This window comes from Geotrypetes seraphini, chromosome 2 (assembly GCF_902459505.1).
Source record: "Geotrypetes seraphini chromosome 2, aGeoSer1.1, whole genome shotgun sequence".
Lineage (NCBI taxonomy): Eukaryota > Metazoa > Chordata > Amphibia > Gymnophiona > Dermophiidae > Geotrypetes > Geotrypetes seraphini.
This window is the reverse complement of record NC_047085.1, coordinates 82,057,623-82,201,801: the sequence shown is the minus strand read 5'-3', so window position 1 is coordinate 82,201,801 and position 144,179 is coordinate 82,057,623. Positions and strand designations below refer to the sequence as shown.

General features: G+C 42.1%; 1 protein-coding gene across 2 annotated transcripts; it reads left to right on the top strand.

Annotated features, from left to right (window-relative positions):
* The first annotated feature begins 76,302 nt into the window (after positions 1–76,302).
* Positions 76,303–143,758, top strand: RIPK2 (receptor interacting serine/threonine kinase 2). Of its 2 annotated transcripts, none has more exons than XM_033934543.1 (11): positions 76,303–76,875; positions 88,378–88,531; positions 93,436–93,591; positions 105,701–105,858; positions 114,099–114,148; positions 116,930–117,091; positions 119,092–119,177; positions 122,431–122,526; positions 127,804–127,888; positions 137,711–137,857; positions 143,136–143,758. In XM_033934543.1, exons 1-11 carry the CDS (start codon positions 76,583–76,585, stop codon positions 143,486–143,488), a joined length of 1,740 nt encoding a protein of 579 aa, XP_033790434.1. In that variant the 5' UTR covers positions 76,303–76,582; the 3' UTR covers positions 143,489–143,758. The 2 variants fall into 2 exon arrangements, with proteins under 2 accessions (XP_033790434.1, XP_033790435.1); XM_033934544.1 differs by having other exon boundaries at positions 76,312–76,470.
* Positions 143,759–144,179: the final 421 nt, after the last annotated feature.

Below are 144,179 nucleotides of genomic sequence, written 5' to 3'. Positions count from 1 at the left end.
TGGCCTAACATAGAAACTATCCAAAGATGGGAACTAAAAACCTTGTGTGTAATAACCTTGGGTAATAATTTTTGATAGTCTAATAAAAATGTTTATTATGCAGCAGGGTATGTATTGGATCCTTCCTGAAGTCTTGGAGCATCTTCCGGATTGGTTGATCTTAGAAAGACAACTGATGTCCCCATTACAGTTGATAGTATATTTGTGGCGCCTCTTAATTAAATCCATTGCCAATGAAATGAAATCTATATAAGCAAGGCAAACTGTACACTTTAAACACACAATATCTATCAATATTTTAAAAAAAAATTTTGTTTTTATAAGTCTTCAGTATTTGCCTACCACCAGCCTAACAGTTTATAGCTGAGGTATTTGTTGGCAAGTTAATCCTCACCAAACTTATTTTTCTTTCTTTATTTTGACGTTTGTTTAAAAAAAATTGATTTCATTTCATTCCAATTTAGTAAAGTGCTATTACAGTGCAAAAACTTTTTCAAAAATAGTACTTAGCTTTTGGAGCTTTTGTAACGTTATATGATAAACGTTACATGTTTCGCCAATAGGCTTTATCAAGAAGAGGTCCCCTAAAAAAGTAAAAATAGAGAATGAAAGCCATTAGTTGGTTACTCTTTTACTTGTTAAATCATCTAACTTCTTTCATTATAATAATAATAATAACTTTATTCTTCTATACCGCCATAGTCGAAAGACTTCTAGGCATTCACATTCGAAGAAGGCTGGACAATCAGCGAGATACAGGATGTAAGAAGAGAGGGTTACATAAGAATTAGGTAAAGAAACAGTAATAATAAAACAGCGAAATTACATCGAGGTAGAGAGGGGGGAAGTGATGGATTCTGTAACCGGTGTTGTTTTTGACAGACACCGGTTACAGAATCCAGCTTTTAGGCGAAGGACTGGCTCCTCCTTCGCCTAAAAGCTCTTGTTTTGGACGTTTGGGGCTTAGGCTTTTTTTAGGTTGATTATATGGTGTAAGTTTAGACATAGTGGTGGTCTGGGCGTTTAAACAGCTGAACGTAGAGGCAGGCCATTATATTTTTTAAAAAAACCCTCCTTTTGGATGTTTTTTTTGATAATGGACATTTTCCCTGCTTCTACTTTCAACATTTAGGCCAAAAGGGGAATTAGACTTTTTTTTTTATGCCTCTCTCTGCATTCATTTTTTCATATTTATATGTGGTACAAACATTTGTCCACCAAAACGTGTAATTTAGTCTGTCATATCTCTTCCAATTATGTGTAATCAATTGGATAGCTATTCCCGTCATTATCATAAAAAGTTGACTTTTATATTTATCCAAAGAAGGCTTGACATGTAAAAGCGTATCATCAAGAATAAGATTAATTTGTCTCCAAATTGATTTCCAGAAATTAAGTATCAAAGGACAATAATATAACAGATGATCCAAAGTCCCTATATCATTATGACAATGCCAACATCTATTAGACCTGGAATTATCTAACTTTTGTAAACGAACTGGGGTCCAAAAAATCCTATGCAATAAAAATAACCAAGTTTTTCTCATAGATGCTGACCTTGTACACTTCAACCTCCAAGACCAAATTCGTGGCCAACGAGATACAGAAATGTGGAGAGGCATAATCGAAAGGGACGTCTAAGTCCGTTTACGCCAATCTCGCAAGTCGTCCAAAGTTAAAAAGAGCCTAAAACACATTTTCGAAAGAGACGTCCAACTTTTTTTTACTTTCAAAAATAGTCTAATTATACGTCCTGCTGATCTGATCATCCAAGCTGCTAAATCGTCCATCTTTATACCACATTTCCATCCAACTTTCCATCCAAGTCCAAAACGCCTAGGACAAGCCCTGTTGAACATGGGAGGGGTCTGCAAAGTGATGGATTGAACACCCAGACATGCCTCTAAATAGTGGGGTACCTTACAGGGCACTGCTGTGAACTTCACAAAAAGGGTGCCATGGCTTCTCCTCCCTCCTCCTCCCCCCAACCACCTCCAGAATCCCCTAGACCCACTTATCTACCACCCCAATAGCCCTTATGGCTTCAGGAGCCACTTATATGCCAGTAAAAAAGGGTTTTCTGAGTATATAGGGGAGTGCACATGTTTAAGTATCAATGCAGTGATTACAGGGGCTTATGGGCATGAGTCCTCTTCTCTATGGGTCCCTAACCCACCCCCAAGTTGACTTAAGCTGCCTCTGTGCTGGACGACTAGGCTTTCCTATGCCAGGTGGCCAGATGATGATGGTCTGGAGGCTGAAATTTAAAGTTGTGAATAAAATTTTTATGGGGGTGGGTGGGTTGGTGATCACTGGGTAGTGTGTGGGGGTCTGTGTTATATGTTTGAAGTGCTTATCTGGTGAGTTTAGGTATTTTTTGTGACTTAGACCATGTTTTACATGGTCTAAGTCACAACGTCCAAGTTCCGTCTAGGCTCTGTTGTAAAACTTTCGGTTTTACATGCTATACGACCAAGTCTAAGCCGGCCCACATCCTACCCAACTCCCGCCTTCGACACGCCTCCCGAAACACCCCTTTTAGCTTTGGATGTTGAGCCGCACTATGAAGGCCTAGGTCGTTTTAAAATACGTCCAAAACCCGGTTTTATTATCGGCGCTTGAACGTATTTGAGAAATGTTTGTCCAAGTGCCGACTTAGGCCAGTTTTTGGACGTTTTTCTCTTTCGATTATGAGCCCCATACTGTTTTATCTCGATGCTCCAAATGTCTCTAAGACTATTTTTTGGCTTTTTATCCAAAAATTTAGAAATTAATTTATACCACTGGGCAGCCTGATGTCCTACTAAATCTGTCTGGTAGCAAAGGATCTGCAAGCTGTAATAATTTTTTTTAAATTTCCATTCAGGGAACCCACTCCGAATGGCCTGCTTCAACTGCAACCACCTATATTGTTGAGACCTCAGAATGCCAAATGATTGTTGTAGTTGTATAAAATCAAGTAGTTTTCCATTAGAAATAACATCATCCAATGTTCGAATACATGCCTGCATCCAATTCTTCCAGGAGATCCCAGCACCGACCACTTGTATCTTGAAGTTTAACCATAAGGACTGAAAAGTAGATTTAATTATAGGAATATCTATTAATTTATCAATAAATTTAATTGTTTTCCAAGTGTCCAATATTATTATGTTGTCTTTAGCATATCTAGGTATATTGATACTGAGATAATTTCATGGGAGACATAATTTTCCATTCTAGATATAGCCAATCTGGATGATGTTCCATGAGCTCGGGGAGGATCCAATACATTCCCTGGCGCATTATATAGGCCTGATGATACCTATAAAAGTTAGGAAAATTTACCCCACCCTCCACAATTGGTTTTTGCAAAGATACTAAAGTAATTCTTGCATTTTTCCCCAGCCAAATAAATTTTGTAAGAATACTATTTAGTTTCTTATAAAAGGACCCCTGAAAACAAACTGGTATCATACCCATTTGATAGCAAACCACAGGCAAAATCATCATTTTTACTGTTTGAACTCTCCCCCACCAAGACAAATGTAATGGGTTCCTTTGCTCGCACATTTCAGTGACCTCCAGCAATAAGGATTTTTCATTTACTTTTATAGTTTCTTCCAACGTTTTCTAAATCCAAATACCTAAATATTTTATGCCCTCTTCCTTCCATAGGAAAGGGAATTTATCAAATAATCCTTTGGAACAATAAACGTTTAAAGGAAGAACCACTGATTTACTCCAGTTTATCTTATATCCTGAAAATTTCCCAAATCTATCAATCATATTAAGTAAATGTGGAATGGTTGTTTCAGGATTCCTCAAATGAAGCAAAATATCATCTGCATAAGCAGAGACTTTGTATTCCTGACCTGCATAAGGAATACCCTGAATCTCCTCTGCCTGTTGAATAGCCAATAACAAGGGTTCCAAAACAATGTCAAACAGCAGAGGAGATAATGGACATCCCTATCTAACTCCCCTCTCCAGACGAAAGCATTCTGAAAAAGTATTATTAATATATAATCTGGCAAAGGGGGAGCTATACAAGGTTTGAATCATTTGTATAAATCTAGAACCGATACCAAACCAATCCATAGCTTGATACATAAAGGTCCATTTCACACGATCAAAGGCCTTCTCTGCATCCAAAGAAACAGAGAAAGCCGGATCATCCATGGCTTTTGTTAAATTTAACATATGAAAAGCCAATCTAGTGTTATTAGAAGAATGCCTTTGAGCAACAAACCCCGTTTGATGCATACCAATGATGTAAGGGAGAGCCTTAGCTAAGTGTAAAGCCAATAACTTAGCCAAAAGTTTTCCATCCACATTTATCAAAGAAATAGACCTGTAATTTGAAACCAACATGGGATCTTTATTTGGCTTTGGTAAAACAATAGTTAACGATTCTGCCATAGTACCTGATATACAACCTTTAGTTAGTTGACCCTGATACAAATTTAAAAGATGAGATAATAGGGTAATTTGGAATGACTTGTAAAACTCTGCAGTGAAACTATCACCACCTGGAGCAGATCCAACTCTAAGGGACTTCAACGCTGTTTGTAATTCTTTCATTAATACAGGTGCCTCAAGACTTTCTCTTATATGATCAGGAATTTTTGGTCCCTTAATTAAATTCAAAAATTCTAAACCTTCATTTTCATTATTTGAATAAGACTCAGAAGAATACAAAGCTTTATAAAACTCTAAAAACTGTTTTAAAATACTTGCAATTTGAGGGTGAGTCTCACCTTTTTCATCTTTAATCGCAACAATTTTTACTTTTCTTTTTTTAGCTTTGAGATAATTACCTAAAATTCTTCCCGCCTTATTCGAGTTTCCATAATATAAAGCTTGCTGAGAAAACAATTCTTTTCTAACCAATTGAAAGGAAATCTTATTGTATTTATATTTAGCTTTTAAAAGAGCCTGTAAAATTGATTGTTCCCATTTTAAAGCCAATTGTGATTCTAATTCTTTAATGTTTTGTTCAAGATCAGAAAAATCCTTTATAAGTTGTTTCCTAATATGAAAAAAGCACAGTGAAGCTTGTCCTCCACTCCATTTTGTTTTGCAAAATGCTTTGCCCTACTCTGGGGTTTAATGTATTTGACACCCCCACCCCCACTCCTTTTACAAAACTGCGCAAGAGGTTTTTAGTGCCAGCCAGCATGCTGAATGCTCTGTGCTGTTCCAACAATCATAGAGCTCCAATGAGCGTTGGAGCAGTGCAGATCATTCAGGGTGCCGGCCGACGCTAAAAACCTCTTGTGCGGTTTTATAAATAGGGGGTAGGTAAATTATCTAAACAAACAAGCTCTTATATTCACAGACACAAAAACAAAAAAAAAATAAAAATAAAAATGGGGAGGTGCTCAAAGCTTCTTCTTTCTTTATCTTGGGATTTCTCCCCTCCTTGTCTCTCTTATAGAGTCTGTATACTCCTCTGTCAAGAAAACCTTCTCTTCTTCACCCCACTCTCCTGGTCAGGAATTCCTCATCTGACCTATAAGACATTTCCCATGACAATAGATGTCATTCCTCCTAGCCTTGCAAGAAGAAAACGCATTTTACATCCTCTTCTTCAGTAGATTCCAACTACCACTGGCCATAGGACTCCAGCAACCCCATCTATTTTTTTTTTTAATCCCTCAACATTTTCTTTGTCTAAGAATTGGGCCAGTACCCAAGACCATTCCTAACAACCTTGGGCTCTCTCTGTACAGCTTAGCAGAAAGGAGGCAAATATATGTCTCACGTTACAAACTCCTCTGTCACTAATCCAAGTGAGGAGAATTAACCAGAAAACCACTGCCTCATTAATACATTAATTTAATGTAATTATTATCTACATAAACACAGTTTCAAGGAGCATTACAAATCAATTGACATGAACAGATACCATAATTTATTCAATTTAATGATAGCAATTTACAACACTTTCTAACATAATTCCACAATACCAAAATGGAGTTAATCATCAATACATATGTGTATATATATATATATATATATATATAGTAAAATAATACATGTGAAGTGGCATTTTAGAAAGGATGTCTAACCTAGAATATTGAAGTGCAAATCAGAACATCATGAATGGATGCTCATTTCACAAGTATTTTAGAAACGGATACAGCCTGTTCTAAAATACACGCGAGATGGACATCCATGTGCTGGAAATTTCCAGCATGAACATTCTTTTTACAAACGGAAATATCCAAAATTATGAACAGGGGAAAGCAAGAGGCATGGACATCTACGTAGCAACATAGGAACATCCATCTTTTGAAACGACCACACAGATGTCTATTTCTATGACAAATGGTTAGCACAGTAAGTTGAGAATGAGGAGACCCAGGTTCAAATTTCACTTCAGTTGCTTATAACTTTTTTATTTTTAATTGTGAATCCTCCAGGAACAGAAAAATACCTACTTTACCTGAATGAACATCACCTCAATAGCCTTCAGGCTTGTAGTTGTATTAAATATTCAGGTACAGCAGGTATCTATTAGTCAGTGGAGGTCTCACAGTGATTAAAAAAAAAAAAAAGAAATGAAATAGAGTTTAAAACTGGATCACTTGAGGGCAAATTTTATAAGAAGCGCCCAAAAGTTAGGCACCGATATAGTCCAGCTCTAGGCACAACTACAACGGGAGCTCATGGCAGCCATTTCCTATGAGTGATCTGCACGGGGCAGGAGCTTAGGAAGATCGCTCCTGCCCCAAAAGCCCGCTAGACCACCAGGTACGGTTCTGGGGAGTCTCAGAGGGCTTAAGGTAAGGTCCGGGATTCCGGGAGAAGACGGGGGGGTGGGTCAGAACTGGCCCGAATATTATTCGCGGTTTTTTTAATTTTCATGGGCCAGCTCTGCCCCTAACCCCCGCGAATATTGAGGGAGAAGTGTAGGTTTTTTCGGAGAGAAAGGCATGTTTTATGCGCGATTGAAAAAGTCAACGTTGCTTCCCCCCCTCCTCTCCCTTCTATTCGTCCAATAGTGCAGCAGGAGAGTGTGTTTTCTGGTTTTGGTTTTTTAAGGAAATCTTTGCTACTGTCCGTCGATCTTATTTGCATGCACAATTTTTTAAGAATGTCTCGGGGGTTTAGATTCAGTATCAAAACAGTTGCTGTAGCAGACTTGCTTTTTAACACAGGTTTTTGAAAATCCTGGCCTCAGTCCTGGTGTTAAGTATGAGCCCCTCATGCTTTGCATTGTCCCAAGATGGTGTTGCACAATCTTTGGGCCTCTTCTATCAAACTGCGCTAGCAATTTGTTGTGCGGTGAGCCGCGATGAATGGCCCTTGCTGCTCCCGACGCTCATAGAGTTCCTATGAGCATCGAGAGCAGCGCTGACTATTCAGCGCAGCTCTCTGCGCTAAAAACTGCCAGCACAGTTTGATAGAAGAGGCCCTGTGTGTTTTTATACAATCTGTAAAATATCTGCCAACTTCCCTACTGCACCTCAGCTCCAGCTCATTTCACTTCAAGCAGCAATAATCACTCTGAAGTCTCATTTGAAATCCTGTTTTCTCCTACTTAATGACGATTTGGTAAGTACTCTGGGGTTGCACAAATCGACTTGTTTTTGTTTGTTCTAATTATTTAATTAAATTACTTTTTCCTTGACTAGCTTTTTCTCCATTTAAGTAGCTTTCTCCCAGATAGATTTAATTTAACCCACGTGATTGCTGGTATTTGTCTATTACCACTTCAAACATTTCTCCTCCTGGCCTGCACGGTTTTTTTCTATAAAAACTTTTCTTACTGTATTTTCTCCAGTACTTGCTAAATTTCAATTTCCTTTCTCTTTAAAGGTGCACATCTTAATCCGTTTTTCTCACTGTTAGAAATTATAGAGGGGAATTCATCAACAAGCGCTAAGTGATTTAGCATGCTAAGCACATTAGTGAGCACTAAAGATTAGTGTGCCCTAAACACTACAATGTCTTTGCATTTAGCGCATGCAAAAATGGTTAAGAAATGCATAAGTGAATGCAGCTGATATTCAATTAATAAGGGACAATTCTATAAGGAGAAAGTACACATACTCTCCCTTGTAAAATTGCCGCAACCTATAGCAAAACCATGAATCATATTTCTGTCTATCTCACAGCAGGCGTAGATGTATGCATGCATGGCTGCCAGTTGTACATTCATACGGCAGCATTTTATAATCATGCAAAACTGAAACTCCACCCCAAGAATAACCATTTTAAATGCAAATAAAACTATGATAAGGAATGCTTTCCCAGTCAGAAACACAAACAGAGCAAACCAAATTAATACAGAAATACACAGACATACAAACATTTACAAAAATATGCATAGAAACACATTTGTACACACACATGCACAAACTCGAGGGGTAGGGGATTATTCTAGAAGACATTCTTTGCATGCTTTCCCGACCAGGACTATCCCCTTGCCCTCTGCTGCCACAATCTTATCACTGTGGGCAAGACCTTACTGAGGTATAGTTGCAATTTTTGCCTACTTTGCCATAGATAATGAGAAAAGATGGTGGACTGGGGGCAATCTTTTTGCCCCTCCAAATTTGCACCCTCTTTTTGATATGGGTAGCTCTTACTTAGTGAGTCTACTTTTAGTGATTCTGATGTAATGTTTCATTTTCATACAAGTTGTAAATTCTAGTGTGAAACCTAGAGACTAACCTACCCACCCACACATATACACAGGCACTTACCTGCACAGAAACACACAGACGCATATATACACACACTCGGAGGCAGTACAAATTAGTCTATCAGACATGGTCCACATGGCATGGCTCTTAGTGAATCAATGAGATGGGCCTAGAGCATCTTTACTCAGGTCTTTCCCATGTACTAAACCCATTTTTAGGGCTCCTTTTACAAAGGTGCATTAGGGCCTTAACGTGCGGAATAGCACACGCTAAAATTTCCTCTTGAGCAGGCGGTAGTTTTTCGGGTAGCACGCGCTAAAAACACTAGCACACCTTTGTTAAAGGAGCCCTTAGTGTGTCAGTCAAAAAAGGGCTTTTTTTTGTCTCTTTGATGAATACATGGTGGTGCGCTAATGTTAGCATTAGCATGCAAAAATATTATCAAGTAAAGTCACATTAATAGAAACAATTTTTTGGTAGGACTTCAGGAGTAACACTTATTGGACCAAAGGTAGCTGAAATGCTGTTCCACAGTCCTGATTTTTTTGAAAATTTTAAAGTGCAGAAACGTGCTGTTTGAGCTTTTAACACAGTAGAAAGGAAAAAGGGGGGGGGAGTTTGCCTTGAGACAGCCCTAGTGGCTAAACATGGTCAGGTCAGCTTTTTTATTCCCTCCCCAATGCGATTACAAAGCTAAGGTCTAGTGGTTGTAGCGCGCAGTACATTGCCACACGCGCTACACGCTAATGCCTCATAGAGCTTGCGTTAGTATTTTCCATGTAATGCGGGGTTAGCGCAAGCAGCATTGTAGCACGCGCTAAAAACGCTAGCGCACCTTAGTAAAAGGAGCCCTAAGTTTTTTGCTTACTAATTTATATTATTAAGAAATGCTATTTATTTGAATAATTTGAATACTATGAAGACAATTGAATATTCTGAAGATTACTTTGAATTTTGAGCACATTTCTGCACTTTAAAATTTTCAAAAAAATCAGGACTGTGGAATTAAGTGTTACTCCTGAAGTCCTACAAAAAAATTGTTTCTATTAATATGACTTTACTTGATAATATTTTTACATGAGCAATGTTTATCTAAATCTAATATTTTGTGCTTATTTAGAATTTTTTTAAAAATTACATCTAGTGCCTTTAGCGCTATATAGCATTAGCATGTAACCACTGGGGAAAAAAATTACTATGGGAGCACATATTACCTCCTATTTAGGAGGTGCTAAGTGCTCCCACATTATGGATGCACTAACCAGTTAGTGAGGCAGTGATGTCAGCATGTTAGCTGATTAGCACATTCATGCCCAGTTTCCAGCCCTGACACACCCCTTCCAAAATAAATAAATACCACACACATAGCACATGCAAATGACAAAACTAACACAGAATCCTTTAGCGCATTGGTTCCCAACCCTGTCCTGGAGGACCACCAGGCCAATCGGGTTTTCAGGCTAGCCCTAATGAATAAGCATGGAGCAGATTTGCATGACTGTCACGTCCATTATATGCAAATCTCTCTCATACATATTCATTAGGGCTAGCCTGAAAACCCGATTGGCCTGGTGGTCCTCCAGGACAGGGTTGGGAACCACTGCTTTAGCACATCTATGTTAGGCCATTTTTGCTGTGTTAGGCCCACCTACACATGAGAGGGGGTAACTAGGTAGGGGGGGCACTGATGCAAGCAAAGAGAGGGGTTGGGAAGAGCATTGTTCGGGGGAAAGGAGGGCGGGGAATTGTTTAAAAAGGCAAAATACTTATGCAGGCCAGGCTGGAATAAGTTCTGGGCAGCCTGGTCACCTGGAATTATATTCCAGTATTCAATGACAGTGCCCAGATGTGGTCTAGCACTGAATATCGGGGCATGATTTAGTTGGCAGCAATCAGTGCTTAAAAAAATGCTGACCACCACCAGCTGAATTTCAGGGGGGCTAATGTTTAGAAATATTATTACATTCAGTTTCATTACATTATTCTTTCCAAATGGGACAGAATGTTGGGTAATCACTTCATACAAAGTGCTGGGTTTTGAAAAGCCGACCAGACACTCAGACATGTCCTCAAAAGGAGGACATATCCGGGGAAATCTGGAGATCTGGTAACTCTATGCACATGTGCAGAGGAGCTGGAAACTACCGGTATTCCATTAGACATGCTCTTCATGCTGTCCCTATTCTCGTTGGATTGGCTCTTCGGTCCTTTTTTACTAAGTCATGGTAGAGGTTTCTATTGAGGCTCGGGACACTAAACGCTCTGCCGCTGCTCTGATGTTCATAGGAATTCTATGAGCATTGGAGCAGTGGCAGACCAAACACTCAAGTTGGTATGAGTGGGAGTTGTCCTCCTTGGCAGTAGTGTGCTGAGGAGAATTGGGGTTCTATGAAAGAGGAGAAACGTGGGGTCTGCGTGAACGGGATATCTCTTGTCTGAGGATGGCATTACTCCTTCGTCAATACGATTGATTCGCTGTATAGTTCACTGTGTTGTTTATTGCTGTTTGCCTATTTGACACCTTCTGCGAAAGGGCTTCTTGTGGATTTCTGTTCCTGTTCTCTGTTGACTCCTTAATAAAGATTATTCCTCCCCCCTCAAAAAAAAAAATCAAACAATCTTTTTTGTGGCTTAGTAAAAGAGGGGGGTTACTGATTCAGATATATAGTATACTAGTCTTTAAGCCCGTTACATTAACGGATTCTAGAATATGTCTGTCTGTCTTTCTTTCTTTCTGTCTCTCTCCATCCCACTGTCTATCTTTCTATCTGTGTCTCTTTCTGCCCCCTATGCAGCAGCATTTCTATCCCCCCCCCCCCCACTTCCCTGTGCAGTAGCCAAGCAAAATTTGATAGAATATGGTTGCCAGTTATGATCCGGCCTGGTCAGTCTGGTCACTCCGGTCCACTGTCGCCCATTATCCCTCTTCCCGTTCATGGGTCCTGTATTTATCTAGCCCCTTCCCTTCAGGCCCGTTATCCTCCTTCCAAATGGCAAATTCTCCCTTCCCTTCCGTAGCTGCTGTATCACCTCTCTAGCCCCTCCCCCACGGGCCCGTTATCTCGCCAGTTTCCTCTTCCCTCCCACTCCCACATCGCTTACATTGTGTCTGTCCACCCGTGCCGGGTGCGAGTCAGTGGCGCCCAGCCCACTGGAAATAGGAAGTTGCGAAGGCGGACCCTGACGGGACTGAAGGAAGACCAGAGGTGTTCATCGTTGCAGCTCCCACGGCAAGTCTGGAGGGCGGGAAAGAGTCAGAGCTGTGGCGGCACCGAGCGCACGTGCGAGAGTGGAACGGGGGAGGGGGTTGGGGTTGCGGCGCGTGATCTTCTTAGCAGCTCTGACGAACGGACGGACCCTCGCTTTCTCGTACTTCGCTCGTGGAGATGATCGGCAGCTGGCTGCGGTCCTGGCTGGAGTCCTGGTGACATAGTAAGCGCGCATGCGCACTCTTGCCAGCACAGCGCGACAGATCAGGGATCAGGGAAGCAAAGGATAAGAGTGCGCATGCGCGCTTAGCGTTTTATTATATTAGATTTCATTTTCTTTGACCTATGTTCTACAGTGACAACTAGTAACAACTATATAGTTCGCTACTGGTTGCTATATGTGACCTTCAAATTCATATAACTATGGAGAAGGTGTTCAGCTACCAGCAAATGAGCATTTTTTTAGCCATCAATGGCATTGGTCCTGGATATTCAATGCTGGTCCATGTTCAGGCACCAACATTGAATATCCAGGGTTATGTGACCAGTTCTTATGCGATTAAATGCAATATTCAGCATAAATAATACTACATAAAGATAGGCTTGACTCTTATGTGGTCTGATTTGGCAGCTAAACTTAAGGGCCCCTTTTACAAAGCCACGGAAGCGATTGTCCCGTGGCAAATGCACCAAAGCCCATTCAATTCCAATGAGCTTCGGTGCATTTGGCTCTGTAAAAGGGGCCTTTAGGCATTTAAGTGCTGAATATTGGAATCACTACCGTGGCTCTGTAAAAGGGGCCTTTAGGCACTTAAGTGCTGAATATTGGTAATCAACCACTGTCACAAACACTCCTCAGAGCGGAGCTCAACTGTTACAAAACTTATGCTCTGGCGTGTCCCCTATGACCAGGGGTATCTTCATGACTTTTGGTTGGCCCTAGGCAACTGCCTAGGCCTGGGAGAACACAAGGTAAATACTGGCTTCAAGTTACCACATCTCAGACAGAGTTCTTCAAGAAAGAATAATGGATTTTATTCTGACCTTGGTAGTCCAAAAAGGTGTAACACACAGGCAAATATCTGCAGCATTTCACAAATTCAGCTTCAAAACAAAACAAAATAAAGGTTCTAAAGAAAACCAAATACAGTCTGTCTTGCTTGAGTTCTTGCACTCTGGTTCAGCAATGAATTTATACTGATATTCAAAAACAAAAAACAAACTTCCTCTCAGCAGTATTTGTCTCTGAGGTATGAAAGATAGCTTTCCAGCAAACATATAAAGTCCAGATAATTTTTATAGCAGCAAAAGTTATATACTTAGTTATACAGCAAGCCACAGCACAGCTTTGATCAGAGATTACTTTCACTACAGCTACCTTTTGGAAGGCAGCACAGCTGTGAGAAATCAGGTGATTACACTACCAGGAAAACGGTAGCCACAGTAAAGTTTCAAAACAAAAACCCATTCATTCAGTTTCCAAGTTCTTTAGCTCCAAACTTTGCTTTAGGAAAGACAGTTATCAGCATTCAGGTAAGTATACTTTTCACACCACAAATAATGATTAGCTCAAAGTTAGGCAGTAAATTCCTAAGGCATTTCTAGCTCAGAAAGAAAACAAGAAAAAAAAAAAAACACCAGCTGCTTCTCAGCTACTCACTGTCTTTCAGTTAGTGTCCATGAGTTCTATCTGGCTCCCTAGCATAGGGCCAGCATCTTGCACTTCCATACCTTCCACACATTCAGGGATCTGGAAGTCTGAGGTAAGGAGGCTTTCTTCCACCTCCTGCATTGGCCAATCTGGAACCTCTGTCCTTCCTTCCTGGCTCCAAAGCTCTTGCGCTGCTTTGGGCTGCTGGAGTGACTCACTTTCATCACTCTCTCCTCCCCATGCTGTTTGCTTCAGCCTGCTTTTAATCAGCCCATAGCCAAACCCATTCAGCCTGTAGAGGGGGATGGGCTTTGGTGCTACTGCAGGCTTTTCTTGTTAGTACTGCCTGGGTTTCCTAGGCTCACCTAGTTTAACTTTAGCTGCCCTAGCTGACTTATGAACAGCCTATTGCTGCCAATCTGCCAGTCGTATGGGCAAGGGAGGTCAGACTCAAGTTGGACACCAGAATTAACTTGGTCAGCTCTTCTGCACCAGATCCTATTAGGGGCAAAACTAGTGCTGGTGCTAGGTTTGTCACACCACATAAATGCCAATTCCGCCCCAGACCACCTACAAATAGTTGGCTTTGAATTCAGTGGCTAGTGGTGATATCCAGTGGCATTAACTGGTTAAATGTCAATGTATAGCCTCACACAAACAATTTATCTGGCCATGATCCATTTCTGGCTGATTAAATAGCTTTGAATATTAACCCCTAAATAAGGTCTCCTTTTACAAAGCCCTGGTAGAGGTTTCTACCACTGGCCGGTAAGGTAAATGCTCTGACGTTCATAGGAATTCTATAATTGTTGGAGCATTTACCTCACTGGCTCACAGTAGAAACCTCTACCGTAGATTTGTAAAAGTCAGCATAAATAAATAAATGAAATGGACTATCTGTAATGGTACCTACACTTGTGTACCCAAATATAAGAAAGCTATTTTCACCATATCAAATATCTCCCAAGTATTACCTAGTCAGCAAAGAAAACCTGTAAAACTGGAGATATGTTCACTCTGATGCTCAGAACTACAGGGAGTAAATCAAGCTCCAAGAAACTGCATAGTGTGAAATTAAAAAGGAGAGTAAAGTGTAATGAAAAAAAAAAATATATATATATATATATATACATGGTAAGTATAGAACAGTTCTGGCAATGAGATTTACAATCAAAGTCTTTCCTCAGGCCTAGATTGTATACACTGATTCTCTTTTGCATGCACTTGAAATTTTTTACTCTTCAAGTCCTTACCTGTTCTTTAAGAGTAAAAAATTTCAAGTGCATGCAAAAGAGAATGGCTCAGAATTGTTGAAAGAGATCCAGTCCTTTGTTGTGCCAAATTTTTTAAAAATAGCCTGAAACCCAGATTTCACGCCCCACCCCCTTTTTTTTTTTTTTTTTTTTTTACAAAGCTGTGTTAAGCTTTTTTTTTTTATCACAAAACCAGAGCGTTGGACAATTCCACTCTGGTTTTGTGCTTTTGATTTTGTGGTTTTGTTTCCCCTGTTTCATTTTGAGGCTTTTTTTTAATCGCCAGTCGCAGCGGTATTAGCTCCAATGCTCATAGGAATTCTATGAGCATCAGAGTTAATACTGCCATGACTGGTGATAAAAAAAAAGCCTAACGCGGTTTCTTGAAAGGGGGGAGGGGGGTTATTTCTATACCGAATCAAATCGTGCTAATATGGTATGCAGCTAAAATATTGCTTTGTCTAGGGATTTAGCTCTTAAACTGAGCTGCAGCAATTAAAAAAATAATTAAAACCATGCCATGAACTATTCCTTGAACCACACTTGTCCTCTATTGATATTAACGCTCTACTACAACATTATTTTTCCTTTGTATAGATTATATTTCCCCTATGCATATTAAGCTGCAACAACAAGTTGAAAAGCAGTCTAGAAATATAGCTTTGCAGCTCCAAATATGCCCGATCTTGTGTTTCCTCTCATCTTTTATATCCCAGTAAAACATCTGTCCTCTTAAATTATTTCTACACTTGGCATCATTTGCACATGAATATTTACCCCCCAACCAGCTGTTGATATGTATTAATAATTATATTCTTATATGGCACAAAAAGTGTCTTTATAAGTTTGCTCCAACCTTTTTATTCTCTTTGAAAAGTATTAGCAAAATTTGAATCTTTCTTAGTATCAGAATTGTATTAAGAAATTTTAACACTGGTATATCATACCTCCTTTTAATGTTCTTAAACTCTGTCTACTCAGTTTGTAGATCCTACATTACCCCCCTTTTTATGAAGCCACATTAGCGTTTTTTTTAACACCGGTTGTGGTGGTAAAAGTTCTGACACTCATAGGAATTCTATGAGCATTGGAACTTTTATCGCTATGGCCAGCGATAAAAAAACGCTAACATGCCTTCATAAAAGGGAGGTGGGGGTGGGGGATGTTAGGGCTTTCCATATCCACATCTATCTTAGTTTTCAGGATGTCCAAGATAAACAAAAAGGCAAAATAGCATTCGGGATGCCTGAAAATCCAATTGGCAGGGAGGAAAAGCACCACTAGGCCAAGTTTGGAAAGGTCTGTCCTAGTCTACCCTAAAGACTCTGCTGAAGATGATCAAATAGTTAAACCTCTTAGTGCTTCAGATGTCTGTTTCATTTTCTGAAACTCATTCACAAATGTTAAATTTGAGGCATCATGAGAGTATTATTTATTAAGATTTTCATTCATTGTTCATTAATATTTTCTAGATTGCAGTTTAGAAAGCTAAAATACAAATAAAGTAAAAACAATAAAAGGAACACCATAAAATGATAAGATAGACCTATATATACATACAAATATACTCCACCCCCCCCACCCCCACCTATATTACATATAACATAGTAACATGTCACATAGTAGATGACGGCAGATAAAGACCCGAATGGTCCAACAAGTCTGCCCAACCTGATTCAATTGAAATTTATTTTTTTTTCTTCACTCTTAACTATTTCTGGGCAAGAATTCAAAGCTCTGCCAGTACTGTGCTTAGGTTCCAACTACTGAAGTGTCTGTCAAAGCTCACTCCAGCCCATCTACACCATCCCAGCCATTGAAGCCCTCCCCAGCCCATCCTCCACCAAACGACCATATACAGACACAGACCGTGCAAGTCTGCCCAGTACTGGCCTTAGTTCTTCAATATTTACTATTCTTTTCTGATTCTAGATCCTCTGTATTCATCCCACACTTTTTTGAACTCTGTCACCATTTTCATCTCCACCATCTGTCTCGGGAGCACATTCCAGGCATCCCCCACCCTCTCCGTAAAAAAGAATTTCCTTACATTGCTCTTGAGTCTTCCACCCTTACTCTCAAATTATGCCCTCATGTATATAGATTTATATACATGTATTTATCTAATAATTCAAGTTAATATACAAACATTGTAACTACCTCTCATCAATCCTCTCCCCCCAAAAAAAAAAACAACAACTCAACAATCCAATCTGGCACCCAACCGCCATGACAAAAAAAAAATTTTCAGACGCTTTTTTTAAAATTAGGCAATGATTAAGGCAAGAATAGCCTTACTGGGTCAAACCAACAGTCCATCACGTCCAGCAGCCCGTTCTCACAGTGGCCAGACCAGGTCACTAGTGCCTGGCAAAAACCCAAAGAGTTGCAACATTTCATGCTACAATGCTACCAATCCAAGGCAAGCAATGGCTTGCCCCATGTCTTTCTCAGTAACAGACTATGGACTTTTCCTCCAGGAAATTGTCCAAACCCTTCTTAAAACCAGCTACGCTAGCCACTCTTACAATAACCTCTGGCAATGCATTCCAGAGTTTCTATTCTAGAAACATCGAAACATGATGGCAGATAAAGGCCAAATAGCCCATCTAATCTGGAATCGAGGGTGAAATACTCACATGGATTAAAAACTAGCTGGCGGATAGGAAACAGAGAGTGTGGGTAAATGGACAATACTCGGATTGGAAAAGTGTCACATGTGGAATGCTACATGGTTCGGTTCTTGGACTCATGCTCTTCAACATATTTATAAATGACCTGGATATTGGTACGATAAGTGAGGTGATTAAATTTGCAGACGATACAAAGTTATTCAGAGTAGTGAAGATGCAGGAGGATTGCGAAGACCTGAAATGTGACATAAACACGCTCGAGAAATGGGCCGTGACATGGCAAATGAGGTTTAACGTGGATAAGTATAAGGTGATGCGTGTCGGTAACAAAAATCTTATACACGAATACAGGATGTCCAGTGCAGTACTTCGATAGACCCCCCCAGGAAAGAGTCTTGGGAGTACTGGTCAACAAGTCAATGAAGCCGTCCGCGCAATGCACGGCGGCAGCGAAAATGGCGAACAGAATGCTAGGAATGATTAAGAAGGGGATCACAAACAGATCAGAGAAGGTTATCATGCCGCTGTACTGGGCCATGATACGCTCTCATCTGGAATACTGCGTCCAGCACTGGTCGCCGTACATGAAGAAGGACACAGTACTACTCGAAAGGGTCCAGAGAAGAGCGATTAAAATGGTTAAGGGGCTGGAGGAGTTGCTGTACAGTGAGAGATTAGAGAAACTGGGCCTCTTTTCCCTTGAAAAGAGGAGACTGAGAGAGGACTTGATCGAAACATTCAAGATAAAGAAGGGAATACACTTAGTAGATAAAGACAGGTTGTTCACCTTCTCCAAGGCAGAGAGAATGAGAGGACACTCTCTAAAGTTAAGAGGATAGATTCCGTACAAACGTAAGGAAGTTCTTCTTCACCCAGAGAGTGGTGGAAAACTGGAACGCTCTTATGGAGGCTGTTATAGGGGAAAACACCCTCCAGGGATTCAAAAAAAGTTAGACAAGTTCCTGCTGAACCAGAATGTAATGTAAGGCTAGTCTCAGTTAGGGCACTGGTCTTTGATCTAAGGGTTGCCACGTCAGTGGACTGCTGGGCACGACCCAGCAGCGGCAATTCTTATGTTCTTATGTTCTTCTTCTCTCTAACAGATCATACGTGCCTATCTAAGATGGCCTCAGGACTCAAGGATCTCCCATATGAAGAACGTCTAAGCAGGCTGCAGTTATATTCTCTCAAAGAACGCAGAGAGAGGGGAGACAAGATAGAGACATTCAAATATCTTACAGGCTGTACCGAGGTGGAGGAAGATATCCTTTTTCTTACGGGTCCCAAGGCAACAAGAGGGCATCCGCTCAAACTCAAGGGTGGGAGATTTCATGGTGACATCAGGAAATACTTCTTCACCAAAAGGGTGGTTCATCGTTGGAATGGCCTTCCACATCAGGTAGTTGAAGCCAGCAATGTGCTCGACTTCAAGAAACAATGGGATAAACATGTGGGTTCACTTCGGGGAATTGATTAGGGGGAGTGTTCTTTTAAGGGGAGGGTTCTTTTGAATTGGCAGATGTGTTAGGCCGACGGCCCTTTTCTGCCTTCATACTCTATGTTTCTATCCCACACATTCTTGAATTCAGACACAGTCTCAGTCTCCACCACTTCCATTGGGAAACTGTTCCAAACATCTACCACCTTTTCTATAAAAAAAAGTATTTCCTTAGATTACTCCTGAGCCTATCATCTCAACGTCATCCTATGCCCTCTCATTCCAGAGCTTCCTTTCAAATGAAAGAGACTCAACTCGTGCACATTTACATCACATAGATATTTAAACGTCTCTCATGAACACTATCGTAGTGACAATTAAAGCCATAAAATTCAAACAATGTCACTCACCAGCAGTGGGCTACCACTCTAAGATCTAACATTACGATCTAAATCAGGTGGAGAAAACGCCTCAAAAACTTATATCACACAGCAATCTTTGATGATTTTCAGCTGGCGTTCTTATTGTCATTGGCAAAAAACTCACACCCGTAAAACAATGTTAAGAGATCTAAAGAAGAAAAAACCCACTACTGTGCATAGTAATAATTTTTAAATTTTAAATCATTTTTATAAATTGTTTATAAGTTATAAAGCTTCAAACTTCAAAAAAGCTGAAAAAAGCAAAAGCAAAAAGCTCTGACGCCAGAGAACGCTACTGGGAGAAAACTGCCGGTCTTGAATAAATTTCTTCTTCTTTTCAACGGCATTCCTCAGCCTCACACACTAAGCTCACGAAATCAGCAGCAGAGCTAAAGAACTGACCTGAGAATCCCTGAATAAACCAAATGAATGTTGCTGAAATGAGTGCTTGTTGGAGTTCTTTAGCTCTGCTGCTGATTTCGTGAGCTTACTGTGTGAGGCTGAGGAACACCGTTGAAAAGAAGAAATTTATTCAAGACCGGCGGTTTTCTCCCAGTAGCGTTCTCTGGCGCCAGAGCTACATGTTTTTTGCTTCAGCGTTTTTCAGCTTTTTTGTAGTTTGAAGCTTTATAACTTATAAACTATTTATAAAAACAATTTAAAAGTATAAAAATTATTTAAAATTTAAAAATTATTACTGTGCACAATAGTGGGTTTTTCCCTCTTTAGATCTCTTAACATTGTTTTACGGTTGTGAGTTTTTTGCCAATGACAATAAGAACGCCAGCTGAAAATCATCAAAGATTGCTGTGTGATATAAGTTTTTGAGAACGGTTTAAATTGTATGATAAGGATATTCTAGAACTACGGAAAATCACCACTGATAATAAATCACAGATAGAAAATCAACAACAGAATATTAATTCCCATAAAGTAATACAGGAGGCTTTAATTAAAGATAATACAAACTTAAGAAGAAAACTGGAATCACTTGAAAATTCTTCAAGAAGTAATAATCTTAGATTAATTAATTTTCCTAAGATTACAACAGTAACTCCTAGAGAAATGATTACTCGTTATTTAACGGAAATATTGGGAATTTCTGAACCTTCTATACCACCTCTCACTCAGGTTTATTACCTTTCTGCTAAAGATATTAAAGATCAAATGAACTTACAAGAAGTAAATCAAGAGCCTTTGGATGTTACAGCTTTATTAGAATCCTCAGATAGGGAAGTAGCCATACCGGCAACTTTGCTTCTTTCAGTAGCTCTTATAATGGATAAAATATGGCTATTGAAATTATATTTTAAAAATAAACATAAAGAATTTTTGGGACTGAGAGTTCAAATGTTTCCTGATCTAGCCAGAGACACACAGAAGTGGAGAAAATAATTTCTTTTAATGAGACCAGCAGTTATAGCCCTGGATGCTACTTTTTTCCTTCGGTATCCTTGTAAATGCATAGTCCATTATAAGTTGCATAAATTTGTTTTCTTTGAACCTTCTCAACTGACAACATTCCTAACACTGTCAAGACTGGAGAAAGCTCAAGATGGACAGAGATAGACGACTGTCAGCAGTTTTACCTAAAACTGGTTTTTTTTTTCTTCTTTAATTGATTACTTAAATTCTGTTTATTTTAATCTTGGATCCTATATAAGAGGACTTGAGTAAGATTTAAGATACAATTTATTTCCTTTTTTATTATTATGTTTGAAATTTTTATTTCTTGAATTTTGCTTTTCTGTACAAGTTTATACTTGATTGTTATATTGAAAACTTATAAATAAATAATAATTTTTTTAAAAAAAGTTTTTGAGGCTTTTTCTCCATCTGCTTTAGATCTTAATGTTAGATCTTAGAGTGGTAGCCCACTGCTGGTGAGTAACATTGTTTGAATTTTTTGGATTTAAACGTCTCTATCATATCTCCCCTCTCCCGCCTTTCCTCCAAAGTATACAGATTGAGATCTTTAAGTCTGTCCTCATACGCCTTATGATGAAGTCCATGCACTATTAGTAGCCTTCCTCTGGACTGGCTCCATCCTTTTTATATCTTTTTGAAGATGTGGCCTCCAGAATTCTAAATGAGGTCTCACCAAAGTCTTATACAGAGTTACAATACCTCTTTTTTCCTACTGGCCAAACCTCTCCCTATGCACCCTAGCATCCTTCTAGATTTCGCCGTCACCTTTTCAACCTGTTTGGCCACCTTTAGATCATCACATACAATCACACCCAAGTCCCGCTCTTCTGTCATGCACTTAAGTTCTTCACCCCATAAACTGTACCGTTTCCTCGGGTTTTTGCTGTCCACATGCATGACTGAATTTCTTAACATTAAATTTTAACATTAAATTTTAGCTGCCAAATTTCAGACCATTCTTCAAGTTTCACCAGGTCTTTCTTCATGTTATTCACACCATCTTGGGTGTCTACTCTATTGAAGACTTTGGTATCATCCACAAAGAGGCAAATCTTGCCCAACAGCTCTGCAGCAATATTGTTTATAAAAATGTTAAAAAGAATAGGCCCAAGAACAGAATCTTGAGACACACCATTGGTAGCATCCCTTTCCTCAGAACGATCTCCATTGATCACTACCCTCTTGTTGCCTTCCACTCAACCAGTTCTTGACCCAGCCCATCACTTTGAGGCCCATCCAGAGGGCACTCAATTTATTTATTTGACATCTGTGTTGAACAGTCAAAGGCTTTGCTAAAATCTAAATACACCACATCTAGTGTACTCCCTCTATCCAATTCTCTGGTCACCCAGTCAAAGAAATTGATCAGATTAGTCTAACAAGACCTACCTCTTGTGAATTCATGTTGCCTCGAGTCCTGTAATCCACAGGATTCCAGAAACTTCACCATTCTCTGTTTTAAAAGTGTTTCCATTAATTTGCTTACCAGAGAAGTCAGACTTACCAGCCTGTAATTCCCTACTTCTTCCTTACTTCCACTTTTGTGGAAATGGACCACATCCACCCTTCTCCAGTCCTCCGGTACCACTCCTGACTCTAGAGACTCATTGAAGAGATCAGTTAGTGGAGCTACCAGAACTTCCCTAAGTTCCTTCATCACCCTCGGATGTATACAATTTGGCCCCAGTACTTTGTCCACTTTTATTTGGGCTAGCTCCTCACGAACACAACCCTCTGAAAATCGATCAGGGTCTACCACTCCTCCATCCCTATTCATGTTTGTCTTCTGTGGTCCCGCTCCTGGTGCTTCAGCATTGAACACAGAACAGAAATATTTGTTAAGCAATTCAGCCTTTTCTTTATCAGCTTCTACATATTTCTCCCCTTCACCTTTGAGTCTCACAATACCACTTTTGCACTTTTTCCTATCACTAATATATCTAAAAAAATGTTTTGTCTCCCCATTTTACCAAGTCAGCTATTTTTTCTTCCATTTGCATCTTTGCTTCCCTGACTACATGACCAGCCTCTCTTAACTTTTCCAGATATTTTTGCCTGTCTTTCTCTTTTTGTGATCTTTTGTAGTTTATTAAAGCTAACCTCTTATTCCTTACCTTCTCAGCTATACTTTTGAGAACCAAAGTGGCCTTCTTTTCCTCTTTTACTTACTATTTTCCTCCTATTGGTTTTAAAAGTATTTCCCTGTAACTTCATTGAGTGTCCCATAGTCTTTGTAATTTTTGACAGAGCAAAAAATCGATCCATTTGTACCCGTTCTACTCCACTCAGGATTTTGTAGACTTCAATCATATGTCTCTTCAGTCGTCTCTTTTCCAAGCTGCAGAGCCCTAACCTTTTTAGTCTTTTCTCATACGGGAGGAGTTCCATCCCCTTTATCATCTTGATTACTCTTCTTTGAACCTTTTCTAGTGCCGCTTTATCTTTCTTGAGATAAGGAGACCAGACTTGAATGCAGTACTCCAGGTGATGTCACACTATGTCGCGCAGAATGGCCCGCGCTGCTCCCAACACTCATAGAGTTCTTATAAGTGTCGGGAGCAGCGTGGCTCCCGACGCTAAAACCGCTTGTGTGGTTTAGTAGAAGAGGCCCTTAGTTTTATTAACTGTCCCTTTTTTAATAATTCCTAGGATTGTGTTTGCTTTCTTGGCCGCTGGGGCACATTAGGCAGAAGGTTTCATCGTATTGTTTACAATGACATCCAGATCCTTTTCTTGGGAGCTAACCCCCAAGGTGGACCCTAGCACCCAGTAATTTGGGTTATTCTTCCCAATAATAATAATAATAATAATAACTTTATTTTTCTATACCATCAACACCCAAAAAGCTCTAGGCAGTTCACAGAATAAATTTGTGCATTACTTTTTGCATTTGTCCACATTAAATTTCATCTGCCACTTGGACGCCCAGTCTTCCAATTTCCTATGGTCTGCCTGCAATTTTTCACAATCTGCATGCATGTTAACAACTTTAGTTTAGTGTCATCTGCAAATTTAATTACCTCACTCATTGTTCCAATTTCCAGATCATTTATAAATAAGTTAAATAGCACTGGTCCCAGTACAGATCCCTGTGGCACTCCACTGTTACTCTCCTCCATTGAGAAAAATGACCATTTTTTATTTAATTTTGTATACCATTCTCTCAAGGGAGCTTAGAACGGTTTACATTAATTTATTCAGGTACTCAAGCATTTTTCCCTATCTGTCCAAGCAGGCTCACGATCTACCTGGGGCAATGGGGGAGATTAAGTGACTTGCCCAGGGTCACACAACCTCAGGGTGCTGAGGCTATAGCTTTAACCACTGCACCACACACTCCCCTACCCTCTGTTTTCTATCCGATAACCAATTCCTAATCCACAACTGACCTTTGCCACCTAGTCTATGACTCTTTAATTTTTTCAGGAGCCTCTCATGAGGAACTTTGTCAAAAGCTTTCTGAAAATCTAGATACACTATATCAACCGGCTCACCTTTATCCACATGTTTATTCTCACCTTTAGATCACTAGGAAGGCTGTTTTTCAAGTTGTTCATAAATGCTTTCTTCTGTAAAAGGTTTTATCAGTTTTATTTTCAGATGCACTTTTATCAGCCGAAGGAGGTCCTACTCCAGGATTTTCTTTGTTAAACAGCTCTGCTTTTTCCTCATCTATGCCCATATCATAGTTTATAGTTTCTTTCAGTCTCATAATTCCATTTCTAGCTTTTTTTCCTTTCATTAATACAGTATACCTGAAAAGTCTTGTCACCCTATTTTATGTGTTTAGCCATTTATTCTTCTGCCAGAGACTTTGCCAGCCGTATTTCTCTCTACATATCTTTCAGTTTTAACCTTTAATCTCTTCTGTATTACTTATCTTGTATTTTGTTTGGGTTTTTTTTTTAATTTCATGAACACCACTTCTTTTGCCTTCATTTTGTCAGCAACTTGTTTGGTGAACCATATTGGTTTCCTTTTTTTCTTATTCTTGTTTTCCTTCCTTATATAAAGGTCTGTTGCTGATTTTATCACTCCTTTCAGTTTGAACCACAGATCCTTCACTGTTCCTATGTCCTTCCAACCCCATCAGCTCTTTCTTTAAGTGCTCCCTCATTTTAACAAAACGATCATGCTTAAAATACAGGATTTTGAGTTTTATGCAGCCACATTCCACTTTAGCCCTTATCTCAAACCATACAATATAATGATCACTGTTGGCAAGGTGGGCCCCTACCTTGATCTTGAACATTGTTCTTATTTGTGAGCACAAAAACTAGTATTGTCCCTCCCCTGTTGGGTTCCATTACCATTTGTCTCGGCAATGCAATTTGAATGGCATCTCTAATCTTTTGGCTTCTTCCAAGCTTGAAATCCTCTAGCAACAGCACCGCCTCCTTTAATCCCAACATTTGGATGTCTACTGTATGGTCAAATCTTTGTACCACTTCTGTATTGTGTTGGAGGTCTGTAGACAACACCCATATGGATGGAAGTTTCATCTTCTCTAAGACAATCTCTATCACTTCTTCCTCTCCCCAGGACCTCTACATCTCAGCTGCTTTAATATTGTTTTTCACATATAAAGCTATCCCTCCACCTTTCCAACCATCTCTATTTTTCTTAAATAGAGTAACCATATGTTTGTGACCAAAACAATATTCAAGTCTGCCAATAACAGGGCTTGCAAATCATGAACTTTGTTGCATAAACAGTGAGCATTTGTGCACATACTTTTCCAGTTACTTCTTGTCTCTCTCATCCTCTGTTTATCCTTCTGACTCATTTTCCCATCTACCTTCTTGCTGATAGGCAAGTTGCTAGAATGGTTTGTTTTCATTTTTTCTCCACTGCTGTCATTCTCATGCTGTTGGTTTTGGTGGGGGTGACTTCTGGAGTTCATCTATGTGGGAGACTAGCCTGACGTACTAGGAGTAATCAGGTCACAAACACCTTTCATAGACAGAAAAACCACTTTGCTTTATTGTTTGCCTCACACCAAATAGAATGAATTTGGTTTTCCTCAGCCAGCTACTACAGGCATCATGTTTTGCCAAGGCCTGCCTCTGCCTATCTCTAGGGAAAATTTGAGAGTTCCTCTTTTTCCCTTGGGGGCCTCTCTAAAATAAACCCAACCAAGCTAGAAATACCTCTCTCCTGTGAGTCCTGCCCCTGTGACTCAACACTGAGCTTCATAGCCCAGTGCATGCTGGGACCTGTAGTTCCATATTTGATTAGCACCTCCTGCTGCCCAGGAGTATAATATTTGTATGGGGGAGGGAAAAACCCTTAATCTGTTATATACCCTTCCCTTCAGCTCATCTTTAATAGGGTGAGCCACTGCTTTTACCAGGGACCCCTATCCCAAGGGTGTAGGGCAAAACATTCCCAGGGTATTTAGAACCTTATCCACTATTCTGAATCACCAAGACCTCCCATGGCCACAACCCTGACTGTTACTCTCCATGCCTCATGCATACATAAGGGAACAGGACACCGGAAGCAGTACCATCATGACTATGACTAAGTCCATCTCTTCTTCTTCTTCTTCTTGTAATCCATAATAGTCATGGGCTACTTGCTGTCAGTCTCTGGATTTCCTCCCCTGTTGGAAAGTCATGGATCAATGCACTCTTTGGCTTTTGACATACTTGACCTTTTTGACACTTTGGTTCTTGGATCTGAAGACTTGAGTTTTGGTTTAAGAGTATGGTTGCCCCTTGTAACCAAATCAGAGTCCATTCCTCCCATTACCAGAGCTTGGACTCCAATTACCTTCACCAAAATCTCATTGTTCAGGCAGGAGTTCTGAATCTGGTTGTCATCTCTCCCCTGCATATTTTCTTGGGGTTCCAAACCCCTCCTTGGAAGGTTTACTCCTTTTCTCACAGGAATTCCTTCTTTTAAGTTACAGTGGCAAAACAACGCTCAGAATTTAGGAAGTTGGTTGGTTGGGCTGAGAACTTTTCAGCACCCCCTCGTAATGCAGGCTAGAATATACAGGAGGGGGTATCACAACTTTGGGTGGTAGGAGGGGTTCAGTGACCACTGGGGAAGTAAAGGGGAGGTCTTGCTTTAATCTCTCTAGTGGTCATCTAGTCAGTTTGAGTACTTCTTTGACCCTTATTTGTTTTTAAAACAGATCTAATTCCAGACATCTAAAAAAAAAAAAAAAAAAAAGCCCTGGATGTTTTGTTAAAGGTTTGACTATCTCTGCAGAGCATCCAAGTCCTAAGCCTGCCCTAAGCCCACCCAAAACACACTTGTAATATGCCCCCTTAAGATTTAGACATACTGGAGACAAAACAACCAGAGAGATGTCTGGAAAGTCAGTTATGAGAATACCCACTTGGATGTTTTGACAAGTAAGACGTCCAAGTGCTGGTTTATGCCGTCTTTCTTTCTTGATCCTCATTGTCCTTTGTGCAGTCTGGGAATCACTGAGCAGGTATCCTCCAACCGTATAACTACCAGTAGAAGATGAGGCTTCAATACTGTGTTTTCAGTCACTAGGGACAGGTAGCTTTCCTGGCGTTTGATAGAGCTTGCCTGTCCCTCCCAACTGAAAATGAGATAGTTAAACAGCACCCACCAATGGCAGGACTGAAGGTGGAGGACTCCCCCCTCAGTTTGGAGGGCACAGTGCTAGGAATTTCTTATTCTGGATACCCAAATCAGTCACATGTCCTCAATCAAGTCTTCCTGGATATGCATACTTTCTGGACCTCTCAAACAACACCTAGAAAACACCACTGTCAATACTGTGGATGCTGGGGATCCACACATTTAAAAGCGACACCTTTTCTAAAATCACTGTTTACATATATAAGATATTTACACATGCAAATGCTGCTAGTGACACAATCAAGCAGAATGCAAACTTTCTAAAATGACCTTGTCTTTGATCATACTTCAGTGCTTCAAATCTTATCCTCATACCTTTGGGGAAAAAAAAGCAGAGAGATGACTCAGCAATGCATTAAACCTTTTGAAAGAATAAATTCCACAAGTGAAAGGTTTTCCTTTTTTAACTAATTATAGCAGTCTGAAATCCGTTTAGTTTTCAGTATTTTAACTGTAAGCTACAGACAGGAAGAATGCATCCAAACAACTGGTGACACCATTATGATATGCAATGTGTGATAACACCTACTAGCACACTTTATTCTGATGTTTGTTGCCAGAAGTTGTGTCAGGCCTTTCCTCTATCAGAGAAAGCAAGCGTTTGCCTTGGGATATATTCCAGTTTCCGCTTTCTTCATCCAAAATATACAGTGTGCCTGAAAATAGCTCTTTGAAAATGAAACAAACATATATCGAGCTCAGCACAATCCTTTTCATATTAATTCAGTGAAGTTTAGATGATAAAGACATCTGTTTGGAAGCAGACAGTCCTGATAGCAGTTTCTAAGTTGACAAGCTCTCATTTTACTTTTACATGTAGATGCCAATACTGCCATCTATTGGCTTAAAAAATTATTACTATTATCCCCAGGAGCAGAAGAGAGATAGCAATTGAGAGATTACAAGAGATTATACAATGAGCACAAAGAACAAACAGGTATTTATTTATTTTGGTTTTTATCCCACTGTCCCCCAAAGAGCTCAGAACGGGTTACAGGTTAAACATACATAATTTCAGTACAAATTTATGATACAAGTTTTTATCCTAACTTGAAAATTACTAGGGGTCTAATATTAATATACAATATATACAGTTTACCAGTTACAAAGCGAGTTTCCATTATTTCCTATGGGGAAACTCACTTTGATAAACGAGCATTTTGGATTACGAGCATGCTCCTGGAACGGATTATGCTCGTAATCCAAGGTACCACTGTATTAAATATACCCGTTTTAAAAACTGCAAAATGACTATCTTGTTTATTTGTTTTTTGTTTTTTTTAATAATCTTTATTGATTTTCAAACTTTGACAGTGCCATACAATTAATTTAGATGTAAACGTTACAAAAAAGGCACTTTAACTATACAATCAATACAGAAAACAATAATTTCCCCCCTCTTCCCCATAACTTGTTATATTAATTAATCTTTATTCATTTTTAAAACTCCCAATAAATGTAACATAATACAATCATTTATAATTAAATCACACTACTTAATATAACATCAAATTCTAAACTATATCGAATAATCCCTCTCCCTTGTATCCTATATTTATTCATAAATTTAAAAAAATCATAAAAATAATCCCATTCCCCTACCCTACCCTGGACGTACATGAACCAAAGGAAAAATTTAATGTTAATTCTATACAATACTTTCAATCTTTGCAATATTTTGTTAATGGCTCCCAAATAACCTGAAATTTTTTAAAATTTCCCTGCTCTATAGCAATTATCCTTTCCATTCTGAATATGTGGCATAATGAGTTCCACCAAAAGCTGTAATTCAGCCTCTTCCAATTTTTCCAGTTATTTGTGATCTGTTGTATGGCAACTCCTGTCATAATTATTATTAGAGGATATTTGACTTTTAGCCCTCATTGACCTGCCAAACAATATAGTGTTATAGGATAATGCTACTGGATTTTCTAACAAATTATTAATTTGACCCCCATATTGATTTCCAAAAAGCAAGAATGAATGGACAATAAAATAACAAATGATCTAATATTCCAGCTTCAAGATGACAGTGCCAGCATCTATTAGATTTAGAGCTATCTAACTTCTGTAAATGAACCAGGGTCCAAAAAGCTCTATGTAACAGAAAAAAACATGTTTGTCTCATAGATGCAGACACTGTACATCTCATCCCCCAAGACCAAATTTGTGGCCATTGAGACGCAGTAATTTGATGCTTAATCTCAATGCTCCAAATGTCCTGAAGACCAGTCCTTGTTTTTTTATTTATAAATCCAGATATCAGTTTGTACCACTGAGCGTCCTGGTGTCCCGGAAAGTCTACCTGAAAACATAAGAAAGGCAAACTATACTTATCACTAAGATTTTTCCATTCAGGGAACCCTACCTGAATGGCCTGCTTCAATTGCAACCATTTATAACTTTGTGATTTATTAAGATCATATTTGTGTTGCAATTGTGAAAAGTCAAGCAGCTTACCATTAGAAATAACATCATCTAAAGTACGTATACCTGCCTTCATCCAAAATTTCCAGATGACCTTAAATCCGCCAATTTGAATCTTGGAGTTTAGCCATAGAGTCTGATATATTGATTTAAGTATTGAAATAGGTGTTAAGTTATTAACATATCATAATGTTTTCCATGTATCTACTAATATTCTATTTTCTTTATATAACCTAGGCATTTTGATGCTGAGAGCATGCCTTAATCTCAGAGGAAATAGGCTATAACGTGAGTCCTGCACTACATCCAAAAATTGAAATGGAAGGTTATTAGGATCTCAAGTACTCACAGTTATGTGCCAACTGCCCAAGTCTAGGCAGATAACTAAACTTGTGAGCTATCATCAGTCCTTTAACTACTTGTGTCATTTTATTTAAATTACTTTGATCTTATTGTGCAATTTGTTATATTTAACTACTATTATATTTATAGTTATTCAAATACTTAGCTCGGGTGTAGATTCTTAACCCGGCCAACTGAAGACCAAACAGAACGACGGAAGATCTCCGTTTTGCTCTCAATAATCATGGAAGAGCTTCATCAGGAACAGTGCAGAGTAACAGCACTGTGAATGAAAAAATAACAAATGACACACAATTATGTAATAATTCCTGATGAAGCTCTTCCATGATTATTGAGAGCGAAATGGAGATCTTCCGTCGTTCTGTTTGGTCTTCAGTTGACCAGGTTAAGAATCTATACCCGAGCTAAGTATTTGAATAACTATAAATATAATAGTAGTTAAATATAACAAATTGCACAATAAGATCAAAGTAATTAAAATAAAATAACACAACAAGGAGTTAAAGGACCGATGATAGCTCACAATTTTAGTTATTTGCCTAGATTTGGTCAGTTGGCACATAACTGTGAGCACTTGAGATCCTAATAACCTTCCATTTCAATTTTTGGATGTTGTGCAGGACTCACGTTATAGCCTATTTTTTCTGAGGATTTTAGGGTGGTTCACAAGTTTTTGTAGTGATTTTGAGTATTAATCTCAGAGGAAACATGAGTTGCCATTCCAACATCAACCAACCTGGGAATTTTTCCATGAGCTCTGGGAGGATCCATTACATACCTTGACGCATAATATAGGCTTGATGGTACCTATAAAAGTTGGGAAAATTTTCCCCACCCTCTGCAATTGGTTTTTGTAAAGATACCATGGCAATTCTTGCTGCTTTCCCCAGCCAAATAAATCTTATCAAAATACTATTTAATTTCTTGTAAAAAGACCCCTGGAAAAACACTGGCAACATACCCATTTGGTAAAAGACTACAGGCAGAATCATAATCTTAACTGTTTGGACTCTCCCCCACCAAGACAGATGTAATGGATTCCAATGCTCACCCATTTCTGTAACCTTCAGCAATAAAGATTTTTCATTGATTTTCATAGTTTCTTCCAGTGTACTTTTTATCCAAATACCTAAATATTTTATACCTTCTTCCTTCCAGAAAAAAGGGACTATATCAAATAATCCTTTTGTATAATATACATTTAGTGGAAGAACCTCTGATTTGCTCCAGTTTATTTTATAACCAGAGAATTTTCCAAATCTATCAATCAGATCCATTAAATGTGGAATGGTGATTTCAGGATTCCTCAAATGAAGCAATATGTCATCCGCATAAGCAGAGACCTTATATTCCCGACCTGTATAAGGAATACCCTGAATCTTCTTTGCTTGCTGAATAGCCAATAACAAGGGTTCCAATACAAGTCAAAAAGCAAAGGAGATAATGGGCACCCTTGTCTAACTCCCCTTTTAAGACAAAAACGTTCAGAGAACTTATTATTAATGTATAATCTTGCATAAGGGAAACTATACAAGGTTTGAATCATTTGAATAAATCCAGAACCAGTACCATACCAGTCCATTGCCTGATACATGAAGGTCCATTCCACACGATCAAACGCCTTCTCTGTATCTAAGGATACGGAGAAGGCCGGATCTTTCATAGTTTTTATTAGATTTAACATGTGAAAGGCCAGTCTGGTGTTATTTGATGAATGTCTCTGAGCAACGAAACCTGTTTGGTGCATACCAATAATATAAGGGAGAGCCTTGGCCAAGCGCAAAGCCAATAACTTAGCCAAAAGTTTTCCATCTACATTAATCAAAGAAATAGGCCTGTAATTTAAAACCAACATAGGATCTTTATTTGTTTCCAGGATTTAAGGGCAAGTTGGATGCATATCTTCTTGAAAAACACATTGAGTAACTAAGGTATGTGCGCCGGACTCGATGGACCCGTTGTTAAAACAAGTCTAGTCCCAAATGTCCAAACTGTGCCCTGGGCATATTCTTAAATGTTCAATTATGGCAGAAAAACATTCAGTATTCTTTATTAAATCACAGCTCTTTTTTAAGCTATCAAGCTTACACATTAAAAGCAAACGCTTATCATTCACAGCAATATAATGATTCAGTTTCCAATAACGCTGAAACAATTCGTGTGATTAGATGATAAAACACATTATCTTCTTCAAGTTCCAGCCATCTACGACAAAAATGGCGGAACAAATGTAAAAGTCAATAGCAGCGTTAATGGATTGTGCAACTAGTGCAAATAGTGCAAAAAATTGTATAATGTGCTGGAGGGCTATTAAAGTGCTGTTTAAAGTGCCATGTGCTTTTTACTTCAATGCCTGGCCCTCTGACCCAGGTTTCGTGTTCTTCGTCAGGAGGGGTCTAGGTTAAAGCAAACTAACATTAAAAACATTTCAAAGATAAAACAAATACATGCCCAATCTTACAACTGAATCTCACCAATCTTGTATCAAATGTCAAACTTCTCTTCTATCAATATAAAGTTGATAAACATACCTTCTCAGGCAAGCTAAATCGGGGAACGACACCGGAAGAGGAACTGGCTGACGGTACCTAAGCTCCCGGATTTAAATGCATACGCACTAACTAACACACCCGTCTGGCCAAAATTCTGCAATTAGAGCAGCGGAAATGACGTTATACCCGAGGACACCACACATATACCTATACATTTAACCACTCGATTTCTGAATTTAAACCGTTAGGGGATAATGTATTCCAATTATAGATGAATCGTTGTTCTTTCTGCAATAAAAGTTTACAGATATCTCCTTCGTATTGATTAATATGTATAAGCACTGTGTATCTGAGATCTTGCAACGAGTGATCCTCCCTCAACCAGTGATCCACCAGGGGGGCAGATTCTCTGCCCCTGCGGATATTGCTGAGATGTTCAACAATACGTGTTTTAATTTTTCTACTGGTTTGGCCAATGTACAACAAACCGCAGGGGCAGATCACGCAGTACACAACTCCCTGGGAATCACAGTTGGTGCCCGTAGTGAGATCAAATCTCTTCCCCTGTAAATTTGGAATGGATATGAAGGGTTGACACCATACATAACTGCATGTGCTGCAATGACCGCAAGGTTTGTGAGCAAATAATCTCTGTCTGCAATAAGCTCCCCTCCTGTATCTAAGCTTTTCACCCAAGTTACGAGCCCTAGTAAAGGCAAATTTAGGTTTATCCCTAAGTGAAGAATGGTATTGAACTATAGGCCAATATTTTAAAATTATTTTCTTAATAGCATTACTGTTAGTGGTAAAAGGTAATACACACACCATATGAGGATCATTATCCTTCTCTGTTGGTCACATAAGCCAAGAACGATGACAATTCTTGGCTCGCTTCCAAGCTCTTTTGATAATTTTTTTAGGATATCCGCGTTCAACAAATTTGTAATACATATCCGTAGCAGAATCATATCACAGAATTCTAGTGATTTTCTCCCTACTAGTAAATCCATAGAAAAACATTCAGGTCATAAGCCCAACCTTAAGATTTAGATGAACAGCATAGAAATCCGTCTAGAAAATAGGTTTCAAAAATAGCGAATTGGAAAGATTTGTGAGAAAAACATCCCTCTGCCCCTTATGACACTTTTTGGACATCTTTCTTTTTTCAAAATGAGTCCCATAGTAGATGGTAAATAAGGACCAATTGGTTCACCAGTCTTGCTACCTTGTCACATGCAGAATGTCTCTATCAAAGTCAATTGGGTCCTTGTCTTCCCACATGATTAAAGCACTTAGCCCCCCCCTCCCTACCCCCATGTCTTTTATGCAGCCTTAACGCATTTCTGATGACTGCTATCTAATTAATTTTATTGACTGGGTGATCTGGCATTTGGAGTCATAGGAGCCAACTTTTGAAAATGATTGGGGTTGCTCAACATTTAACTTGCAACAAATTTTCCCTCATCTAACAAAGAAAAAAAAGGAAAACCAAATACTTCTGGTAGTGAATGACCAGCCTGTATCTAAATGTCAAGAGCAGGGCAGGTAATGTGGACATATCAAAAGTAAGGATCCTACCACTCTCTTCCCCCTCGCAGCTTGTCAGCATCTTGCTTTCTCTCTCTTTCCATTCTTTCTCTCTTTCCATTCAAGCCATTCATAGAACTTTCTCCAATCTGTCTCTTCCCTCAGCCCACTCTATTCTTTCTTCTTTTTTTCTTCATTTCCCCTGATTTTTTCTTCCTCTTTCCTACTCCTCCTGCATAGATATAATATAGCGTTTTATATTTGGGGGCAGAGAATTCATAGGAGTCGGAACTGGGTGGCCACAGGGACCATGGCCTCCCCCCAAATTGGCAATGGCTCTGCTCCCTGCCCTGCCATACCTCCTCTGACAATTCCTGGTGGTCCAGAGGTGCAGTGTGCAGGAGCGAGCTTTCCGCTGCTGACCCAGTTGGTGGTGGCTTGGATTGGGTTTCTTCTGCCGTGAGAGCATCGAGCATGAGCACCAAAGTGCGCTCCTGCTCATTGTAACTCACCACCGACCGAGTTAGCAGCAAGGCAGGAGTGCAGAAAGATCGCTCCTGCCCGCTACACCTCTGGATAACCAGGGATTGTCAGAGGAGATAAGAGGACAGGGCAGGGAGGGGGACAGGGTGCAGAGCCTGGGAGGGGTTGGGAGGGAAGGGGGCTGGGTGCAGACCCTGACAGGGAGGGAGGAAAGAGGGCTGGGTGCAGTGCCTGACAGGGGGAGGGAAGGGGACTGGGTGCAGAGCTTGATAGGAGGAGAGGGAAGGGGACTGGGTGCAGAGCCTGATGGGGGAGGGAAGAGGGCTGAGTGCAGTGCCTGACAGGGGGAGAGAAGGGGACTGGGTGCAGAGCTTAACAGGAGGGGAGAGAAGGGGGCTGGGTACAGTGTCTGACAGGGAAGGGGGCTGGGTGTAGAGCCTGACGAGGGGGGTGGGAAAGGGGCTAGGTGCAGAGCCTGGCAGGGAGGACATGTCTGGGGAAATCCAGACATCTGGTAACCCTACCCACATTGAGCTGAGAAGGTATTATTCAGGCTATAAGAACTAAATCGTATTACATTGGAGCTCACTCTGAGGAAAGTGTGCCGCAATAATAGGTTCTTGGTTTGGTTTTATTTTTCTAACATTTTTGTAAGTAATGTTGCAGAAGAACTGTCTGGTAAGGTTTGCCTCTTTACATATGTTACCAAGATATGCAATAAGATAGATACCACTAATAGTGAAGATAATATGAGGAGGAATCTAGTGAAGCTTGAGGAATGGTCCAGAGTGAATTGGCAGCTAAAAAGTTTAAAAGAATGTTGAAAACTCAGCTCTTTGCAAGGCCTTTCATTTTAGCTGGTTAATATGCTATAATATTTCTGTTAAGATCTTGAGAGCATTTCAGTCACTTATTTGACTGTTTGTTTTTTATGTTTATTTTGTTTGTTTGTTTTTTAATGTTTACTTTAATTATGTATGGCTTTTGTGAACCGCCTAGGCCTTAGGCCAGGGGTGTCAAAGTCCCTCCTAAAGGGCCACAATCCAGTCGGTTTTCAGGATTTCCCCAATGAATATGCATGAGATCTATTAGCATACAATGAAAGCAGTACATGCAAATATATCTCATGCATATTCATTGGGGAAATCCTGAAAACCCGACTGGATTGCGGCTCTCCAGGAGGGACTTTGACACCCCTGCCTTAGGCAGTGATAAATTATTTATTTATTTATTTAAATAAATAAATAAATAAATAAATAATGCTTTAAAAAATGCAGGGACATGAATTTAGATTGCAAAAACCCCAAAAGGCAAGTACTGTGCAAGAAAGAGAGCAGGACTTGGGCGTGATGATGATCTTAAGGTGGTCAAACCAGTTGTAGAGGGGAACAAATTAAAATAGCAAGTCTCGTAGCTGACTTGTGAACTTGGACATAAGTTTGAATCTCAACCTCTAAGGCTGCGATGTAGGCCGACAAATCGCCAAAGTTATCTGGGCAAACCAGCAGAATTTCAGCCTCTAACAATCTGCACATTTGCAAAGACAGTTAAGTGCCACCAGATTCCCATAGAATCTTAAACCGGGGCTGGCTGTCTCCTGCTGGAGGTTCCACTCTCCAGTCAGGCACCCCTGCAGCCCACTACCAGCATCTGCCGATTGAGGAGAGGTCCTCTCTTCTCGGGATAAAGACCTGGTGAGCCGCGGAGAAAGAGGGCTGGCTGTCTCCTGCTGGAGGTTCCACTCTCCAGTCAGGCACCCCTGCAGCCCACTACCGGCATCTGCCGATTGAGGAGAGGTCCTCTCTCCTCGGGATAAAGACCTGGTGAGCCGCGGAACGCGACCCGCGGACGCGTGCCGAAGGCCGCGTGGCTGAAGGGGCATAGCCAAAGGGGCAGGACACGCCCCTTTGGAGCCCCTTCGGAGCCAGGAGGAGCGAGGAGTAATTGGGAGGAACAATGGGAAAGCGTAAAGCCAAGATTATTTCTTCATCACCTTCTAATGTCTATGGACCTATGGATCACCATCTTTCGGCTTTACAAGCGATATCTGAAGGTAAGACTGATGTTTGTTCCCAATCTGCATCTCTCTCATCTGGCGAACCCACGCCTCCACCTCAACCTTTAACTGAGATATCGGAGAAGGCTGACTCCATTTCCCAATCAGGGCTGGACTTAGCCTCCCCAGTACTTTCAGAACTGGATTCTAAAAATAATTCTATAGGGGAATATTCCTTTATGGCCTCTCCTGTTTCAGTGCCTACCGGACCTATTCAAAGGCCTGAGGTGGGCAATAAACCAATTGCTTTGCAAGATGTCTGGACTGTTGTCAATAGAATTGAGAGCTCACTACAGGGCACAGTAGTACAATTATGTAAGTTTTCTTCAGAAATAACGAATAAAGTGGCTGAGCATGATACTCAACTGATTAATATGGGGAAAAAATTAGATAAAATAGAATTATCTGTGTCTGTAATGCAGCCTTGTATGATATCTCAAGTGAAAGATAATACTTTGTTACATTTACAGTCGGAAAAAATGGAGAATGCTTTGAGATCTAGGAACCTCAGATTTCTGAATTTTCCTTTATCTCATTTTCTTTCTCCTTTAGAACTACTTAAAATGTATTTAAAAGATGTACTAACTTATACTGGTTTAGAAAGGTTTTGTCCAGATAATCTTTACTATTTATCCAGTAGTAAAATAAAGATATCAGAAGAAGGGGGAAAGATCAATTAGTGTCTCCTGATAGTTTGAATATTTCCCAATTCCTGGAATCATCTAAAGACTATATAGCCAAAAGAGCAACATTATTAGTCACATTTAAAACTGAGATGGAAAAACAAGATATTCTTAAATTGTATTTTTTAAATAAAACTGCTTTGTTCTGTGGTCAACAGATAAATGTTTTTCCAGATGTCTCTAAGCAGACACAATACAGGAGGAAGCAATTTCTACAACTTAAGGATAAAACCTTGAGTGTAGGTGCTTCATTTTTTCTTAAATTTCCCTGCAAATGTTTAGTGGTATATCAAGATACTAAGTATATTTTTTTTGGATCCAACTCATTTAGAAAATTTTCTTATAGATAAACCCAAGTTGGATATTTTGCCTGTTACTAACGTAGAGGTTGAGATGGAATGACAAATGGAATTATTATTATGCTTGACTCTAGAGTGTATTTGTGTTGAAATATACTGATTATGTTTAAGTATTGCTTGTTATTGGACGAATCAGGAATAGCCAGCCCCCAATAATGTGGACTTAAAGATTACTATCTATTTTTATTTTAAATTTCCTCTGTATTTGTTTATTTTTCTTGAACTTGTTATATGTTGTAACAATTATAAATTCAATAAATAAAAAAATAAAATAAAAAAAAGAATCTTAAACCGTTCTACGTCATAGGCCCTCTTTTACAAAGGTGCGTTAGCAGTTTTAGCGTGCGCTTATCGTGCGCTAAAATGCCGCACACGCTAGCCGCTACCGCTTCCTTTTAAGCAGGTGGTCATTTTTTCAGCTAGCGCACGCTTTAGCACGCGCTAATCTTGTTCGTGCGCTAAAAACGCTAGCACACCTTTGTAAAAGGAGCCCTAAGCGTTTTAACGTGGATTTAGTGTATGCTGAATCAATGAGTCCGCTAACCGCTAACGCGTCCATAGAATAACATGCACGCTTTAGTGTTTAGCGTGTGTTTAGCGCGCACTATAAAGCATAGCGCACCTTTGTAACAGAGGGGGATAGCGTAACTCTTACCTCTCGGGTGCTACCACAGTTCTTGACTTGTTATCTGCACTCCACTCCGCTGTTTTGTCATCTGTATCTATGTGTTTGGCTCTTCTCATTCTATCCCTTTTTTCCTGCCTTCTGAATAAAGACAAGAATGGATAGACTACATCTCCTTACATTTGGATCTTTAAAGATTCTCTCTTTTTTTTTTTTTTTTTTTTGCAAATGCCTTAAAATCTCACAGCCTTTCTACTGAACTCAGATAAATACAGTATGTTGTTTTCTCTAACGAGGCTCACTATCTGAATAAGAGCCAGTCACTGGAAAGTCACAGGAATATTCTGCATGCAGAGAAGATTGAAAAATGAACACTCAAATATGAGTTTACACTTTCTGAGCGCCAGGAGGAGACTGTCTTTGGCACATTGCAAGGACCGAGATAAACATTAACAGTATATTTTTATTTATTTTTATTTTCTTATATACCTCCTGCAAGCCTGCAAGCTGTTGAAGCTGTTTACATTCAGGTGCAGTAGATAATTTATATCCCTTAAGGCTTACAATTTAAGGTCTCTTCTACTAAACTACGTTGGGTGCCAACGCACGCCTAACACAAGAAAAAATGGAGTATTGCAGGACTGGTAAATTTGCAATCTGTACGAGTTAATTGCGCACTAAGAAATCCTCTTTTTAGGGGGGGGGGGGATCAGGGGCATACCGCAGGCATTCCTACATTAACTCAGCGCATCTACACTACCGCTTGTTAGTGTATATATAAAGCAAGAGCCCTTACAGCCTACACAATAGGTGACCATAAGTGCTCCTGTAATAATTTTGAAAAATGGCCATGTGCTAATGGCAACATTGGCACATAGCCATTAATGGGGATAAAAATTTAGCATAATTTTTACGATTGTGGTAAAAATGGCCTTAGCAGGTGGGAATGACCTATATAAGGACGTATTAAGGCCACTTTTTTTTTTTACCACAGTTTAGTAAAAGGACCCCTAAGTTTGTACCTGAGGGATGGAGAATTAATGCCCCTCCCCCCTTTTATAAAACCACACAATAGGTTTTTAGGACCAGCCAGTATGCTGAATGCTCTTCGCTGCTGTGACGCTCACAGGAACTCTATGACCGTTAGAACAGCGCAGAGCATTCAGTGCACCGGCCAGCACTAAAAACCTCTTGCACAGTTTTGTAAAAAAAAGGGGGTGGGGAGAGTGAGCTGCCAAGAACACAAGGAGCTGGATTTGAATTGGATTTTCTTGGTTTTCAGCTACATCTGAGAAACTACGATTATACCCACCATACTATGGCTTATCAGTAATATTCATTTACATATGCACCTCTCATAAACCTCTTCACCAAATCTTTATCCAACTCGACCAGAAACATCAAGAAACTCCTTCTTATCCTTCCATCTCCTAAAGGAATAAAAGCACACGTTTAACACACTTATCACCTACATCGGTGCAAAGACCTAGAACAGCCTCCCGGCAGCTATCAAAACCAAACCCTGCTATCTCAAATTTCAAAAAAAAAAAAAAAAAAAACCCTGAAAAATCTTCTCTTAGAGGCAATGTACTCCATTGACAATCAGTAGCTTGTTCTGACTCAGACTCTAATTCCTTCCAATGTAAATTGTACCGTGAATTCTCCTCTTTACCACTCAAATTAGAAGACTTTCTCCCCCCTCTCCGCCTCCTACCTCTATCTCCATGCTTCTCTCTCTTTCTTCTACCTTCTCTCGAATTGTACGTCGTCTTGAACCTGTTTAGGCATAGAGTGACTCACTAATTTTAAATTAAATTAGATTAGTATGTGCAGAACTCACCCATACAGCAAATCCAGTACTTCTTTAACTCAATGCCTCTCTTGCCCTCATAGTTCACACTGTTTGACCTACCTAGTGCTCTCCAGGTTTCTACTGTGCACTGACCTTTGGGATTGGGTGGCAGAATATGAGTATGAAATTAGAGAGGGTTTCTTGGTTATATAAAATTACTAGCTGATGCCCCGGCGTTGCACGGGTATTTAATTATAGCAATAACACTGTAAATGGAATCAAATAAAGATACTTTATAGTGGTGAATGAAATTATTTTTTAACAGCTTTATAAAAAGTACAATATTCAAATTATAATGTGAAATATTTGACAAAATGAATACAATACAACTAACACAAAACTTGATTATAAACAACATTTTTAGTTTCACCTCCAGGAGCAAGAACATATAAATTCTTGGGTGAACCCACCCTTGAGTAAGCAACATAGAGTTGTCCATGGGAAAAACAGTAATTATAGCAATAACACTGTAAATGGAATCAAATAAAGATACTTTATAGTGGTGAATGAAATTATTTTTTAACAGCTTTATAAAAAGTACAATATTCAAATTATAATGTGAAATATTTGACAAAATGAATACAATACAACTAACACAAAACTTGATTATAAACAACATTTTTAGTTTCACCTCCAGGAGCAAGAACATATAAATTCTTGGGTGAACCCACCCTTGAGCAAGCACAATAGAGTTGTCCATGGGAAAAACAGGGGGATCTTAAATGCACTCCACAGTATGTAATAGTCTGTCCCTGTGATTTGTTGATTGTGATAGAGAATGCAAGTCTCACTGGAATTTGCAATCTCTTAAACTGAAAAGGAAGATCTGTTGGAATAAGTGGCATCCAAAAGTTCCAGTATTGATTAAAACAACTCAATATGTGGAAACTCAGGTTGAAAAGAAACTCCATGCAGTTTTTTCCCGGTTCAGAATGGAACCTGTGTTCCTAGTTCAGCATATGTGAGTACTCATGTAATGTAATAACATTATGAACTGGGGTGCATGAAGGAAAGAGTTACAAACACAGTTAGAACATACAAACTCTATATGTATGGTGTCCGTGGTAGAATAGAAACGATGTCCCTAGTGGTTATAGTGTCATAGAAAGTGTTTTATAGTTGGAATAACGGTGAGAATGGCAGCTTTTTACATCCTTTTCATTGACATGAAAGGGTGAAATCTGATTTTCTGTTTGTAGCTCCGCCCACGTGTGCAGGTGGCAGCGAGACCCCCAGAACATATCACCCCAGGTAGTGAGGGATCTGCATACCAAGTTGCGTTCAAATCGGTCATGCTGTTTTTGAATTACTGAGAGAATGGCAGCTTTTTACATTTTTTTCCATTGACATGAATGGGTAAAATCTGATGTTCTGTTTGTAGATCCGCCCACGTGTGCAGGTGGGCCGCGAGACCCCCAGAACATATCACCCCAGGAAGTTGGAATTACTGTGAGAATGGCAGCTTTTTACATTTTTTCCATTGACATGAATGGGAGAAATCTGATTTTCTGTTTGTAGCTCCGCCCACATGTGCAGGTGGGCCGCGAGACCCCCAGAACATATCACCCCAGGTAGTGAGGGATCTGCATACCAAGTTTCGTTAAAATCTGTCAAGCCGTTTTTGAATTACTGTGAGAATGGCAGCTTTTTACATTTTTTCCATTGACATGAATGGGTGAAATCTGATTTTCTGTTTGTAGCTCCGCCCACGTGTGCAGGTGGGCTGCGAGACCCCCAGAACATATCACCCCAGGTAGTGAGGGATCTGCATACCAAGTTTCGTTCAAATCGGTCAAGCCGTTTTTGCGTGATCGCGGCACATACACACACACACACACACACACACATACATACATACCTCCGATTTTATATATATAGATAGATAGAAGAAGATAGATAGATAAATGAAGATAAAGAAACTAAAAAATCATATATGAAAGCATGGGGAAAAGACTTGGGGAAGGAATGGTCCATAGATGGGTGGGGGGTAATTGTATCACATCTTTTTCAGACAGCTAGAACTGCCACTTTGGTGGAAAATGCTAGTAAACTCCTAATACGCTGGTATTTTACCCCCAATTTTAATTAGTAAATGTGTCAAACAGAGTGATGATATTTGTTGGAAAGGATGTGGTGAAAGAGGTACATTCTATCATATGTGGTGGGAATGTCAAAGGGTCCAGAAGTTTTGGGAGCAAATTTTTGAGGATGTAAGCAGATTAATTCAGATTTCACATAAGCCTAATGCTGAAAGGGCATTGTTGGGAGTAAGAATAGAAGGTCTAACATCCTCCCAATCTAAACTTTTGGACTTAGCGTTCATAGCTGCTAGACTGACATTAGCTCAGCAATGGCTTATGCTAAATGTACCTTCCTTGAGGGATGTGAGGGAACGTTTAGGAATAGTGTGCGAAAAATATAGACTTTCGGCCCTTTTAACTAATCAATGGGCAAAATTTAGGATTCCTTTTACGAAGCCGCATTAGCGGTTTAATGCGCAAAATACCGTGCGCTAAACTGCTGGCCGCACCAGCCGCTACTGCCTCCTCTTGAGCAGGCGGTAGTTTTTCAGCTAGCGCAAGGGTTAGCACGTGATAAAAAGTCACGCGCGCTAGAGCCGCTAATGCGGCTTCGTAAAAGGAGCCTTTAATGATATATGGGAGAGTTATATTGAATTGGAAAAAGAAGCTCTATGAAAGAATTATCTTATCTCTATGGTTTTGGAACCAGGTCTCCTGGGAGGGGGGGTGGGTAGGATAGGGAATGGGACCGTTTTAATTGCACTATTGCAGTGGCGTACCTAGGGTATGTGGCACCCGGGGCCCATCATTTTTTGACACCCCCCCCCCCCCCATGTAAAAAATTTTTTTTTTTTTTTTTTGCAATAACCATGAAATGGAATAAATGGTCAGAATAGAAACAGGCAGTGAAAATTTTCTTTTATTGAACCTCATATATGTAACCATTATTCCAAACATAACAAAACATAAATTATGTCTAAATTGTCATGACATTAGAAGTACATATGGAGTAGTTGCAGGCAGTGGCGTACTTAGGGTATGTGGCACCCAGGGCCCATCATTTTTTGACACCCCCCCCATCTATATGAAAAATATGATTTTTAGTACCAATCTACATATCGCACCACAAGAGTGTACCTAGGAAAAGGCTGCATCTTAAACACTGCAGTGAGCACTAGAACACCAACACATACATTGTAAAACTAAACAAGCCAGATCCCGCACAGTCAATTGGTCCTGTAGTCAATGCCAACTGAAAACTATGTCTTTTTCATACACACAGAACAGAGATACACCCTCGCCCAAAATGGAATAATCACAAACTAAAAATAGAAATATGTAGACAAAAGTTAAACTGATCCGCCAAGAAACCAGACCCTGGATACAATGCAACACCACAAAAAACAGTAACACATGTCCTCTAAAACAGTGCAAAATATAAAGACAGTAGATGTAAATTTGAAAAAACTGATACATAACAATCACCACTTTATAAATTAACAAATAAAAATAAAACAAATAATGAGATATAAAAAAATACAATTTTATTGGACTAATCCCCGTAAGCTCGGTCCCCATCCCCGCAAACCACCTGATTCCATCCACACAAGCCTTGAATTGTTTATATTAAAGTATAAAAAGAAACAATATTCTGTACAATTGTCAATTTATAAATCAGCGTCTTCTCCCCACTCTCTTCCCCATTTCCCTTCAGCATCCTCAGCCCACTCTCTCTCCACTTTCCTTCAGCGCACGCACATAAAAACAAGCAAGTAATTTTATATCATTTTCATTCTATTCATTCATAGAAATTAAAGTCTAGATAATGCCAGTCACATAACAAAACATGATTTTACAAAAATAATTCCCTGCAGTCAAGCCTGCAAGGATTATTAGATGTCTTTCAGCAGTTCCCCTCCCTCCCTCCCCCTTACCTTTGTGGCCAAGTCAAAATGATCTACCAACAATAAAATTTTAAAAACACAAAGCACACTGTACGCAGAGAAAATGTTAATTATCATTTATATTCCGCGGGTTTTCAAAGAGGTCAAGGCAGATGACTTTATGCAATGTCACCTCAGTAACAACTATACAAAAATAGACAAATATTCCCCCTCCCTTTTTACTAAACTGCGATAGCGGTTTTTAGCGTAGGGAGCTGCGCTGAATGCCCCACGCTGCTCTCGACGCTCATAGGCTCCCTGCGCTAAAAAACTCTATTGCGGTTTAGTAAAAGGGGGCCATAGTGCAAAATATAGACAGCAGATATAAATTTTCAAAACGGACACATTTTGATCACTAAGTTGAAAATAAAATCATTTTTCCTACTTTTTTGTCTGGTGATTTCATGAGTCTCTGGTCCTTCTTCTGATCCTTCTTCTTTCTCTCTCCCCCTGGCTCCCCTCTTTATTTCTGCCTTTCTTTCTCTCTCCTCCTGGCCCCCCTCTTTCTTTCTGCCTTTCTTTCTCTCCCCCTTGACCCCCCTCTTTATTTCTGCCTTTCTTTCTCTCCCCTTGGTCCCCCTCTTTCTTTCTGCCTTTCTTTCTCTCTCCCCCTGGCCCTCCTCTTTCTTTCTGCCTTTCTTTCTCTCCCCCTTGACCCCCTCTTTATTTCTGCCTTTCTTTCTCTCCCCTTGGTCCCCCTCTTTATTTCTGCCTTTCTTTCTCTCCCCTTGGTCCCCCTCTTTCTTTCTGCCTTTCTTTCTCTCTCCCCCTGGCCCCCCCTCTTTATTTTTTCCTTTCTTTCTCTCTCCCCCTAGCCTGCACAAAGCCATCCTGCCGATTTCTCCACTTCCACGATTCTTTCCCTACCCTCACCCCCAAGCCAGCAGCCGATTTCTCCCTGCTCCTTCCCCGATGTCCTGATGTCCTGAACTTCATCGGGCAGCAGCAGCATTCACAATTCACTGATGTTGCCCGCTTCAGGCCTTCCTCTCTGTCGGGTCCTGTCTTCATGAAAACTGGAAGTAGGCAGGACCCGGCAGAGAACAAGGCCTGAATCCGGCAACAGCAGCGAATTGTAAACGCTGCTGCTGCCCGAAGAAGGTAATGGAGCACCGAGGCAGTCCGCTTCTCCCCCCTCCCAGCCGAACCCCCGCTGACCCTCCTATCTCCCCCCCCCCCCCGTGAACCTTTCAGACCTTCCCAGCGAGAGCAGCAAACCTCCTTCGCGGCTTTCTCCTCCCTCTGCCGCGTTACTGATGACGTCATCAGTGATGCGGCAGAGGGAGGATAAAGCCGACGCTACTGGAGGGAGGTTTGCTGCTTTCGCTGGGAGGGTCAGAAAGGTTCACTTGGGGGGGGGGAGAGAGATAGGATGGTCAGCGGGGTTTCGGCTGGGAGGGGGGAGAAGCGGTCTGCCTTGGTGCTCCAAGGCCTGGCGCCATTACCTTTTTCGATAATGGCGCCGATGCTGCTTTCGCTGGGAGGGTAGGAGCGCGATAGGGACCGGGCCAGCTGTGCACCCCCCCCTAAGGCGGCACCCGGGATGGACCTCCCCCTCGCCCCCCTTGGTACGCTACTGCCCTGGGGAAACAGCCTGCAACAAGATCGCGCGATGCCAGAGATTTTTGCCTGCTTCGGCTGTTTCCTCCGCCGCGGTCCCGCCCCTCCTCTGACATCAGAGGAGGGGCAGGACCGTGGCGGAGGAAACAGTCGAAGCAGGCAAAGATCTCTGGCATCGCGATCTTGCTGCAGGCTGTTTCCAGACGCGACACCCGGCGCAGGGGGGGGTAACTGGACCGGACCGGGAGCACCCCCTCAGGGCTTGGTACCCGGGGCGGACCGCCCCCCCCCGCCCCCCCCCCCCCCCTTGGTACGCCACTGCACTATTGATAAGATGTCTTATCCTTATTAGTTTATTAAGCTTACGAATTATATTCAATGTTAACTGTGTCTTGCTTTGAGATTATTGTATTAAAAATTATTAAATAAAGAATTTATAAAAAAAAAAAAAAAGAAATTAGAGAGGCACATAGAGAAAGAGTAATGGTCATTGTGCAAAAGGCATTACTAGGTGCTTAAAAGAATTAGAGATCAGGCCCTTAAAGCCTCCACCCAAGATTTTAATTACTACATAATGTAATGGTCATAACCCTTAACCCTCTCTAAGAATAATTCTGTAAAAATATATAATTACTAATCCCCCCTCCCTATTATGAAACCACATTAGCATTTTTTATCACTGGCTGCGGAAGTAAAAGTTCCAACATTCATAGCAATTCTATGAGCATCGGAACTTTTACCACTCAGCCAGTGATAAAAAATGCTAACACGGCTTCATAAAGGGGGCAGGGGGTAAGTAAAGTTATGATCATGAGCCTTCACCTTCTTTAAGAATAATCCTGTAAATATATATAATTGTACATCCTACTGTTAAATATTAAGCTGTTGAGGCAGACATGGGAGAAACCACTGTTTGACCTGGATCGGTAGCATGGAATGCTGCTACTTTTTGGGTTTTTGCCAGGTACTTGTGACATGGATTGATCTCCATGAAGATGGGATACTGGGCTAGATGGACCATTGGTCTGATCTAGTAAGATTATTCTTATGATGTTTTCTCAATAACATCCATATAATTTCCCTTCAATGCCAACTACCAGGTACACTGTGAAGTAATACAGACCTCTGCAAAAAACAAACTCTCAGCTATAGCAAACCAGCCATATCATAATTGCACAAACCCTACCTATGAAAAGGCAGCAAGAAAGCCAATGTGGTTGAGGGATTGGTTGCAGGGCAATGAGTTCTGGAAGATTCTGGTGTGCCAGATGGGCCAGGACAAGGGGAAGCCTAGGACTTAACCAGTAGAGTCCATGCCTCTGATGCTTGAACAAATTGGATTTTCCTCTAAGTCAGAAAGCTATCAGGGGCAGGTCACAGGGAAAAGTCCAGGATGAAAACTCTTGAATTCTCTTTCAGCCCTGAATTGTGCAAAACGCCCGAATGATCCAGAAGTAAGGTGGATGCCAGCCATGTTGGAACAGAGGCCTGGCTTCTATATATGGCACTGTTAGCAGTGGCTGCCTTAAAAAGGGCCACCGATCTCATGTCAATCACGTCATGGTGCCGTTTAAAGAATTGCCGGGAAAGGTAGTCACTGGAAATGTAGGCCTACAGTGGTGCTAGGCATCATAAAGCACCTCTGCAGACATGATTCTGCAAGTAGGCACCTACATTTTCTCTTTTAAAGGCTTTTTAAAAAAAATTTTTTATATGGCTTTTTCAACTTAAGTTAGGCGCCTAATTTAAGGTGCCATTTATAGAATTTGCTCCAGAATACCTAAGAAAACTGCAACAAGCATGATGCCAGCCACGGAAGCCTATGAGAGCATACAGCCCGGCTTTACGGGGAGAACATCTTTAAATTCACCAGAGAATTTTACATTCTATGGGAAAAAGAGACCAACTGGTCTTCCCACCAAAATTCAGATTGGTGACCAACGAACTTTCCTGCCTCATCCACCTCAAGTGCCAACCAATCGGGTTCGAAGACCCACTATATATAAAGACAAACTGCAGACCTCACAGACTACCCTTAAAAAGCCATAACATAAGGACTGAAATGTCAGTTCTACCTGACCAGATGTGGCGAAACCCAGAAAACTGCAACAAGTATGGTGTCAGCTGTGGAAGACTAAGAAAGCATACTTTTTGTTTCATCCTGTTAGAAGCAGTCCTAAGCATTCTGCAAAAAAACATCTGAAATAACTAAAGTATGTTATACAAATGGATACAAATAACATACTGTAATTACTATAGATATTAAAACACATTAGTATTCAACAGCATATACCAAGACAAGTAACAAAATATCATATAAATATGTAAACATACAATCACCTTCCCATCCTATCAAGCTATCTGACACACAATATATGTCAAAACTGTGTCTTATTCCTTTTAGAACAAGAAATCTAAAGTTTATTAAGTTGTGTTTGTCTCTTCTATATCATCATGCACAGTAAGAACATTAAAGTAAAGTACCTAAGTCAAGAAATCTTGGAACAACTGAAACTTTAGATAAATGCCATGTAAATACCTCTCAGCAGACCTTTGTAATTTTGTTCCAACTGTATAAAATAATGTTGGGTTTCTTTGTGGGAAACAGAATAATGTCAAGGGTGGTGAATCACATATTCAAGAGAGAAGAAAGATGTATGACATTTCATGGAAATGTTAAATTACAATTTTTGCAACCATGTCTCTTCCCTGATATGGAAAATATAGTCTTTACTCACTGGGAAAATAACCGGGGCTTTTTCACTTAAATGTTACATTTAGTATGTTGCTAATGTAAAGCAAAATCAAGGCTCTTTGAATTATATAATCTATATGAAGAGAAAGGAAAAAAAAGAATTAGTGTCAGCTGGTAGATTAAAAATTATCTGCATAAATACTGCAAACAATCCACCTACAGATGCAAAGTCTGAGGGCCGGATTCTCAAAACTGACTGGTAAAATCTGGCTAGTCGATATAGTGGCTATAGTAGGAGTGATTTGACTTTTATGGGCGATTCTCAGTATAATAGCATGCAAATTATATGCACGCTATTTATGCAGAGAATCGCTGGTAAAGAGTGGAAGGAACTGTGCATGGTACTTGCTAAGAAGAGCAATCGCTAAGCACAACTTCTCCTTTCCGTCAAAGCTGCTCTCCCTGCCCCGATCAATTGAGCCGCAGGTCTCCCTGAGTCCTGCTGGCTCAGCTGATTGATCGGTAGTAACATAGTAACATGGTAGATGGTGGCAGATAAAGACCCAAATGGTCCATCCAGTCTGCCCAACCTGATTCAATCTAAAAATTAGTTGTTCATTTTTTTTTTTCTTAGCTAGAATCCAAAGCTCTGCCTGGTATTGTTCTTAGGTTCCAACTACTAAAGTCTCTGTCAAAGCTCACTTCAGCCCATCTACACCATCCCAGCCATTGAAGCCCTCCCCAGCCCATCCTCATTATAGACACAGACTGTTCTTCAATATTTATTATTCTCTTCTGATTCTATATCCTCTGTGTTCATCCCATGCTTTTTTGAACTCTGTCACCATTTTCGTCTCCACCACCTCTCTCGAGAGCGCATTCCAGGCATCCACAACACTCTCTGGTAAAGAAGAATTTCCTTACATTGCTCTTGAATCTACCACCCCTCAACCTCAAATTAAGTCCTCTGGTTTTACCATTTTCCTTTCTCTGGAAAAGATTTTGTTCTACGTTAATACCTTTCAAGTATTTGAACGTCTGAATCATATCTTCCCTATCCCTCCTTTCCTCTAAGGTATACATATTCAGGGCTTCCAGTCTCTCCTCATACATCTTTTGGTGCAAACCTCCTATCATTTTTGTTGCCCTCTTCTGGACTGCTTCAAGTCTTTTTGTGTCCTTCGCCAGATACAGTCTCCAAAACTGAACACAATACTCCAAGTGGGGCCTCACCAACGCCCTGTACAGGGGCATCAACACCTTCATTCTTTTTTTTTTTTTTCATTTATTTATTAAGTTTTGAAATACATGATAAGCAATTAAACACTTGTTTAAGCAAAAGGAAAAGGAAAGTTTCCAAGTATAAATTATAATACAAGCAACAATTTAAATTCTTCTTAGACCCCAAATAATTCTGAATGGGGGTTGTCCTAGAAAAGAGGACTTAAATTTAACATAGGCAAGAAAATTAAATTTGATCTTATGGCATTAATGGAAATAGCTCCTCTCTATGTATCTCAACCAACTATCTTAACTCTTAGAGATATTTTTCAAGTCTAAAAAAGTCCTTAAATGGTCCGGAACAAAGAAAGTATATTTCAATCCTGCGTACTTAATTAGACATTTACATGGGTATGGCAGTTGGAACTTGCCCCTCCCCCCCCCTCCCAATCCTTTGTTTCCTGCCTTATTGCAAGAAAAAGCTTCCTCCTTGCTTGGGCTCCCTTGTTGACATCAGGATATACCCAGACACGTTGTCACAAGAAGGGAGTCTGTGCATTTCTAAAATACATTCTCATTATGAAAAGACTAATGAGATAAGTAGAGTGGCCCTGTCATCAATTGTTGATAATGTTGTCTCCAGAATCTAAGAAATGTTGCCAAGATCCATTGAGGCTTGCTGAATTTCCTGATTTGTTGCATCTGCTTCAATCCCTCTTTTCTTTACAGGACTAGGTAGATAATTTTGTTTAACGGAGGAATAGTATCAGGGGTGAAAAATAAATTTTCTATCAAATATTTTCTAAACAATTCAACTAAAGAAATATAAGGTGATCTTGGAAAATTTAATATTCTTAAATTTAACATTCTATTAAAGTTTTCTAATTGTTCAATTTTCCTGTGGATCAATAATTTGTCTTTAATCAAAGTTTCATTAATAGTTTTTTAAAGCTGTAATTTCTTCATTTACCGTCATAAACTTAGATTCAGTATCTTTTTTTATGACATAAACGGTTTGTACAAGAGATTCAACTTTGCCTACCAAACTCGCAATTTCCTCTGTGGATTTTCTAAGCATTCCTTCCATTTTCTGTAACAAACTCCAAATATCCTTAAGAGCTAGCTCCGAAGGGGTCGAGGTGTGACTCTTTGCTCCTTGATGTTTCACCTTCCTTGCAGCTCCTCATTCTGTCCATCTCCCTTCAAGCGAGAAAGCTTCAGCAACCACTTCGGGATCTGGCCTTCTCAGAAGCGTAGGTGTCTCTGCCACAGGGCATGGAGGGATAGTCAGGTTTGGAGGCGAGAGGGAAACTTCCGGCTCCGGCATGATGTCCAAGTCCGGGGGCATCAATACCTTCTGGTGAGGAAGTCGAGCAGCGTTTGGCGCATTGGAGTCTGATGGTAAGGGGCCCATTCGGACTACGCCTTTGCGCTTTGAATGCGGCATTACCGAAAAGAAGAAAAGAAGTCAGAAGTCCAGATACTTGACCGCTGCCCATCAGTCAAACTGCCATCTTGGACACCCCCTCCCTCCCCAACACCTTCATTCTTCTACTGGTTATGCTTCTCTTTATACAGCCCAGCATCCTTCTGGCAGCAGCTACCACCTTGTCGCACTGTTTCTTCCCCTTTAGATCTTCGGACATTATCACCCCCAAGGTCCCTCTCCCCATCCATGCATATCAGCCTCTCTCACCTCCCAGCATATACGGCTCCTTCCGATTATTAATCCCCCAAATGCATTACTCTGCATTTCTTTGCACTGAATTTTAGTTGCCAGAATGAACAGCAGAGAGAAATGTTCCCCCTCCCACTGACACCCTCCTTATCTGCCACTGTCTGCCGCCCCCCCCCCTCCCACACACACACACACATCCTGCACAAGAACAGCAAGAGGGATGTCCACTCTCAACTGCCGCTGGTGTCCCCCGCCCCCGACAACCCCCCTGAACCTTTAAGATAAAGGACAGCAGGATGACCGCCCACTCCCTCCTGCTGCTGGGGTCCCCCAATAACCCTCCAACACCCCTGTATCTTTAAATTCAATGATGGCAGGAAAGATGCCTACTCCTTCCCTCTGCTGGAATTCCCCCCCCCCTCTCCTATCTTTGACAACCCCTGCACCTTTAAAATGAAGGACAGCAGGAGGGATGCCCAATCCCTCACCTTTAAGACGAAGGCCAGCAAGAAGATGCTTACTCCCTCCGGCCATTTTGAAGAGGTGGGCCTACTGGGCGGAGTAAGAAGCCCTCTATAATTACCCAACAGTTTTGAGATTTTCCCAAACTTAATTCTACTAATATTACCCATTCATTAAAGCTTGCAATTTTGTTAACAGCATAACAGTAGTAAAAAGACCAAATGTAAACAAAAATATAAAAAATGAGACAAACTCAAAATCTGCAAATTGAAATTTAATACTACCTTGAAACAGTTTCAAAAGTAAATTTATTAACAGTACTGAAATTCAAACAGCAATACAATATCAATTACAATGTCAGGATAATACTTATGAAACAATTAATAAGTACACATCAGAGCATTCAAATAAAATAGATATGATAATGCTTTTCTACAATACAGCCACAAGATGGCATGTGAAACACAGGCACACACTAATGAAACATAGAAACATGATGGCAAATAAAGGCCAAACATATGAAAAGAAAATTATAAGCAATATGCCCGTGATTGAAACTGAAAACAGAAATAGGTCAATTCCAACCCCCCTCATGCCCAGTTAAACCTTTTGAATATCAACCCCTATAAATAATGCTGTATCACTGGGTCTTAGGCACACACATGCCAGCTCTATGGCTGCTGTAAATGCTCTCACTTAAGCATATCTGCTTATCATCTATCTATATATATAAAATCGGAGGTATGTATGTGTGTATGTATGTATGTGTGTGTGTGTGTGTATGTGCCGCGATCACGCAAAAACGGCTTGACCGATTTGAACGAAACTTGGTATGCAGATCCCTCACTACCTGGGGTGATATGTTCTGGGGGTCTCGCGGCCCACCTGCACATGTGGGCAGAGCTACAAACAGAAAATCAGATTTCACCCATTCATGTCAATGGAAAAAATGTAAAAAGCTGCCATTCTCACAGTAATTCAAAAACGGCTTGACCGATTTGAACGAAACTTGGTATGCAGATCCCTCACTACCTGGGGTGATATGTTCTGGGGGTCTCGCGGCCCACCTGCACACGTGGGCAGAGCTACAAACAGAAAATCAGATTTCACCCATTCATGTCAATGGAAAAAATGTAAAAAGCTGCCATTCTCACAGTAATTCAAAAACGGCTTGACCGATTTGAACGAAACTTGGTATGCAGATCCCTCACTACCTGGGGTGATATGTTCTGGGGGTCTTGCTGCCCACCTGCACACGTGGGCGGAGCTAAAAACAGAAAATCAGATTTCACCCATTCATGTCAATGGAAAGGATGTAAAAAGCTGCCATTCTCACCGTTATTCCAACTATAAAACACTTTCTATGACACTATAACCACTAGGGACATCGTTTCTATTCTACCACGGACACCATACATATAGAGTTTGTATGTTCTAACTGTGTTTGTAACTCTTTCCTTCATGCACCCCAGTTCATAATGTTATTACATTACATGAGTACTCACATATGCTGAACTAGGAACACAGGTTCTATTCTGAACCGGGAAACAACTGCATGGAGTTTCTTTTCAACCTGAGTTTCCACATATTGAGTTGTTTTAATCAATACTGGAACTTTTGGATGCCACTTATTCCAACAGATCTTCCTTTTCAGTTTAAGAGATTGCAAATTCCAGTGAGACTTGCATTCTCTATCACAATCAACAAAAGGACAGACTATTACATACTGTGGAGTGCATTTAAGATCCCCCTGTTTTTCCCATGGACAACTCTATGTTGCTTGCTCAAGGGTGGGTTCACCCAAGAATTTATATGTTCTTGCTCCTGGAGGTGAAACTAAAAATGTTGTTTATAATCAAGTTTTGTGTTAGTTGTATTGTATTCATTTTGTCAAATATTTCACATTATAATTTGAATATTGTACTTTTTATAAAGCTGTTAAAAAATAATTTCATTCACCACTATAAAGTATCTTTATTTGATTCCATTTACAGTGTTATTGCTATAATTACTGTTTTTCCCATGGACAACTCTATGTTGCTTGCTCAAGGGTGGGTTCACCCAAGAATTTATATGTTCTTGCTCCAGGAGGTGAAACTAAAAATGTTGTTTATAATCAAGTTTTGTGTTAGTTGTATTGTATTCATTTTGTCAAATATTTCACATTATAATTTGAATATTGTACTTTTTATAAAGCTGTTAAAAAATAATTTCATTCACCACTATAAAGTATCTTTATTTGATTCCATTTACAGTGTTATTGCTATAATTAAATACCCGTGCAACGCTGGGGCATCAGCTAGTATGTGATAAAAGACCATAAAAACTTAAGTTACAAATCTATCAAATAATTGTGTCTTTACTGATTTTCTAAAAGAGTAATAAGAAGAAACACCTGGAATAATTTTACCAAACCAGTCATTCATTTTGGCTTTTCTTGAATGACTGGTTTGGTAAAATTATTCCAGGTGTTTCGTCTTATTACTCTTTTAGAAAATCAGTAAAGACACAATTATTTGATAGATTTGTAATTTAAGTTTTTATGGTCTTATATCACTCATAATTATGTATTTCTATGACTAGTATAAATTCGCTGATGTCCAGCTTTCCTTTGTTGTAAACCGCCTAGAACCGCCAAGGTCTGGCAGTATATAAGAATAAAGTTATTATTATTATTAACTTTATTATTATTAATTATGCTTATTATGCTTATTATTATTATTAATTACGCTAGTATTCTTTAAAGTAAAGTAGCGCTTACTTTCCTTTTTAGAATACGAACCTATCAGATGCCCTCTGGGCGCCTAAATGTAAGCACACTGTTACAGAATGATTGCCTTGTAGGGTAATTCTATAGAGAGGCGTGTAGATTTAGGTGCTAAGAAAATGCCTATTTGAAGCCTATTCTATACAGTAAAGTCAGCATCTTCTTTTCTTTATAGAATGCCAGCCTAACTGGCTAAAAACACACCTATATTTAAGGTGCAAATATTTATACTAATCATAGGGTCCATTTATCCTATAGATCAGTGTTCTTCAATGTAAGGCCTGGGAGCCAATGGTGGTCTCTGAAGACCTCGGAGGTGGCCCTCATCATTCTGGCTTTTTCCTACTACTCTGTGCCTCTGTACCCAAGTTCACAACAGAAAAGGGGAAGTGGATGAAGGGAAGAGCCACATGCTTGAAGGACAAGGTGTTTCCCAATAGATGAAGAGAACACATTTGGAAATGCCCACCTCCTTCCAAGTTTCCAAGTTTATTTACAGTTTGATATACCGACCATGAAACAAATATCTAGACAGTTTACAATTGCTAAAATTGGAGTTTAAAAGAAAAATAATAATAAATAAGTAAAAAGGGCAACATAATGACCGAACAAAGACAAAGATACGGACAAAGTTGATACAGTTGGTACTGGGGAAGGGGAAGATTCCAAATTACATCGAAGTCAAAATAAAAATAAAGGGGAGATAAGAAGGGGCAGAGAGAGAACGAATAGGGGAGGTTATGCCCAATAAAAAGTCTGAAGGCAGGCTGGAAGAGTGAATATCACTGATTTACACAGATCAGCAGTGCTGTGGCCTTTCACAGGAAGATATTTGGTGGCTCTCCTTCAGCCATATTTGGATTCAAAGTGGCCTCAACTTTAAAATTACTGAAGACCAGTGACGTAGTAAGGAGAGGGGGCCAGACCACCCCGGGTGCCGTCTTCATGGGTGCACTGGCGATGACATCTCTCCTCCCCCTCACCCCCCGTATACCTCTTTAAACGTTCACCAGCCCTAGCTGCATCTTCCACTTGATACTCACAACGGCTTCGGCTCCCTTCTGACATCACTTCCTGGTCATGGAAATGGGGCTTGGGAGCTCTTAAAATAAAAAAAAAGCTTATGCAGGTCCAATCCCAATATTCAGCTGGGGTCACATAACTCTTAAAAGACTGCTGGCTGCTGGCTAAATATCAGGATAAAATTCTCTATGATTCATAAATGATCTTAATCGGCATAACACTAGAGGTCAGTATAGTTATTATACAAGATGTTAAAAATACAAGCAACCTTAGATAGTTTCAATTCTATTCCACTTAAGACCTCAGCGATGCAGACTGTGAGTAGGTTCATTCACAGCACCAGCATCTTCATCGTTCTGTTTTTAATATATAATTTTTCTATTCCTATATAGTTTAGTTTGAATCAAGTACTCATCTCTTTAATGAAGCACAGCAGGGGTTCTTCATTCCAACATAGACTATGTTTCGCCCAAAGGGCTTTATCAAGGTATTTCCCCTGACAAGAAAAAGAGATATAGCATAAATACATCTTCAGCCAAAGCGGCTCTTCTACCGATTTATCGATTATCCCGTGGGACATAACAAAGTCCATACAGGCAATCTACTCAGATTAGATAGACATATTTAAACCCTTAAATTTCTTATTAGATACCTTAGTTATGCCGGCACCATGAATGCTTTATCGTTAGTCTTCTTCAGCAAAACATGGCCACGGCGTTTTTGTAACAGAAATATACGCAATGATCTCATACATATGTAACCAATCAGATTCAAGAGTAAGCACAGAACTATTTTTAAACTAATGTCATCCATTCCACTTCCGCATTGAGGCCATTAGGTTTAACTATATTTAATAAAAAAATCAATTTTTGTTCCTTAAAGTTTAAACGTTCCACATGGTTTCCACCCTCCCACCCCACTTCAGTATAATCAATAATTCTCCAATTCAGATCAATAATTTTTATGCCTCAGTGTCTGCCAGTGTTGAACAAGAGGCGCTTCTAGGCTCCCGGTACTCGATGCATTTTGACATGAAAATTTTGACCCAGAACTCGATGCGCAAGCTAGAACTTCTCGGTGTCAGTTGCCTCGTGACTCGCTACCCTTCCATCTGAAACAAAGGGTCACTCTATAGCTCTTGCCCTGTGCATATTAGCTTGCGGTCTCAGCTTCTGTGGTCATTTTGTGTATTTTTGCACTTTTTTTCTCATCATGTGTCCTAAGAAAATGAGCAGTGATAGCTCTGAGCACAAAAGAAAATTACTTCGCACCACCATTGAGAAAAAGAAAAAGAAATAATAGGCAAATATGAGAGCAGTATTCACATTGCTGATCTTGCTGGGGAAAACAATATGGGGCTCATAATCGAAAAAGAAATACGTCTAAAATCCCGTATTTAAAAACAGCTTAGGCCTCTTCAGTGCTGCTGTACGCCCAGAGCTGAAAGGGGTGTTTTAGGAGGAATGGTCAGGGAGGGATCTGGGCAGGATGTGTGCTGACCTAGACTTAGTCGTACTGCAAGTATAACCGAAAGTGTAACGAGGCTGCCTGGACGGAACTTGTACATTGTGACTTAGGCGATGTAAAAGCAGGTCTAAGTGTCCAGAAGGTATCCAAAGTGACCGGATAAACCACTGCAGACACAAAGTACAGACCCCCACACACTCCCCAGTGATCACTGACCCCCCGCCCAACACCATAAAAATTGGAATAAAAACGTACATATCTGCCTCCAGAACATCAGCACCTAATAATAATAATAGCAGTTTACATACCACAGGACCGTGAAGTTCTATGTGGTTTACAAAGATTAAAAGATGGTACAAATAGATTGAACTTAACATGGAGGAAGCTAGTGATTAACAGCTCAAGGGATCAATTATTGAGGAGAAAGAGTTGTATGGGTCAGCTGCCTAGATATTTCAGGAAAAGATATGTTTTAGGCGTTTCCTGAATTCCCCATAAGTAGTAGGCGTAAGCAATTGTTCTAGATCTTTACCCCATAATGCTGCCTGATGAGAGAAAAGGTGTTGATGGTGTCTTTTGAGTTTACATCCTCTAACTGGAGGGGAAACGAAGTTCAAATGTGAGCTTCTCTTATGTCTGTTGGCTAAGAAGGAGAAAATGTTAGTTATATATTTAGGGGCTAGACCATATAGTACTTTAAAGCAGAAATAGGCGAACATAAATTTTACGTGTGCCTCCATCAGCAGCCAATGCAGCTGTCGATAGTAAGGTGTCACATGATCAAACTTCTTCAGCCCGAAAATCAGTTTGACCGCTGCATTTTGCACCAATTGAAATCGTCGCATATTCTTTTGGGAAATTGCTAAATAGGTGATGTTACAGTAATCAAGTTGATTCAGTACGAGGGATTGTATCAGGATTCTAAATGCTGACATATCAAAATATGCTCTAATGGATCGAAGTTTCCAGAGAGTAAAAAAACCCTTTCTGATTAAGAAGTCTACCTGGTCCTTCATGGTTAAGCACTGGTCTAGTGTTATACCCAGTACCTTCATAGTAGATTGAATAGGATAACTGAGGTTATTGATGCATAGCGGTGTTTTGGTGTCAAGCGGGTGTGGCGAAGCTACAAAAAATTTTGTTTTTTCTGAATTAAGTTTCAGTTTGAATTCAGTCATCCATTGTTCCATCAAATTTAGTGCTTCTGATGCCTTGGGAGTAATTTCCGAGAGAGAGTTAATGAATGGAATGATGATTGTAAAGTCATCTGCGTAACTGAATGATTTTATCCCCAGCTGGGTCAACTGCGCACCTAGTAAGGACATTTAGACATTGAAAAGCAATGGGGATAGTGGTGATCCTTGCAGTACACCAGATGGATTGCTACAGGTATCGGAGAGATCGTAATTGAAACGTACTTGATAGGTACGGGACATAAGGAAGCCTTGAAACCAGTCCAATACCTCTTCCCTAATACCAATTGCATCTAGGCATTGTAGCATTTTCCCACGGTCCACTAGGTCAAAGGCAGAGCTCATATCAAATTGCATGATCAGGGCATTAAGGCCCTTACTAAACAAGAGATGCAGATTATCTAAGATAGCCGCAATTACTGTCTCAGTACTGAACAGAGGTCTAAAACCAGATTGAGTTTCATGCAGGAGAGAGAACTGATCAAAATATTCTATCAGTTGGGTATGTACCAATCCTTCCATGATTTTTACAATAAATGGAATGGATGCTACTGGTCTATAGTTGGTTACCAGTGCTGATGATTATTTGCTATTTTTTTGGAATTTGGGTTATTATTATGTGACTATTATTAGTGAGGAACTTTCCATTTTTTAGGTTATGGGCTAAGTAATTCAGCAAGGATAGTTTAAATTCTAAAGGAGCCGCTTTCATAATTTCTGGGAGACATGAGTCCAGACTGCAGTATGATTTAGAATATTTGTTATAAAGTTTGATATAATTATTCCATTCTAAATCTTGAAAGAAACTCCAGATCATGTCTGCTGGTATTTCATTTCCTTGTATGTTAGCTATTTGATGACCACTGGTGTCATTTGTCAAACAGTTATTTCTTACGTTTTTAATTTTTGAATCGAAATGCTGTGCTAAATCATTTGCTGAAGGTGGTTTAATATTGTGCACAAGTTGAGTGTGGCGTGTGGTATCAAATAAATTTGTAATCAAGATGAACAGCTCTTTTGTATTGATTCCTTTTGAGCTAGTGCTAGATAAGTTGATTTTAGAAGAGTAGAATGCTTTACGTTTGTCTTTTATCAGTTGTTTGTAGATTTTTATGTTAGATCTCCAGTTGTTACGGTCTGACAATTTTCCTGTTTTTTTCCAAATTCTTTCCAGTCATCTTACTAGTTGTTTCATTTTTAGAAGTTCGGTGTCAAGCCATTTGTTATATTTATTTGAGCAGCTTTTGCTATTTCATTTAGGGGCAATCTATATATATAAAATCGGAGGTATGTATGTGTGTATGTATGTATGTGTGTGTGTGTGTATGTGCCGCGATCACGCAAAAACGGCTTGACCGATTTGAACGAAACTTGGTATGCAGATCCCTCACTACCTGGGGTGATAAGTTCTGTGGGTCTCGCGGCCCACCTGCACACGTGGGCGGAGCTACAAACAGAAAATCAGATTTCACCCATTCATGTCAATGGAAAAAATGTAAAAAGCTGCCATTCTCACAGTAATTCAAAAACGGCTTGACCGATTTGAACGAAACTTGGTATGCAGATCCCTCACTACTAGGGGTGATATGTTCTGGGGGTCTCGCGGCCCACCTGCACACATGGGCGGAGCTACAAACAGAAAATCAGATTTCTCATATTCATGTCAATGGAAAAAATGTAAAAAGCTGCCATTCTCACAGTAATTCCAACTACCTGGGGTGATATGTTCTGGGGGTCTCGCGGCCCACCTGCACACGTGGGCAGATCTACAAACAGAACATCAGATTTCACCCATTCATGTCAATGGAAAAAATGTAAAAAGCTGCCATTCTCTCAGCAATTCAAAAACGGCTTGACCGATTTGAACGATACTTGGTATGCAGATCCCTCACTACCTGGGGTGATATGTTCTGGGGGTCTCGCTGCCCACCTGCACACGTGGGCTGATCTACAAACAGAACATCAGATTTCACCCATTCATGTCAATGGAAAGGATGTAAAAAGCTGCCATTCTCACCGTTATTCCAACTATAAAACACTTTCTATGACACTATAACCACTAGGGACATTGTTTCTATTCTACCACGGACACCATACATATAGAGTTTGTATGTTCTAACTGTGTTTGTAACTGTTTCCTTCATGCACCCCAGTTCATAATGTTATTACATTACATGAGTACTCACATATGCTGAACTAGGAACACAGGTTCCATTCTGAACCGGGAAACAACTGCATGGAGTTTCTTTTCAACTTGAGTTTTCACATATTGAGTTGTTTTAATCAATACTGGAACTTTTGGATGCCACTTATTCCAACAGATCTTCCTTTTCAGTTTAAGAGATTGCAAATTCCAGTGAGACTTGCATTCTCTATCACAATCAACAAAGGGACAGACTATTACATACTATGGAGTGCATTTAAGATCCCCCTGTTTTTCCTATGGACAACTCTATGTTGCTTGCTCAAGGGTGGGTTCACCCAAGAATTTATATTTTCTTGCTCCTGGAGGTGAAACTAAAAATGTTGTTTATAATCAAGTTTTGTGTTAGTTGTATTGTATTCATTTTGTCAAATATTTCACATTATAATTTGAATATTGTACTTTTTATAAAGCTGTTAAAAAATAATTTCATTCACCACTATAAAGTATCTTTATTTGATTCCATTTACAGTGTTATTGCTATAATTACTGTATTTCCCATGGACAACTCTATGTTGCTTGCTCAAGGGTGGGTTCACCCAAGAATTTATATGTTCTTGCTCCTGGAGGTGAAACTAAAAATGTTGTTTATAATCAAGTTTTGTGTTAGTTGTATTGTATTCATTTTGTCAAATATTTCACATTATAATTTGAATATTGTACTTTTTATAAAGCTGTTAAAAAATAATTTCGTTCACCACTATAAAGTATCTTTATTTGATTCCATTTACAGTGTTATTGCTATAATTAAATACACGTGCAACGCCGGGGCATCAGCTAGTTTTATCTAAAATGGATGTGCTAGTTTTCATCCAGTGATCCCAGAAATCGACTCCTTCTCCTATTTCCGCTTGTAGTTAATATTGTGACCAATATTCTTCTGGATTGGTATAGCCCCTTGTGTGATGTTCTCTTTTTATCCTTGGATGTGTTTTAGATTTTAAATGAGTCCAGATTAATTTGAAATAATAAGTAAAATGGTCAGACCAGATATCGTGACACCAGGTGCCATTAGGTAGAGAGATGGCAGGGTCTAAAATTTCCTTTGTGGACATAGCTACCACATCTAAGTGATGACCTTTTTCATGTGTTTGTGTGGGTAAAGGGAGATTGTAATTGAGTAGAGATAGAAAGTTTTTAAAGTCTTTCGTATCTGGATTGTCCTCTTCATCTAGGTGTATGTTTATGTCACCTGCGATGATATTGTAAGAAGGAATAATTGAATTATGTAGAACAAATTCATAAAAGTCCTCTTTGGCTTTTGGCCAGCAAGATAGGGATTCTTCTAGTTCCTTATTGTTAATTTTACAGGCTAAAATTTATAACTGATTGGTCATTTTGGAATCCAATAGTTCAAACTCAAATCCTTCCTTAATAATAATTGCTAATCCTCCCCCTTTTCTTCCCTCACGGTTTAGCGTAAGGATTTTAAAATTATCTGGTAGAAGATCAATTATTATTGGATCTTCTTTAGATAATAGCCATGTTTTGGTTAGAAAAAGAGGCTATTTGCTTGCTGATGATCCAATCTTTAATTAGGAAAGCTTTATTCCTGACAGATCTAGTGTTAAGATATGCACAGGGAACAGAGGCGGATGTGATAGGCTTGATAGGAGTAGTGGTTTTGATAGGTTTTACTTTCCTTATTCTTTTTTTAGGGGTTCGTTGATGTCTTCCTTTATTTGAGATTACGTCAATATGATTTACCTTGTCTTCTTGTGGGTTAATTATGTGCTTGATTGATAGATCAGGGTAGTGGACTGAACGTAATTGTGGATAGAGTGAGTTAACATCTTTGATGCTACCGCTTATTAGATAGATCAGTAAAATCAATATGAAATTCATGTTTGCAGGGTAATATGTCTCTTCCTGTCGCAATAGCTATATTGGTTTCCCTAACACTCCCAATTTCTAGTTTGTTTACTTGATAGCAAATAGATTGATTTAGCTCTTAAGATGTAGCCAGTAACTGATAGTAGTGATTGTGTAACAATCACTCATGCGTTTAACATATGTTTCGAATACATGCTTCTAATATATGCATCCCGTGCGTCTGATAAATGTGATTGGCAATCACATATGTGTCTAATACATGCATCGAATGCGTCTAATACATGCATCTAAAACATCTAGAACATGCGTCCCAGGGATCTAATACATGCGTTTAGCAATCACATATGCATCTAACACATGCATCTACCAATTATACATGCATCTTACAATGTTGCAAGTAAAGGGCAGAGAACAAAAAACTTTAGCAAAAAATCTTAACAGAAGAACCTTAGCAGGGTGGGAGGGAAGATGGAAGATCCTTTCCTCTCTGTTCTGTTTGAAATCGACTGTGGCACCCTCGTTGGCCCTTTTCCAAGGGCTGAAGCAGGCAGGTCAGTCCTTGGGGGTGGGACAAAGGCCCCGACCTTGGTTGTGCTGGTCGGGTCGGCAGGGCAGGAAGGGAAGATGGAGGATCTCTTCCTCTCTGTTCTAGGAACCTCTTGTAGACACAACCCTCATTTAAAGGTCTGGTTTGCGAGGTCCACTCCCGAAGTGAAGAACAGGTTATTGCAATAGATGTTAGTGATCTAGGCGTGATTTTTGGGTCTTCTGAATGCTTCACCCAGTCGCTTCACAAAGGCGCGCACTAAGGCGCAGGTGCCTTTGCCGTGCGCCTTAGCCGGCGCGCCGAACAGCCATGCGCCATTAGGCTGCTGCAGATTTAAGAGGGTTCCCGGCCGCTTCTGAGGGGCGGAGCTCACTCACACGCCCAGCCCAGAAGGACAAGAGGCAGCCTGGGAGTCCCTGGGAGGTGTCGGTTGCGGCGCGATTCGCCGGTATCGGTGGGAGCAGGCAGGAATGCAGGAGCAGGCGATCGGCTCAACTGCCGCAGTTCAAGAGGATTCCCAGCTGTTTCTGGGGGTGGAGCTCGCTCACACGCCCAGCCCAGAAGGACAAGAGGCAGCCTGGAAGCCCTGGAGGTGTCGGTTGTGGTGTGATTCGCCGGTATCAGTGGGAGCAAGCAGGAAGGCAGGAGCAGGCAATCGGCTCAACTGCCGCAGTTCAAGAGGGTTCCCAGCCGCTTCTGGGGGGCGGAGCTCGCTCACACGCCCTGCCCAGAAGGACCTGGCATAGGAAAGCCTAGTAGAGCAGCACAGAGGTGGCTTAAGTAGTCTGGGGCTATTGGGGTTGTAGACAGGTGGATCTAGTAGGTTTTAGGGGTATTTTGGGGGGGCTCATCATGACCTATAAGGGAGTTCTGGTGAAATGTTTATATACACCCTTTTTGTGAAGCTCGCAGCAGTGCCCTGTAAGGTACCCCTCTACTGCGTTGTCCTGTCTGGGTGTCTAGTCCATCGCTTTGCTGGCTCCTTCCAAAAGGTCTTGTTCTAGGCGTTTTTGACTTGGATTAAGTTTTGGACAAGAATGGGGTATAAAGATAGATGACTTAGCTGTCTGGCCGAACAAACGCTGGATGTATAATTAGATGATTTTTGGGGAAAAAAATGTTTTGGACATATTTGGGGGGGAAATGGACTTTAGACACTGCCGACTTTCAGCAAATAGCGATTTAGGCCCAAAACGAACTTAGACGTATCTTCTGATTATGCCCCTCTACACCTAGAACAACGGTCTCCACCATCATTAAGAATAAAGAAGTGATTAAAAAAGGCTGATGTTGTGAAAGGAGTTAAAGCAGTAACAAAGCGTTAAATTTATTTACATTATCTTAATGAACTGCTCTGCATGCATTGCCATCATAGAAGCTAATTAATGACATATTTATATATTTATTATTTATATGCCACTTTTTTTTTTTTTTAACATATTTTTATTGAAAGTGAAAAAGGTACTCAAGTGTTTCTCCCTATCTGTCCCAGTGGGCTCACAATCTGACTAATGTACCTAGGGCAATGAACTGCTAAGGGACTTGCCCAGGGTCACAAGGAGCAGTGCTGGGATTGAACCTGCAACCTCAGGGTGCTGAGGCTGCAGCCCTAACCACTAGGGCACTCACTCGATATACAATAGACTGCCTGAAAGTGTTTTACAGTGCAGTGTACTTATATGAAAATGATCTTGCCAATGTACACTTGGCCTGAAAAATAGCTCGAAATGCTTGAAAATTGGCATTTTTGTGTGTTTGCAAAGTCATGTCGCACTTCAGTATACAAAGCCGTAATGTTTACCATGTTGTAACTGTAGATCCAACTGGGTTGAAATGCCATTAAAAATCAATGACGAGGTCAGGAGAAGAATGAAAGCATTGTTGGTAGCACCAGTCTTTTCCAGTGAAACTAGTCTATTTATAGAAACACAAGTGATGCAATACAAAGCAATGTGAGGCATGTGGGCTCCTTGTTTCTGATTGCAAACCGGCTCTTATATGCCCTCTAGTATACACTGAAAGGGAACGAGAAAAGGGATGAGATTTGATATACTGCCTTTCTGTGGTTTTTTTAAAAGATTATTACCAAATATGTTTTGATACAGGTCATCACTGTTTGTCCTGTCACCGTGATAAAAAAAAAGTAGAGGACGCAGAGAAAAAGTAAAATCCCTTATTAAATCAACAGCTAATACAGATGAAAAAAGGAGTACAAATTGGGAGCAAGAATCATGGAACAGCTCAAAAAAAGATAACATATCCTTATCTGATGAGATTGCCCAAGAATACAGGGAATTTGGATGCTTATTGATATAAATGCCTTAAGATTTAGGGTCTATTTGGAGTCAGGAGTTATAAAGAACAAAATTACTGTTCTAAGCATATACATAGGCATGGATTAATGGCACAAAGCCAACATGGATTTTAGCCAAGGAAAATCTTGCCTCACAAGCCTGCTATATTTCTTTGAAGGGCTGAATAAATATGTGGATACAGGTGAGCTGGTCGACCTTGTATATCTGGATTTTCAGACGCATCTCATGAATGACTCCTGAGGAAATTAGAAAGCTATGGGATAGGAGGCAGTGTCCTACTATGAATTAAGGACTGGTTAAAAGACAGAAAACTGAGAGTATTAAATGATCAATATTCTCACTGGAGAAGGGTCTGTGCCAGGAATGTTGCTTTTTAACATATTTATAAATTATATAGAATTGGCAATAACAAGCAAGGTGATTACATTTGTTGATAAAACAAAAATTATTCAAAGTTGTTAAATCGCAACAGAATTGTGGAAAATTGCAAAAGGACCTTATGACGCTGGGCATTAAAATGGCACATGACATTGGAGACTGAGCATCAAAATGGCAGATGACATCTACCAGAATCCAAATTGCAATAACAAAATATAAATATAATCAGCAAAAAAATTATTAGCCTAGTGCTGGAGATACCCCATGGAAGTACATTTATAATAGGTGCACAGTGGTGGCTTTGGTCCCGTTTTGAAAAGTTACATTTTTAAACGTATGGAGTTTTTTTGCCTATGATACAGAGCAGGACTGGCTTAAGAACTCATTGGTTTGCCATCCGTATATTGTTGATAAGTTGAGGCTTTTTCTCCACCTATTATAGATGACATCTACCCTCAGATTCTACATAAGGCACCAAATTGGGAACTGATCCAAGATGTGCACCCAACTAACCCTCCCTTTTATCAAGCTACGCTGCAGAGCAATGCAAGCTAAATGCTGAGTTGCCCATTCTATTCCTATTGGCAGCTCGCCATTTAGCTTGTGCTACTTGGCATCACAGCTTGATAAAGGGGGGGGTAAATTTGCTAATGAGACAATTAGGTGTCAGTAATTGGATGCTAATTGGCACCAATTTCAATTTGCATGCACATCTTCCTATGTGCTAGTGAGGTGTGAAAGTCCCTCTTCAAGGGCCGCAATCCAGTCGGGTTTCAGGATTTCCCCAATGAATATGAATGAGATCTATTTGCATGCACTGCTTTCATTGTATGCTAATAGATCTCATGCATATTCATTGGGGAAATCCTGAAAACCCGACTGAATTGCGGCCCTCGAGGACCGATTTTAACATCTAGGGCTCCTTTTACTAAGCTGTGCTAGCGGTTTTAGCGCGCGCTTAGCACATGCTAAATTGCCGTGCACACTAGACGCTAATGCCAGCATTGAGTTGGCGTTAGTTTTTGGTGCGTAGCGCGGGGTTAGCGCACGCGGCAATGCAGTGCGCACTAAAAATGCTAGCGCACCTTTGTAAAAGGAGCCCCTGGTCTATAACAATGTGCATCCAAATCCCAAAGTATGCAACCCAAAAGGGGGAGTGGCCACAGAAGATGCATGGGCAAGGCAGAAGCATTCTTAAAATTTGTACACAATGTTACAGAATAGTGGGGATGTGCCCAAATTGGGTGCTAGGAATTAAACCTGTTTTTTCAGCAGGCATAAATCCTGGCATCCAAATCTGGGTGCTGAAATCGGCACTTAGTTATATTTTACAATGGGTGCTCATCTTTAAGCTTTGAATTTTTATCAGCACTGATTTTGAATGCTGTTTACTGAATCTATTAGTAAACTGCACTGTCAATTTACAATGGAAACTTTGTAGATCGCAAGGGCACAGCGGGTCGATCGCGGAGCCCATCCCGGGCTCCGAGATAGACTCGCATGGCCTTTGCGTTCTCCCTGCTTCCCCGATGCCAAAAAAGCCCAGCGCAAGCGCTGGGCCCACAAGCCTTCCTCCATCCCCCAACGTCAATTCTGACATCGTAGAGGAAGTTCTGGGTTAATCAATCGCTGACTTGTTGGCCCAGAACTTCCTCTCCGTCACTGCTCGTGTTGAAACATTTAATTTTAAAAACTCTTTGCAAACGACCATCAAATATCTTAAGGAAATTGCTAAGTGTGTTATATGTGCCTATGTTTTACATAAATGGTTTCTTTTTAGCAAGAGTCAAAAAAGAATTTTAAGTGGTTGACAAGGAGTGCTCCCGATAGGCCATAGACGGATAGAGATTGATTTAAAATAAGTAAGCCAACAATTTTACACCAAGAGGGGGCTGGAGAAAAAATATTTTGCCCCCGATATAGATTTCTGTGGTTTCTGAACTTGCACAGAATAAAAGGGTGCCGGTAATAAAGTGTGCAGACAGGGAGATTGAGTTTAAAGCTACCTTTCTTGTTCCTGCAGACCAGCCTTGCAAAGTACCGTAGACAGTGCGAGTGAACTGCAGATAGAAAATGAAAAGCTGGGTAGAGACGAGTCCTAAAATGGTTTTACGACTGCATGTTAATCACTGTTTACTTAACTACGCTGTTAAAAAAAACAAGTGTGTGACAGCTCTTCTTTGCTTACATACTAACCTTGCAAAGTGCTATAAACTGCGCATGTAAACTATAAAGGGAAAATAGATTGTTAAGGATAGGCTCTATAATAAATCTTAACCGGAGTGAAGTTTAAAGAAAGGGTAACCTACCGCGTCGGTGTCTCTTCATCCAAAAGAAGCGCCAAAAGTCTGCACATGGGCAAAGATAAGCTATTTAAAGATCTGCCAATGTACGTGATTCAGAAATGAATGAGGAATGCACCCATGGGGATATCCTGTCAGCAATTGAAAACCCTGGAGTGTCAAGATCTCAGGGAAGGAAAAAAAAAGTATTTCCTTGGGGCTTACTTATCTGCACCTTGTGTTTATACAAAAAAATAATGAACCAATCCTGCATTACTAGGATGAAATGGAAAGTACCGTATATACTCGAATATAAGTCGATCCGAATATGTCAAGATCCCCATTTCCCCCGACCCCCCCAAAAAGGAGGAAAAATGGTTGACTTGAATATAAGAAGGGGGCTTAATATTCAAGTGCCATGCCCTTCCAGGATCTACACCCAGTGTCCCCTCCCTCATGCCCTCCCCTGCCAGGCTCTGCACCCAGCCATCTTCCCTTCCTTACCAGGATCTGCACCCAACCCTCTTCCCTCCCTGCCCTACCAAGCTCTGTACCTAGTCCCCCTCACTCCTTGCCAGGCTCTATACCCAGCCCCCCTCACTCCATGCCAGGCTCTATACCCAGCCCCCCTCACTCCCTGCCAGTTCTTGCGGTGGCCATTCAGAGAGCAGCACGGGGACGAGCAGGAAGCAGGAAGAGCTCGACCCTGTCAGGTGCGCCGCCAAAAGGGAACGGGGACGGAGAGCTGCAAAAAGGGAATGGGGATGGAGAGGCTCAGCATGGGGCAGGTTACAGAAAGATTGCTCCTGCCCCGTAAACCGCTGGACCACCAGGGATTAAAAATGGCAGGTAAGTGCATGCCAGGGGGGGGGGGAGGGTTAAAAAAAAGTTAGTCAGCCGGGACAGGAGGCATCCCTCCTGTCCAGGCCTACCGTATTGTCTGGGAGGGGGGTCGGGTTGATGACCCGAATATAGGAAGAGACCCCCATTTTTGGGCCATTTTTTTGGCCCAAAAATCTCGTTCTATATTCGAGTATATATGCTTTTAAATACTGGAGAAAGAAAATAAGGGACTTAAGGTTTTGAATAAAAGGTGAGAATATTTATGAAACAAAGACAAGGAGATGAAGTGATAGTAATTATATAAATGACAGCTCGAATTGATAAACTTTAATTTTAAACATAACTTTGTGGATCCTGAATGATGAAAAAGTATGTACACGTTTTTATTTAAAGTTTTTTAAAAATTATTGTTAAATGTTTCAACACGAGCAGTTGAGCTATTTATTTTACTGTCAAGTTTATAATGAGTGCACTATCATCATTCTAAATATCTAGTTCTTCAGACATTTTACACCACAGATGTCTTAAATTTGTTATAATGAATAAGCATGTAAATAAGGCTTTAGTAAGTTTAAGTTTAAGCAACATTAGCCTCTTATTTTTGTTTTTCAGTTTCACCATGGTATCCTCTTAAGTATGGTTATTTAATTTGCCTTTTTTAATTACCCTTTTGGAGAATGCTCTTACCATTTTTGATTTTATTATTTTTATTCATTTAACACAATCATGTTTTTATCCATCGATGCATGTCCTAAAGATGTTTTTATTATCATTAATTTTTTCTATTAAATTCATTCATTCTTCATTTGTTCTTAAAATTCAAATCATTTATATTTGATGCAATTTAGAGACACTTGTCCTTTCATTAGCTTTTCAAGTTTTTATGTCATTATTTTCTATTAACAGTTTACAGAATGGTCCATGAGTCATGAAATACAATAGCCCAGGTGAACACACACTGATATCTTGTTCACTTTTAAATTTTGAGAGTAGTAATCTTGATTTATTTCTCAATGGTTTTTCCATATTTGAAAAGACTCATTGTTAAGAGCATTCTACATTAATTGAAGGTCTTTCTGATTTTAATTCATTTCATATATTTTATTTCATATGTTTTAATTATTTATATTAAACATGTAATATGTAATTTTTTGTTTTACTTATATCTTTGTTGTAATATGTAACTGTTTGAATGTTATTGGTTTCAATGTTTTTTTCAGTTTACAACTGTCCCCTGAGGAAGGTGATGGTATCGCCGAAACTCGGATCCTAGTCAGGACTTTGTCTTTTGGAACTTTGTTTGTTTTAAACTTTGATACAAACTGCAAATAAAGGATCTCTGACCATTCGGTTGGATTTGACATCTCCAGTGCCTCTTCTTGTTAGTTTTGCTTTGCTTCGAGGCTTGGTTCCTTCTTTCCCCTTCCCTATACACTTTTGAAAGAATCTGATCAGGGGAATTTAACATGTCTTCATTTTCTTTCCTTGAATACAAAAGACTGCTGTAATTTTATAATTACTTTACATCTCTTAAATAAACTTGAATATTCTGCTTTATTGAAGCATTCAGTGTTTTATATCCAATTTAACAAGTCTGCTCTTCTGCATAAGAGAGGAATTTTCATCCTGTGGAACTTCTCCTGAACCTGTTTCCAGGTAAATAGCAGCTGTCCTGGATAGTACTCATGTATACTTAACCAAGGAAAAATAGGACAAAATTTAAAAAATATTATTAGTGAAATTCTGAGTTATTCTAAATTACTGATGGATAGAAGCACTTTTTTATTACCATTTGCAGCATGGTCAATTCTTCTACCTCTATCCTCTTCCCCACCAACCATCCACTTGTCTCTTAATTATGTCCCCAGAATCCATCATCCCTGCCATTCCATTTTTCCTCACAACAGCCCCTTGCTATTTACCTGGCACATCCTCCTACTGCCCCCAACATCTGCCTCCCTCCCCATGCCTCACTATCTCTTAGTTTGCTCCATTCTTCACATTCTGCTCCCTGCCTCTTCCCCTCTTTCTACCAGTACCATTCTTTGTCTTCCCCACCCTCCCCAGTATCTTCCTCCCTTCCACTGAGCTGTTGTATCCTAGTCTTCCAAAGCAGATTATTACCAACTATGTGGTGAAAATCCACCTCTACACTTCTCACTGCTCCCTTCTCTGATTCCTGTAATGCCTGAAAATTGGGTATGCAACAAAAATCTTGGGGATGATATGCCCCATTGATGATCCCACTGTGGCTAATCATATAACACACAGTAAGTGAAAACTCAGGATTGTATTATTCCTTGGCATGTACTCTGTGTCCCAAATGCAAAGTAGAAATTTGTAGCATGGCATCAACAGACTGACCAATAATCAGGGCCATTTCTCTACACATTTGATCAGAATTCCTTCACCACTATGTAATCCCACTATGAAGGGATGTGAGTACCCATTTCATCCATATAACCTCCAGCAGGGGAAAAGAATTACTGAACTTGAAGAAATATAGTCCCTATATGCTCAAAAAAGTAATCTGAACATTCTTGATTTTTAATACACCTAAAAAAACTACTTATTAAAGCCATATTCTGCTCTAGTCTACACTCGACAGCAGTGTATCGCAAACTGTGTGCTGCGGCACACTAGTGTGCCTTTTGAGATTTTAAGTGTGCCATGGCTCACAGGGCAGGGAGAGAGGCTATGGCGCGGGCGTCAGCTGACTTCTCCTACCGTCGCATATGCCAGGACTGACTTTTACTACTACTACGGTCGCCTATCTGCCGAGACTCTTGCCTTGCTCATCTCCGCGTCCCCAGACCAGCAGTGGCAGCTCTGTGTGCTTTTAACTTTGGCTCAAAGCTGCCGCTAGCAGTAGTTTAGCCCGATTTCATCAGGCAGCCTCGGGGCCTTTGCTAGGCCAGCCCGCATCGCATCATCGAAGTGGGCTGGCCTAGCAAAGGCCCCAAGGCTGCCTGATGAAAATGGGCTAAACTACTGCTAGTGGCAGCTTTGTGCCGAAGTTAAAAGCACACCGAGCTTCCACTAACAGTGACAGGAGAGGAATTGCTGGACAGGGAAGGGAGAAGGGGTACTGCTGAACATGGGGAGCAGGGAAGTAATACTCTGGACGGGGGGAGGAGGGAAAGGAGAAGTGGTAATGCTGGACATGGGGAGCAGGGAAGGGGTATTGCTGGACAGTGGGAGGTAAAAGGAAGGGAGAAGAGGTGCTTCTGGACCTGGCAGAAAGGGAGGGAAAGAAAGGGGAGGGGAGGGTGAGATGGTGCATGGGGAAAAATCATGTTGGGTTGGGGGTGGGAAGGAGGGCTGCCACTGAGGGAAGAGAAAAAGGACAGAGAGAGAAAGCGTGCAGGAGGCAGAAAGTGTTGGACTCATGGAGAGGGCGAGATGGATGGGGAGGACAAAAAGGAGGGAAGGAGAAATGGTACACTCTGGGGAAGGGGGAGAGGGCAGAGAGTGAAAAGTTGGACTCATGGAGAGAGAGAGAGATGTTGGTTGGGGGAGGGAAGGAGGACCAGAGGAGAAGCATGCAGGAGGAAGAGAGAAAAAAATGGTGGATTGGTGGAAAGGAGGGAGACATGTTGGACTGGGAGGAGGGCCAGAAAGGAGGAAGGGAGATAGACTGCAGGGGGAAGAAAGGAGGAAGGGAAAGAGAAATGTTACACTGGGGGGAGAAGGAGAGATGACTAAAGTAAGGGAGAGATATCAGACCAGGGAATAGAAGGGAAGGAGAGGAGTCTGGTAGCGCTATACAAATAATAAAAGTAGTAGTAAAGAGAGATGCCACATTATGGGAAGGAGAGGAGAGAGATGCCAGACTAGGAAGGGGGGAAAGGAAGGAGAGAGATGTCGGACCAAGAGGGGGGGGAGAGCGATGTCAGACCATGGAAATAGGGAAGGAACAAGAGAGAGATAGGAAGGAAAGACATGGAAAAGTATTTTTTGAGAAGAAAGCAGAAAAATGAAAATATTGAATGTTAAGTTAATGCCAAAGATGGATGCAAGGCAGAAAGTGAAGATGGAGAGAAAAACAGTCAATGGATAAGAAGGCCCTGGAAAAATAGTTAAAAGCACAGAAAAATAAAGTCACCAAACAACAAAGGTAGGGAAAATGATTTTATATATAGTAAATGAAATGTGTCAGTTTTGAGAATTTATATCTGCTGTGTATATTGTGTGTAAATGAAAAATGAATGGAAAAAAAATTACATTACAGTTAGTAAAGGGGTGGGATCTGGGGAAGAGTTTAGGTGGGTCTAGGGTGGAGTTTGGGAGGTCTGTGGTTGGGGGTACCCAAATGATATTAGTTAGATTTCCCTGCTGGCACGCCATACTGGCATTTCAGGGCCTGTCTGGAGGGCCTCTGCGAATGCATGTGCGTGATGTCATCACGGCGACATCCGTACACTTCTTGGTGCCTCAAGTCATGGCCACTACCTTTAGTGTGCCCCGGCTCGAAAATGTTTGAGAGACACTGCTCTACAGAATTTAAAGCAAGCTGGGGAGCATGATTGCATCTACTGATAGTTTTATTTTAGTTTCTGTGTCTAGACCATTAAAAGGCTCTTTTACTAAGCTACATTTACGTGCTAACGTGGCTTAAATCAACATACATAGCTGGATCTCCAGGACCTAGGGCAGGCCACCTTAAGAATGGAATGCTCTTTTATGACAGTAGCAGGCTGTCTTTCAATAGGGAATCCCCATGCTCTTTCACCCGTCTCTGTAAAGTCCCGCCCCCTATGATGCAGTACTTTTCTTCTGTGGGTAGGATTGGCAGAGAAGGACCAATGATGTCAGCATAAGGGCAGGGGACTTCCTGCAGAATGACAGAAAATGAGTCAAAACAGTTGGTGCAAGAAACAGACCTAAATGGTAGGCAAGACAGTGTAAGCTGCTGCAGGGAGTGATTGTGGGGGACTGAAAGAGGCATAAAATACAATCAATATGTTCCAGAAAGAAGCAAAATAAATAGTAGACAAAGTGAAATGAAGTATGTTAGCACCTAAGTACCACAGATACATGTGTAATTTATATAACCGTCTATAAGTCTATAACTTATGCGTAACTTGCGCATGTAACGTATACATGTAAGTTACACATGCAAGTTACACATGTAACTTATACACATACTTACATGTGTATAAGTTACACATGTAACTTATACACATACTTACATGTGTAACTTATAGATGGTTATAAATTACACATGTATTTGTGGTATTTAGGTGCTAATACACTGGTTCTGTGTCTGATGCCTAACATTTAAGCACGCATTTAAGCTGTTATACTAGTATTCTGTAAAAAAACATTAGGTGCCTTCCTAGGGTCAGAATTGCAGTATCCTGACACATCCTGCAGGATCCTGGTAGGTCCTGTACTTTTGATGAGGAATGAGTGCAGGGAATGGATGTTTCCTGCCATATAGGTGGTGAAGGGTGCTGAATCCAGATAGATACAGCCTTTCCTGGTGTCAGAATTACAGGATCCTGACACATAAGGCAGGATCCTCTGCGTTTGATGGGGAAGAAGTGCAGGGAATGGATGTTTCCTGCCTTATAGGTGGTTAAGGGTGCTAAATTCAGGGGATATAGCCCTTCCTGGGGTCAGAATTGCAGGATCCCGACACATCTTGCAGGATCCTGTGCTTCTGATGGGGAAGGAGTGCAGGGAATGGATGCTTCCTATCTTATAGGTGGTGAAGGGTGCTGAATCCATGGAGATACATCCCTTCCTGGGATCAGAATTGCAGGATAATGGTACGGTGTATTGCGCATCCAGCCCTAGCCCTCTATGTTTAGGAGGCCAGTCTGCTCTTACTCCCAGGGAGTTCTGTCAACCAATTCTTGATGCTATATAAGGGAGGCCAGGTGGCACTGCTAGAGCCAGAATGAGGGGGCTGGGGTGTACTCAGGTAGGGTTACCAGATTACCCATTTGGATTACCCGCCCAGTTCCACCCATCCCCACCCCATCGTGCCCCAGTCCCACCGCCAATCCATTCCTAACTCTGCTCCCTCCCCCCTCCCCCGCCTGCCGGGTTTTCAAAAGCCGTCCGGATCTCCAGATATGTCCTCGAAAGGAGGACATTTCGGGGGGAATTCGGACATCTGGTAACCCTACACTCAGGTATCCCTCAAAGCCACACATAAAGCAAAACCATGCTGTAGCTGGTGTAACTGCATGCAGAAGTGTTTCACACTTCTTTTACAGGATGTCTTAAGTTAATTTACACTCTGGGTTAAAGTTGAAAAACTCATGTCCAAGAAACATGAGGAGAGGGCAATAATCTATAGTGCACCTTGGAGTCATGTAACTTTTAAACACAAGCATTTTCTGGTAGTAGACAGATTCTACTTTTTCAACAGTCTCACACATTAGTCCATCCAGAAGGTGTTGATCTTCTCCTGCTGCAGGTTTAGAAATATTAATGGAAGGAGGAGCAGCTACATCCTGCTGCACTGTTTAAAAGACAATAACATTAACTTGCCTAGGGGAGAATGTGGCACTGTGGTTAAAGCTACAGCCTCAGCACACTGAGGTTGTGGGTACAAAGCCAGGCTGCTCCTTGTGACCCTGGGCTAGTCTCTTAACCCCCCTCCCCCCCCCATTGCCCCAGCTCCCCAGGGTAAACAGTATAAAAAATTGAATAAATAAATCTGAATAATTAGTTTCAATAAGATTGACCAGGTTACTAAAATTCTAAATCCAAAGTATTGCTGTTCTTTTTTTTTCCTCTGTGCGATAAGCTATAGCCTATTTTTATTGCCCCTCTGGTTGTCATTCTGCAGGTAGCCTACTTTTACTGCCCCTCTGTCATTCTGCAGGGATTCCCCGCGATGACGTCTTCTCCTTCTCTGCCGGTCCGCCCACACAGGAAGAGAAGGGGTGGGACCGGCAGAGGAGTGGGACCGGCAGAGAAGGAGAAGACAGCTTTGCAGGGGACTCCAGTAAATGCAGTATGCTATTAAGGTGGTCCACGATCCTGAAAAATCCTGCTTTATTACCAGGATCTCAGTACAAGTCAATGAGGATCCTGGGAATCCTGGGTTTTTTTTTTTAACATGTTCCCTTGAAAGGGGTATATTATAACCTAGTTAACACTAGCATCTTAATCACCTACTTTTCCAATGGGTCCTATACTATACCGTGATCGGGTAACCTCTTTCTGCTCATCTACGAGTACACCCTTAAGTGAATTAAGCGGCAATGGCTGGGAGGGTGTAGATGGGCTGGAGTAGGTTTTAACAGAGATTTCAGCAGTAGGAACCCAAGCACAGTACCGGGTAGAGCTTTGGATTCTTGCCCAGAAATAGCTAAGAAGAAAAAATTTAAAAAAATTTAAATTGAATCAGGTTGGGCAGACTGGATGGACCATTCGGGTCTTTATCTGCCGTCATCTACTATGTTACTATGTTAGTTAAAGAGGTGGGGTGGGAGAAAGAGTGAGATAGTGCTGTGCCGGAAAGGATGGGGGGGAGGGAAAAGAGGAAGAACGAGAGAGAATTAATAGCTTTGGGAAATAGGAACAGAAAAGAAAGCGATTGTGGGTCGGAGGAAATGAGGAGAAACAGTATGTGGGGTGGGGAGGGAAGAGGAGCAAGGAGAGACAGTGCGTGGGGGAGGGGCGCCTAACGAGGTCCCACCGCAAACGTTTTCAAGCCGCTGCCTTTGAAAGCTCTGTATATAGTACTACTACAAAGCATGTGGCATTCAGAGCTTTGCATACCACCGTAACGTGCAATGCGTGTGCACAGGATCAGGAAGTAGAACCGTGGGAGGAAATAGGAACTTTCCCTGAGATTGTTTCACTTTCACTTTCTGTTCCGGTCTGTACTGCGGAAAGAACACGAGGAATTCGGGTGTGCGTCTATTTTTATCACCGTTCAGGAAGGAGAAAGAGCACAGGCTTGTAGTACTGACTAGTTGTATGAAAGGATACAGTGTAGACCATTACTTCCCCTTCGGGTGAAACGATGGAGCCCTGCGAAGACAGTTTTAGCAGCGGCGCCGCCGCCGCCTTGACTTGTATCTCGTGCGGCGCTTCCCGCGGGTGCTCGTCCCCTCCCCCCTACAGTCCGGGCCAGAGGCCGAGCGTGTGCAGCGGCGGCATCTGCTGCGCCCTCCCCGCCGTCCCTTACTCGAAACTCAGCAAGCTCAGCTTTCTCGGCAGCGGCGCCTACGGCACGGTCTTCGTCGCTCGCCACGCCGACTGGAGGGTCCCGGTGGCCGTCAAGAACCTGGAGTGCCAGAGGCCGCTGGCCGAGAGGTGAGTCGGCTCCCCGGTCCCTTTTGTGCTGCGGCAGAGGAAGGCCCGCCGTCCGATTTGGCCGATAGCGGGGAGGCATGGGAAAAAGCAGGTTGCTGTTTACTTCCTTGCCTGGAGCATCATTTCAGATTTGGGCTCCCAAGCCACATTTTGGCTGAAAGCCCAACCTTTTACCCGTACCAAACGCTGTTAAGAGTTCTGCCTCCTGACAACTTTATTCGGATCTTTTCCAGTTAACCCCCGCCACCCAAAAAAAGAGGCGCGATCTGTAGAAAGTAAAGTGCCACGCCCCCTCCCCCCCCCCCCGTCGGAGCCCTTAAAAAAATGGTCGACAGTTTATCCTATTTTTTTATAATGTTAAGTTTCATATCCTCTTTCTTATAATCTTTTTTGGGTGTTCCGACGGGGGGGGGGCGTGTGGGGGGGAACCCCCCCCCCTCCTCTCCCCACACACTTTACTTTATACACATCGCGCCGCGTTGTGGGGCCGTTGTGTTGGCAAAAGGTGGCGGGGCTTAACTTTCGGCGCGTCCACTTTTTCCATTAGTGGCGGGGCTTATCTGGAAAAGATCCCTTTATTCAATTGCATTTGCCGATTTCTCTCTTGCCCGTAACAGCCAGGGAAGACGTTGAGCCCATCCTACCCTGCTGCGGGACTGGGTAAAACGCGGGCCTCGCGGATCTTAACTGCACGGCCTTTAAAAACCTGCTTATCTCGGTTTTGGCAGCTGTGGTTTGTAATTTCAGTGTTTTTTTTTTTCTGACGGACGGACCTCGCGGATGTCTATCACGTGAGCTTAACAAGAAAACGGCCAATGGGGTCTGCAGTAATCTCACAGATCCCGCTCACCCCGAGGTGAGCAGATTTTTAAGGGTGTGCTGTTAAGATCTGCGTTTTACCCATTCCCCCCTGGTGCCTGCAACATTCAGAGAATGCGCCACCCCAACCTACCCTGCTGCCAGGTTGAGTGGCTTTTATGCTGACTGCCAAGCTGCTTAAGCCTTCTCTGGCTTTTGTGGGGAAATACTGTTATTGAATAAAGATGTCAGGGATCTGGGAAATAATACTATTTCTTGTACAATCCCATTCTTTTCCTAAGTCAATCCCTCCTCACAGATCTCTTGTAGGAAGCTTCATTTGCATAGTTTGACTCCTCACTTACCTCTGGACTGCCCTCCAGGTCCTCAGTTGTCTTCCTAGAAGCAAGACAGTAGGAACTTGTCTTTTCTGCTCATCCGCTATAATAATAGCGTGAATGCTCACTTCAATCTCCGTGGCAGCGTGCCGCACATGCGCAGTGCCTGCCTCATTTGATTTCCTGCCCCGATTTCCGACGCTGGCTGACTTCCTGCCTTGTGACTACGCTGCCATTGCCGGGACATCTCTTCTTCTCACCCCTGGACCAGCAGCGGCAGCAGCCGTGATTTCATCAAGCAGCCGCGGGGCATTTGCTAAGCTGGCCCACTTCGATAATGCGAGGCGGGCCAGCCTAGCAAAAGCCCAAGGCTGCCCGGGCTAGCGGATACTGGAAAGGGGGAGCAGGGAAAGGAGAAGGGGTACTATTGGATAGGGGGGAGGTAAAAGGAAGGGAGAAGGGCTACTTACTGCTGGACAGGAGGAGCAGGGAAGGGGTGCTGCTGGACAGGGGGGAGGTAAAAGGAAAGGACAAGGGCTACTGCTGGACAGGGGGAGCAGGGAAGGGGTGCTGCTGGACAGGGGGCAGCAGGGGAGAAGGGCTACTGCTGGACAGGGGGAGCAGGGAAGGGGTGCTGCTGGACAGGGAGAAGGTAAAAGGAAGGGAGAAGGGCTACTGCTAGATAGGGAGAGCATGAAGCAAAGAAAGAAAGGCCTCAGCGCCCCATTGTGCTAAAAGTTTACACATCTATTCTAGCACCCGTTAATGTAATGGGCTTAAACACTAGTCCGTCTTTTTGCTATCTTGCGAGTCTTCCTTTTCATGCTGCGGAGGATCTCCTTGGGGGTTAACTCTGGCTGCGGGAGACCGCAGACTTTGTGGCACAGAGTCTTCTTCCAGTGGTTGATTGCTTTGTAGTGCACCTACTTGGATAGCCTGTATTCACAGCTCAGGAGCTCAGGCCACCGTTCCCATGGGAGCATAGCTTGCTAGTGGGTTTGAACGCAGGCTGCGTGGCTCTGTGGTGGGTCATCCAGGATTTGGTTTGAGGTCTCCAGCTGAGATGTTGGGCTGAGAGAAGTTCAGAGGAAACAGTCCAGTTTCCAGGCTTATTGAGGCAGAGGATCTCCCTGTAAGCTTTTTCAGCTTCCATCTACCAAAGCAGTTCAAATCTGGACTTCATTCTCCAACCTGTCCATCCCAGACATGAAAAAACTACCATCCAAATTGTCCGTGCACTGCAGCCCCCTAGACAACTGTCCCTCTTATCTCCTCACTACCGTTCCTGAACAGATCGCCAGTTGGATTACCAACCTCCTAAATAACACTCTAAATCAAGGCCACTTGGCAGAAACAATGGGTAAAATAGCACTCACCCCTATACCGAAATCACCAAAGGCAGATCTCTCCTCAGCCTTAAACTATAGATCTTTCGCAGGCATACCCATCCTGACAAAAATCATTGAGACCCATGTGTGCAAACAGCTCACAGCCTACATTGAACAACACTCATGCCTCCACCCACCCCAATTCAGATTCCGTCAACAGCACAGCACAGAACTTCTCCTCACCTTGATCACAAAAACCAAACAACTACTCAGTACAGGAAGTCAAGCAATACTCCTCCAATTTGACATCTCAGCAGCCTTTGATTCAGTAGACCACCACCTACTACTAACAAAACTGTCAGAAATTGCCATAACAGGCACAGTGCTAAGATGGTTCTCAGATTTCCCACAAAACAGGGAATACATGGTCAAACTGAACGGAGAGATCTCCAACCCCTGGAAAGCCTTCTGTGGCGTGCCACAGGGCTCCCCACTCTCCCCCATCCTATTCAATCTCTTCATGAGCTCTCTCAGTAACATCAAGTTTTAAGACGAGAGCATATTATCCTACACAGATGACATCTTTCTCCTTATTCCCATAACCAACAATCACTCGGACATCACCAACAAAGTCTCACATAATATTGAAAGAATCCAAATCTGGGCGACTACCAACAAACTAAAATTAAACACAACTAAAACCAAAGTTCTATACTTCCAGACACCCCAACAGACGGCACCAACAAGCATCACTCTTCGATCCGGCAAGACCCTCCTTGTAGAAAAATCCTTCAAAATCCTAGGTTGCATCCTGGACTCCTCACTTACCATTGAACCACAAATCTCCAGTCTCCGAAAGAAATCCCTCTATACCTTGAGACAACTAAGACTAATCAGACCATACTTTCACCACTTCACACCTTAGTTGTACAACTGATGATACTATCACAACTGAACTACTGCAACTCCATCTACATGGGAATCAACACCACTCTGAGTCACAAAATGCAACTCATCCAAAACACCGCTGTCAGACTAATCTTCAACTTGAGAAAATATGACTCGATTACAGCCTTCATCAGGCAACTGCACTGGCTAGCCATCCCATCACGAATAACCTTCAAAATTTCATGCATCATTCACTATACTTTATGAAAACTCCGTGGCTCCTCTCATCCAGCTCTTCTTCAAGGCAGGGTCTACTTCCTGCAGAACCCTCAACAGAATACTTCTAAATCTCCCTTCTACAAAAAATCTGCAATACAAACGTGTTTTCCACTCCATGCTCACCTTTCTAGGCGTAAAAACTTGGAATGACCTAACTGAAATGACCAGAATGGAAACTAACCACACCATATTCCAGAAGAAGCTGAAAACTCATCTGTTTGACACTTAATCACCTATATCCTCTCCTCCCCCTCCTGCCCACCTCTTCTTTTCTCCCACCCCTCCTCCCCCTTCTCCTTCGCCCCCCTCTTTAAGTCACCTTGAGCCTACCTAGGTATGAGCGATGCAGAAATAGAAGATTAGATTAGATCTTGTAGCACTCAGAATGACACAGTGAGTACAGGCTGATAACCTGAGAGATTGATTTTGGAGGATTTGGTGGTTAGTCCTAGGTCCCCCCACCTCAAAAATTGTAAAATCGCCGTTTTTTTTTTGTTGGTTTTTGTTTTTTTTTGGGGGGGGGAAGTTGGTGTGGGTTTCCCAGGCTGTTTTAGTGCTGAAATCACTCCCACAGTAGCCATCATGGATTTAAAAGCTTTTATCTGCCTCATAACACCTTGTTTTTGTTAAAAACAGGTAGGAGGCTTTCAGCATTTTTAGGGGAATGGTTGAAAATCACCACAGATTGCTGGGTGCTGGACATTCTGCGGGAGGGGTACCAGCCAGAGCTCTATTGTTCCCTTCTGGATCTCTTTCTGGACTCCCCAATGGGAAAACCAGAAAATGCATCAAAGGTCAGAGTGACAGTTCAGAGATTGCTGGATATCAAAGCCATAAAGCTTGTTCCGGAGTCATACTTAGGCTCCAGCAGATACTTGATATACTTTGTTGTGCCAAAAAGAGGCTCCGAGGACTGGAGACGTATCCTGGATCTCAAAGCAGTCAATGCGGCCTTCAAAATCCTGCAGTTCCAAATAGAAATGGTGAAGTCAGTGATAGCATCAGTTACACCATGGGAATTTCTGGCTTCTCTGAATTTAACAGAGGCCTACCTACATATTCCCAGAGCACAGGAAATATCTGAAGTTCTATGTATTGGAACAGCATTTCCAGTTCATGGCTTTACCATTTGGACTGGCTATGGCACCTCGGACCTTCACCAAGGTGATTGTGGTAGTTGCAGCACACCTCCACAGACTCAGTGTTCAAGTCCATTTATATCTGGACGATTGGATCATCAGAGCATGGTCTGAGTCCAAGGGATACCAGGTGGTTTGCCAGGTGATCCAGCTGCTGCAGAAACTCAGCTGGGTACAGAGCCGGATTAAAGGGTAGGCCCAGTAGGCACGTGACTTGGGCCCAAAAACATCAGGGGGGCCCACTGGCATTAGGGAAAAGCAAACCCTGGCTGTGTGATGAGGTGTAGTAAGCTTGAAAGGGGACAGGTTTAGAACAAACGCTAGGAAGTTCTTTTTCACTCAGAGGGTGGTGGATACATGGAACGCGCTTCCAGAGGCTGTTGTAGACAAGAAAACATTAAATGGTTTCAAAGAAGGTTTGGATAGATTCCTAGAAGAGAAAGGGATTGGGGGGTATAGATAGGTATAGACCATTGCTCAGGCAATGGGCCTGATGGGCCGCCGCGGGTGCGGACCGCTGAGCAGGATGGACCTATGGTCTGCCTCAGCGGAGGCAACTTCTTATGTTCTTATGTTCCCTCCCTTTGACTCCCTCGCTGCCCTCCCGCCACCTGTAAGCGAATTGAATCCATGCCGCGGGTCTCTTAACACTGTGTGTGCTAGCTTCCCTTCTCCTTCCTTCCCCTCATGACGTAACTTCTTGTTTCGGAGAAGAAGGGAAGTTGGCACACACAGTGTTAGAGACCTGCGGCATGGATTCAATTTGCTACAGGCGGGAGAGAGGGCAGCGAGGGAGTCGAAGAGAGGGAAGCTTACATCACCTCACCAGGCAGTCAGGGGCCCAGGAGGAAGAAAGAATCTGTGAGGGGAAGAAAGATGGGACCAAAGGGGCTCCTTACCATGGGTGGCTTGCTGAGCGCTCCTCGAGCTTCGGGGCTGGCAGGCGAACATATTAGGAGCAGCCCATTCGCTCCCATAGCAACAGCTCTTGGTAGTGGCAACATTCACAATTCGCTGCTCTGCTGGCATTGGGCCTTCCACTCTGCCAGGTCCTGCCTTCACAGAAACAAGAAACAAGTGGGACCCAGCAGTGAGGAAGGCCCGAAGCCAGCAAGAGCAGTGAGTTGTGAAGGCTGCGCTGCCGACAGGTGTGTGAAACAGAGAGGGAAGGGGAGGGGGAGAAAAATGATGTTGCACCCAATTGGGGAGAGAGAGGGAAGGAAGACCAGGGAAGGGAGAGGAGGGGAAAGAGATGTCAAGACCATGGGAGGGAGGGAAAGGAAGGAAAGGAGATACAAGACCATGAAGGGAAGCGTCATCCTATCTCAGTGAAGGCCCACTCCATGTGAGCCATTGCTTCCTTATGGGTTGATTCTTCAGCTGTGTCCCCAGAAGAAATTTGTAGAGCCGCCACTTGGTCTTCTTTGCATACATTGGCAAAGTTTTACAGAATAGATGTGATGGCCAAGAGGGATTCTGCATTCAGATCTTCGATCCTAGTAGCATGCTTATCAATCCCAGCCTAAGTTTGGGGGACTGTTCCAGGAATAGAGTGGGGTTGTACAAGAAGGAAAAATTAGGTTCTTACCACCCTTAAGCAAGCTATTAGGTGTGATCCTAGATAGTAGATGCTCATTCGAAGCACAAATTAGTTCAGTAATTCAAAAATGGTTTTTCAAACTTGATACGTTCCTTCTCGTCTATCCTAGAATCAAAATTTCTTAATATACTTATTCATTCTTTGGTTATTTCCACTTTAGACTACTGCAATTCTCTTTATTATGGAATCACACAAAAAGAGATGACAAATTATTCAAAATAGTGCTATCAAAATTATCTTTCAGGCTAAGAAATTTGACCATGTAACCCCTCTGCTAAAAAAAAGGCCCATTGGTTACCCATCTCTCATAGAATTACATACTAAATTCTTTCTCTCGCTTTCAGACGACCAACAAACTGGAATCTCTATGGGTTAAAATACCAGGTAGGAAAGGGCATGAAATAAAGATGGGCTTATACTATCGTCCACCCGGGCAAACCAGAGATATTGATAAAGAAATGGATGCCGAGATGAAGTGAGAATGCAAAAGAGGTTACACGGTTGTTATGGGAGACTTTAACTACCCCGGGATAGACTGGAGTCTTGGAAGCTCAAGATGCGCCAGGGAGACAGAATTCCTGGAGGCTATACAAGATTGCTTCATGGAGCAGCTTGTTAGAGAACCAACGAGAGGAAATGCAACTTTGGATCTAATCCTAAATGGGCTAATGGGACCTGCAAAGGAAGTGGAAGTAGTGGGACAGTTGGGAAATAGCGATCATAATATGATCAAGTTCAAGGTTGAAGTAGGAATACCAAACGGAAAGAGAACCATAGCGACAACTTTCAACTTCAGGAAAGGAAACTATGAAGCAATGAGGGAAATGGTAAGGAAGAAAATTAGGAACACTTCCAAGAAATGGCAAACGGTAGAACATGCCTGGTCTTTTTTCAAGGACACGGTGAGTGAGGCGCAAAATCTGTACATCCCCAGATTCAGAAAGGGATGCAAAAAGAGTCGAACAAAAGACCCGGTATGGATGACTAAAATAGTGAAGGAAGCGATAGCCAATAAGAAAAATTCATTCAGGAAATGGAAGAAGGACAAAACTGAGGAGAACTGGAAAGAGCATAGGAAGTATCAAAAAGAATGTCACAGTGTGGTTCGAAAAGCCAAAAGAGAGTACGAAGAGAGGCTAGCCAGGGAGGCACAAAATTTCAAACCATTCTTCAGATATGTTAAAGGGAAACAGCCAGCTAGGGAGGAGGTGGGACCGCTGGACGAAGGAGACAGGAAGGGAGCGGTGAAGGAGGAGAAAGAAGTCGCGGAAAGACTTAACATGTTCTTTTCGTCTGTATTTACAAACGAAGACACAACCAACATACCGGAACCTGAGCAAATCTTCAATGGAAATCAAGCAGAAAAATTAACATCCATGGAAGTGAGCCTTGATGATGTACACAGGCAGATAGAAAAACTTAAAACTGACAAATCCCCTGGTCCGGATGGAATCCATCCAAGGGTTTTGAAAGAATTAAAGGAGGAGATAGCTGAACTACTGCAGCAAATTTGCAACCTATCCTTGAAAACAGGCATGATCCCGGAGGATTGGAAGATAGCCAACGTCACGCCCATCTTTAAAAAGGAATCAAGAGGTGACCCGGGAAACTACAGACCGGTGAGTCTGACCTCGGTTCCGGGGAAAATGGCGGAAGCACTGATAAAAGAAAACATCGATGAACATTTGGATGGAAACGAACTTCTGAAAACAAGCCAACATGGTTTCTGCAGGGGGAGATTGTGCCTAACTAACTTATTGCACTTCTTCGAAGGAATTAACAAAAGGATGGACAGGGGAGACCCCATAGACATCATATACCTTGATTTCCAAAAAGCCTTTGACAAGGTGCCTCACGAACGTCTACTCCGGAAACTGAAGAATCATGGGGTGGATGGAGACGTACATAGATGGATCAGAAACTGGTTGGCAGGTAGGAAACAGAGGGTAGGAGTGAAGGGCCACTACTCGGACTGGATGAGGGTCACGAGTGGTGTTCCACAGGGCTCGGTGCTCGGGCCGCTGCTATTTAATATATTCATAAATGATCTAGAAAAAGGGACGAAGTGTGAGATAATAAAATTTGCGGACGATACAAAAATATTTAGTGGAGCTGGAACTAAAGAGGAATGCGAAGAATTGCAAAGGGACTTGAACAAACTGGGGGAATGGGCGGCGAGATGGCAGATGAAGTTCAATGTTGAGAAATGTAAAGTATTGCATGTGGGAAGCAGAAACCCAAGGTACAACTATACGATGGGAGGGATGTTATTGAATGAGAGTACCCAAGAAAGGGACTTGGGGGTAATGGTGGACATGACAATGAAGCCGACAGCACAGTGCGCAGCAGCCGCTAAGAAAGCAAATAGAATGCTAGGTATAATCAAGAAGGGTATTACAACCAGGACAAAAGAAGTTATCCTGCCGTTGTATCGGGCGATGGTGCACCCGCATCTGGAATACTGCGTCCAATATTGGTCGCCGTACCTTAAGAAGGATATGGCGTTACTCGAGAGGGTTCAGAGGAGAGCGACACGTCTGATAAAAGGGATGGAAAACCTTTCATACGCTGAGAGATTGGAGAAACTGGGTCTCTTTTCCCTGGAGAAGAGGAGACTTAGAGGGGATATGATAGAGACTTATAAGATCATGAAGGGCATAGAGAGAGTAGAGAGGGACAGATTCTTCAAACTTTCTAAAAATAAAAGAACAAGAGGGCACTCGGAAAAGTTGAAAGGGGACAGATTCAAAACGAATGCTAGGAAGTTCTTCTTTACCCAACGAGTGGTGGACTACTGGAATGCGCTTCCAGAGGGCGTAATAGGGCAGAGTACAGTACTGGGGTTTAAGAAAGGATTGGACAATTTCCTGCTGGAAAAGGGGATAGAAGGGTATAAATAGAGGATTACTGCACAGGCCCTGGACCTGTTGTGCCGCCGCGTGAGCGGACCTCTGGGCATGATGGACCTCAGGTCTGACCCAGGAGAGGCATTGCTTATGTTCTTATGTTCAGTGTTTTGATTCCATACGAAACTTCACGCTCGCATAGATCATCTCAACAACACCTTCTTTCATTTCCATCTGTTCATCAATTATTTTATAACTCAACACGTAAAACCATTTACTTTGTAGTTGCACCCTTATTATGGAACTTTATCCCAATAACTCTAAGGCAGACTAATTCTAATAATTTCAAATCTAACCTTAAAACCTTTCTCTTTAGGAATGCGTTTGAGATTTAGATAAAAGGGTTCATTTATGTCTTTTTTCCATTACCATATTATTCTGTCCATTACCTCCTTATTTTATTTTGAAAACTAGCTGATGCCCCGGCGTTGCACGGGTATTTAATTATAGCAATAACACTGTAAATGGAATCAAATAAAGATACTTTATAGTGGTGAATGAAATTATTTTTTAACAGCTTTATAAAAAGTACAATATTCAAATTATAATGTGAAATATTTGACAAAATGAATACAATACAACTAACACAAAACTTGATTATAAACAACATTTTTAGTTTCACCTCCAGGAGCAAGAACATATAAATTCTTGGGTGAACCCACCCTTGAGCAAGCAACATAGAGTTGTCCATGGGAAAAACAGGGGGATCTTAAATCCACTCCACAGTATGTAATAGTCTGTCCCTGTGATTTGTTGATTGTGATAGAGAATGCAAGTCTCACTGGAATTTGCAATCTCTTAAACTGAAAAGGAAGATCTGTTGGAATAAGTGGCATCCAAAAGTTCCAGTATTGATTAAAACAACTCAATATGTGGAAACTCAGGTTGAAAAGAAACTCCATGCAGTTGTTTCCCGGTTCAGAATGGAACCTGTGTTCCTAGTTCAGGATATGTGAGTACTCATATAATGTAATAACATTATGAACTGGGGTGCATGAAGGAAACAGTTACAAACACAGTTAGAACATACAAACTCTATATGTATGGTGTCCATGGTAGAATAGAAATGATGTCCCTAGTGGTTATAGTGTCATAGAAAGTGTTTTATACTTGGAATAACGGTGAGAATGGCAGCTTTTTACATCCTTTCCATTGACATGAATGGGTGAAATCTGATTTTCTGTTTGTAGCTCCGCCCACGTGTGCAGGTGGGCCGCGAGACCCCCAGAACATATCACCCCAGGTAGTGAGGGATCTGCATACCAAGTTGCGTTCAAATCGGTCAAGCCGTTTTTGCATGATCGCGGCACATACACACACACACACATACATACATACATACATACATACACACATACATACCTCCGATTTTATATATATAGATTGTAACCCCCTCCCATTTCCCTTTTGTGCATGTATCGTCAATTGAATTATTGTATCTATGTCCTTTCCCCTTTTTTAATTTCTTTTTAGTTTTTAAAATTTTGCGCTATGTAAACCGCTTTGTCATTTAAAGCAGTATAATAAGATATAATAAACTTGAAACTTGCCCCGTCTTTTACTAAGGTGCGCTAACCAATTAGCTCATGCTAATCGAATTAGCGCACGATAAATGCCTACGTGTCCATAGACTAACATGCATGCGTTAGCGTTTAGCATGCGCTAATTCGATTAGCCCACCTTAGTAAAAGAGGGCCTTGGTGTAGACACCTATCTTGACGTGGGAAGTGCCTACCGAGTAAGGAGCTTACTGGCAAATTAATTTTTTAAATAATTTTGTACTTAGTTTTTATAAGTGCTTTCAATTATCAGCATCAATTAAACCAATTAAAAAATTTAAGTTAGGCGCCTAGATTGGCTAAGCAGCAGGGCTGTGGAGTCGGTAGATAAATCATTTGACTCCGACTCCTCAGTTTCTGGTACCCACGACTCCAACTCCAGGTACCCAAAATTGTCTCCAACTCCTCGACTCCAACTCCTCAGCCCTGCTAGGCAGGCTTACCTAGGCACTTAACTGTAGGTATCTTTTATAGGATCAGGACCTTAGTGTACACAGATTTCCAAGTTTCCAATGAAAACCTGAGTGCTTCCCTCGGTACTCCGTTTTTTTGCTACCTTTGGTTCACACTAGTAAAATGGACCCTTAATTTGTTTTCTTTACTATGTATAACACATACGTTCAATTGTCTCTATAGTAAAGGAATCTTTCTTTTGCTTTTCTTGTAGTGAAAGATACAGCATTTTGAAAGAAGCTGAAATTTTGCATAAAGCCAGGTTTAATTATATTCTACCAATTCTGGGAATGTGCAATGAACCTGAATTCTTGGGAATTGTGACCGAATACATGACTAATGGGTCATTAGACCAGCTTTTGCAAGAGGTATGTATACAGTTGAATCAGGCATTCATAATGTGATACTGGTCATAGCATGAGTATTTCCAGTTCATTACTAGAAAACCACACAATGAAGCGGATATTACAGATATTAGAAGTATTTCATAATTGATTGCAGTGGATGAAAACACAGACTCTCAAACAGTGCATTGAAAAAGAGAGGCATAGAAATCAAAAATTGTAGTATGATTCTGTATATAACCACCACCCGTTGTAGAATAAGAACACAGACACACTGATTTTTGAACAGTGACTGTGACATAGAGGCTTATTTTCAAAGCACTTAGACTCACAAAATACCTGGTACTTTGTATGCCTGCTTTGAAAATAAACCCCTAGGCTGTTGAAAAACATGGAGGGAAAAGTACTGTCCTCTTGGAATTAGTAGACGCAATATGGAATAACTACGGCAGAAAGATATACACAGACTTCAAAATACACAGAATACTGCTATTTGGTTAATACATAATCTCGGTAAATTTGACCACATCATTGGCTTTCTGTTGGGAGAGTGTGGCGCAGTGGTTAAAGCTACAGCCTCCGCATCCTGAGGTTGTGGGTTCAATCCCACGCTGCTCCTTGTGACCCTGGGTAAGTCACTTAATCCCCCCCCATTGCCCCAGGTACATTAGATAGATTGTGAGCCTGCCGGGACAGACAGGGAAAACTCCTTGAGTACCTGAATAAATCTATGCTCCCCTGGGAGAACGGTATAGAAAATTGAATAAATAAAGCATCATATCATATATAAAATGCTCTTAATAACCTTCAAGGTACTAATCACAGACGAGCCTCCTTATCTTTTATGTCTCCTGAGTCCATATACATCAGTTAGAACTTTAAGATCAGCAAATAAAAAAATTTCTCACTGTTCCATCTTATTGGGAATTAGTTTATGAGCACGTCGGAGAAGCTATATTTTCAGTTAATGCCTCAAAGCTATGGAATTCTTTATCACTATCTCTTTGGTCATTAACTTCGGTTGATAGGTTTAAATCTGATTTGAAAACTTTTCTCTTTTCTGATTCATATTAAACCTGGAGTAACTGACTATGCCGATGGTATTATGCAAAATACAAAATATCCCATTTGTGTTTTTCCCTTTATCTTTTCTTTCTAAATTTGTAGTTTTTCCTTTCTTTCCCAGTTGCATGTGTATGTGTTATTTGTTTTTATTAATGAATATATGTTTTTTGATTGTAAGCCGCCCAGATGGTATTTCCCTTGGTACGAGAAAGCAAAATTGTAATAAACTTGAAGTTTGAGAAACAAGATCATGTGTCAGCCCAAAAGCTGCTCTCTCTTTAGACAGGGCATGGTTGAGATATGTAGATTAGAAGTCATCATAGATCTGCTTTAATGTCTTTATCCAAACTCTCTCTGTTCCTCTTTTGTTTTTGTTGTTGCTGCTGCTGTTGTTGTTATTCTTGTTGCTTTTTGCCTTTTTTTGTTTGTTTGTTTTTTAAACATGCGTGATTTCAACACTCATTTTTTTGTTCCACTAAGGCCTCCTTTTACAAAACTGCGATAGCAGTTTCAAGCGCGGGGAGCCGCGCTGAATGGCCCGTGCTGCTCCCGACGCTCATTGAGTTCCTATAAGAAGAGTTTCTAAATGGGAGGGATCTATAAAAATATACCTATTGTTACCATAATTGATTAGGCATTTACAGGGACATTTCCTTCAAATAAAACAAATGCACCTATATTCAGATGTTGAATGCAGAATTGGGTAACTCTTTAGTGTTTCTGTGAGCAATGAACTGGCAGGAAATTCAGTTCCTGGCTTTTCTTAAAAACATGCCACATAGTGCAACTAAAACCTACACACCTCTGTGGCAACTCAGAATATACAGTGGTTCCCATGACAGGCAAATTTAATCTGAAAACATTCTAGTATAGCAATGGTTATCTGTCCATCAGATATCATGGTTCAGCATCAAAACAGTGGCTGATGGCAGCAAACAGGTTCTCCAGGGAATTCAGAAAGACAGTTGTTTTAGAACAGGGGCTCTTAATATTTTTTGTTTCATATACCTCTTTAATAGATCAATGAAACCTTCAAACCCCTTTCTTAACCCTTTCAGGACCATAAGGATCGTAGGCCAATTTTTGTGGTTTTGACGACATTTTTATGGTAAAAAGGGCTTGCAGATGCCAAAAAATTGATTTTTTTTGTGAAATATCATTATTTTTTTTTTAAAAAATCAAACTTCTGGCTTATGGACAGTGTGGCAAGTGAATCTTCTCGTCAATCTGGCAACGACGCTAATGAATGAATGTCGGAACCAGTTTGTTTACATAAAGGCAGTATCCTATGGAATCCGTACATATCAAATTTAGAACTGTAGACTATCCCAATCAAAATTTATAGGATTTTAAAGTTATGGGACAAATATGTCCCTTGGTCCTGAAAGGGTTAAACTATGGGCTCCTTTTACTAAGGTGTGCTAAGCATTTTAGCACGTGCTAACCGCTAACGCATGCATGTTAGTCTATGGATGCGTTAGCGTTTAGCTCGCGTTAAAACGCATAGCGCATACACATACCCTGAGTCCATATACATCAGTTAGAACTTTAAGATCAGCAAATAAAAATATTTCTCACTGTTCCATCTTATTGGGAATTAGTTTATGAGCACGTCGGAGAAGCTATATTTTCAGTTAATGCCTCAAAGCTATGGAATTCTTTATCACTATCTCTTTGGTCATACTCAGGGTATGTGTCCTCTAGTGACTATTGACAGCTTTATAGGTCACTGGTAGCTGCTAACTGCAAACGTGTCACTAAAATTACTCTAGTATACAGTTTACTACTAAAGAAGTTGCTCTTAAAAGCTACAGTACAGGTACAAGATCCTTTATCCGAAATCCTTGGAACCAGGCATATTTCGGATTTTGGAATTTTTCTGTTTTCAGAATGGTTATGTGAAGTCAAAAAAGACAATAAAATTGCCACCAAACTTTTTTTTAATTTCAAAATAAGGCAAACATTAAACATGTCAAGCACTTCAAACACAAACATACCTGCATTGATTCTTTCGGGGTCTTTGGGAAAGTGGGTTTCTTCAGGAGAAGAATGCTTCAGGAAGGGATAAATGCTCATTCAGCCCACGGCAGTCAGTATTTAAACAAATGTTGAATATGGACCAGATAGTTAGCATCACATTGGTATTGTTAATTATTTTCATTGCCATTAAAAGTTTTGCATAAATCATGATAGCTAACTGCTGTTCTATTCTTCAGTCTTATAACATCACTTCTCCCCTTGAAAAGGTCTCCAAGTGGTTCAGAAAAGAACCAAAACCAAAAGAAATTGTTTCTTTTCTTTTAAGTTTCAATTTTTAGGGATAACTGGTGTATACTCTTTAAACTCTTTCTAAATACAAAATTTAAGAGCTAATAAACCTGTCTCAGAAAGAGCATTCCACAATCTACAACTGCCTCAAAGATTGCTCAGGTAGCTATTAATCTACAGCTCTGATTTGAATGCAGATTTATAAAATCATGTCTAGGAGAAAGGAGCCCATTTAAGCATGTTCTGCATTCTTAATACCTAAAACCAAGTACAGTGGTACCTTGGATTACGAGCATAATCCGTTCCAGGAGCATGCTTGTAATCCAAAATGCTCGTATATCAAAGCAAGTTTCCCCATAGGAAGTAAGGGAAACTTGCTTTGATATGTTCCCGCCCCCACCTCCCCCCCCCCCCCCGAGGCCAGCAGCACTCTTCCCCCCCACGAGAACCGGTATTGCTCCCCCGAAGGCCCCCCCCGCAAACCGGCACCCTCCCCCCCCCCGCGATCCGGCACCCCCCCCCCCCCCCCCGCTGCGACCTGAGATTCCCAACCCACCCGAACCCTCTTCTTACTTCCAGTGTAGCTTCCGCATCGGCACCGGCACCAGCATGTCCTGTGCGTTGGTGTCGGTGCCCGAAAATCTGCTTCCTGTGCTGGGCCTTGAGCATGCGCACATGCTCAAGGCCCAGCACAGGAAGCAGATTTTCGGGCACCGGCACCAACGCACAGGACATGCTAGTGCCGATGCGGAGGCTACACTGGAAGTAAGAAGAGGGTTCGGGTGGGTTGGGGGATCTCAGGTTGCGGTGGGGGGGTGCCCGATGGCAGCGGGGGGAGGGTGCCGGTTCACGGGGGGGGGACACTCGTATAGCGAGGCAAGCTCGGTTTACGAGGCACCAAGTTTGCGAATGTTTTTCTCGTTTTGCAAAACACTTGCAAACCGGTGCACTCCTAAACCGAGGTACCACTGTATCTCCTTATAAAACAACCTCATTCTGTCAATGTGAGGGAAATAATAGATATATTGTGTGGGAGGGTATGGTTGAATCATTACGTGAAACCCTATGTATGTATTAGAGGCTACGTGAAGGAAGGAAGTTATTGTTTGTTTATTGGTTATGTATTTATACAGCTGTAGCCACATGTGCATCTGAGGCTGTACAAGGGAGGAAGTGTGGGTATCGGGCTGAATCAGTGAGGAAGTCCGTTTGTATCTGTGACTATGTTTTGGTAGTGTACATGAAAAATAATATAAAACTGTAGTAAAACAGAAAATTTAAGGTGCTGAATATTGGGGGGGGGGGGAGGGGGATTCATGCCTGAGACCTACTGGAGGTGAGGCATGCTCACATCTTGAATGAAGAGATTTTTTTTGTAAACATGTCAGTGAACAGCCTGGAGAATGTTAACATAATATCACATCTATGATGTGGCCCTTTCTCCTGCTCACTTTAATCTTTTTTTTTTTTTTATTTTAACTATTGATTGTTTTCTCTAATGACAGTTAACTATGTATTCTGGTTATTGTCCACTTAAAGTCAAAAAGCTCTTGGGTAGCCCTAGTGATTTAAGTTTTGATTTTGCTTTGCTGTAGAAGAATGACTATCCTGACGTCGCTTGGTCCTTGAGGTTTCGCATTCTGTATGAAATTGCTCTGGGCGTGAACTTTCTGCATAATATGAATCCTCCACTATTGCACCATGATCTGAAAACTCAAAATATCTTACTGGATAGTGAGTATCATGTGAAGGTAAGATTCTATTTATAGAAATGCTTTTGCATACGTAAAAATTAGCTACAGAAAATGCAAAACATTTCAACTAGCAGGCTCTGTTCATTTAGTGATGTTCTTGAATTGATCTAGGCTTTCTGTGCTACTGTAGAGTCTCCGAACAGATACCATCTCGAAGTGTGCAATTGTTCATGGTTGCTGGCCAGATATTTTCTTATTCTGTTTCCTGCACCGTGTTACGCAGTGTTGTTATGCAATAATTATCAGGAGATTCTGTGTCTGCACCTACTGATACACCAATATGCATTACAGTTTCTGAAAAATCATGCTACAGCAGTGCTTCCCATATTTTATCTAGCATGATCTCATTTTAACCCTTGAAAATTCACATGATCCAAGATGACCAGCACAAAGTAGCAGGTCTCCATTCCCCCTCTTCCTCCTCCATCCACCCTCCCACCCACCCAGCCAATGCAGAAAAGCAGCAACAGATGCAGCAGCAGTAGTCAATGCCTGCTGAAAGGCTTGGTCTTCAGCATAAGGTAGAAAGCAGAAAAGGTAGAAAACTGTGAAATATATGGTCAGTGTGCTGGTTGGAGAGCAGAGATGCTGAGAAAGTTCACATGGTCTTAGATTCTCCTGCTTGATACACTTGTAGAAGACTTAAAAAAGCTGGGGCTATTCTTAAAAAAGCTGGGGCTATTCTCCCTTGAGAAGCGGAGACTTAGAGGAGACATGATAGAAACCTTCAAGATCCTGAAAGGCATAGAAAAAGTGGACAGGGACAGATTTTTCAGATTATGGGGAAGCACAAGTACAAGGGGGCACTCAGAGAAATTGAAAGGAGACAGGTTTAGAACAAACGCTAGGAAGTACTTTTTCACCCAAAGGGTGGTGGATATGTGGAATGCACTTCCAGAAGCTGTGATAGGCCAGAACAAGTTACATGGCTTCAAAGAAGGTTTGGATAGGTTCCTAGAGAACAAGGGAATTGAGGGGTACAGATAAGAATTAAGGATAGGGATAGGAGTAGAGATAGATTATAAAAATAGTCAAGGACCACTGCTCAGGCAATGGGCCTGATGGGCCGCCGCGGGAGCGGACCGCTGGGCGAGATGGATCTCTGGTCTGACTCAGCGGAGGCAACTTCTTATGTTCTTATGGCCCATGAAACAAATAACTTCCATCCTCACAACAGACACAGTCCCCCCCATAAAAATTTTCAGCCCAGTCAGCATTTTTTTAAGCGCTGATCGTCGCCAGCTAAATTATGCACTGATATTCAAAAACTCCTATATGGTACCTATGCCCCTCCCAAAGCATCCCAGGATGCATTGAGCAGGGACTGGGTGCTGCCATTTTGACGAGGGGCCCAGAGGTAGCGAGGAGTCACTGTTAGTACTGAGCATTGGTCAGTAATTCTGACCCAGGGCTGGAGCCGGTGGTTTCCAGCACTGTTTCTTGTACCACGGGAGTTCTTTGCATCTTCCACACAGACAGTAGAATGATATAGGCCAGGGGTAGGGAACTCCGGTCCTCGAGAGCCGTATTCCAGTCGGGTTTTCAGGATTTCCCCAATGAATATGCATGATATCTATTTGCATGCACTGCTTTCAATGCATATTCATTAGGGAAATCCTGAAAACCTGACTGGAATACGGCTCTCGAGGACTGGAGTTCCCTACCCCTGATATAGGCCATAGATGCCAAAGCCTGACCAAATTTTTGTCCAACACAGCATCATCAACTAGGAAGCTTGAGTGGGCAGGAGCCGAGGCTCCTTCAACCAAAAGGTGGTGTTCTTCAGCTCCCTGTGTAAGATAGGGGTATTAATGGTGTGAACATTATCCCAGGACAAGCAGGCAGCATATTCTTAACACATGGGTGACGTCACCGACGGAGCCCTCGGTACGGACCTTTTTAACTAGAAGTTTCTAGTTGGCCGCACCGCGCGTGCGCGAGTGCCTTCCCGCCCGACGGAGGAGTGCGTGGTCCCCAGTTTCTTCGTTTCCGCGGAGCGAAGAAGACGCGTGTATTTTTTCAACGGCCGTTGAAATCACTTTTTGCCTTCCCGCTCGCGCTTTTTTTCTAAATTTTTCTTCCTCTACCTTCGGGTTTTCTTTTTCTTTGAATTGCAAAAAAAAAAAAAAAAAAAACTTTGATTTTTTCCTATTACTTTCGTTTTTGCCCCGGCGGGGCCTGTTGCCATTATACAGGCCTCGGACTTCGATTTTGCGGAGGCTATCTTCCCCTTCATGCCCCCGCAGGTCGGTTTTAAGAAGTGCCAGCGGTGTGCACGCCCGATCTCCGTTTCTGACCCACACAATTGGTGTTTGCAGTGCCTGGGTCCGGAGCATCGGGCGGACTCCTGCACCCGCTGTGCCACTTTGCAAAAACGAACTCTTAAAAACCGAAGAATCCAGCAAACCCTTCTCTTCGGCACCGAGTCGGCGATGGATTCATCTCCTTCAACGGCGGTACCGCAAAAATCGGCACCGTCAAGCTCGACACCGACCGACCCCGCATCGGCGCCACTGGCGCCAGGTAAGCCGGCTAAGAAGCCTTCCTCTTCCCTCGAGCGCCCTCCTGCTACGGTGGCGACACCGTCCCTACCGGCATCGCACCGGTCCCGTAAACGCTCCGCCCCGATATCGGTGAGTACCTCGTCATCGGCCTCCTCATCGCCGGGGCGTGGAGCGGCATCCAAGGAACCGAAGAAAAAGAAAGCGGTTCCGATGCCACCCCTAGATGACCGTATCTCGGCCATTCTACAAACTCAGCTTCAGGAGCAGTTGAAGAAACAACTTGAACAACTGCTACCCTCTATCCTGGCACCGCTCCTTCCGGTACCAGACCGGCCCGAGCCCCGCACCGAGCCCCCGGTGTCCACTCCTTCGGTACCGGTGAACACCTCGATGCCGATCCTTTCGGCCCAACAACTTCATGATGATCCAGTGGTTCATTCTCAACCCACAGTGGATCCTCCTCGGCACCAGGCAGCCCGGCACTCTTCTCGGGACCGAGAACAACGCCGATCGTCCTCCCCTGGTACCGTTTCGGTGCGCTCTGGTAAATCTTTGTCCAAGACTCGCCACACCGCGCCCTCCACCCCGGTGTCCCGACATGCACCAGAGGTCAGGGACCCTGATTTATGGGAGGAGACTCCTCTCGGTACCGAGGAGGATCCCTCCTCATCTGATGAGGAACCATCGGCACCTGATGCCACCTCTAAACCTGAACAGTCCTCTTTTTCTAAATTTCTGAGGGAAATGTCTGCTGCTCTGTCCCTTCCCCTGGAATCTGACTCCAAAAAGTCCCAAGCCTTTTTAGAAGCCTTAGACTTTGAGCAACCTCCTAAGGAGTTCCTCAAGCTTCCCGTACATGACATCCTACGGGAGACTTTCTACAAAAACTTGGAAAATCCCCTCACGGTACCGGGAGCTCCCCGTAAACTGGACAACCTTTACCGTGTCATCCCTATTCCTGGATTCGACAAATCTCAATTGCCCCATGAGTCCCTTCTGGTGGAATCCACCTTAAAAAAGACTCAGGGCTCCAGTGTCTATGCCTCTACCCCTCCTGGCAGAGAAGGTAAGACCATGGACAAGTTTGGCAAGAGGCTTTACCAAAATGCCATGCTTGCCAACAGGGCAAACAACTATTCCTTCCATTTTTCCTTCTATCTCAAACACTTGGTCCAACAGCTGTCTGCCCTCCAGAAGTACCTACCTGAGCGCAAGGTCCCGCTATTCCAACAGCACATCTCTGGCCTTCTCCAAATGCGCAAGTATATGGTCCGCTCGATATACGACTCCTTCGAGCTCACCTCTCGGGCCTCTGCCATGGCTGTAGCCATGCGTCGCTTGGCCTGGCTCAGAGTCTCCGACCTGGACATCAACCACCAGGACCGTCTGGCCAACGCCCCCTGTCTCGGGGATGAGCTTTTTGGAGAGTCACTGGATTCCACCACCCAGAAACTCTCTGCCCATGAGACCAGGTGGGACACCCTGATCAAGCCGAAAAAGAAGGCTCCGCCTACCCGACCTTATCGGCCACAAACATCTTATCAACGGAGGTTCTCAGCCAGGCCACTCAATCCGCCTCCCCAGCAATCTAGGCGGCCCCGTCAACAACAACATCACGCTCAGGCTCGGTCTCAGGCCTCTCAGCCCTCTAAGCCTCCTCAGCCTACTAAACAAACTCAGCCCTTTTGACTCTTCTCTCCAGGGCATAGCCAGTCATCCACCCTTGCTACCTCTTCCACAACCCATCGGAGGTCGTCTCACCATTTTCTCCAGCCGTTGGGAATTCATTACATCGGACCAGTGGGTCCTCAACATCATCCGCCACGGCTACTCTCTCAACTTCCAGACTCTACCTCCGGACAACCTTCCCGTAGAGTCTGCTTCAAACTCATCTCAAACCCCCCTCCTCCTGAGGGAGGTTCAATCCCTCCTCCTTCTCAATGCCATCGAAGAAGTACCTCCAGATCAAAGGGGGCAGGGATTCTACTCCCGCTACTTCCTGGTACCCAAAAAGACGGGAGACCTCCGTCCCATTCTCGATCTCAGGGACCTCAACAAGTGTCTGGTCAAGGAGAAGTTCAGAATGCTCTCCCTTGCCACGCTCTACCCTCTTCTTTCTCAACACGACTGGCTATGTTCCCTGGACCTCAAAGAGGCCTACACTCACATCTCCATCAATCAAACTTCTCGCCGCTACCTGCGGTTCCAGGTGTTGCACCATCACTATCAGTACAAGGTGCTACCGTTCGGCCTCGCTTCCTCACCCAGGGTCTTCACCAAGTGCCTTATAGTGGTAGCGGCCTTCCTCAGGTCTCACAACCTCCAGGTGTTCCCCTATTTGGACGATTGGTTGGTAAAAGCACCTACATCTCAACTTGTGCTACAGGCTACTCATCACACCATCTCTCTCCTCCACCTCCTGGGGTTCGAGATCAACTACCCCAAGTCGCATCTGCTTCCCACCCAGCGACTTCAATTCATTGGAGCAGTTCTGGACACCACACTAATGAGGGCTTTTCTCCCCTCCGATCGTCAGCGGACCCTGCTCCACCTCTGTCGTCAGGTGCTCATGCATCCCTCCATTCCTGCCCGACAGATGATGGTCCTCCTGGGTCACATGGCCTCGACGGTGCATGTCCTTCCTCTGGCACGTCTCCACCTTCGCACACCTCAGTGGACTCTCGCCAACCAGTGGTCTCAGACTACGGATCTTCTTTCTCATCCCATCTCTGTGACATCATCTCTTCAGCAATCTCTCCAATGGTGGTTGAACTCCTCAAATCTTTCCAGGGGTCTACTTTTTCATCTACCCCCTCACTCTATGATCATCACCACGGATGCGTCCCCCTATGCGTGGGGAGCTCACCTAGGAGATCTGCGCACCCAGGGACTTTGGACCCCACAGGAGCGTCGTCATCACATCAATTTCCTGGAACTCAGAGCCATGTTCTACGCCCTCAAGGCGTTCCAGCATCTCCTCTGCCCTCAAGTCCTCCTCCTCTGCACGGACAATCAAGTCGCCATGTACTACATAAACAAGCAAGGCGGCACCGGATCTCGCCCCCTCTGTTTGGAGGCTCTGCGCATCTGGACCTGGGCCACGGACCGCAATCTCTTTCTCAGGGCGGTCTATATCCAGGGCGAACAGAACTCTCTGGCCGACAATCTCAGTCGCATCCTTCAACCCCACGAGTGGACGTTGGACCCCCCGACTCTGCTCTCCGTCTTTGCTCGATGGGGCACTCCGCAGGTGGACCTCTTTGCAGCTCCTCACAATCATCAGCTGCCCCTATTCTGCTCCAGACTCTTCTCTCCTCACCGTCTGGCCCCGGATGCATTCCTGCTCGATTGGAGGGATCGGTTCCTGTATGCCTTCCCTCCACTTCCTCTGATGTTGCGGACTTTGTCCAAACTCCGCAAGGACAACGCCACCATGATTCTCATCGCACCTCGGTGGCCTCGCCAACACTGGTTCTCCCTCCTGCTTCAACTCAGCTCCAGGGAGCCCATTCCTCTTCCTGTCTTTCCTACTCTACTTACGCAACAGCATCAGTCTCTGCTACATCCCAATCTGTCTTCGCTCCACCTGACAGCTTGGTTTCTCTCGGGCTGACCTCTCCGGAGAACCTATCTCAACCGGTCCGCCTCATTTTGGACGCGTCCAGGAAACCGGCCACTCTCCAATGTTACCATCAGAAGTGGACCAGATTTTCCTCCTGGTGTCTCCGCCATCGTCAGGAACCCACCTCCTTAGCGGTGGAAACTGTCTTGGAATATTTGCTCTCTCTGTCCAACGCTGGCCTCAAAACTACCTCCATCAGAGTCCACCTCAGCGCCATCACTGCGTTCCATGAGCCTGTTTTCGGAAAACCTCTCACGGCTCATCCTCTGGTTTCCAGATTCATGAGAGGCCTCTTCAACATCAAACCGCCTCTCAAGCCTCCTCCTGTCGTCTGGGACCTGAATGTGGTTCTCTCAGCTCTTATGAAACCTCCGTTTGAGCCTCTTGCCACAACTTCTCTCAGACTTCTAACCTGGAAGGTGCTTTTCCTAATTGCCATCACCTCTGCCAGGAGGGTTAGCGAACTGCATGCACTGGTTGCCGACCCTCCTTTCACTGTTTTTCACCATGACAAGGTTGTTCTGCGTACCCACCCTAAATTCCTTCCCAAGGTGGTCTCAGCTTTTCACCTCAACCAGTCCATTGTGCTGCCCGTCTTCTTCCCTAAGCCTCACTCGCATCCTGGGGAACAGGCGTTGCACACGCTGGATTGTAAGCGTGCCCTTGCTTACTATCTTGATCGTACCAGAGCTCACCGAACAGCCCCTCAGCTCTTTTTGTCTTTCGACCCCAACTGTTTGGGTCGTCCTGTCTCCAAACGGACACTTTCAAATTGGCTTGCTGCCTGTATTGCTTTCTGCTACGCTCGGGCCGGTCTCTCCCTGGAAGGAACTGTCACGGCCCACAGAGTCAGAGCTATGGCTGCTTCTGTAGCTTTCCTCCGCTCCACGCCCATCGAGGAAATCTGCAAGGCGGCCACTTGGTCCTCAGTTCACACGTTCACTACTCACTACTGTCTGGATGCGTTCTCCAGACGGGATGGACACTTCGGCCAATCTGTGTTACAAAATTTATTTTCCTAATGGCCAACCATCCCACCTCCCTCTTTGTTAGCTTGGAGGTCACCCATGTGTTAAGAATATGCTGCCTGCTTGTCCTGGGATAAAGCACAGTTACTTACCGTAACAGGTGTTATCCAGGGACAGCAGGCAGATATTCTTACGTCCCACCCACCTCCCCGGGTTGGCTTCTTAGCTGGCTTATACTAACTGGGGACCACGCACTCCTCCGTCGGGCGGGAAGGCACTCGCGCACGCGCGGTGCGGCCAACTAGAAACTTCTAGTTAAAAAGGTCCGTACCGAGGGCTCCGTCGGTGACGTCACCCATGTGTTAAGAATATCTGCCTGCTGTCCCTGGATAACACCTGTTACGGTAAGTAACTGTGCTTTAGGAGCATTGGTTAGAATAGGATAAGAGAGATGGTGTACTTGTTGCAAATAATATTCTACTTTCCAGAATTTACCATATCATTTAATGTCATGAAATATAGTACCCTTATTGTATGGAAAAGCTTTAGGGCATATTTAAAATAAAGTAAGGCTGCTAAAATGTTTTGCTATTTTACTAATGATCATCCAAACGTTTTTTTGACTGCTATTTCTGGGTAGATCTAATCCAGGGGTGTCCAATTTTTTGGCTTCCCTGGGCCGCATTGGCTGAAAAATTTTTTTCTGGGGCTGCACTAACACTAGCTGCTGATAAGCCAAAAAAGGTTGAGCAGATCCCAAGTTTGCAATCACTAACATAGAAGATGTACGTATCTAATAATAAACCTTCATTAAAGGGACACTGGAGAGGAACCCAAAAAAGCAGTAATACTTGCCCTGACTGAGTGATCCTCCACGTACACCGCTGACAGTGGGAGCAGCCACAGGCTTCCACATCCCCACTCTGATGAGCAGGGATGCACGCTCCTGGTTCTCCCATTCACTTCTATTACAGCTACGGTAAACCTCTTCAGAGTTGAGCCTCATCAGAGCGGGGATGCTGAATCAGTCAGTGCTACTCTGTCAGTAGCACACGTGGAGGATCGTTTAACCAGGGTAAATATTACTGTTTTTTTGGGCCTCCCACTTTGAGCTTAGGCTCCCCCAAGCCTCACCAACTGATAGCCACCTCCTCCCCCTCCAACTTCCTAAGTTCTGCAGCTGGCAGCAATATTGCAGAGCTGCTGCCTTCCCTCCTCCCTACCCCCCCCCCCTCTTTGGCTTTCATGCATGCATGAAAGCAGGGGCAGCTTGAGGATATTACCATTGGCTGCAAAGCTTGGAGATTTTGAGTTGCCAAACTGGAGGAAGATGTCTTTAGGTGACAGGGATTGGGAATCCCCACTAGCTCAAGTATTTATAAATTGCACTCAGACAGGGAGAAACTTTGGTGCCCATCCACTAATTTGGGGCTCCAGTCTCTCCCCCAATCAGCTGTATATGACTAAGCCACTGAATACAAAAATAATTGTGATGCACATATCCCAAAGCTAACATATTCCAGTTAATAAATCCAAAATGAAACCATTTTTTCTACCTTCTCTGGATGTTTTGTTTTTCCATCATCTTGGTCCCAGTTTTTCTTTCTGCTTTTTCTCTATCTTCAGATAATTCTCTTTCCAGTGTCTGCTGTCCATTTTTTTTCTCCTCTTCTCTCATTCCATTTACTTCTTATGCCTGTCGCCAATGTATTGATTTTTCCCTTTCAGCTTTCTTAACTTTTTCTTTTCTGCCTCTGTCTACTCAAATCTTGCCTTCTTTCTCACCCTTCTTTTTAAATGTTCAGCTATCTCTCAATTCTCCATCTTCTCTCAGTCTCTAGCTCTCCCATTTTCCATCTCATTCCTTTCCCAGCCTCTTAGCCCCTTCTATCTACTCCCCATTACCACATTTCTACCATTGTACTCACTGCTCTCTCACTCATCTTGTCATCTCCATTTTGACCTCATCCACATGGCTCATCACTTTCAGAATCCCCCTTCCTCTCTCCACTGGTCAGGCTATAACTCCCTGTCCCTTTCTTTCCATCCCCTAGCATCATCTTATCCCAGCTCTCTTCCCTCCTGCCCTTCCATGGTTCCATCTCTCCTTCTCTATCTCCATGGTCCAACATTGTGCTCCCGCTCTTTTCTGTTTTTCTTCTTCTGCTTGATGCTGAACAATGAAATGGAGAAAAAAAAATGAGAGATGCTGCATCTCTCTGCCTTCCATCCACAAGCCTAACATTTCTCCCTCCCTCCCATCCCAGATCCAACTTCTCTCCCTTTCTCTTCCCAACTGCCCCATCCCATCTATCCCCCTACCTGCCTGCCTCCCTTCCCCAGGTCCACCATTTCTTTCTTTCTCTTCTCAACTGTTCTCCCTTCAAGTATCTCTTTCCCTCTTCCTCCACACCACACCAGGTCCAACTTCTCTCCCTTCAGACCAATGCCCACCAACTCTCTCTCTCTTTGTCCTCTGTTTCTGGCCCCATAAGTTCTCCCCCCAGGCCCAATCTGGCACTTCTTTTAATACCCCCCCACCAAAAAAAACCCATCCAGGAGGCTTCCTCTGCCCAGCATATTCTCCCCCCCTGTCTCTCTGCGCCCAAGCATCTCTACCTCACTCCTCTCCCACCACCATGTCCAATAATTCTCTCTCTGTCTCCGTCCCTTCTCTCTCTGCCCAACAGTTCTCCTCTTTTTTTTATCTCCCCCAATTGTACCATCTCTTTCCCTCTCTCAGACACCTAATTCTCTCTTTCTATTATCTCCCTCATCTCTGCATCTCGTTCCTTCATTCCCTCCATTCTTCCATCTTATGGCTCATGCTCCCCTCTATCTTTCCCTTCATTCTGTGTCCTAAGTTCATGTCCCTCCCTCCTTCCTTCCATCATTTTTCCTAAGTTTGTGCTCCCTCCCTCTCAAGTCTCATGCCCTTCTCCCTCCCTCCCTTCTGTGCCCCGGGTGTTTACCTTCAGGCCGGCTCCCTCCTCACTGCTAATCATTTTTTACTGAAAGCCCCGTAGGCAGCGCCTCCCTCCTCACTGCTAATCATTTTTTGCTGAAAGCCGCAGGCAGCGCCTCTCTCTCAAGTCCCAACACATCCTTCTCCCTCCCTCCTTTCTGTGCTGCGGGTGTTTACTGTCTTGTCTGCTCCCTCCATCTTCCTGCAGCATTAGCTCAAGCCGCGGGCAGCGGCTTCCACGCACCTCCTACGGCTAATCTGGAAGCGTTCCCTCTTACATCGCGACGTCACAGGGAACACTTCCGGGTCAGCCGCAAGAGGCACATAGGATCCGCTGCTCGTGGCTTTGAGCAAATGCTGCAGCAAGATGGAGTAGGGAGCCGGCAAGACGGTAAACACCCGGGGACGGCAGATGAAATCACTGCATCACCCTCAAGCGTGAGCGGGGCCGCACAAAATACTTCACGGGGCTGTGCTTTGGACACCCCTGGTCTAGACCATATATAAGAACCAACTATCTATACTATATTTATTTATTTTAAAAATTTCTTACATGCTTAAACCTAAGCGGTTTATAAAATACAATCATAAATATGGCATGGTAACTACACAGTCAGACAGTACATTTCCCAAATTCACTTACAACGTCATTACACAGTTAATGAATGCCTCCATAAACAAGGTTGTTGTTGAGTATCTTCTTGGCTGTATATATGATAGAGTTTTAAAATAAATATTGCCAGTGCACCCTATTAAATGGTTTTTCAGTGTGCAGACCCACCCCCATAGCAGGAAGGTTCAATATTTTGCTAGACACCATAGTCAATAACACTTTCTGGACGTTAACTACTGAATGCCAGCCGTTAAGAAAAATGTCTTGTCAGCGAAGCAATGGAAGGGTCAAAGGGCTATGCTTAGGGCATCAGTTGGCCTTAATCTGTCCCTGTAATAGAGCTGTGCACTGGAATGGGGACAATGGGATATTCATGAGGATGGGGAGAAAAAAAAAACCTGTATTATTATGGGGATGGGATGGATTGAAGTGAACGGGAATGGAAGGGGTTGGGGACTAAATTATGTCAATACACACCCTGTCTTTGTGGTAGGCAAAATCAAAACTCAATATCAAAAATCTTTCACCTGTAATAGAACCTCAGTGTGCATAAACATGTCTGTCGGCAAACTACAAGAAAAAAGAACTTGTAAATATTTGGATTTAGTTTTACAACCTTTTGTGGTTCAGATCAAATCATATTTGAAAGATAGTAAGTACTCATTTGTTACAAAAACTTTCCAGAATGGATTGTGATGAATTTTCCATATTTTTAGTGACTTTGGATGTAATCGTATAGCGCCCCTCGATGATTCCCCCCTAAGTAGAGTTAATTGGTGCCACTTGGCACCACTTAGTTACACATGTAGCTGACCTTTATCGGTATTGTATAAAATATGCACACAAAATCCATACTGCACAATGTCAAGGGGGGCATGGAGAGGTCTGGGGCACCCCCTGGAATTAGAATAATGTGGTTGCAGACTTAGGGCTCCTTTTACTAAGCTGCGCTAGTGGTTTTAGCGCACGCGCTAGACGCTAACGCCAGCATTGAGCTGGTGTTAGTTCTTGGCACGTAGCGCGGGGTTAGCACGCAGCAATGCAGCACACGCTAAAAACGCTAGTGCACCTTAGTAAAAGGAGCCCTTAGGCTAGTTTTCTACAGTGGCAGTTCTGTGAGGAACTATTGTAACAGAATTGACACGTAGCGCCCAAATGTTTGGCACCTAATTTTTGGTGACCCTTCTTAAATTTACTCCTTTATGTGCTATACGCATAAAAATCCTTTATAGATTATCTTCTAAGGGGGAAAATTTATCACTAGTTTAATACAGTGTGACTCTAGTTTTACAGAACTATAGTTTTTCCTCTGTAAATATTTGCATAGTTGGTAGAACAAAATTTGACCAAAGTTTTGATAACCATCCTGTCCTTCCTGATCTGTTTTTGAGGTACCTTCCACTGAGAGAGTGAATAATTTTGCATCTTTCTTAGATTGCTGACTTTGGACTATCAAAATGGCGCATGTTATCGGTGTCAAAATCATTTGGTGAGAAACCTCCTCCGGGCGGAGGAACTATTATTTACATGCCTCCTGAAAACTATGAGCCCAATAGGAACGCACGCGCCAGTATAAAGCATGATATATACAGGTAAGTAGTACCTTTTCTGATTTAAACCAAGTGAGCCACAGCTTCAGTTTTATCCTCCTTCAAAGAAATACCTGATTCTCTAAGGTTTTTCTTCCATTTTGTATCTGTGGGTAAGACGTTAATAAACCATGGCTCAAAAGAAGCACGCAAGTATTAACAGCTAAAAGTTGTCCCTCAGGCAAAGAACTGAGTCGTTCCAACTTAAATTTTTTTTTCACTTACAAAAAGATTTTACATGAAAGTAATTTTTGTATTGAATAAATTTCTGAATGTCAAATTCATTTAAGTACATGATGATAAAAATGATTTAATCCTCAATCTTTAGATATATATTGTGACCGGGCGCGGCCAACCTGTGCTGAGCAAGTGGCCTTACTCAGTGCACACAAAACCTCAGCCGCGCAGTTACATGAGGTCCTTTTGGTAGCTTGGTATTGGAATAATTTTAAAAAAACAGATCCAATGACTGAGGTGCAATTTCAAGGTATAATTTGTTGATCAAAATAAAGAAACAAACTTTCAAACAGGTTAAAATTTGATCTCATCGTTTAATCTATTACTTCAAAGTTGAAATGTAATTCTTGTTTTCATTTGGATGTAATCCGCCTTGAACCGCAAGGTAATGGCGGAATAGAAATCACCAATGTAATGTACTGCAGTGAAATGTAATGTTTCTTCAGGTTTGTATCATCTGGTATATCATTGCAGCATTCAAAACACAAACAATTCTCAGTTCCAAACCCATTATTTCAAAAGAGAAAAAAAAACTTGCCCTAACTGTAAAGTTTTCTTCAAACAAAAATTTCAACCTTCTCTTAATCACAGTCCAGATTTTATCCCAGCTCTCTTTAACAGGAAAAGATTCGCTTATTTCCATTCCTTCTATAATGGGCAACTCTGTTTCTCTATCTCCATATTATAAGCAAGGTCCTCATCAGCCATCAGGGCTCCTTTTACAAAGGTGCATTAGGGCCTTAATGCACAGAATAGTGCGTGCTAAAATGCCACGCACGCTAGCCGCTACTGCCTCCTCTTGAGCAGGCAGTAGTTTTTCGGCTAGCGCACACTAATCCGGTGCGTGCGCTAAAAACACTAGCGCACCTTTGTAAAAGGAGCCCTCAGTGTCTTGCCCAAACACAGATTCACCATTCTCTGTGGCTTCTATCTCACCAACCTCTGCCTGGGCTGGTAGCCAGGAGATAGACTGTGACTTCCTGATTCTCTGGGCTCGCAATCTGTGGCTAGCAACTTGCTGACTGGCTCTGACTTGCTGGGTTGGGAGTAGGTGTGTACTCTGAGGCTAGCCCTGGAACTGCTTCTGGAGCTGGCTCCCCTGCTTTGAAAAAACTACTCCCTTTTCTTTCACTGCAGGAAGTTGATTAGTCCTCCCTGCAGGTGTGTTAGGGTAACTTGCTCTCAGAAAGCTTTTTACCTGGCTTAAACCAATTTGAGCCTGATTGGGAGTGGCTTGTATTCCAGCCCTGCTCTTTCCTTTCCCTGGCTCTATGTCTGCTGGAAGATGTAGTCTCTCCATCTGTTTTCCTATAACTGGCTTAGGTAAAGCTAAACCAGACCTGCCTGCTTTAGGCAGGGCTTTAGAAGGTTTCATTGCTGGAAGGCTTGGCTTGTAAGTATTCCTAGGGGCTGCTTTGGGACTCTCCTTAGCAGGTTTAGGAATACTTTCAAAGGTTTTAACCCCATTTCCCTTTTCTGGCAAGGCTTCCTCGCTAGGAACAAGGACAGCCCTGTGACAATATCTGTTTATATATTTACTTACAAAGGGTTGATACCCAGTATCTGTATACTGTATATTTTGTATTTGTTCTGCTGTCTTCCCTTTCTTATAGTTTACCTCGTTTCATTCTGTCTTTTATTAAGGATTTTCTCTGCAGTAATCAGGTTTGGTTAGGGTTGCTTCTATGTAGTGTGACTGCTCTGCAGAGTGCATCAGTCCAGCTTAAGCTCCTGAGTGTTTCTTGCTGAAAGCATATGATCTTGCTTGTGTTTTCTCAACAGAAATAATAACGGCTATCCTCTTAAACCAGCCATTATGACCATATTTCAGCATTGTTAGGGTTAGCTTAGCAATAGTAGGCATTAAAAAAAACCTCACAAATATTTTTTTAACCGCTGACAGCTGCGGGCAGAATTAGCCCCAGATTTTAAATGCTGGGCCATATCCAGACACTGGCGCTGAATCTCGGGGGCTGATTTAATTGGGCGGACCGCTGAAGCTTTTGTGGTTCCTGGCTGATAATTCAACCAGGGTCTGCATAAGATAGTTATGTGAGCCCCTGCTGAACATTAATCAGAACCTACATTTAAAAAAAATTACATTTCCCTGTGATCGCCCCTTCCCCCGTCCCTCCATCCCAGTCTGACAAAGCAAGATCTCTCACAGGTCTGTTCTCCCTCCCATCCCCGCCTCTGTTTCAGAATAGGTCCCTTCTGCCCAAGCCTACCTGAAGTCCCTGGCAGTTCAGTAGGGCTATTGGGACAGGAGCAAACCTGAGCTGTTTTGATTAAATGGCTGCTGCGACCTCTCAAAGCAGCCTTGTGGTGCTACCAAACTTGACAATTTTTTTTCGTTAGTACCAGCTGATATTCATTCCCAGATTCCACATAGCCTCCTGGACAAATGGCTTTTGAGCTGTCCTAATTTTATCCTCTTAGCTATGTTGGTCCCAGCATAACTGTCAGCTCATCACCTGTACCGCCCCTGGCCTACCCACATGTTTTTTTGAGCTGGTCAGAGCCAATATTCAGCAGCACTGCCCAATTAAGCATTTATATTTTTAAAACTTGATATACTACTTGATTTTACAAGTCCAAGCGGTCTACAGATACAAATGATAAAGAAAAGAACTCCATAAAAAAAAAATAGGACAAACCTATAATAATATAATACATATTCATACAAGAGATAGATTCAAAGAAAATAGACTAATAAACAATATTAAAAATTGTGATATCCACAAGACCCAGCATCGTGGCCCACTATTCACAGGATTCATTAAACATGTTTTGCCTGAGGGGAATTTACCTCAAAGGCTTCTTGGAAAATAAAGTAAGACACTGGTCACAAGAGTACCACAGGATTCTGCACTATTTGCTATCCTGTTTAGTTTATGTTTGCGTCCACTTTGTAAACTATTGAAGCAATGTGGTGTGTCTTATAGGATATACGCGGATGATATCCAATTTTTTTCCTCTGTATGTATATTTTGTAATTCGCCTTGGATAAAGGTGGACTAGAAATGATGATAAACTAAACTGATGAAAATAAACTAGCGGCCTCTTTTACAAAGCCGCGCTAGCAGCTGCCCTGCGCTAATGGCCCCAAAGCCCATAGAGATTTAAAGGGCTTCGGGGCCATTGCCATGCGGTTTTGTAAAAGAGGCCGTAAATATTTAACATAGTCTTGAAGGTTTTATAATTGATCTTCAGGCACAGATTATGTGGAAGCTGGTTCCAGAGTTTTGGAGACGCTGATTATCATTGATTGGGCAGCCTCAAGTCAATTTAAGCAGGCAGGAGTCTCTCCTGCCCACTTAAATCACTAAGAATATATCAGCCATACAGAATATTATATACTTTCATCTGTTTGATTTATTCATTTATTTACTAAGATCTATTCTGTTTAATTGCAGTAATTTGAGATTGTTCTGAAAGAACAAAGTTGTATTAGGCACTCCTATTTTTCTATCTGAACCTTGGTTTCTGTTGAATGACATTGCATTGCTTTTGAACACGGAAGTCTGAAACTTGGGTAGCTTGATTTTTGGAGCTTAGTTAAACCTGACTCATAAATTGCAAAATTATAAGGAAGTCTTTTTGTCAATCTCCTGTCATTAAGAAACTGAAGGCGTGGCTTGGAAAGATCATCTTGCTTCAATGATACTTGCTTTTGTAACTGCATGCTTGGACTTCTGCAGCACTTTGGGGTTCATTTCAAAGCACTTAGATACAGAGGGCCAGATTCTATAAATGGTGCTGTAAGTTAGGCAGCAGTAGGCGCTATAAGGCCGCCTAACTTAATTCCTTTAATTGGTTTTAATTGGCACAGTAATTGATGCACCATTAAAAACCGATTAAAAACTTGTTAAAAAAGCATGTGCCGATAGACGCTTTCAAATGTAGTCATTGTAATTGCCTCTAAGGGGGCATCTAACAGTACCTAAAATCAAAATAGGCGTGATTAGGGGAGGAGATGACAGGCGCAGTTAAACGAAATTCTGAAAAGAAGTTAGGTGTCTACAATAATGGCCTACATTGCAGACGCCTAAGTTTGTGGTAGGCACCGTGAGAGGTGATTCTTTAAACAGTGCCTAAGCATGATTGGCATTTGCCCAGCGTTTGAGGTCTTGAGCATTTTCTGTTTAGATGTTGCCAATTGCTAGATTTAATTTTATGTAATGTTGAAACAACTGTTTATATCCAAGAATTAAAAAGTAATATATTACTTTCACAGTATCTTAACATATTACTTTCATTAGACAAGTAACTAGTAGCTGTAATATATCACTTAATCCTTTCAGTAACTAGTAACTTTAATATATTATTTTTACCAATAACTTACCCAACTCTGGATACTGGACTAGATAGACCATCGCTCTGATCCAGTATGGCTATTCTTATGTTTTTATGGTATTAATTGACAGTCATTAGGCGTCACTCGCGGATCTGCACAATTTTAAAGGGGTGCTGTAAGTTAGGCAGCAGTAGGCGCTAAAAGGCCGCCTAACTTAATTCCTTTAATTGGTTTTAATTAGCACAGTAATTGATGCACCATTAAAAAAACGATTAAAAACTTGTTAAAAAAGCATGGAATGACCTTACTATCCTGCTGCGGAACCTGAGCTCCCTCCATTTATTCCACAAGCAACAAAAAACCTGGCTCTTCTCTAACATGTAATTTCTTTTCCCTTACTTTTCCACTCGATTTATAAACTTATGTAAACCTTTCCCTACCCTTTCTCATTTTAAGTTCTTGTAAACCGTGCCGAGCTCTACTTCCGTGGGGATGATGCGGTATATAAACTTAAGGTTTAGTTTAGTTTAGATATGGCCATGTTGGAGCAGACTTTGGTCTGGTGCTGGTCACCTTTGAGATACGGCCCGAGCCATAAGTTTCCGTTTACTCACCAAGGGCTCATATTGATGTCCATTATTTAAATAATTTTTTCTATTTAGGTTATACTTTCCCAGGTCAGACTCCTTTTCCGAGGGATTAAGTGTGTTAGATCTTGGACTCTATTGGCTATTGTCCAAAAGAGTTACCGTATTTTCACGCATATAACGCGCGCGTTATACGCGTTTTTACCTACTGCGCATACCCCTCGCGCGCTATATGCGTGAGCGCGGTATACCAAAGTTTTAAAACATAGTTCCCACCCCGCCCGACGCCCGATTCACCCCCCCAGCAGGACCGCTCGCACCCCCACCCCGAACGACCGCTCGCACGCGCTCCCATCCGCACCCGCATCCACGATCGGAGCAAGAGGGAGCCCAAGCCCTCTTGCCCGGCCGACTCCCCGACGTCCGATACATCCCCCCCCCCCGGCAGGACCACTCGCACCCCCACCCCGAACGACCGCCGACTTCCCGACAATATCGGGCCAGAAGGGAGCCCAAACCCTCCTGGCCACGGCGACCCCCTAACCCCACCCCGCACTACATTACAGGCAGGAGGGATCCCAGGCCCTCCTGCCCTCGACGCAAACCCCCCTCCCCCCCAAGAACCTCCGACCGCCCCCCAGCCGACCCGCGATCCCCCTGGCGACCCCCACGACCCCCCCACCCCCCTTCCCCGTACCTTTAGTAGTTGGCCGGACAGACGGGAGCCAAACCCGCCTGTCCGGCAGGCAGCCAACGAAGGAATGAGGCCGGATTGGCCCATCCATCCTAAAGCTCCGCCTACTGGTGGGGCCTAAGGCGCGTGGGCCAATCAGAATAGGCCCTGGAGCCTTAGGTCCCACCTGGGGGCGCGGCCTGAGGCACATGGGCCCAACCCGACCATGTGCCTCAGGCCGCGCCCCCAGGTGGGACCTAAGGCTCCAGGGCCTATTCTGATTGGCCCACGCGCCTTAGGTCCCACCAGTAGGCGGAGCTTTAGGATGGATGGGCCAATCCGGCCTCATTCCTTCGTTGGCTGCCTGCCGGACAGGCGGGTTTGGCTCCCGTCTGTCCGGCCAACTACTAAAGGTACGGGGAAGGGGGGTGGGGGGGTCGTGGGGGTCGCCAGGGGGATCGCGGGTCGGCTGGGGGGCGGTCGGAGGTTCTTGGGGGGGAGGGGGGTTTGCGTCGAGGGCAGGAGGGCCTGGGATCCCTCCTGCCCGTAATGTAGTGCGGGGTGGGGTTAGGGGGTCGCCGTGGCCAGGAGGGTTTGGGCTCCCTTCTGGCCCAACTACCAAAGGTACGGGGAAGGGGGGTGGGGGGGGTCGTGGGGGTCGCCAGGGGGATCGCGGGTCGGCTGGGGGGCGGTCGGAGGTTCTTGGGGGGGAGGGGGGTTTGCGTCGAGGGCAGGAGGGCCTGGGATCCCTCCTGCCCGTAATGTAGTGCGGGGTGGGGTTAGGGGGTCGCCGTGGCCAGGAGGATTTGGGCTCCCTCCTGGCCCGATATTGTTGGGGAGTCGGCGGTCCTTCGGGGGGGGGGGGAGGGGGCATCAGGCTTTCAGGATGGGGACAGACCTTCAAGGGGGGACAGTGCACGGAAGTCAGGGGGGGTGAACGGAGAGTCGGGACAGCGCACGGAAAGTCAGGGCAGGCGAAAGGAGCGTCGGGCAGCATGCGCGGTATACCCGTGAGCGCGGTATATCAAAGTTTTTGTGCAAATCATCGTGATTTCTGCGCGCTATATCCGTGTGCGCGTTTTATACGGGTGCGTGTTATTTGCGTGAAAATACGGTATATTTCTGTGCAGCATGTCTTTTAACATGTCCAACATTATAATGCTAAATCAAACATATAAAACCACCAAAAGACCAAAATGACACACTGAAGGTAATTTCTTAAAAGTGAACAAGCCTCAGATGAAGGAGCTTTACCCATTTCGGGTTTTATCAAAGAGATAAACAAATCTGTTCTCTTACTCCTGATTGCATCACTGGCTTGAACCCATCCTCCCTACCTTTAACTCAAATTTTATTTTTATTCCTTAATCCTTTATTAATCTATAGTAAAATTCATCAAAAATAAGTCTCTTAGTTCATTATTTGTAAACTCATGCTAGACTAAACTACTTAAATACTTAATACTTTTAAAAAAAAACCCTATTAGTTCATTTCAGAACACAGAACCGGCAGTTTAAAAATTATCCTTATCTTGGAGAAGTGCACTGGTGCTTTAAAGTGCTGCATTGAAAAGTGCCTTTAAGGCAAGGGTGTCAAAGTCCCTCCAGTCGGGTTTTCAGGATTTCCCCAATGAATATGCTTGAGATCTATTTGCATGCAGTGCTTTCATGGTATGCTAATAGATCTCAGGCATATTTATTGGGGAAATCCTGAAAACCCGACTGCATTGCGGCCCTCAAGGAGGGACTTTGACACCCCAGCTTTAAGGCATGAATTATTACGTGTTAAAGGGTAAAGGGGATGGGACTTGATATACTGCTTTTTCTGTGTGGTTACAATTTTGTACCTGGGGCAGTGAAGTGTTAGTGACTTGCCCAGAGTGACAGGAAGCTGCAGTGGGAATTGAACTCACAATCTCATAGTGCTGAGGCAGTGACTCTAACCACTAGGCCACTCCATGCTTGTGTGGTAGCAGTTAATGGGTGCTAATTTGTGTATTAGGTGCATGACGCACTTTAATAAATATATGTAGTCATTCCGAAGTAAGTTTAATTGCAGTACAGAGAGGGGGAAAGAGGTTAATACATAGTGTATTGTCTGCATCCCTCAAAGAAGATGAATTTGATTGTAAATATATTTTTTAATCTTAGCAAACGTAGAGCACACTAAGGGCTCCTTTTACAAAGGTGCGCCAGCGTTTTTAGCGCACGCACCGGATTAGCGCGCGCTACCCGAAAAACTACCGCCTGCTCAAGAGGAGACGGTAGCAGCTACCGCGCGTGCTATTCCGCGCGTTAAGGCCCTAACGCACCTTTGTAAAAGGAGCCCTAAAAGTGAATCTAGTCAGTTTGGGATTATGTTCCAGTCACCTCGGTTCTGCCCATATGTGTTAACGTATTGAAATCTTGCTTGTATAATGATGGTTTGTTTGTTTTTTCCTTTCATACAGCTACGCTATCATTACGTGGGAAGTGCTGTCAAGAAAACAGCCCTTTGAAGGTGAGCAGTTCTCTTCCACCTGGCTTTCTGATACACCTCTCTTTTGATGAAGGTTACTTAAATCTTTGATATGTGTTGGGTGTGTTCACAAATAATATTCTTTGTAAAACAGTAGAGCTGAGACACCTGCTTAACTATTTGCTTACTTTATACTCGTGCGTAACAGTTGAATTTCCTCATGTGTGCTGTTACATAATAGGTGATTTAACCATCCAAGCGATGTTTCTAGTCAGTTAAATAATTTTGAATATTGACCTGAATGGTTTTATTTTAGAAAATTAGGAATGAATATAAATAAAATACAATAGAACATAAAGGGAAATTAGACCTCAGAAGGCAACCAGCGAGAAAGCAATACGAGAACCAGCAAGTTAATAGTTTGAAACATTCAAGATACTGAAGGGAATAGACTTAGTAGGTAAAGACAGGTTGTTCACCCTCTCCAAGGTAGAGAGAACGAGAGGGCACTCTCTAAAGTTAAAAGGGGATAGATTCCGTACAAACATAATGAAGTTCTTCTTCATTCAGAGAGTGGTAGAAAACTGGAACGCTCTTCCAGAGTCTGACATAGGGGAAAACACTCTCCAGGGATTCAAGACAAAGTTAGACAAGTTCCTGCTGAACCAGAATGTACGCAGGTAGAGCTAGTCTGTTAGGGCGCTGGTCTTTGACCAGAGGGCCGCCGCGTGAGCGGACTGCCGGGCACGATGGACCACTGGTCTGACCCAGCAGCGGCAATTCTTATGTTCTTATGACTAATCTTGATGCTAGTTTTAAATCAGGGGTGTCCAACTTTTTAGCTTCCCTGGGCCGCATTGGCTGAAAAAAAAATTTTCTGGGGCCGCGCAAACGTTGCAGCAAGACAGAGGAGGGATCTGGCAAGACAGTAAACACCCGGCGGCAGCAGAGGAAAACACTGCATCGCCCGGGGTCACACAAAATACTTCACGGGGCCGCATGCGTCCCTCAGGCCACAGGTTGGACACCCCTGTTTTAAATCTTTACCATACTCAGATTATGAGCCATATAACAGTAGATTCAGGACTAACCAGTCATTTTCAGCAGCACTTAACTGGTTAGTGCCAGTGAACATGCCCAATTAGGTTGATTCTATAAAAAGTGCTTACAGTTAAGTGTGTAGATCGGCACACCTAGCCGATCTAGGCACATAACTTAATATTTTAATTAGTTCAGTCGGCACAGTTAATTGAACAGCGCTATTAAAAAATACTGTGTAAGGGATCTGTTCATATAGTTAACACCCATATATTTTGATGTCCATGCTAGAAATGGGCTTAGCACGCGAGAAAGCAACGCATAAGGACAAGCTAAGCCAAATGTTTTAACTATCGACCCAATTATCTGAAACATGTGTGCAATATTTCTGCTTCAGTGAAAAATCATTGAAATCAAGTTCATTAAAATGTCGGTAAATTCTAATCAAATGGAACTACATTATACTTTCAGAATGCACTATTCCTCTTGATTATGGTTTTGTTAGATTAAATAAAAAAATGGAGAAAAGACCTCAGTATCTAATAAGGGTGCAAAAAATCACTGCCCAAATAGACAAGCCATTTTCAAAATCCCAACTTTGAGACAGGCAGACACATCCTTGGTCAAAAACTCAAAGATAAGTGGAAAAATATTACTAAATATCATTAATTTCTGTAGTATATCACAATAACATCACCTTTATCTTTGAAAATGTAGTGTTCATAATAGTTTTACAATAGGAGGTGAAGCTGGTTAACTTATGCTCAATTCCCTGATGAAGCTTGGTTGCGAAACAGGGAGCCCTCTTGGAGATTGTAGAGATATACTGCAAGCGGTGAGGAGATTTTAGCTCCTGTGCTTTTGGCTCATGCTCCATTGTGCGGGGATTTTCCTACTTCTACATTCCAGTGCTACTATGAAGACTACTATGAAAACTACGTTTTCAAAGATAAGTGTGATGTTATTGTGATATACTAGAGAAGTTAATGATATTTAGTAATATTTTTCCACTTATCTTGGAGTTTTTGACCAACGATGTGTCTGCCTGCTCAAAGTTGGGATTTTGGGCTTGTCTATTTGGGCAGTGATTTTTTGCACTCTTATTAGACACTGAGGTCTTTTCTCCATTTTTTTGATGTATGAATGTCTAGTGCTGGGTAGATATCTGCATGTAGTTTAGGTGTATACCGTTTTTTGGACATCCTTTCTTGTTTGGGAGTTTTTTGTTAGATTAAAACCATTAGCCAGTTAACTTGAGATCATATAAAACTTATAGGGAATCTGTTGAAGAAAATAATTCTTACAGTGTTCATTACACAATAGGTGAAGTCCCTGATTGCCCAGCAAGGAGGCACGCCCCTGCTAAGTGAGATTTATGGAGTCGGGAAAGAGGGGACCTCCCTATTTTCAAATTCTTCAGGGAGGTGGAGTCAATCCAGGGGCATGTATTTTCAAAGGATTTGGGGTGAAGTATATCCAGTAGGGGGTGCTCTAATTTAAACTGTTCAAGAAGATTGGAGGGGAGGTGACTTTTCACTCTTAACTGGCCCCTTTAAGGTGATCTTTAGTAGTAGTCTTGTGGAACTAACACAGGGGTTTCAGATTAACAAAGCTTGGGTTTAATTTGGGTCTGGAATTTCTCCAGCACACACAGAATTCCACCTGTAAGCAAATTCTGTCTCTTTCACTGCCCTTGTTAAAACGGCTGACAATAACATTTTAGAGCTAATATTCGATCTCTGTTGGAAATATAATGTATTGTGTGTCTGATGCTTGTTTTGATAGGAGCTGTAAATCCTATGCAGATTATGTTCAGTGTATCAGGTGGGAAACGGCCAGATACAAGTAAAGAAAGTCTACCACTCAGCATTCCTCAGCGGGAGAAAATAATTCCGCTAATGACAAGTGCATGGGCACAAAATCCAGATGAGAGACCGTCTTTCTTAAGTAAGTTCAGCTTTTTCATGGTTGCATTTCTTCAGTGCACTGGCAAAATTTGTGTGTGTTAAGGGCTAATTTTATAAGCGAACAGAGAAAAAGAATTTGCCATACTGAGAAAGATTAATGGTCCATCTAGCCTAGTATCCTCCTTCCAAAAATGGCAAATCCAGGAAACAAATACCTGGCAGAATCCCAAAGAGTAGCAAGATTCCATGCTACTAGTCATAATGATACTTAGGGCTCCTTTTACTAAGGTGCGCTAGCGTTTTTAGCGCACGCAGGAAATTATTGCGTGCTATGCTTCTAGAACTAATGACAGCTCAATGCTGGCGTTAAGGTCTAGCGTGCGCGGCAATGTAGCACGCACCATTCCATGCAGCTTAGTTAAAGGAGCCCTTCCTTCTCGTGTCTGTTTTAATAGCAGAATGTGAACTCCTCCAGGAACTTTTTCAAACATTACAAAGCTTTTTATATTCCGTCATAGCCCTTATGAGTTCAAGGCAGATTACAATAAAGCAGATGACCGGAAACAAATCAGGTTAGACAGGCAATATTGAAAGATCATAAAAACAATCAGTTCAAAAATTTCTTGAATAAAACTGTTTTTAAACCTTTTTAAAACTCAAATACACTAACTGCTTTTACCACATCCTCTAGCATCGAATTCCAGTGCTTAACTATTTACTGAGTGAAAAAATATTTTCTTCAATTTGTTTTAAAGGAGTCATACATAAGACTCTAAGGGGAAGATTCTCAAAACTTCGCAGCAGTAAATATAACAATTTGCAAAAGACAAGTCATTCTCAAAAACCTGCTCATGCAAATGAAGTTTGCAGAGGGTCGCTATATTTGCATGTGATGAGTCACTGCTGATAGCGATCGACACACGCGCAGAATTCACCTGCACATTAATTTGGGGGTCTTTTATTTTTTTTTTAAGATGGCAGGAGGAATGCACACCCCGTTGCCAGGATCCCCTGACACCCCTGGCAGGAGGGATGCCTATTCCCCCCTGCCGCCAGTGATTTCCCCCACCCCCAACAACACCCCTGGCATGAGGGTTGCCTATTCCCTCCTGCCGCCAGTGATGTACGCACCATTCTCTTCTGCCGCCTGTTTCTCTCCATTGCTGCAGATTTGCTAAAAAGTCTATTTACCATGCACTGTTGTTATGTTGCGCACCAATGTCTATATTGTATTAGTTAATTTAATTGCTAAAGTCTTTTCTGCAATGTGCAGTTCATTAACTGCACACTACAGCCCAAGGTAGCCTTCTGCATTGGCTCCTCAATGTTTCTCTGCTAAACACCAATAAGGAGTAAAAGAGCTAGTAAGGGTAGTCACTTAGGATGACATACAGACCAAAGAGAAGTACCTTTTAATTAAAAGCAGTTTGTTACAGTTCAAGCATATAAACAGTCCGTTCTCTTTGTTTGCGTGTTTCAGTTGTGCAATTTTGCGTATCCGCGGTTGCGTTCATTGTGACTGATATGCCCCATTCACATCGCTGTGTTTGTGTATTCACGGACCTGCTCTTGAAAAACAGCTTTCTTTGCTTTTTACTTTCACTTTCACTTTGCAGTCTGTCATTTGCTCCCAGATATGGCCCCCAAGCGTCCAAAGAATGAATTACATTCATCTCCTGGTATTTCTAAGTGCTGTCCCATGTAGGGGCCTAACCCTATTTTCCCAATAGAATCCGTTGTTCACTCTGCGGTTTTGAGGTGCAATATGTACTGCTGGAACCTAACCTCTATTTTCCCATTGACTTGGTGTTTCATTATTTTTGACTTTGCAGTTCACAAACATTTTCAGGAACCATGCTACACAAATAGCTGTTTGGGGAAAATGGGATAGAAAACAAATAACGAGAACGGACTGTAATGATAATGATGCATATCTGAAAAGGACTCAAAATGATTTCTGTCCACTTCTTTCTCCTATTGCTTGCTATTTCAGTTTCATCTTTACTACAGCTACATAATTGTGTTTGATTTTCTTTTTAGAATGCTTGGTAGAACTTGAACCAATCGTGAAAACATTTGATGAAATAGATATACTTGAAGCCATATTACAGCTGAAGAAAACAAAAGTACATATTTTCTCCTTATTCTCTTTCAAACTGACTAGAACAATTTGTCACAACACAATGCAGTTGCTACTGTAGGATGAGCAGATTGCCCTGGATATTATTAACTTGGATGAAATATGTTTCCTGAACAGCTGAGCCTGGGAGTACAGGGTCCTGTTGTGTCATCACAGTTTTATTTCAGTGGACTTAATGCAATCAAAATAATGTCAGGGAGAAAGCAAAGGGAAGGCACAGTATAGGTGATAGAGTGCTTTAAATCACTTGCCACCACCCCAGTCCTTGATAATTCAGTGGCAATAAAATGGACAGTGCCACGGAATATCGCCTCTGACCAGCCACATAAAAAGTGAGCAGGTTAGGGGTGGTTCAGAGTGTGGCATTAGGAAGTAGCCAAGGGTTATGTCGGTGCTGGCAGTATTCAGTGCTGGCACCTGTGCAGGTGAATTTTAGGGCAGCTCAAAAACTGTCCTTATTCTGGCCACTTAGCTATGCGGGTGCTGGCACTCTGTAACTTTTTTTTTATTTCATTACCGCAATTTTCTTTCCGGCTCCCACCTTCTCTCTCCCCTCCCCCCCAAGTCCAGCATGAAAATGCCTTACCGCTATTCCCCAGGATGTTGTCCCCCACCACCCTAGCAGTTGTATGTAGGACCCCCCCCCCCCCCCACACACACACACACCCATTGGTTTAGTGGGGCATTGGGGGCAGGAATGAAGCCCCCCCACTCCTGCTGCATACAACAGACTGGAGAAACAGTCCATATACACATATAGAACAATTATCCACTAGAGGTTATTAAATGCAGCACAATAAACATATTCTTTGTTTCGATATAAACTCCTGCCTCATGAATCACAACATCTGAAAACAAGAATGGTAGCAAATGGTGGCAACTTATGATGATGTATTTCTGTACTTTTAAACAGAAATAAACCCACTTGAGAAACAATGCATAATATAACAATACAAAAAGTTCCTTCCAATCAGATAAGGCTATACTGTAGATTTGCACTTTAACAGTGAGGAAACAGAATCTCAAAACCTCATTTATCACCTAAACCAGTGTGTCTCAAACTTTTTCCAGCCGGGGCACACTAAAGGTAGTGGCCACGGCTCGAGGCATCCAGAAGTGCGCGGATGTCGCTGTGATGACATCACGCACATGCATGACATCATCACGCTAACATCCACGCATGCGCAGAGGCCCTCCAGACAGGCCCTGAAAGGCCAGTATGGCGTGCCAGCAGGGAAGTCTAACTAATATCAATTGAGTATCCCCAACCACAGACCTCTCAAACTCCACCCTAGACCCACCTAAGATCCCACCCCCTTTACTAATTGTAATGTAATTTTTTTTCCATTCATTTTTCATTTACACACAATATACACAGCAGATATAAATTCTCAAAACCTTCAAATCACATGTATTTTATAAAATATATGAGTACACACATAGAGTACATACAAAAAAAAACCAAGTTTGTCTCATAGATGCAGACATTGTACATCTCATCCTCCAAGACCAAATTAGTGGCCATTGAGACGCAGTAATTTGATGCTTTATCTCAATGCTCCAAATGTCACGCAGTCCAGTTTTTGCTTTCTTATTCATAAATCCAGAAATTAATTTATACCACTGAGCAGCCTGGTGACCCAGGAAATCCACCTGGAAGCATAAGACTGATTAGTTATATTTTTCCATTCAGGGAACCCCTCCTGAATTGCCTGCTTCAACTTCAACCATCTATAACTTTGTGATTTATTAAGACCAAATTTGTGTTGCAGTTGCGAAAAATCAAGCAGCTTACCATCTATTATAACATCATCCAAAGTTCGTATACCCGCCTTCATCCAATGCTTCCAGATGACCTTAAACCCGCCAATTTGAATAATTTAACACCTATCCAAGTCTTTAAATCCACGTGTCAGATCCTATGGCTGAACTCCAAGATTCAAAATGTTGCTTTTATAAAATAGACTTGAGGTATACATCTTTTTGGACTTTTCATATAGGTACTCTGGTATAAGAACATAAGCAGTGCCTCTGCTGGGTCAGACCAGGGGTCCATCATGCCCAGCAGTCCGCTCACGCGGCAGCCCATCAGGTCCAGACCTGTTACGTAACCCTCTATCTATATCCTTCTATCCCCTTTTCCTTCAGAAAGCAGAAAGTTGTCCAATCCCTTTTTGAACTCCAATAACGTATCCTGTCCTATCACACTTCCATAATGTACTTTTTTGTGAAATATATCACATGCACATGGTGTCTTGCACCCACTTTCTCTTTAACTAGAATTTTACTGAATGTGCGATTTTTGAAAATAGATTCATGCTTGAACCTTCTTTCTTTAAGCACACCCCAATAAATGTCTTCTCTCTGAAGTTTGAAGTGCACATTGTGAAACAATGCAAACTTTTAGCTACGTTAAGGGAAGGCAGTAGACAGTTTATAAAAGGGTAAAACATTTTCAAAATTGTCCTCATTAAGCATTGATTTAGATCAGTGATTTCAAACTCAAACCCTTTGCAGGGCCACATTTTGGATTCATAAGTACTTGGAGGGCCTCAGAAAAAATAGTTAATGTCTTATTAAAGAAATGGCAATTTTGCATGAGGTAAAACTCTTTATAGTTTATAAATCTTTCCTTTTGGCTTTCAAATAATAACATTGTAATTTATAGCTAAAGAGACATATGATGAAGAAACTGTTTTATTTTACTTTTGTGATTATGATTAACGTCCTCAGACTGGCGGGCCGCAGTCAGGTTTTCAGGATATCCACACTGAATATGCATAAACTTGATTTGCATACAATGCCTTCATTATATTCCAGGACCGAGTTGAGAAACACTGGTGTAAGGGGTTCTAGCAGTTTCCAGTGAACTCAAAACTCATTTCTGCAAAGGGTGAACCAGGCTTGTTAAAATAAAGTTGCACTCTACTTTTTATGTTGTAATGGAATTGGTAAATATCACAAAATGCTAGGGGTAACAGCTATTTATTGAGGTCTTTTATATAGTTAATGAGTGGATTTGATAACGAGGGTTGCAATTAGATGATTATTATATTTGGGGTGTGATGGTATAATTAGCATAATAATAATTGTTGTTGTGCAGTGAGTTGTTTTTGTTTGTAACTTGTTATAATGAGCTGTTTTTAGAATTATAAACCACTTGTAGCTCTTTGGTTTTTAGCGTTATATTAAATATTCAAATCAAATATTATAAATAAATATCTTTGTCTGTTTTCTAGTTAAGGAAAGATCCAAACTTTAATCTGTGCTCCCCATGTAACATACCTGAGGTTGAAGTAGAACCTCTAAATATCCCATGTCAAGGTCCACAAGAGGTAAGTCAAAAATGCATCTACACTTCTCCCTCCGTATTCGCAGCGGAAACATTCCAGCTATAGCCGCGAATAACTATTGTATATGTTATTCGCGGTTTTTTGTAAAAGATAGCGGTTTTGTTTTTAAACCCGCGAATAACATATGCAATAGTTATTTGCGGTTTTGTGAAAGGACTACTACTAAATACTATTAATATTCACAATGTTGGTGGAATAACGATACAGTACTGTATTATTGAATACTGTAACAATATTTATTGAACAATACAAGTAATAATCTCAGGGTAAACAAAAAAGTTCAATACCGTACAGTACAGCTTTCTCAACAAGGAAAAAAAGATGTGAACCAGCGATTTTCAGGGTGAAAGTTTTGAAACTTCGGTTTTGTAGGATAAAGCATGGAAGCAGAGTGAATGTTGGTAAACACTAAGGGGCTCATAATCGAAAGAAAAAAACGTCCAAATACCAGCCTAAGTCGGCACTTGGACGAACAATTCTCAAAAACGTCCAAGTGCCGATAATAAAACCGGGTTTTGGACGTATTTCTAAACGACCTAGACCTTCATAGTGCCACTCAACGTCCAAAGCTAAACAGGGCGTTTTGGGAGGTGTGTCGAGGGCGGGAATTGGGCGGGACGTGGGCCGGCTTAGACTTAGTCGTACAGCATGTGTAACCGAAAGTTTAACAACAGAGCCTAGACAGAACTTGGACGTTGTGACTTAGACCTAAACTCACCAGATAAGCACCAGATAAGCACTAAAAACACATAACACAGACCCCCCACACATTACCCCAGTGATCACCAACCCCCCCCCCCCATAAAACTTTTATTCACAACTTTAAATTTCAGCCTCCAGACCATCATCACCTGGCCGCCTGGCATAAGAAAGCCTAGTCGTCCAGCACTGAGGCAGCTTAAGTCATCTTGGGGGTGGGTTAGGGACCCATAGAGAGGAGGACTCATGCCCATAAGCCCCTGTAATAACTGCATTTATAGTTAAACATGTGCACTCCCTTATACACCCCCCAAAACCCTTTTTTATTGGCATATAAGTGGCTCCTGCAGCCATAAGGGCTATTGGGGTGGTAGATAAGTGGGTCTAGGGGATTCTGGAGGTGGTTTGGGGGGCTCAACGTCACCTATAAGGGAGCTGTAGTGAGGAGAAGCCATGGCACCCTTTTTGTGAAGTTCACAGCACTGCCCTATAAGGTACCCCACTATTTAGGTGCCATGTCTGGGTGTGCAGTCCATCACTTTGCAGACCCCTCCCACGTCCAACAGGGCTTGTTCTAGGCGTTTTGGACTTGGACGGAAAGTTGGACGGAAATGTGGTATAAAGATGGACGATTTAGCGGCTTGGATGATCAGATCAGCAGGACGTATAATTAGACAATTTTTGAAAGTAAAAAAAGTTGGATGTATCTTTCGAAAATGTGTCTTAGGCTCTTTTTAACTTTGGATTACTTGCGAGATGGACGTACACAGACTTAGACGTCCCTTTCGATTATTCCCCTCTAAACCTTTTTTACAGTACAGCAAAAGTAAAGGAACTTTAATCTTTATGTAATTTTGGGGGGCAGAGTCACCCCAAAGAAAAATCACGAATATGTGAAACCACAAGTGCCGAAACCGCAAATACGGAGGGAGAAGTGTAATGCATAGTTGGAAATTAAATGCATGTTATAATCTCCGATAAACTATTTCAAGCTAACAAATATTATTTTAGCTTTATTATGGTTCACATGTTTTAGCAGGTATCAATGTTGTTGGGGGTTACCAACTGCCCAAAGTTTTCTGAACTGTACTGTAATTGGGGTCTAGAAGTCAAAAAGGTGATCAGAAATGTCCAGAAAGTTACCCTGCACCATTGCAAACTGTGCAGAGCCAGGGCTGGTTCAAAGGCATAAGGCGCCGTGAACCAACTTCAGTTGTGGTGCTCCCCCTGGCAGCGCTCCCTCCCCCAAAGCTTAAGCTTTCTCCTTCTCCCTCAAGCCCCTAATCCAGCATTGCTCCCTCTCCTCTCTGCATCCCTCCTCCTCCCCCCACAGCACTCTAAACATTACCTTGCTTGCCAGTCCTGCTGACAGGAAATTGCAAGCGGAACATGGCAGAGGGAAGACCCAGTGCTGGCCGAAAGCAGTTTGCTGTGCATGCTGCTGCTACTGACAAGCAAGGTAATGTTTAGAGGGCTGTGGAGGAGGAGGAGGGAGGGAGAGAAGAGAGGGAACAATGCAGAAATAGGAGATGGAGAGAGAAGGGGAGAAATGTTGGACCAAGAGAGAAGGGGGAGAAAGCTTTAGACCAGGTGAAGCACTGACAATGAGCTCAGTGGCCAGGAACTTCAGCACCCTATATCTCCAGTACCTTGGTCCAGAGCCTCATCTGGTCCAGTGATTGAACTGGGCAGTTCAGATGCTTGAAAGGACACTGGGCCAAGGAAGCACTTCAGCTTCCTGTACTGCTGCTTTCAATTCCTCTGGAGAAAACAGAAACAACAGTACAGCAGGAGCAAGATGGCATCATAGAGAGTAGACATGTGTACAGCACTCTTACTCTCTCCTTTTTACCTGCTAGCAAATGCCTAAGAAAAGACCGAGGAAACTATCAGGTCAGCCTTACATTGCTAGCTGTCAGCATTTTCTGTTGGCCTAACCAATGTCAGCAAAGGCCTATGGGAGATTATATCAAACAGATCTGATCTTGGGGCATGTCAGTGCAGATAGACCATTCATCTTTAGAATTCCCTAAATGACTTCTAAATTATCAGTGCTTAAGAGTAACAAGAGACCTTTGGCACAATCCAGAGGTTTAATAGATGTGCTAAGGTCCAGTGCTTAAGGTAGAGAATGGCCCAGCTGCATGTTCTGGCACAGATAGGGCTAGATGCACTAAAGTCACAGCTTTAGCAAAGATCACTGTTACCAACCCAATGCACAAAATGGCCCACCTTGTGTTTTTCCCCTCGATCGCCCATTTTCCAATCTGGCCATGCAAATTAGCAAAAACCCCATGCAAAATAGCCAAGAGAATGATGCACTAACATTACTTGGCTATTCCAAATGGGGTTTTAGTGATCATAAAAACCGACTGGGATGTGTTACCAACAGGTCTACCTGGGTTTTTTTCCTTTTCTTTTTTTTTTCACACATGCAAAATATCTAGCCCATTTTTTAAAAATTGAAATAAAGTCTCCCACCACCGTTGATGGCCCTCCCCGATGACCCCTGACAAATGCAGCTACCCCATCCCCGAGCAAGGTGCCCCTGAGCCACTGTTGTCCCCTTCCCAACCCAAAACAAATGGCAGGAGGGATACCCACTCCCTCCTGCCATCCTGATGACACCCCCGTGGCAAAACTGCAGGAGAGATGCCGACTCCCTCTTGCCACAAAGGTCCCCTGTGCCAATCACCCCCCTCCCCCCATAAAAAAGGCAGGAGGGATGCCCATTCCCTCCTGTCAGAGGTTCTCCTCCTGCCCCTCAAACCCTCCCTCCTCATACTTTTTAAGTTGGGAGTAGGAGGGATGCTCAGTCCCTCCTTCTCTGAGGCCACCAAGTCTACAATGTCAGGCCTTGCTATCCCAGTTCATCATGTGCTGCATGAGGAGGGGCCTATGGCCCTATTTGGCTCAGGCCCCTCCCCTTGGGAGGGGTCTTAGGCATATGAGCCAATCAGGAACTTCCTTAGGCTCCTTCCTCTATATCCTTGATAAAAGGGGAGAAGCCTAAGGCCCTGATTGGCTTGACACACACAAGCAGTCTCTAAATCTATCTTGTATTTGTAAAAGCCTTATTCTATCTCTATAATAGAATATTTTTCTGTACTTTAGTACCAAGCAAATATATGATATATATTTCTTATAAGCATTGCATCTCTGTTATATTAAGCCTATTTCTACACAATATATTTTGTGCAACCATTCTTGGCTATCATTGTCATAATTTCACTTCCTGCTGAGGGTACTGAACCCAGGACCTCTGGCGGATTGTAGGGCCGCAACTTTACATTTTGGGGGCTTGTCTGCTGTACCCCTTTGCAAATCTTTACATAAACCTCTCCCTGGACTTTTGGGGAAGGGTAGTGCTCTTTCTTATACTCAGCAGAAGATTGAGGAGTTTGCTGAACACTTACCAGTTACTAGGGTAGGCCCATTTGAGACAAATCAGGGCACAGCAGAGCCTTCCTTGTTTCTGAGAAGCAGTTTATCGCTGACCCCTGAAGACAGATGGCCTCTGATTAACCCTGCTTTGCAGAAGGAGACACGTTTGGAAATGTGCTACCTATCCATATAGTAGCCACCAAGAATCCTATGCAAATTCTCATTAGTATTTAAATGAGATCTCCATGTAATGCAGAAAAGGGAATGTCTCTTCTTTTATGGAGCAAAATTTTCAAGCAGGTCTGGCCCTGTCGGTAGCTGTCCTGCATGTGTTGTATGAGGCAGACAACACAAGCACAACAGAAGCGTCCATTAAAAAATATTTGTTGAGGCTGGCTGGAAGAGCAGAGGCTGTTAGCTCAGCTGAGGCTGGCTTTTTTTTTAATGGGCGCACCTGTTCTCTATATGTTGTGCGCTCACACAACACACGCACAACAGCTGCACCCTTCTTTAAAAAAAAACAAAAAAAAAACTGATTGCGGCTCTGGAACCGGCAGAGGAAGCCGTGAATCAGCTGAAAGACATCCATTTTGTGCTGCTTTTGAGATGTTTTTCTCTTTTGAAAATGAGTGCCTTACTGGCCACTATCATTTGAAACATGGATCGGGGAGTTATACCTTACTAGCCTTACTGGTGAATGTATAACGTTTTTTGAAATAATGCTTGATGTCAAATTGTGTAATGTCAGAACAATACAGGCTTCACTACAAGTTAAGTAGAAGGAAAAAGCCTCAGAAAAGGGCCCTCCCACCAATCAGCTGCAGATAAGTTGAATAGTTTTTCATCTATCCTTTTTTGTTTTTCACAGCACAGAGCTTTTTCAACTTTGATGAAGGTTTTTTACCAATGAGGTGACCGCTCAACCACTTTTGTGGAGGTGGGAGGGCCCTTTTCTGAGGCTTTTTCCTTCTATTTAACTTGTTGTGGAGCCTGTGTTGTTCGGACATTACACAATTTGACATCATGCATTAATTTATGTGACAGTGTTACTATCTATCATCATTGATTTTTCACTGTATCTGAGTCATTTTGGTTAACTATTTATGTAAACCAGACTGTATTTATTTGTTCATTGAAATCAGCACTATTACCTTGATTTCTCTGGCAATCTTTTAGGAGAGTGGTGCAAGTTATATTCCAAACCCTGCACCAGAAATGGAAAATTCATGTCCTCCACCCCAGGATAACATCCCATTGCAAGGTATGTAAAATATCCGATTTAATAATCTCTTCTTTTTTTGTGATCTTTTTTCCACCCATTTTCTCTTCATGCAGAGTTCTGTAGTCTAGATAGGTCGTTTTAAAAGGGTTGGGCACCATTTGCACACTAAGGTCTGGATCCTTGAGCCGGCGCCAATATCGGCAACCGCATTAAAAGCGGCTGCCGATCGCGTGTCAGTCATGCATTGACACCAGTTTTGAAATCACGCCGACACGAAAGATAGGTGCCCAGATATGCAGGCCAGGGTTTTCTGGGCCTACATTTCTGGCGCCTATCTGTGCATGAATCGTGCCTATGTAAGAGCTTTAATCTGCCTAATGCCACTTCCGGTGTTGACCTCGCCTGCTTTGGCATTTGTTGGCTGCAATTCTGGCATCAATTTTCTAGGCACCGATATGCGCCTTAAATCTGGATTAAAATACCATTTGGGCGGTGTTTTTAACAGAGGTATGGGTCCCTACCAGCTCCGGTTTGAGAATCCAGGCCTAAATGTACAGTCATTTGAAAAAATTAGGACACCCCATGAAATATTCAGTTCTTTCTCTTTTTTTTCCTCTGGAAAAGAAAGTGATATAATTGCAGGTAAACATCGATATGTAAACATTTCTTAAGAAAGAACTGACTATTTCATGGGATGTCCTAATTTTTTCACATAATTGTATATGGGAGCAGCAGCGAGAGGGCTGGATGTGTGTTTAGCCTTCAAAGTCTGTGTGTTCAATATTTTGCATGTATACTGTGGAAAATTTCTACATTGATATTGACACCTGTCTCATGTTATGCATATCACCTGGTTAACTGCTCATTTAGAGCCAGGGTTGAGAGGAGTGTTTGAAGGACACCACTGGTAACATCCCTTTCCTCAGAGCAATCTCCACTGACCACTAGCCTCTGTTGTCTTCTACTTAACCAGTTCCTGACCCAGCCTGTCACTTTGGGGCCCATCCCAAGAGCACTCAGTTTATTTATTAGATGTCTGTGTAGAACACTGTCAAAGGCTTTGCTAAAATCTAAATACACACCACATCTAGTGCATTCCCTCTACCCAATTCTCTGGTCTCCCAGTCAAAGAAATTGATCAGATTTGTCTGACAAGACCTACCTCTAGTGAATCCATGTTGCTTCAGGTCCTGTAATCCACCAGATCTCAGAAACTTCCACCATTTTCTGTTTTAAAAGTGTTTACATTAATTTGCTTACCACAGAAGTCTAACTTACTGGCCTGTAATTCCCTACTTCTTCCTTGTTTCCACTTTTGTGAAGAGGGACCACATCTGCCCTTCTCCAGTCCTCCATTGCCACTCCCGACTCTAGAGATGCATTGAAAAGGTCAGTCAGTGGAGCCACCAGAAGTTTCCTAAGTTCCTTAAGCACCCTCGGATGTTCACCATCTGGCCTCATTGCTTTGTCTACCATTAATTTAGCTATCCTCACGAGCACAACCCTCAGCTTTCTGTGGTTGACACATTTCGTGGTGGTTGTTCTTTCATTCCTTTTTTTTAATTATTCTTTATTGATTTTCCAAATATTAACAGTGCAATACACAAGTATATAAACATATAATTAATCAAGAAAAGCACATTCATCTTACAGACATACATGAGCAATCATTTTATCCCACCCACCCAATGACTAATCAATAAAAACACAAATACATAGATTCTTTCATTGATGCAAACAGTTTGTTCTATAGGTCACATTTGCCCACCTCATTGAATCTGCAAATTTAGTCTAATTTTGTAAAGAAATGTGAATTTCAAGGACCCTACGCCATATTGGCCATGGTCCTTAAGGGTATTCTGAATGCAGTGAACCAGCTGCCATTATTATATGTAACCTCATCATACACAACAAACCTGACCAGCCAATGAACCAAGCATACATTCTTGTACAATCCAACTTCATTCCAGTACCAGTGGGTTATTTCCATCTACCTGGCAGGACTTTGTAAGGAGCCTCAAACTTCATAGGCTTTAACTCCTTCCCCTCTTACTTCATCACTGTTCCTGTGAACATCAGTTTTTCTTCCTACAAGTCAGGCTGTAGGAGCTTTTCTTTTCTTTTCTGCTCGTGTTTTATTTCAGACTTTGCGTTTGTGGTTTTAACCCTCGTGCTGTGGAGGTTCTCTGCAAGGACAGCTTCGACTGTGGGAGATTGCAGACCTTTGGGGAAAAGTTAGAAATAACATTAAAAAAGAACCTTTGCACAGCTCTATAGGAGTTTGATTTAAAAAAAAAGCCCAGGAATATTTTACAGTATGATAGCACTTCTCAGATTTGCAGGCTGCTTCATTTCTCAGCAAATTACAGAGATCCAATTCCACAGTATTAACCTTCTCAGTATCAGATGCAATACCACAGTAATCGGGTACTTATTTTCAAGAGTCATACCTTAGAAATGATCAAACACTTTGGCAGATAAGGCCTTCATTATCTGTAGTGTTGCAGTTAACAGTCAAGTACATTTTTTTCTGCCTCAATTGTAGCAGCTAAAATAGCTCTAGAGAGCTGTCCTCTATTATGTTTTTTTAAAGGCAATATTTCTGGAATGTCTCTACCTGCTCTAGATGCAGAGCGTTTCTAGTTGACCCTAGGAAAGGGTACAGAGAGGGATGACCAAAATGATTTAGAATGACTCATGTATGAGGGATGGCTAAAGAGGTTAAGGCTCTTCAGCTTTGAGAAGAAATAGGTGAGGAGAGACATGATAGAGATCTATAAAATCATGGATGAAGTGAAATAAATGTGAGTTATTTTTTTAAAAGTGCAAAGACAAGGGAACATGCCATAAAGTTACTAAGTAATACATTTAAAGGAGTTGTTTTGTTTGTTTGTTTTTACTCAGAAGCATAATAACTGTAAATACTGTAAAAACTAAGTCGAAATCCCATTTTTTCCCCAAAAAAGGAGGATAAATGGTTGACTTGAATTTAAGTTAGGCAGCTTAATATTCAAGTGCCGTGCCCTGCCAGGATCTGTGTCCAGCGTCCCCTCCCTCCCTGTCAGGCACTGCACCCAGCCCTCTTCCCTCCCAGGCACTCTACCCTGTCCCCCCTCCCTGCCCTGTCTATCGTACTTCCCCTGCCGCTGGAATCCCTGGTAGTCCAGAGGTGTAGCGGGTAGGAGCAAGCTTTCCACGCTCCTGCCCCACTGCTAACCTTGTCGGTCACTTCCTCAAATTCTAGCTTCAGCCACTGAGGGGCTTCCTGAATGGCTCCTGCAAATTCGTGGGAGCCACTCAGGAAACCACTCGGCGCCAAGCAGCAGCACAAAAGCATGCTCCTACTCTGTACCGCTCAGCAATTGAAACAGGAACTCGTGGCAGCGATGACCAGGTTAGTAGCAGGGCAGGAGCACGGAACGCTCGCTCCTGCCCGCTATACCTCTGGACCACAAGGGATTCCAGAGGGAGAGGTACGATAGGGAGGGGATGGGGTACAGGGTGCAGAGCCTGGCAGCCCAGCAGTGGCCTGCAATAAGTCTGGGCACTGGCCCAAATATAAACCAGGACCCCCATTTTTGGGCCAATTTTTTGGCCCAAAAATCCTGGTTTATATTCGAGTATATACAGTATGCTCTGGAATTCAACCAGGAAGGTAGTAAAAGCCGTAAAAAGGAATGGGAAGAGAGGGGAAGGCAGAGCACAGAGGGAAAGTTTAAAATCTCTGTAGATAATGTGCGAAATCTGAGGATATTTTATATCTGTGAACTTGGTCAGCCTGGATTTTCAAAAGGAAAACTCCATAAAGAGTTTCCCCTTTGAAAATTGGCTTGCAGGTTCTGTGGGCCATATGTGGTTGGTGGCTCATCTATTTTGAGGAGGCTGAAGCGGGCAGGGTCTGAATCTTATAAATATGTATCAAAAGCCAAAGAATAAAATGGCAAAAAATTAAACTGTAAACTTGGGAAAAATAAATTAAATTTGTAGATGATGCTTATGCCTTCATAGATGCCTGTAGCCAATCTGCCTCTCTTCTTTCTTATACCTCCCACATACCCTCAGCCAACATACCTATGGGAACAATTCAGCTGTATTTAAAGATCTCTCAAGAGGCAGTTGCGCCTCATAGTTTAAACCCTAAAACCCAGTCTAATGCTATGACAAACTAAAATTGCATTAAAGTTTTGATGTTGCCTCAGTAAGGTCCGAGATGTACACTCCTTCGTCAGGGGTCCGAGATGTTACACTCCTTCCTCCATGTAGGGTCCATATTCCATGTATATGAGAGTCACTTTTAAAGGATTACAAATGTATATGGTTTTTTAATAAAGATTCCTGTCCTTGTACATTGCCATCTGTAGTTTCTTTCTTGTTTTTGGTGCTCGCTTTTTACTGCAGACTCGTTGGATTTTTCTTTGTTTTGCCTCATTAAGGTCAACACATAGTCCTTCCACTTCAAAACACTATGCACAAACTTAGGCAAAAACACACTCAGAACCTAACCATAATAGCAATAACTTCAAGGACACAAAGAGCTTATGTGTGAAAAGGCAGTGCTGTAAATATTGCATGAAGGTAAAATAATTTTGTGTTCAGGCAGAATTATTTGGTAATACACTCAGCATTAGATATCTGGAGTACAATATTTGTGCATTGTATGGTTTATTCCAGTTCCTCTATTGTGTTTTTTGTTTGTTTATACAAATATCAAAGATGTGCATTTCCAAACGCAAAAAAAAAAAAGAAAAGCACCAAAGGCCTCACAGTATAGAAATATAGAAACATAGAATATGACGGCAGAAAAGGGCCTTTGGCCCAACAAATCTGCCCACTCAAAGAACCCTCCCCCCTAGGTTCTTCTTTGAAGTGAACCCACATATTGATCCCATTTGTTCTTAAAGTCAGTCACGTTATTGGCCTCAACTACCGGAAGTGGAAGATCATTCCAACGGTCAACCACCCTTTCGATGAAGAAGTACTTCCTAGTGTCACCATGAAATCTCCTGTCCCTGATTTTTAGCGGATGCCCTCTTGTCGCCGTAGGTCCTGTAAGGAAAAAGATGTCTTCTTCCACCTCAGTACGGCCAGTAACGTATTTGAACGTCTCTATCATGTCACCCCCTCTCTCTGCGTTCCTCGAGAGAGTATAGCTGCAACTTACCTAGATGTTCTTCATATGGGATATCCTTGAGTCCTGAGATCATCCTGGTGGCCAACCGTTGGACCTATTCTGAGCTTCACTTTACTGACTGTCAGGAGTCAAATGAACCAATACATTCAATGTTATGTAAACATCCAAAAGAAATATGCTATAAGTTGAAACCATTATATTGGCCACCAATCGTATTATATCCAAACTTTATTTTATCAGTAAATCTATATCAACTTATTTAGTCCAGATATCCTCACTTTATTTTGTACTTTTTAAGAAAGGACGCCTCAGCCCCACCGCTCCACCGCAAAAAATCTTTTCATATCGCGGGAAGTCTGATGTGGTGCTTCATCATTGGCTGTCTTTTCAATAGGTAATGTTATTCTAGTCAATCTTTTTTGTCTTTATGTTTTTTACAGTATTTAAACCTTACAACATCTTAAGACAGTACTTATCTTAATTTATTTCAGCCAACACCCGGAGAGCCAGACCCGACATGTTTCGCACAAAACTGCGCTTTTTCAAGGGTCTCCCTAGAACAAATCAGGAAGGAGCCATTAATATACAATTGTAAACCGCTACCCCCCTACAAAAAAACTATATATAATATAATGTACAGCTCACCGAGATGAAGCACCACATCAGACTTCCCGCGATATGAAAAGATTTTTTGCGGTGGAGCGGTGGGGCTGAGGCGTCCTTTCTTAAAAAGTACAAAATAAAGTGAGGATATCTGGACTAAATAAGTTGAAACCAAGCATCACCAGCAGTTCTTTTTCACTTGTTCACAAATACATAGCTCGTCAGCATCTCCAAACAGTTGCAAAAAATATTCAAAGAGACCACCAATCCTAAAAGGTACCAAAAGGTGGTATCTTATCACAAATAAGCAAAAGAGATTTAAAAAAAATACAAAAAACAGCTTTATTAATCTTTTATATTTCCCCAAGATTCCAATTGGGGATATTCAAAACAGTCACAGATTTTCCCACCATAATCTGTAGTCCATTTCAACTATCAAATATGATGGAACACTACAAAGACTCTCAATAATCATTGAGAAACTAAACTAAACCTTAAGTTTATATACCGCATCCTCTCCATAAAGATAGAGCTCAGCACGGTTTACAGGAACTTTAATATAAGGAAGGAAAGACATAATAAAAATTAGTGATTATAAAGAGGGTAGCGAGATTTACATTTTTGAGAATAGCCAAGTTTTCAGATGCTTTCGAAATAATTGGAAGGAGTCCAGATTCCGCAGCAAGAAAAGAGACTGCCCTAATTTTCCCGCATAGATGATGTCTTTTAACGGGGGGGAAGATAGTTTAAGTTTTTGGGTGGATCTGGTAGTGTCAGGTCTCGAAGAATTCCAAGATAGTGGAATTAGGGGAGGAAGAATGCCATGCAGGATCTTGAATGTTAGGCAGGCACATTAAAAAGTGAATCCTAGAAATTATTGGAAGCCAGTGAAGTTTTGCGACGATCAACCTAGCCGCAGTGTTCTGGATCCGCTGAAGTCTTTGAAGACTTTTCTTGGTTAGACATAGATAGATGGAGTTACAATAGTCCAGTCTGGAAAGAATGATTGATTGAACAAGGATAGCAAAATGTTGGTGGAAGCAGGAACTCACTTTTCTCAACATGTGAAGATTAAAAAAACATTTTTTTACCAGAGAGTTGAGATGGTCATTAAATGACAGTGTAGAGTCAATAATGATGACCAAAACTTTGCTTGAGAATTCAATCTGCAGTGTGGGACCAGAAAGTAATGAAATGAGCGTGGGTAGCTGATCTAATTTTGGGCCGAGCCAAAGTAGTTTTGTTTTGGACTCATTCAACTTCATTTGTACAGTGAGGGCCCAGGATTGCAGTTTTATTATGCATGCTATTATATTCTCAGTGAGGTTAGTAAGGTTCGAATCTATCTCAAGAAGGACAAGGATGTCATCTGCATATGTATATAATGTTTCAAAGGGAGATAGATGGAAGAGTTTCAAAGTAGACATATAGATGTTGAAAAGAATAGCTGACAGAGGTGGTCCCTCGGGACTCCACATAATGGTTTCCAAGAAGAAGACATGGTGCCATTCATGTTAACAGTGTAAGAGCGGGATCGTAAGAATTTCGAGAACCAGTCTAAGACTATGGAATCAATGCCTATCTCAGAAAGTTGGTAAATTAGAATATTGTGGTGGACAACATCAAAGGACTCAGATAGATCAAATTGTAATAGGACTGCAAACTTATTACAAGAGTATAGTTGTTGAACCTTTGAAATTAATGAGGCCAGTAGGGATTCGGTGCTGAAATTGGGTCTGAAGCCATATTGGCAAGGTAAGAGAATGGAGAATCTGTAAATAAAATGAGAGCTGAGTAGATATGATAGCCTCTAGCATTTTGGTCAGGAGAGGAATATTCGCTATAGGATGATAGCTAGATGGTGAGGATGGGTCTAGATCGGCTTTTTTCAGTAATGGGGTCAGGCAATGTGTCCCATTTCTACGAAAAATAGGCCTCATAGTAAAGCAGAGTTTATAAGTCCTGGTGAGAGATGAAATAGCCTGTGTGGGAATTTTCTCATATAGGTAAGAAAGAATCGGGTCCAGGGCACATTTGCAGGATCTTAATTTGTGGCACAATTTAGAAACCTGAGCTTCAGATACATGCTCAAAGATTGTCCAGGATCTGTCTACTGAGATAGGGTTAGTGTCGCTGGGCACCAGAGAATTGTAAGTGACTGCTGATGAAAAAGAGCTTTTTATAGTAGCAACCTTTTCATTGAAAAATTTTGCTAGGTCGTCTACTGCTGGAGAGGAGGGGAGTATAGAGGAGTCGTTTTTAAAGGTTAAGGAGCGCCAGATGTTAATGTACTGCTCTGGTTATTGGATCTGGTGATTTTATCACTGTAGAAATTCTTCCTTGCTTTTTTTAGTACTGTATTATAGAACTTAATACTGTCCCTCCAAGACTGTGTGTCCGCAGGCGATTTAGATTTTTTTCCATTTACGCTCCAGTACTTGTCATTTCTGCTTCAGTTCTCTGTGGACCTTATGGGAGCAGGAGACCGTTTTTAGTAGATAGGGGAGCAAGAGAGCAGTAGGTAGTCTCAGAGAGGTTTACCCAGTTGTGCCAGTGGGAACAGAGTTTGTTTTGTGTAAATAAATCATCTTTTGCGAGCCATGATTCCATAATACACAAGAATCCAGGATCAAAATCCCCTAGTAAATCATTTAATATTTGAGTCTTGTTGCATGCTGATTTGACATTGCAATATAGTGTCGGGACTGGAGTGAGGGAGTCAGAGGCAAGACTGGGCAAGTTGGCAGTAGGTACAGGCTTTAAAGAAGCATGGTTAACACCTCAAGAGGTTTTTTAAAGGGGTAATTTCTGGTGCGCACCTGCTCTGGGGCCAGGGCAGATCTCACTAACACTAGTAGAGTCAAATATATTGGGGAGAGAGGTTTTGTAGTATTGAGAAATGAACAGAGTAAGAGAAGAAGGAACCAAGGAGGTGGCTTCATGATGAAAATTAGTGGAAACCACAGTGACTGATCTGAAGCTGCTAGATAGCAGAGATTATAAGACAAAGGTAAATAGACCGGTAAAAAGTGAAGGAAGGGCGCTGGCTAATGAGCCGATTAGGAGTAAGCTTTTTATTTATTTATTTTATTTTATTTTTTAATTTAATTATATTATATTTAATTTTATTTATTTTTTCTTATTATTTTTATTTAGAGGATAGCCTGGTTCACTGAGCCCTTAGGAGGACTGGAAGGTGAACCGGGAGAAAAAGGGGGGGTGGCCTTGTCTGCTGAGCCTTTAAAAGGGTTGGGAGGCGGATCGGGTAACGAGGGAGGTAGCCTGTGCCCTTAAGAGGGCTGGAAGGCGGGCCAGGTGAAGAAACAGCTGCTGGGGGTGGGCTTCCCGCCGAACGCGATCTGCCCTATGGTGCGGTGAAGGGGGACGGCTCGATCTCCCTTCCCTTCACTGTGCCGAGGCTGAAGATGGCCTTGTCTGCTGAGCCCTTAAGAGGGCTGGAAGGCAGGCCAGGTGAATAAACGGCTGCTGGGAGCAGGGCTTCCCGCCGAACGCGATCTGCCCTCTGGTGCAGTGAAGGGGGACGACTTGCTCTCTCTTCCCCTTCACTGTGCTGCACCAAACCCATCATTGATGCACGCATGCCAAACAAAAAAAAGCATGTTTGTGCCAAAAACTTCATTAATCTGCACCAAAAACCATACCATATATCATCAATACATGGCCAAAAATAGCAGCAGACATAAATTTGTACCAAAACCTCATTTTTATTAATTTGAAAAATATCATAACTAATAAATCCATTCCAAAATAAGCGCTCTTATTAAAGTCCCCAACAATATAAGCCATTTCCAAAAAGGTCTGCCTTAGTTTCTATAAATTTAAACCCACTGATTTGAGATATGTAAACTTCTACATATAATTTTATGTGATGCCAATTAGCTTTTGTATCACTCAAAAAGAGAAATAAAGCAAGCTCATAAATAAGTGTATATTTTTTAGTGAGTAAAAAAAGTTACATTTTATTAAATTTATAGCAGTCCAACATTGATCGATATAACTAGACAACCGTATAATTTATGCTTTGTTTGAAAGTTATGCTATCATGACTAATAGTTTAAAATAATTTATGGTTGTTTTCTATGTCTTGATAATTCTGTGTGCTACAGAGACACATTTGAATGGAAACACGTGTTCTCAAAGTGCTAAAGTTTTGCCAGCTGAAGATAAATATCATCTGTCTGACCTGGACTCTTCAGATGTATACAGTCCTGGAAGGTTTGATAGGTTATCCTCTACAGGATCATGTATATCAGGTATATCTCTCTCTATCTCACTAGTTTTTAAGCCCGTTACATTAACCGGTGCTAGAATAGATGTATCTGTATGTCTCTCTCCCTGTCCCCCTGTCTGTCTCTTGCTTTCCGTCTCTCCCTGCTCGCTGTCTTTCTGTGTGTCTGTCTTTCGTTCTCGTGCACTGCCTGCCTATCTTTCTGTCTCTCTCCGTGGCCCCCTTATGTCTCCCCCTTCCAAGAGCAAACCAAGATTGTTGCCTGCCCCCAGCACACCCTTCCCACCAAAGCATAGCAAGTTTGCTCCCTGGCCCCTTTTCCCTCTCCCCCTCCACTTCCCTGTGCAGCAGTAGCAGCAGCATTTCCTTCCCACCCTTCCCTGTGCAGCATCAGCAACATTCCCTCACTTTCTACTTCCCTGTGCAGCATTTCTCTTCGTCTTGGCAGGGTCTGACGCAGGGAAACTGCGGCACACAAACTGCCGCAGGCTCCAGGTAGAGGAAGTTCAGGAAAGCACCGCACGTGCTACAAAATGCCACGTGCGCACGCACCGCACGCTGTACTACAATGTCTCTGCTAAGGATCATGGAGGCAGGGATCACGCATTAGAAATGCGCATGTGCACTTAGGATTTTATTATGATTGAATTATCTATATCTATATCTCTCTTTTTTCTCTCTCTATCTCTCGCTCTCTCTCTCTCTCTCTCTCTCTCTCTATATATATATATATATATATATATATATATATATCTTTCTATATATATATAAGTTGAACCTTGGTTTATGAGCACAATTCGTTCCAGAAGCATGCTTGTAAACCAAATTAATTATATATCAAAGCGAGTTTCCCTATAGGAAGTAAGGGAAACTCACTTGATTCTCCCCCTCCCCCCCACGCATGCTCAAGGCCTTCTGGTTCTCGCTCTCTCCGAGATTCTCAAAGCCCAGGCAAGAGGAAGGAACTTCTTTCACTGGCACCGGCATGTCATGTGGGCTGCGTGCCGGTGCCAGATGGAGTAAGGCTGAATGCTGTTTGGGCGGATGGTGCCGGTTTGCACGGGGGGGGGGGGGCGGGCATTCGCAAGCCGGGAAGGTAGCGATGCCGGTTCTTGGGAGGGTGGAGCAATGCTGCTGGGGTAGGGGGGTGGGAACGTATCAAGGGAGTTTCCCTTACTTCCTATGGGGAAACGCGCTTTGATATGCGAGTAATTTGGTTTACAAGCATGCTTCTGGAACAAATTATGCTCTCTCTATCTCTCTCTCTATATATATATATACTAGCTGATGCCCCGGCGTTGCACGGGTATTTAATTATAGCAATAACACAGTAAATGGATTGAAATAAAGATACTTTATAGTGGTGAATGAAATTATTTTTTTACAGCTTTATAAAAAGTACAATAATCAAATTATAATGTGAAATATTTGACAAAATGAATACAATACAACTAACACAAAACTTGATTATAAACAACAATTTTAGTTTCACCTCCAGGAGCAAGAACATATAAATTCTTGGGTGAACCCACCCTTGAGCAAGCAACATAGAGTTGTCCATGGGAAAAACAGGGGGATCTTAAATCCACTCCACAGTATGTAATAGTCTGTCCCTGTGATTTGTTGATTGTGATAGAGAATGCAAGTCTCACTGGAATTTGCAATCTCTTAAACTGAAAAGGAAGATCTGTTGGAATAAGTGGCATCCAAAAGTTCCAGTATTGATTAAAACAACTCAATATGTGGAAACTCAGGTTGAAAAGAAACTCCATGCAGTTGTTTCCCGGTTCAGAATGGAACCTGTGTTCCTAGTTCAGCATATGTGAGTACTCATGTAATGTAATAACATTATGAACTGGGGTGCATGAAGGAAACAGTTACAAACACAGTTAGAACATACAAACTCTATATGTATGGCGTCCGTGGTAGAATAGAAACGATGTCCCTAGTGATTATAGTGTCATAGAAAGTGTTTTATAGTTGGAATTACTGTGAGAATGGCAGCTTTTTACATTTTTTCCATTGACATGAATGGGTGAAATCTGATTTTATGTTTGTAGCTCCGCCCACGTGTGCAGGTGGGCCGCGAGACCCCCAGAACATATCACCCCAGGTAGTGAGGGATCTGCATACCAAGTTACGTTCAAATCGGTCAAGTCGTTTTTGAATTACTGTGAGAATGGCAGCTTTTTACATTTTTTCCATTGACATGAATGGGTGAAATCCGATTTTATGTTTGTAGCTCCGCCCACGTGTGTAGGTGGGCCGCGAGACCCCCAGAACATATCACCTCAGGTAGTGAGGGATCCGCATACCAAGTTTCGTTCAAATCGGTCAAGCCGTTTTTGAATTTCTGTGAGAATGGCAGCTTTTTAAATTGTTTCCATTGACATGAATGGGTGAAATGTGAATTTCTGTTTGTAGCTCCGCCCACATGTGCAGGTGGGCCGCGAGACCCCCAGAACATATCACCCCAGGTAGTGAGGGATCTGCATACCAAGTTTTGTTCAAATCGGTCAAGCCGGTTTTGAATTACAGTGAGAATGGCAGGTTTTTACATTTTTTCCATTGACATGAATGGGTGAAATAAGATTTTCTGTTTGTAGCTCCGCCCACATGTGCAAGTGGGCCGCGAGACCCCCAGAACATATCACCCCAGGTAGTGAGGGATCTGCATACCAAGTTACGTTCAAATCGGTCAAGTCGTTTTTGAATTACTGTGAAAATGGCAGCTTTTTACATTTTTTCCATTGACATGAATGGGTGAAATCCGATTTTATATTTGTAGCTCCGCCCACGTGTGCAGGTGGGCCGCGAGACCCCCAGAACATATCACCCCAGGTAGTGAGGGATCCGCATACCAAGTTTCGTTCAAATCAGTCAAGCCATTTTTGAATTACTGTGAGAATGGCAGCTTTTTACATTTTTTCCATTGACATGAATGGGTGAAATATGATTTTCTGTTTGTAGCTCCGCCACGTGTGCAGGTGGGCCGCGAGACCCCCAGAACATATCACCCCAGGTAGTTGGAATTACTGTGAGAATGGCAGCTTTTTACAATTTTTTCATTGACATGAATGGGTGAAATCTGATTTTCTGTTTGTAGCTCCGCCCACATGTGCAGGTGGGCCGCGAGACCCCCAGAACATATCACCCCAGGTAGTGAGGGATCGGCATACCAAGTTTCGTTCAAATCGGTCAAGCCGTTTTTGCGTGATCGCGGCACATACACACACACACACATACATACATACATACATACATACACACATACATACCTCCGATTTTATATATATATATATAGATAGATATAGATATAGATAGATAGATATAGATATATATATAGATATCTACTATCTTTCTATCTCTACCTTTACTATCTCTCTCTATCTATCTATCTATATATATATCAATATATATCTGCTTAGATGATGATTGTTGGCAGTAGATGGAATGTGGGTCCCTGCATCCTGCCATAGAATTGATCTTCTTGCACTGGGACTTTCGCCCTGGAGCTCTGCGGACATTCCACCACAAAAATACTCTCTTGCAAACAGACCACTGGGATTCTGGGGACAGCGCTGTGTGGTGGGATATTCATGGTCGTGCAAATACACATGTACACCCCAACACAGAATTGCTCCACTTGCTGGGATACCATGAACAGCAACACACCCACAAAACATTTGCAATAGCCTCTCCCAGTTATGTTTCATGTGGTATAAGATCTGGAGCCTCTACTACTAATATTTTATGTAGCGCTGAAGGGTTTATGCAGCGTTGTACATTTTGACATTAGGTGGTCCCTGCTCGGAAGAGCTTACAATCTAACTTGGTCAGACATGACATGACATTTAGGGTTGGGGAAGCAGAACCCAAAGTGAGAAGAGTTAGGAGTTGAAAGCACTCTCAAAAGAGGTGGGCTTTTAACTTGGACTTGAACACTTCCAGAGACAGAGGCCGCCATAAGGATCTGGGCATACGGCACAGCAAGATAGAAGGGACTGAGTCTGGAGTTGGCAGAGGTGGAGAAGGGCACATATAGGAGGAACTTACCAGCTAAGCAGAACTCGTGGGGGGGGGGTAACATAGGGGGAGATAAGTGAAGAGAGATAATGAGGGGCAGCCAAGTGACTTCATTTGTATGTCAGCAAGAGGAGTTTGAATTGTATTCAGAAATGGATGGGAAGCCAGTGAAGTGACTTTACGAGAAGGGGTAACGTGAGTATAGCAGCTTTCACGGAATATGAATCCTGCAGCCAAATTCTGGATGAATTGAAGGGGAGAATGATGGCCAAGCGGAAGACCTGAGAGTAACGAGTTACAGTAATTTAAGTGTGAGATGATGAGGGTGTGGATAAGAGTTTTGGCCGTGTGCTCAGAGAGGAAAGGTCGAATTGTGGTTGTATTATTGAGGAAGAAGTGGCAGATTTTAGCAATGTGTTATATCTGGGCGGAGAAAGAGAGAGGTCAAAGATGACCCCGAGATTGTGAGCAGACAAGACAAGGAGGATGAGATTGTTGTCCACAGAGACAGAACGGGAGAAGAGGGGAGTTGGGTTTAGGCTATGTAGTGTCTGCTAGTAGCACTTAAATACAAGCAAAGTTTTCAGAAGCTGTTTATTTGTTTCAAAATTGCCCAGACCTTACATGTTTCATCTTTATTAAAATTTGATGCAAACGCTTATAATAATATTTCAAAGCGAATTACAAATCTACTAAAAAACGGGATTTTCAAATAACATTTAGTTTTAATTACAGTGACATTTAAGGACAAACATATAGACTACATGAGGAAAAGGGGTTGAACTACAAATATTTATAGAAAGGGCTCTATAATATGTATACTGTTAAGGGATTATACAGGACATGTATAATTTTCTTGGTCGACATTGAATAATGTGTTTAGTGAAATATACTCTTGACACATCATCCACTAGCTCACCTGAGGCTTTTTTTACTAAGGTGCACTAACAATTAGCATGCACTAAATGCTAAATAAGAAGCCCCGTTTTGGCCTAGTCCTACATGTATATAAGGTGCTAAAATAGCATGTGGAAGTATGGGCATGTGCCCAATTTCTGCGCATAATTTTATTGAATAACAAGCCAATTAGCGCTGCTTATTGGATACTAATAATTATATTTATCCCATCTTCCTCAATAACTGAGAAACAGTGGCAACGTAGAAAAACAAGCTAGATTTTTATAAATCATAATTCCTTCATTGCAAATTCATTGTCTTAAACATTAACGATTTGGTTATACAATTAGAATATGCTCTATCTGCATTGTTTCTTACAGGTTTCTCATTAGTGACCATTCAGCAAGGGATAGCTCACCACTGGATTCAAGGCAAAAGAGAAGAAATTGTCAACCAGATGACTGAAGCATGCCTTAACCAGTGCCTTGATGCCCTCCTGTCCAGAGAACTGATCATGAAAGAGGACTATGAACTAATCAGCACAAAACTTACAAGGGCTGCAAAAGTGAGACAGCTTCTTGATACGTGTGACAACCAAGGAGAGGAATTTGCCAGAATCATTGTGCAGAAGCTGAAAGACAATAAACAGATGGGTCTTCAGCCCTACCCAGAAGTACGATCTTCATATCAGACTGCAATTTTCAATTCAATAGGTCACCTTAAAAGTCTGTGAAAAAATTGTAAGATTATTATTTCACAGCTACCGTGAAATTCTTTTCCAAAAGGCAATGTCAGTATGTACTGAATTTCTCTGTACCCATTGTTATAGGATTGGATTTATTATTCTTGATATACTGCTAGTGACATAAGTATTACGCGATGAACAATGCTAGAACAATCCTCAACCTGAAGATAAATTGTAGAAGGTATTTTTTTAAAAAGGACAGCTAAGTTGTGCAGCAAATATGTGCATAAGTAATACCACAAAAAATACCCACCCATTTACACACATCAAGATTCAAGTATGTTCATTATGTATTTGGACACAGGGTGAGCAACTGCAATGAAACTTTACAGCAATCATCCTCTCATCCAGGAGAAGAACATGGGCTATTCTTGTTAGGGAAAAAAACATGGGTCCCCAACCTGCAACAACTCAGAATTCCTGGTGGATGTGGTGATTTAAAAATAAACTGTAACTGAATTCAAGAAAGTTTGGGACAGGCACATAGGAACCTAGAAGAGAGGAAGGGGTGGAGGGGCATTTTCTACAGAATGTCCATTTTCAAAACAGCCAGATGTCTTAATCTTCTATTTTTGAAAATGACCTATGTATGTATTTATGGCCATTTTAATAAAAACGTCCACATGAAAAACAAGTTTTGCAGACGTACCCAGCTATCTTGTCTGATTGCGGCAGGGGA

Coding starts and splice junctions, on each gene's coding strand:
- RIPK2 (XM_033934543.1), top strand. CDS start 76,583: ATGGAGCCCTGCGAAGACAGTTTTAGCAGCGGCGCCGCCGCCGCCTTG. Junction 117,092..119,091: donor TGAGAGACCGTCTTTCTTAA/GTAAGTTCAGCT, acceptor TTTTCTTTTTAG/AATGCTTGGTAGAACTTGAA. Junction 122,527..127,803: donor CATGTCAAGGTCCACAAGAG/GTAAGTCAAAAA, acceptor GCAATCTTTTAG/GAGAGTGGTGCAAGTTATAT.